The sequence below is a fragment of the Chelonia mydas genome, chromosome 10, assembly GCF_015237465.2.
Source record: "Chelonia mydas isolate rCheMyd1 chromosome 10, rCheMyd1.pri.v2, whole genome shotgun sequence".
NCBI classification, from domain to species: Eukaryota; Metazoa; Chordata; order Testudines; family Cheloniidae; genus Chelonia; species Chelonia mydas.
The window spans coordinates 58,607,644-58,743,552 of record NC_051250.2 but is presented as its reverse complement, the minus strand read 5'-3'; the positions used below and the strand labels follow the sequence as shown (position 1 = coordinate 58,743,552).

Below are 135,909 nucleotides of genomic sequence, written 5' to 3'. Positions count from 1 at the left end.
AACCTCAGTTATGCATAAATATTATCAGTGTGTGTGTATTCTAACTAATAAGTTTTGTGCCTACTACTGTGAGTAGTTTTTAAGGTAATGGGCTGTTCAAGTTAGTAAACACAATGCTAGGTAATAAGCATTTAGACTGGAGAATACCTTGCAGGAAGACAATGAAACTGTGAGTTGGGCAGGAGGGAGCAGTCACTATCAAAAGGGACAGAAGTTCAAGAACCTACATTCAACAGTACAGAATAATGGTGAACTCAACAATGAACTTATAAGCAGAACAGGAAAGGCATGGACTAAAGGGCGAGAAGTGAGTAGAGTGATCTGCAATAGAAGAATGCCGATCAAACTGAAAAGTAAGGTCTACAAGATGGTTATCAGGCCTGCACTTTCGTATGGCTCTGAATGCTGGGCACTGAGACAGGCACAGATCTTGAATCCCGTGGAAATTAAAATATGAAGATGGATTCATGAGAGTTACAAAGATGGACCATGTTTGGAAGTATGAAGGTGGAACCAATTATAGAAAAGATGAAGGGACCCAGGCTTATGTGGTATGGGCACGTGAGAAGAAGTCTGTAAGAATATATAGGAAACAGGGTGTTAAACTTAAAAGTGGAGGGTAAGAGAAAGGTTGGAAGATTCAAAACTGGATTGATGTTATACCAAAGGATTTGATTAGCTGTGGAGTTTCCAAGGAACTGCTTCAAGACAGCCTGGAATGGAGAAGAAGGACTTGAAGAGCCATAAACATAAACAAACTAGGGAAATACAACCTAGATGGAACAACTGTAAGGTGGGGCATAACTGGTTGAAAAACCGTTCCCAGAGAGTAGCTATCAGCAGTTCACAGTCAAGCTGGAACGGCATATCAAGTGGGGTCCTGCAGGGATCAGTACTGAGTCTGGTTTTGTTCAATATCTTCATCAATGATTTAGATAATGGCATACAGAGTACACTTATAAAGTTTCCAGTCTATACCAATCTGGGAGGGGTTGCAAGTGCTTTGGAGGATAGGATTAAATGATCTGGACAAACTGGAGAAATGGTCTGAAGTAAATAGGATGAATTCAAAGTACTCCACTTAGGAAGGAACAATTAGCTGCACACATACAAAATGGGAAATGACTGCCTAGGAAGGAGTACTGCATAAAGGCATCTGGGGGTGATAGTGGACCACAAGCTAAATATGAGTCAACCGTGTAACACTGTTGCAAAAAAAAAATAATAATAATAATTTAAAAAAAAAAAAAGCAAACATCGTTCTGGCATGTATTAACATGAGTGTTGTAAGCAAGACACAAGAAGTAATTCTTCCACTCTACTCCGTGCTGGAACAGGCCTCAACTGGAGTACTGTGTCCAGTTCTGGATGCCACATTTCATGAAAGATGTGGACAAATTTGAGAAAGAGCAACAAAAATGATTAAAGGTCTATTAACATGACCTTTGAGGGAAGATTAAAAAAAATGGGGTTTGTTAATCGGGAGAAGAGAAGGCTGAGAGGGGACATAATAACAGTTTTCAAGTACATAAAAGGTTGTTACAAGGAGGAGGGAGAAAAATTGTTGTTCTTAACCTCTGAGGATAGGACAAGAAGCAATGGACTTAAATTGCAGCAAAGCAATTTAGATTGGGCATTAGGAGAAACTTCCTGTCAGGGTGGTTAGGCACTGGAATAAATTGCCTAGGAATGTTGTGGAATCTCCATCATTGGAGATTTTTAGGAGCAGGTCAGACAAACACCCGTCAGGGATGGTCTAGATAATACTTAGTCCTGCCATGAGTGCAGGGGACTGGACTCGATGACCTCTCAAGGTCCCTTCCAGTCCTATGATTCTATGAAAAAGAAGATAGGAGATACACAGCTGAGGGGTTGTTTTTTTTTTCCCCCATTTGTACATAAATAGTACGTGACTTAGTTGGCTAATTTCTTGGCAGCATTATGGAAATTGGGGGCCTAAAGAAGAGGGACTAAAATTTTATATTACACCACACACAGACACTCTCTCTCTCTGTCTCTTTCTCTCTCTCTCTCCCTCTCCCTGCCCCCTCACCCCGTCCACTAGCTTTTGGAGATGAACATTTATAAACTACTGCATTACCAACCAAAGAAGACTTAAAAAAAAATAGCTCCTCCCTCTCTCTTTCATATTTCCTCTGCTCCTATGCATCAGTTTTGTTTACCTTATAAAATATTCTGTTCAAAATTAGAGAAGCTAAGTTCTCTCATTCTTGCCTTTTATTTAAAAAACAAAACAAAACTGTTCTTTTTTTAGTCTGGAATTGAAAATTTTTAAAGGGACAGCCTCCAAAAGGAATTCAGGAAAGGGAAAGAAGAATGTAAGTAGCTCCTGCAAACAGGAGCAGTTAAACAAAAAGGTCATTTGCTTAATCCTAAAAGTGCTACATTGAAAGTCCCTAAGTGCCAAGCCTTTTTTCAGCAAGACAATATTAACATGCTTGAAATGTTGCAGTATTTGTAAGACAAAGGTGCATGTACCTAGCAAAATTTTCTAGCTTTGTAGCTATTTTCATTTTGATAATGAGAGTGCTTGCACATACCTGAGAGCAGAATGTGACCCATGTATGATCAAATCAGCATATAATACCTGAATGGTCAGAACTTACCTTACTAGGGTCTCAGTCCTTAAAACATTCATGTATGCATTTAGCTTTACCATCTTGAGTAGTCCCCCTGAAACTGATGGGACTACTCACAGTGGTAGAGGTAAGCATGCTCACATAAGCATTTGCAGGATTACGGTCTGCCACAGTAAACTGGAAAAAATCCAAGCTCTATTTCAACATTATTTTAAAAAATGGAAATATTACTTTCAGTCTAAACCAAAACATACAGAGCAAGTCTGTTTCTGACAACTCAAATACTATGAAAAATGTAAATGTTATTTTTGGAGGGTAGAAAACATAGGCAATGTTCATCCCTGGTGAATTTAATTCCCTCTGGTATTGCTCCAGTGATTATACTGTAACCTCATATGCCTGCGCACATATTAGCATCACTCGGCCAAAAGAAGACATCCAGCAACAAAAATGGAACTCGGTCCCATTTATTCTGTAAAAGCTATCACGCTGGGGGGGGGCTCAGGTATAACACTATGTTTCCACTATATAGTTAAAACATGACTCAGTATAAAGTTAGGTGGCAACAGGTCCTCTTCTAACTATATTTCCAAGCTTTGGTTAAGTTCAAGGCTGTAGTATGCTCCAGGAACATGATTATATCATGTGTTACTCCCATTTACAACACAAGACCTAACTATATTTAAATTGTGTTAGAGGACCACTGTGTTGTAACCATGTACCACTCCCCTCCCCAGCATTACAGTTTTATTTATTTTCAGAGTGGATAGTATAGGACTTGGAATTGGGCTGGGCACTCAGACCATATTTAATTCACAGAACAGGTGTGTGTGGCCTAAAAGCCCATGGCTGCACTCTTGCATCTCAGGATTAAACTCACCTTTTCTTGTCTTTCTGTAGTAAATTTCTAGCCTTGTTCACTGTGAAGAAAGTCTTGATATTGTAAAGCAACTGTTAGTGTTAATGATTATATGTTAATGTAATCCAAATGTAATGATGCAGCCTATGAAGTGAGCTGCAGCTCACGAAAGCTTATGCTCAAATAAAGTCTCTAAGGTGCCACAAGTACTCCTTTTCTTTTTGTGAATACAGACTAACACGACTGCTACTCTGAAACATGTTAATGTATAGTGATTATAATGATTACGTGTTAATGTATAGTGTTAATATATAGTTAATGTACAGTGTTAATGCCTAGAGGCCCAAACAGAGAGCAGGGCCCTGTGGCCCCATGCCCTCTCTGCACATCCCCTTACAGTATGGCATAGTACAAAAGCGGCTCTGCCTCTATTTCACTCCTGCTCTCCCCACTCTCTATCACCTTCCAGGCTGAGGTGACTTGGCCCTGCATCTAAGTCATGTAACAATTCCATCCCTTCCGGGGTACCCAAAGTCCAGAAGAAACAAACTCTTCCCTTACCTCAAAGAGGCCTTGATGCACAGCAATCTTCCCTGATCGTTGGCGCAACCAACCATCTCTCCCACAATGAGAGTTCAAGGTCTGCTCTCCCACACAGCCAGGCACCAACTAAACTGGGCTCTCCCTTTTTAGCTCCTTTCTCAAAGCCTGACACACCAGCTTCAGGTGCCAGTGCTGACTGAGCTCCCAGCAATCCATTACAGTAAACCCTATCACAGTTCCATTGTTCTGGGCATTCTATAAACATAGGAAAAGACAATCCCTGTTCAGTCTTTCCAAAAATGAGAAAATAAAGTTCTTTTTCAACCTAATCCTGAGAGGTCCTGGGCATCCTCAACTCTTACTGAAGCCATTGGTAGTTGAGGATGTCCAGCACCTTGCAGGATCAGGCCATTTGTAAAGGAAATCGTGTGGGGAATTGGATTGGCAATGTTACTATGGGGTGCGGTACCACAGGCCTATTCCAGACTGTCTCACCAAGATGCAGCAGTTGTGAACTGATTCAACAAACTATTTTTATGAGACATCAGGAAACACTCAATAAGCACACAGCAGAACTTAGAAGTAAATCACTGGATACTCAGTAATACAGTAGTCTAATTTAGGCCTACATGTTGATGGCTCAAACGAATGAATAAGCAGTATCTGAAAGATTGAAGAAGCTTGTGGTTCTGGAATAGTACTTTAAATGCACTCCACACAAAGTGATAGGTTTGTTGCAGGATAGGAAACCAGCAAGTAACAGTATTTACCTGCTGTAAACCCTTCAAACCATAGGAAAGCAGAAATCAAAAGATAAGCAGTAAACACCACATTTATACATCATGCTAGCTCAGAGGGTTGAAGAGTGTTCTTCTGTTCAAGAATGGTGTGCAGCAGGACCACTATTTTAGAACTTGGTTGCCTAGAGCCAGGCATCTAAATTCATATTGAGACACCTAAATTAGTAGCCTGATTTTCAGAGGTGGTGAGCACCCATAATTTCTTTGTAATAAGTGAAAACTGCACATACTCAACACCTTTGAAAAATAAGGCTATATTTATTTATGTGCCAAAGTAATATAAAGTTCAGGTCTGAAAATGTTAGTCCAGGTAAATATAATTGCTGGTGAATATTTAAATTGCAAATATGTTTCAGGAGGAGCCATGCTGTACAAAATTACAGAGCAAAGGGCCAAATTCTGCTCTCAGTTATGCCTGTGCAAATTAGGAATAATTCCACTTATGTGGAAGAAGAAGTAGAAACTTGTAAATAAGGATCAGTCATGCTGACTAATACATGACAAAGACACTGGGCTTGATTTCCCACTGCCTTTCATCTTGTGTAGTCATTTACATTTGTGCAAAATGAGTGTAAAACACTAACCATAGCAGAATGACAGTTTTTATATGCACTTTGCCCAGGTCTAAATGACTCCAAGCAACATCTACTTGAGGAAGGCTATAACTATCTTTCACAGTTTTTATACTTAAAGGCATCTACTTTCCTTGTCTGATGCATATACCAAGGCTTCTGGTATGCACTGTATAAAAAATGTGGAAATATATTTCAAACCAAGTAACCTCAGAGAGGTTCACTGGTTAGAACCAAACTGTCCAATTTTAGGTCCCAGTCCTGCAAACACTGATGCATGCACTTAACTTTAAGCATGTGAGTAGTCCCATAGGAATATTTGCAGGCGTGGGGTGTTAAACTTTTCCACTCTGTACATATTATTTTAATCTTACATTTTGTAATATTATGAGTTACAAATGAAATAAAGAACTGACAAACTTGATTTCTTTCACTGTAGTTCAGCCATTCTCCCAAGTGTTCTAAGATGAAAACTAATGCCTGCTTTGAAGAAGACAACAGCTTGATTTAGGCCTTGTCTACACTGGGGTTCTCTGCAGTGGTGTAGCTAAAGCAATGCACTTTCCTAATGTAGCTGTGCAGTACCAGTATACACCTGAGTGTAGCTGGACAGGTGCTAAAAACCTCATTGTAGACAAAGCCTTATAGTCTTTAGTCATGTGCTGGAACCCTGCAGGACAGGACAGCTGTCCGCACTAGTGGGTGAACTTCAAAGGTAGTGAGGAGGAAGCAGAAAGTCAGAAATCTTTTGGAGGGAAGAGAGGACCAGCTGCCTGTGAGAAGGCAGCCTCCACTGAGCGCTCTAGATGGTGGGTAAGAGCTACCCCGCAGCATTGCCTGGTTGATTCCAAAAGCCTCAGATTATATTCTCTCCCCCCCTCTTTTCTGTAGTTCAAATACCACACAAACCACACAAACGTTATGGTGTTTAAAGACTACTAACCTATTTTCCAGGATTTTCTCCCCTGTGCCTTAACACCATTTTGTGATTTCCTTGTTTTTTTCTTCTAATCTGAATGGCCTCTGACAGTTAAATTGGGGAATACACCATCTGATGCTTTCGAGGAAAAAATTATCCCTGTCCTTGTTACAAGTAGACAGATAACACAGAGTGATGTGAGAGTATCTGTGCATTCGTTGTGGCCACAGAGAGAGCTGTGGTCTCTCCTCTTGTGCAGGGCCAAAGAAGGACTTGTGTGGACACAAGGCTTACAAATAAAGACATTTTGCTCTCTTATCTCCAAACCAGGAACAAGACAAGGGCTGTCTAGAAACTTGGCTTTCAAATCTGTCGAGAAAAAGCCCCTTCAAAAAGCTTTAAATACTGCTTCAGTGAACTCAGTATTGGTCCCCTTTTAGTGTTTCCATCTGGGGATGACTCTCTTCATGCATCCCAGCACTATCCCCAGGGCATCTCCCATCCAGATCTCTTTGTTTAATTGTTATCATTCACATGAAGCACTCAGGAAAATGGGATGCAAGAGTTGATAATTAACCTGACCAATTTTAATTAATATATCAGTATTTATGTTTTCAATAAGGCCTGGAATGATTAAAAGGTTTGGCTCACCTGGAAAACTTTCACATGACAAGAATTGGAAAAAACCAGGGGACACTCAAATCGATTAGTGTCATGGGACTACTTGAATTCTAATGGCTCATATCATTCCTGTATGACCAATACTCCCCTTCTCTGGTTCCATTCTCCAGAATGGGGGGGTGGCATTGCTACCTGAGCTGGCAGTTGGTAGTCAACCGTGAACATATTGAAAAGGTCTAATGAGGTTAACGTGGACCTTCCAGTGATGGATCCGGTCCCATCTCTTCTCTCTAGTAAAGGAGAAGTGTTCTCCATCACTCTATGTCAGGGGTGGCCAACCTGAGCCTGAGAAGGAGCCAGAATTTACCAACGTACATTGCCAAAGTACCACAGTAATATGTAAGCAGCCCACCATTAGCTCCCCCAGCCCCCTCCCACCCACCAGCAGCCCTGCCGATCAGCGCCTCCCCCTCCTTCCCCGTACCTCCCGATCAGCTGTTTCGTGGCATGCAGGAGGTTCTGGGAGAGAGGGGAAGGAGCGAGGGCATGTCAGGGGAGGGGGCGGGAAGGGATGGAGTGGGAGCAGGGCCTATGGCAGAGCCCGGGGTTGAGCAGTGAGCACACCGTGGCACATTGGAAAGTTGTTGCCTGTAGCTCCAGCCCCAGAGTCGGTGCCTATACAAGGAGCCGCATATTAACTTCTGAAGAGCCACATATGGCTCCGGAGACACAGGTTGGCCACCCCTGCTCTATATAGTTATGGAAAATGTTCTCAAGACACCATACTTTCTGGCCTTGATTGTTTGCTGTCTTTTGCAACTTGTATAGTCATTTATACTTGTGAGAAGTGGGTGTAAGATGCTACCAAATCAGAATTTTACACTCACTTTGCACAGGTGTAAATAACTGTTACCAGAGGCAAGGCAGCGAAGAGCCAGGCTCATTCAAGCCTAGTGTTAGCCTGCCATGGGACCTAGGCGGTAGGTAGATAGGAAGCTTTAATCCTCTCAGAGTAACTCATAGATCATGTAATTTCTGTAAAGAAGATAAGATTAGATAAACTTCACCAGACCTGACTAGGTTCTAGGGTGTTGCAATTAGCTTTAAACCCCTTAATTCTGTAGGCTGTCTCTCAGCACTACTGCACAATAAATCTCTTGCACTGTATAATTTGAACTTGGCTTGACTGTTCCATCTGAGAAACTTCTAGGTGTAGTGTTCTTAGAGCTCTACTTACCTGTCTTCACAGCCAAAAGAAGGTAATAGAGGGAAAGGATATTAACTACTATAATAAAATACTTCCCAAAAGTGCAGAGTGGATCATGAGGACATATTCCAAACCTGTCCTTATACAAGCCTTAGGATAGGTAGTCACTGGAAAAATGGAGCAGATACTACAAGCTGATGCTGATATTGGCGTGAATTAGGGTTTAACATGAGAGTTGTCTCTCTGTTTTCAGTATTGTTTAATATTTCCTATTTATGCCCATGTTGGTGGAAGATGAAGCACTAATCCGGCAATGAGCTCCCTGTGATCAGAGCCCTGCACAAAGCCTTGTTTCCTTCAGTGGTGCTTCATGCTGGTGCAGAGGCCTGCCTGTTCAGAGCGCCTTGTAGAATCAGAGCCTGAGATGGAGAAACAAACAAAGGTATCGTTCATGGCAGCTCAGTCTTTTCCTTCTTTCCCCCTCACCCTTCCTAAGCCCGAGCAGTGGACTGGCAAGGGCCTGCAAGGAGAAGTGTGAAGAAGGGGTTCTAACACATTGTCAGTAGTGCCCAGAGGGAGGCAGATGATCTTTTATCTCTTCAAATAAAGGGGTGGACATCTTCACATTGTGATTTTCTGGTGAGCTCAATATGCTGTGTCCTTTGTTTCCAACTGTGTTGCAATTTAGCATGGCATGATGAGACACCTCAAATCAGGCCTCAGTACACAACATGGTAACATACTAAAATCAAACAAGCAGCAGCAGAGGGCTGCTCGGGCCAGTCCCACTCTTACTTGCATCCCCAAATTCTGTGCCTCCCAGCCCTACTATTTCCCAGTGGTAGGAACCTCCAAGCTGGATCTATGGATTTAAATTCTGTTGGACCCACAGACCTGAAAGCCAGGAGTTGGATACACAGATGAATGGGATGTGTCCTTAATCTTACACTGCTTGAAGGCATCTTGGAGGCCTTCCAGTTCCTGGAGTCTCATGAGAAATTTCCTTGTGTTCCCTCTGATACATAAATGGGCTGTCAATGGCAGCACTTGGCCTATGATGTCTACTCTTGCGAGCAGGCAATAGAATACATTTTTCAAGATACCTGTTCTCAAAGAGGTTGTTCCCCAGAGTGGATGGAAAGAAAAACGCTACCTGAATGTTTGTATTTTTCTTGTTTTGTGTCTCAAAAGCATGACTTTTGTAACACAACAGTGCGTTGCCAGGCCTCAGAATTGTTTGTACTGTCCCTATATGGAAGCCCTTTATCCCCAGGGCACCAGTGAAATGGCATGTCAGGAACAGCTCAGATCAAACCAATCATTCAGCACCACTACCATTCTGTAACCATCTCTTTTCACAGGTCTAGCCCTCCTTGGCCAGCTCTTCAGCTCCTCTCCCTTCCTCTTATTCTGCTTTATAACCCTCTCTCTCTCTCTCTCTCTCTCTCTCTCTCTCACACACACACACACACACACACACCAGTCCTTCACAGTGTACTTCCTCTGGTCAGTGTGCTTCTGAGGACCCCCTTGCCCACACAGCCTGCTTGCTGCTTCACATGACTGACTCTTCAGAACAGCCCTCCTAAAAGCCCACTGCACCTTAGATGCAGGTTTGTTGATTACAATAGCCCTGTTTGCTGGCTGCTTGCAAGAATGGCTTTATAGATGCCTAGTCAGTCCACAGCAGGCAATGTCTGGCTTCTACTCCATGACCATCTGCTAAAACCAGGCTTCCTTTGGCTAAAGTCCAACACAAAGTAAATAGATTTTCACAGCCAGATTTCAAACAACATAACTGAGCAACATGATTCTTTCCAGTCCTGGTCTTTACATGAAAGAAATTAGACTTCCTTGTGGCTGAAATCCTTAAGGAATAGCAAGACTTGTCTGAAGCCAGTGGAGCTCATTTTGATTTCCAGTTGGGTGTATAGAATCTTTACTATTCTCCTAGTGTGGGAGAAAGTCCAGTCTATAGGATATCAGTGTCCTAGTTCTAATTAGACCTCTTCATCCAGGTAATTATTTTAAACATTATTTTTCTTTGTTGATATCAATGAGGAAGAAAAATGAAATAGCCTTTACTCTAGGATACCTGTAACTTACAATATCCAGGGAAAAATTGATGTGGTGGTGGGACAATTGTAAATATTACTATTATTGTATGATTTTTAGATCGTATAAAAGAGAGATTCAGTGAAGTGTGAATGATATTTATAAAGAACAGATTGCTCTGTCTTTTAAAATAGGTCAAGTTTTTGGCCTAGTTTCCTTGGAAGTATCCCTTTAATCTATGGGGTTTGACTGTCCATGATGGTGCCTTCGCTTTTTTCCTTAGCCACCTCTACATGGCTCTAGTTGTGAGGGAGAGATGTTCGAACGTAAAAACCCCATGGAAAAGAGCATGGATACCCTTCGGAAATTTTTAACTAGTTCCTATGAACAATAAAATCCTGGAGACATCCAAGCTTTCCCATTACTTATAGTCCAGTTCTTAAACAGATGCGATTCTCAATTATATCTTTGCCATCTTAAAAATAAGATGTTTTGTCAGTAAAGTTAACTCTGCAAATGAGGCTTAAGTTTTGTGGACCTTTACCTGTTAACTCTGCTGATGAAGAGGGTCAATCAGACTTAGATATGTAAAGATCTAGAAGAGGCCAAGGTTGTGTGTTTTCAATATTTACATTAATGAAAAAAATACGCATATATAGTTTTAAAAAAAGAATTATACAAAAAAAAAGTTCCTAACTGAAGTGTAGTTAAGCACTGGAAGAAATTACCTAGGAAGATTGTGGGATTGTAGGTTTTTAAGAATAGGTTAGACAAACACCTGTCAGGAATGGTCTAGATAATACTTAGTTCTTCCTCAGTACAGGCGACTGGACTAGATGCCCTGTCGAGGTCCCTTCCTGTCCTACATTTCTATGATGCTGAAAATAAGATTCAGCATAAACAATACAGTACTTTTATGATCAAATCCATGCCACCTATCCTGCATTAGGCTAAAATGCAGCTGTCAGCTGTCAAAGCAAACTGAATCGTTATGTCTACATTTGTTATACTAAGGATAGATGTTCAGGATATATAAATGGGCAGGGGGTGATCCCAGCATCCAGTATTAATATAGAATAAATACCATCTGTTTGTACATGTAGATAGCAGTCTGGCACCTAATAAATGTATGGATATAACCTAGCTCTGAAAGAGTAACTTACAGTATAACATAAGGCTCATCTTAGAAAATAGCAACATATAGGGCTCAATTGCGACTGGCCTTAATGCAGGTATAGAATGGGGAGTGGAGGGCAAGGAGCCTGTCCCCAGCATTGCAGCCCCTGGAAAAATGCAAGCACAATCACAGGCCTTATGCCTGGAGAAGTACAAGGACTGCTTCCTCCTAGCATCCTCAGGGACGCAAGACACTCCCCTCCACTCTTACCTGGGGCGGATAGGGGAGCATTTCTCACTGCAGCCTCCTAAGGTATGGGCTAGGGTGCAAGTTTCTCCTCCCTGCCAGGCTGTTCCAAAGGGATTGTGCCTCTTGAGACATAACCCCTCCCAAATCTACCCATGGACACGGCAGATCTCCACAGTCTCCAAAGCAGAGCTGTTGATAAGTAACACAATCTTTAAGTTTAAGTGGTATTTATATTAACATACTGAAGAGCTTTGTATTTCCTGCCATCACTAGCTACATGTTTTCTGGTCATATGCTAGTGCTCCAACAGTTAGATTACACACCAGTTGCAGACTGTGGGCCCAATGGTGCAGACCCATTTAAATTCACATTAAAGTCAATGGAAAGACTATCTCTTTGATTCCAGTAAGAGTTGGATTGGGCCCCATGCATAGAACAGCTACAGTATCAGGCTTTGACTGACTGTGATAGTGTTGGGAATATGTCTGTGTCAAGTTGTGAATTTCATTTAGTGCTGTATCATTTATGATTGTAACCTGGACTGTTGACCAGAACCCCCATTTTGTATTGATCATACTTTGTGTCCTGTGTAGAGAGCCATTTGATTTGGTATACACATATCCTGTTTGTTATTAATAAAAAGGCTGGATAGGAGGAGCGGTTGTATATCACCTTCTGAGCAGCTAACATAGGAAGAGTGTTCCAGACAGCTCCCATGGACTTGTGGCTTTCTACATATTCATCATGCCCCTACGAAACAAGTGTCTTGTGCATGTGAACCCAGCCTGACTGGAGCATGGGTTTTTACAGTGGAAGCTCATGACCAAGATTGTTTATAAGTAGGAGGTGTCCTGTGTGCAAGGGGTGGGGGCATTTAGTTACCAGAAAAGAGAGGGGGCAGAGGCTGCAGACAAGGTCTGTAACGTCTGTGTAAATAAAGTGAAATGGCAGGGAGAGGGAGGGCTGCAACAAATTTGATGTGCCAGGGCCCCACATTTTTCTCAATGGACCTGCTTCAGATTGTTCTCCAGAAACAGGAGTGGGGGTGTTTGGTTAAACTAGGTTTTAGGTAAGACAGGTTCAGAGGTGAAAGTAAGCTGGTCCGGTCCGGCGTATGGGCAAGAGCCAGTACGCCGTGCCGGACCAGACCGGACTGGACCGGCTTCCCTGGCTGTGATTCAAGGGCCCAGTGCTCCTGCCACTGCGGGGAGCCCCGGGCCCTTTAAATCACCTCTGGAGCTCTGGCAGCGCGGCTTGGGCAGCGCTTTAAAGGGACCAGCGCTCCCTGCAGTGGCAGGACCCCCAGGCCCTTTAAAGCACCGCTGGAGCCCGGCTGCCGGAGCCAGGCTCAAACGGGAGTTTAAAGGGCCCGGGGATCTGGCCGCTGCGGGGAGCCTCGGGCCCTTTAAAGTACCACCAGAGCTCCGGCAGTGGGGCTCGGGCGGGGGCTCCCCGCAGTCGCCGGAGCACTGGGCCCTTTAAATCCCCACCTGAGCCTGGCTGCCAGAGCCCAGGGGCTCTGGCAGCCGGGCTCCAGCAGGGATTTAAAATGCCCGGAGCTCTGTGGTGGCCAGGAGCCCCGGGCCCTTTAATTCACCCCTGAGCCCCGGGGCTCCCGGACGCCTCTGCAGCGGGGTGATTTAAAGGCCCCAGGGCTCCCAGCCAGAGCCCCGGGCCCTTAAATCGCCTCTTCCGGTTGAGGCCACGCCTCTTCTGGTTGAGGCCACGCCCCCACTCAGGACTCCGGTGTACCGGTAAATCCTTTAAGTTACTTTCACCCCCGGACAGGTTCATGTAGACCAGTGGGTCTCAACCTGCAGCCCACTTGCTGCCCAATCAGCACACAGCTGTGGCCCATGTGATATCCTAAGGGCCATACAAGTAGTATATATATTGTGTGGATGCAGCCCACATAACACATAGAGTGCTGCATATGTGGCCTACAATGGTAAATAGGTTGAGAACCACTGATGTAGACTGTTGTGTTAAAAATCCTTTTCTTGTTATGATTTAATTCCTACTGTTGCTCTGAGGTGCTCAGCCTGAGACACATTGGCCTAATTTGCCGAGGTCCTGAGCATCTGCAGCTCCCACTGACTTAAACTGGAACCATGGGTGCTCAGCACTTCTGAAAAGCAGGCCCAAGATGTTTTAAGTTGGTCATCCAAAAGTGGAGGCACCTAAAATCAGAGGTCATTAAGTCCTGCATTTTGTTGACCCCAAACTGCCATTAAACTCAGTGGGAATTTTGAGTGTGCAAGAAATGCAGGACTGAACCCTAATTGATATTAGTAACTGATACCTTAGTTATAATTTTGCTAATACTGAGAAACATTATCAACATTTTGTTTGTATTGAACTGATATAAAGCCTGACTGAAAAAGAGGGTCTCCAATGAAAATGTATGTATTTCATGAAACCATTCTGGTGAATGAAAATTTAAAATAAAATAATATACATCTGTAGTCCATTTTGTTGTTCAGGATTTTAAAGTTCTTTACAAACATTACCATCTGGCTAGACATTTACATGGTTTCATTATCATGGTTTATAGTCACACAAATCTATCAAAATCATTTCACACACCAATAAAATCCATCAACTTCTGGCTCAACTTAAAGGAACAGTTCACAGTAAGATGAAGGGGTTTTTAAGAGCGGACTCACTCTGATTTCCTTTGGTATCCTTACTTATTTTTACTCAAGACTTAAGGATGAAGTAAAAATTGAGGGTGCAATTCTGCCATCCTTAATCACACCTGAGCAGTATCATAGTCTGCGAGTAGTCCAACTGAAAGGTACTACTCAACATGAATGTGGGGTTGCAGAATCACAGATGGAAAGGACCTCAGGATTCAGCCTCATTTGTTCTTAGTTTGGGTCTAGCTGAACTCAAGATTTCTATTTACTGAGTTTAAATTCAGACACAATTTATGTTTAGTATGTCTGGTTTGCAAGCCTACTAGGAATTTCCCCTAACAGAGTTCAGAGAAGAATGAACGTTACTTATATCTTACCAGAGTAAAATGCATCAAATCTGGGCCTGCTCATTGCTGTTGCTTTCTGCTACCACACAGAGGATCTGAATTCACGTCCTGAACTTGGTGCTCTATTTTCCAGACATGCAGGAGTTGAGTGCTTCATGGTCATGAATAAATCAGCAGAAGGAAAGGGAGGCTCAGGATGGAGTATCTCTCCTGTCTGCTAGACTGAGGGCACAGGACCATTGAGGACTGGACTAGATGACTTCTCAAGGTCCCTTCCAGTCCTATGATTCTATGATTGCTTAGCCTGCTAGATGTGGTTCATTATCCATGGGGCTGAAGTCTTGCCCTCATCTTATCTAGGCATTGGATCCAGTTCAAAGCCAAAATTAGGCTTCCAAGAAAAAACCCAAGGTAATGGGGATGAATCCAGATGACAGTTGTGGGAAGTTGGCCTTCACTGACATGCTGATCCTATTGCAGTCACTTCCAAAACTCCCATCAGCTTCAACAGGAGCAGGATGATGGCCTTTATCTGAGACATTCATGGTTTATAGCAAATCCCACTAATCAATACAAAAGTGACTGGAAGTTACAATATAACAGAGCCAACAAGCTGGCTGCTATCCTATACTGAGGCCTCTTATTCTCTTCTTCAATGCTTAGCCAAACAGTCGGCCATAGCAATTGTTCGCCATTTGGTCCATTCCTGTGCAGCCCAAGAGTCCAACACTGGAAGAGATGCAATGAACCCACGTCAGAGGTCTGCCTCTGGGCTGCTTCCACCCCTCGGTTGGTGGAATTTTATCCAGGATGTTACAAGCCACCCGGAGAACGCTGTTCACTGAAATGTCTTGTGGCATTTTCATGACATGTCCAAAAAATGTTGACGCCATCTGTGGACAATGGTCCCAGTAAACATCTGCATTATAAATGAAGTCATTCCACTTTATGCCCAATATACGACATTGGCACTGTATGTGGAAAGCCTCTAGCTTTGCCCAGTCTGAGCAACTTAGCGTCCATGTGTCACAACTGTACAACAGTATGGAGAGGATACAGCTCGAATCAATCCTGAACTTGGTTGTCATGCTGAGATGATGTTGATTCCATCTACGTTGTAAATGACCCATGGCTGATGCTGCGATGCCAATCCGATGGAGAACCTCCATGTGAGAGTTGGAGGAACTGGTGAGTGTAGAACCTAAATAGCAAAAGCTGGAGACTGCTTTGACAGTTTCATTATTCAAAGAGATTGGAGTCACAGGTGGACCTGGTCCCAGATTTTGCAGCTTTGTCTTTGCAACCTTCGCCGACTCCTCCTACATTTGTTGGAGTGCCTCCTGAAACCGGTTGGGCTTTGTGCTAAAAGAGCAACATCCACAGCATAGTCAAGGTCTGAGAGTGAGAGATCACTGATCTTAATGCCTAGGGACCTGATGGAATGCTGCATTATGAAATCCATTGCCTGACAAAAAAATGCAGGGGCTAAGACACAACCCTGCCTGACACCAGATACTGATATAAAAGGTGCCGACATCTGATTCTCAAGATTTCCACGGGCAGTGGTTCCATTATGCAGCTCACAAATCAAATCCAGCAGAGTTGTTGGGACACCTATGCCCTTTAAGGACTTACATAGCATGACTGAGTCAACTGAATCAAATGCAGCTTAAGATCAACATATGCCATGTGCAGAGGCTTCGTGAATTCACGGTGTATCTCCACCAACAAGCAAAGGGACAAAATGGCGTCTAATGTGAACCTGTTCCTCGTAAAACCTGACTGTTGGGGGTGATGCTTCCAATATAGCAGGGGCTCCAAATGCGCCACCAGGACTTGCACAAAAACCTTCCTTGTCATGGACAACAAGGTGATCAGCCTGTGGCTCTTATATTCACTGCGCAGTCCATTGCCCTTGTAAAGTGAGATCACAATACCATCCTTCCAGGTGATTGGCAAGGTTCTAGGTCTCCACATCAATCTCTACACTCAGTCACCACCTTATGTTCTTCATCATTTTGTGCCTAGTGCATTTTCAACTGAATTGTTTTTTCATTAAATATTACATATAAAATTCAGATAAGAGAATAACAGATACCAGTTTAAGATGAAGATGTGTTCTGAATATAGGAAAGAACAGGCTGGAGTATAATGGATACTGGCTTTTGCTCTGTGAGATATGTTTTGAAATGAGTTTTACTATAGCAGCTCATTTCATATAATAAAAACAATTACATGGTAGAAGAATTTGATGCATTATGCCATCTCAAAAGAGTTAAAGATAATACTAAGTTTGTTCTCAATAGTTATACATTTCAAGGAAATTTTTGTGGGGTTTTAATATATTACAGTGAGAAATATCATTCCAATCCATTCTACAGACATGAGGATTACACCTGGCATTATTAGAGTTGTGTGGGGCCAGTGATTAGAGTAGATAAAGATAGGAGGGGAGCTCACCAGTTTTGGTGACTGTCATCACGGGGTCAATGTTATATCCTGATGTGAATTGCATCATCTTCATAGCATCATAGGACTGGAAGGGACCTCAAGAGATCATCTAGTCCAGACCCCTGCACTCATGGCAGGACTAAGTATTATCTAGATCATCCCTGACAGGTGTTTGTCTAACCTGCTCTTAAAAATCTCCAATGATGGAGATTCCACAACCTCCCTAGGCAATTTATTCCAGTGCTTAACCACCCTGACAGTTAGGAAGTTTTTCCTAATATCCAACCTAAACCTCCCTTGTTGCAATTTAAGCCCACTGCTTCTTGTCCTATCCTCAGAGGTTAAGAAGAACAATTTTTCTCCCTCCTCCTTGTAACAACCTTTTACGTACTTGAAAACTGTTATCTTGTCCCCTCTCAGTCTTCTCTTTTCCAAACTAAACATATCCACTTTTTTCAGTCTTCCCTCATAGGTCATGTTTTCTAGACCTTTAATAATTTTTGTTGCTCTTCTCTGGACTTTCTCCACTTTGTCCACATCCTTCCTGAAATGTGGTGCCTAGAACTGGACACAATACTCCAGCTGAGCCCTAATCAGCACGGAGTAGAGCAGACGAATTCTTCTCGTGTCTTGCTTACAACACTCCGGCTAATACATCCCAGAATGATGTTCGCTTCTTTTGCAAATGTTACACTGTTGACTCATATTTAGCTTGTGGTCCACTATGACCCCCAGATCCCTTTCTGCAGTATTCCTTCCTACGCAGTCATTTCCCATTTTGTATGTGTGCAACTGATTGTTCCTTCCTCAGTGGAGTACTTTGCATTTGTCCTTAATGAATTTCATCCTATTTATTTCAGACCATTTCTCCCGTTTGTCCAGATCATTTTGAATTTTTGAATCTTGTGATGATGTGCTGCAGCAAAAGGAAGAGAATGGGGACACAAAGAGAAATCCAAAAGGAGTTCATGTCCCCAGGCCATCCCTCAGCCAAAGAAACAAAAGAACATGATTTGGGTGCATAATACAAAGCTGGAGAGAGGCACGATCCTGCTTCTCCCCATTCCATCTTCTAACAAGAGGGAGAATATTAATAAAAATGTGGTTCTGTGTGAGGGTCTCCCCTGGAAAGTTCTGAAAAAGCACATGACATTTCCAAGATTTAAGACATTTCCAAAAATATATTGTGTAAAAATCTCTGTATTATTTATCAACTGTTCTCCTCACAGGACAGGGATCTCATGGTGTCTATCTTATTCAAGTCAGGTTTTTACAGCATCCATCATTATAGTATCTGAGTACCTCGTTCAGGGTCTCCTTCTTCCCCTCTCTCCCTGGTAATGATAGAGAATCAACTGGAAGGACAGATCTTTCTTCAGAGAAGAGAGAAGGCAGGAAACTCCCTCCTGGGGTACCTCCTCTTACCCTGTCAAATGCTGATGCTGCTCACTCACTGGCAGGAAATGCTGGAGCCTCAAAAAAAGCTCAGCCAGGCATCAGCTTTTCCAGTTGCTCCCACTTCAGAATCCCCTACCTGGTGGGTTCTTACTTTAACAACCAAAGTATGTTTCCTCCAAAGTCAGGAAGAGAATGAGGAGTGGGAGCTCTCCTTCTGCTCTTAGCTCTTCTTTTAACCCCTGGACAGAGCTGGTCAGAAAATATTTCTATGAAAAATTTCACATTGTTTGTTTTCTTTTAAATATTTTTTTTAATAAAAAAAGATCAAAATCCAAAACCCTAGCTGAACTACAATTTAGGAATCTTATTATAGCTGTCCTGGACTATTTAAAAACCCAAGGTTTTTAAGTCCAATTTGCCAAGAGAGACATTACTTTGGAGGACATGGTCCCCTTCGCTAATGTCAGCCAAATTCAGCGTACATTCAGGGGGCAGCTTGGCTGGAGATAAGGCACAGCACTTTTATTAACATAATGAGCACCCTACCCAAGCTGTGCCTATTCAGTCTTCTAAAAACACTTTTAGGGTATGTCTACACTATGAAATTAGGTCGATTTTATATAAGTCGATTTTTAGAAATCGATTTTATACAATCGATTGTGTATGTCCCCACTAAGCGCATTAAGTCAGTGGAGTGTGTTCTCAATACCGTGGCTAGCATTGACCTATGGCGCGGTGCACTGTGGGTAGCTATCCCACAGTTCCCACTGCCTATTGGAATTCTGGGTTAAGCTCCCAATGCCTGATGGGGCAAAAACATTGTCGAGGGTAGTTTTGGGTACATGTCATCAGTCACCCCTCTCTCTCTCCCTCCCTCTGTGAAAGCAACAGCAGACAATCATTTTGTGCCTTTTTTCCTGGATTACCTGTGCAGATGCCATACCACGGCAAGCATGGAGCCCACTCAGCCCACCTCACGCGTTATCCTGAAGTATGTGCAGAGCCTAGCTAGGAGCTGCCACCATGAGAAAGATTGTGAGGAGGACATGGACACAGACGTTCCTGAAAGCACGGGATGTGGCAATTGGGACATCATGGTGGCAGTGGGGCAGGTTGATACAGTGGAACGCCGATTCTGGGCCTGGCAAACAAGCACAGACTGGTGGGACTGCATAGTGTTGCAGGCATGGGATGATTCACAGTGGCTGCGAAACTTTCACATGTGTAAGGCCACTTTCCTTGAACTTTGTGAGTTGTTTTTCCCCGTCCTGAAGTGCAGGAATACCAAGGTGAGACCTGCCCTGACAGTTAAGAAGCAAGTGGCAATAGCCCTGTGGAAGCTTGCAATGCCTGGCTGCTACCGATCAGTTAGGAATCAATTTGTAGTGGGCAAGTCGACTGTGGGGGCTGCTGTGATCCAAGTAGCAAATGCAATCACTGACGTTCTGTTATCAAGGGTAGTGACTCTGGGAAATTTGTAGGTCATAGTGGATGGCTTTGCTGCAATGGGGTTCCCTAACTGCGGTGGGATAGACGGAACACATATCCCTATCTTGGCACCGGACCACCTTGCCAACCAGTATATAAACCGCAAGGGGTACTTCTCAATTGTGCTGCAAGCACTGGTGGAGCACAAGGGACGTTTCACTAACATCAACATGGGATGGCCGGGAAAGGTGCATGACGCTCGCATCTTTAGGAACTCAGGGCTGTTCGAGCAGTTGCAAGAAGGGACTTACTTCCCAGACCAGAAAATTACCGTTGGGGATGTTGAAATGCCAATAGTTATCCTTGGGGACCCAGCCTACCCCTTGCTCCCATGGCTCATGAAGCCGTACACGGGCAGCCTGGACAGTAGTAAGGAGCAGTTCAACTATAGGCTGAGCAAGTGCAGAATGGTGGTAGAATGTGCCTTTGGATGTTTAAAAGCTCGCTGGCGCTGTTTGCTGATTAGGTTAGACCTCAGCGCAACCAACATTCCCATTGTTATTATTGCTTGCTGTGTGCTCCATAATATTTTTGAGAGTAAGGGGGAGAGGCGGGGTGGGAGGTTGAGGCAAATCGTCTGGCAGCCAATTCTGAGCAGCCAGATACCAGGGCAATTAGAATAGCACAGTTAGGTGCACTGTGCATCAGAGAGGCTTTGAAAACAGTTTCATGACTGGCCAGGCTACAGTATGACGGCTGTGTGTGTTTCTCCTTGCTGCAAACTCACCCCCTTTGTTGATTTTAATTCCCTGTAAGCCAACGACTGTCCCCCCTTCGATCACAGCAGGCAAAGGAAATAAAGTAACTATTGTTTTGAAACCATGCATTCTTTCTTTATTAATTAAAAAAAAGTGAGATAACTGACAAGGTAGCCCAGGTGGGGTGGGGTACTGGAGGAGAGAAGGACAAGGCCACATTGCTTATTATAGCCACACTACAGATCAAAATTGTTTGAGTGACAGCCTTCTGTTGCTTGGGCCATCCTCTGGAGTGGAGTGGAGTGGCTGGGTGCAAGGAGCCTCACCGCCCCGCATTCTTGGGCGTTTGGTTGAGGAAGATATAGAACTTGGGGAGGAGGGCAGGTGGTTATACAATGGATGCAGCGGGGGTCTGTGCTCTTGTTGGCTTTCCTGCAGCTCCAAAAGATGCTTCATCATGTCTGTTTGCTGCCCCATTAGCCTCAGCATCACCTCCTGCCTCTGCTCTTCAAGCTCACTTAATGCTTTCCTGGCCTCTGCCACTGAATGCCTCCATGCATTAAGCTGTGCCCTATCAGTGCGGGAGGACTGCATGAGCTCAGAAAACATATCATCGCGAGTGCGTTTTTTTCGCCTTTTAATCTGCGATAACCTCAGGGACGGAGATGATAGGGGGATCATAGAAACATTTGCACCTGGGGGGAGATAAAAAGGGAGAGTAAAATTTAAGATGATACATTTCTGAGAACAAAAGGGAGACTCTTTCACAGTTGTGAATCTAGCAATTCACAGCAGACAGCACATGTGCTTTAGGTACAAGGTCGCATTTTGCCTTTTATATTGAGCGCCTGCCGGTATGGTGACACATCACACATAGCTGGGCAACAGAATTTGGTTTCCAGGCACCTATGGTAAGCCTTTTGGCACACAGGGTTGGCTTCTTCCACCTTCATAACATGTGGGAATGGTTTCAAACTGCAGTGCCATCCTTTCCCATAGCAAGCAATGCTGGTTGGGTTTCACATTTAAAAGGAGGCGCTGTGGTTTTCAGGTGGATGTGCAGCACACACCTCCCCCCATCTCACCTCATGGCTATTCTCTGGGATGATCCTTTCACCCCTCCCGCCGCCGCGTGGCTATTCTCCGGGATGATCCCTTTTAGCCAAGCGTGAACAACCCAGCACGAACGTGGTCCTTTTGCTGTTCCCTTACAAAAATTCCCCTATTTCAACCAGGTGACCATGAACGATATCACTCTCCTCAGGCTAACACAGAAAGATAAAGACCAAATGTTGCTTGAATGTGACCAAAACCCAGGACCATTCGTTGCCATGCTTTGTGCTGCAGTGATTCCAGACTACTTGTTACCAGCTTGGCGTTGTAAAGTGTCCTACCGTGGAAGATGAAATAAGACAGCCCTCCCCAGAAACCTTCTGCAAAGGCTTTCAGAGTACCTCCAGGAGAGCTTCATGGAGATGTCCCAGGAGGATTCCCGCTCCATCCCCAGACACGTTAACAGACTTTTCCAGTAGCTGTACTGTCTGCGAATGCATCCCAATTCTTCAGGGCAAATCAAACATTAAACACTATTGCTTTTAAACCCTGTACTGTAATTACAAATGTGCACTCACCAGAGCTGCCTTCTCTGGCTTCAGGGTCAGGGATCCCACCTTAGGAAGGTATTGGCTCCAGGATGATGAAAAGGTCCTGGCTGCCGGGGAGAACAGATTCACCGCTTGCCTGCTGCGCATTCTCCTTCTCCTCCTCCTCCTCCTTTTCCTCATACACAAAATCCTCCTCCCTGTTGCTTGAGACTCCTCCCTTGCAGGTGTCCATGGACAGTGGTGGGGTAGTGGTAGGGTCCCTCCCCTAGAATGCCATGCAGCTGATCAGAGAAGTGGCATGTATGGGGCTCTGACCTGGAGCGACAGTTTGCCTCCTTTGTCTCTTCGTAGGCTTGCCTGAGCTCCTTAACTGTCACACGGCACTGCTGTGTGTCCCTGTTATAGCCTCTCTCCACCATGCCCTGTGCGATTTTGGCATATATATTAACATTTCTTCTTTTTGATCGGAATTCGGCCTGCACAGATTTTTCTCCCCATACAGTAATCAGATCCAGTGTCTCCCTTTCTGTCCATGCTGGAGCTTGTTTGTGATTCTGGGGGGATTGCATGGTCGCCTGTGCTGCTGAGCTCGCCATGCTGACCAAACAGGAAATGAAATTCAAAATTTCCCAGGGCTTTTCCTGTGTACCTGGCTAGTGCATCGGAGTTCAAAGTGCTGTCCAGAGCGGTCACATTGGAGCATTCTGGGATAGCTCCCAGAGGACAATACCATAGAATTGGATCTGCACTACCCCAAATTCGACCCAGCAAGGTCGATTTAGCTCTACTCCACTCGCTGGGAAGGAGGACAGAAGTCAATTTTAAGAGCCCTTTAGGTCGATGGAATGGGGTTGGTTGTGTAGATGCATTCATTTTAAAATCAACCTAACGCAACTAAATTTGACCTAATTCCATAGTGTAGACCAGGGCTTAGTTCACACTGGGCATGCTCATTGGCTTACTGTCATGGTCACTCCTATACGAGTAACTTGATACCTATCCTCAGAGGCCTCATAATACAAGTCAAGCACAAAGAAATATGAACATCCAGAGAAAATTCCTTGAGTTAAAACAAGAATATTATACCTTGCCAAACTAAGGGCAGGACAGAGCAGCAAGACTTAGGTATAAGAATACATGTTCAGCAAGCAACAGTAGTGTAAGAAAAGAAGAGAGGGAATTCAAACAACTTGTTCAACTCTGAAAAATAACTGTGCAAATGGCAGCTTCTCATACAACAAATCTGCTTCTTGTGTGTATCTAGAGTTAGAACAACTTACTAATTTGATTTCTATTAGCACTATAGATCTAACACAGGTGTGGGAAAGGGAGTTGGATCTTATTTGGTCTCACATGGTGCTGGCAGAATTGTTCACTAAATTGCAATTGTAGGCCCAAATTCTGCCTCGTTTGTATCTGTGCAACCCAATGGCAGATGATATGGTTGTACAAGGATAGCTGAGGGCAAACTCTGGAGTGGAATGGTTGCAGAATCTTAACTGGTGATGTACAAGCCAGAAAAAAAAACAGCTTGAGTCTCAGATGCCAAAGTGAATTTGCAGAGCAGGCAGTTAGAAAAAAAATGTCTTTTACATATATACAGAGCATATGTGAGCTTAAGACATAGACACAAACAGAGAACTCCATGATATTAATTTTTTTTACAGAGCGAGCCTGCTCTGCTGACTTGTAGTTGCTGCATTTATTTCAGATCTTCATGGTATTCTGCTAATTTTTTGTTCCTGATGAATTTTTTTCTTTGTATGTATATATGTTTCTGGAAAAGTACACTCAACACTTATAATGCATAGTTGTCTCTTGCTGGAGAATATTGCTATGTCAGTGTCCTCTGACCATGCTTACAGCTATACACTTATGTATTGTAACATTAGTGACTGGTGTGAAGTATTGCCAAATGCTTCTCTGCCCATCCTCCACCTCCAAACAAATTGTGGACCAGTTTACTTAGTTCAATTTCTGAAAGTGTAGGTGAATTCATGAAGACCTACCAGTCTAATAGCCCCATGAAAAACAGTCCTCCCAATATTTGCAATATGCTGTTTCAGCTGGTGGTTTTGCTTTGCTAACATGAACCCATTCCTAGTGCAACTAATACCCTGAGGGTGAAATCATGGCCCCATTGAAGTCAATGAAAGTTTTGCCATTGACTGCAATAGGGCCAGGACTTTACCCTCAGTGTTTAGGCAGGTGATCTTACATACTATATGTCAAAGAGGTTATTACATTACTACTTGTTTGAAAGTCAAAACAGGGGTCAGGGAAAAGGCAGAGGAATCATGCTGAAACCTCTGATAGATGTTGTTGGATGGGAGATCGGAACAGAATGGCAGGCAGATCAAGTAGTGAGCCAACTGAGTAAGCATGTGTGGACATAAGCAAAGGGTTTATGGACTGAAACAGATGTTAATTGTGTTCATTTTGTTATGCAGACAAAAGTAAACCACAAATAAAAGAGAAACACTTTTAAACTGCTTGATGCATTTATTTTCAAAAAATAGTACATTTCTGCTTATGACACAATTAAATCAGATCCAGTTTTTAATCTCTTTTATTATAAACTAATCTTTGTTCCTTTGAGAACACTTTTTTTAAAATCCCATTGGAAAGGAGCAGAGCAACGGTGTGATCTTAATAGCCATCACAGCAATTTAAATCAATAGCACTATGTTGTGTTCCATACAGCTTGCAACAGAAAGTGGGTGGAAGAAGAGGCGTGAAATAAGGATGGCTGTTGGGTTGTATTTCAAGCATGTGATATTGAGTTACACTGCAATCCCATTTTCATAACATCTAAGGCCCAAAGGGACCACTGTGATCATCTAGCCTGAGCTTCTGTATAGTACAGGCCATCAAAATAATTCCTAGAGCAGATCTTTTAGAAAAACATCCAATCTTGATTTAAAAATTTTCAGTGATGGAGAATCCACCATGACCCGTAGTAAATTGTTCCAATGGTTAATTACTCTCAGTGTTAAAAATGTATGGCTTATTTCCAGTTTAAATTTGTCTAGCTTCAACATCCAGCCATTGGATCATGTTATACCTTTCTCTGCTAGAATAAAGAGCCCATTATTAAATATTTGTTCCCTATGTAGGTACTTACAGAATGTAATCAAGTCACCTCTTAACCTTCTCTTTGGCAAGCTAAATAGACTCAAATTCAGTCTACCGAGTCATGTTTTCTGATCCTTCAGTCATTCTTGTGGATCTTCCCTGAATCCTCTCCAGTTTATTAACATCCTTCCTGAATTGTGAGCACCAGAACTGGGCGCAGTTTTCCAGCAGCAGTCACAGCAGTGCCAAATACAGCAGTAAAATCATCTTTCTCCTATTCGAGTTTCCCCTGTTTTTTCATTCCAGGATCGCATTAGCTCTTTTGGGAGTTAGTATTTAGCAGATTATTCACTACAACCCCCAAATCTTTTTCAGATCTCAACATGACTGAAGGTCAAACTCAGCTTCAAAACTTCAAACACTTATTACTAACTTAATTCTATTAGCATTAAAATATTATCTTCTTATTGGGGGAGGGGCGGGCAATGGAAGTGGGCATGTGGCTTTAATATGGGTGACAGACCAAGGAGGTAAGTCAGGTTCTAGTTTCTTCAGGGCAAGCACATAACTGCTGCAGCATCTGAAACCAAACCATCATGCAGGATAGTTCAGAACAGTATGAAACCAAAAGTGACTGCCACATACGGGATGCTTGCGGGTTTCTGAGCAGAAACATTGTCATAGTTGCTAGCCATGGAAAAGTATCTAAAAAAAACCCCCAACACATAACACAATAGTAATCTCTTAAAGAAGAGATTTGTAGCAGTTGCAGGCCCTGAAACATTAACACCTAATTTTCACATCTCTGCTTAGCTAGTGTCACTAAACCCTTTGTCAGTAGGTGAAATAATTGAAAGCATCAGACCAAATTCTGCTTTTATTTACTCCAGTGTAAATCTTGATACCCACTTTGAGTTCAAAGGCAAAAATCCCATGGTTTTCTGTAGTTCAGGACTAAAAGGCAAATTTAATGGTATAAGCCCAAGCTATTTTTGAGTTTTAAAAGGATAAACTGAAAAAGAAACCATGGGATTTTTTCCGCCATGTTTGCAAACCCAGACACAGCTGAACTGCCTTTTTTCAAATTCTCCAAAAAGATTAATTTTGGGCTGAGACTGAACAAGAGATAAACAGGTGGATAAACACCTAACAGGAATTTTGACAGTATTATAAAGGTAGTGAAAACCACGTTTTCTAGGAGAATAACCACTTCTGACACTAGAGTGATAAGGTAGCAGACACCTCAGACATGATCATTGTTTAGACTATTCATTTCTAAGTGTATTTCTTGATGGCTTCAAGAAATTCAGATGCCTTTTAAAAAGGACAACAATTAATTAATACTTTGTGTTTATATCAGAATCTTGGGAAATTATACATATTATAATTCACACAAAAATAGTGATGTTGTCCCACTTCTCAGCAAAGATATGAATAGCAGATCCTTGTAGTGAGATCCCATACTGGTAGAACTCATTATTCCTACAGAATATTCTATAGTATGTTTACTTGTGAAATCATAAAAATCTACAATTTTCAAAAAAGGAGGGGATTCCTGAAAATCTGTTCGTTCATTCACTTGCGAATTTGCAAAATTTCCTAATTTTCAGTGGGTGCCTGTAGCAGTATTTCGCCTTATCCAGCATTGGACCCTCCACTATTTGAGTCGACCCTGTCACAGTTTGCATTGGCTCAGTCACTCTGGCGCAAGCTGCAATGATGAAATTCCCCGGCACAGAAACAGCTTTTTGGCCTGGTCTGCAACACGCTTTTCCCCATAATTTCTCTCACTGCTGCAGCTCCACAAATGGTAACAAGTGTGGGATTGCTAGTATGGACCAGTCACCAACATTTCTACCACAATATCTGGACCCTGTTACACCATAGCTAGCACAGTTGGTGCTACTCTAAAGAGAGATTTTATGAAAATGCTTGTGGATTCAAGACTATGGAGATCCATGGCCTGTTTTATTGGAAAGAACCTACAAGCAGTAAAACCAGCAGCCAGTTGAGTAATCCTGAACTCTTCATGCCACATCTTCCCCTGCAAAGTAGTCCACTTCTGGGCTCCCCACTGCCTCCCTCTTTCTCACCAGAAATACATTTTCAGTTAATTTTAACATATGACAAAGGGTCTGCCAACATGCCTGGTGCACAGCGTCCTAGGACTTGCTGCAACTTCATTTCATACAGAAAATTCCCATTCTTCTAGAAATTACACGGAGAGGGAGGTTGGGAATTGCATTCAAGGGGCTTGTTGGAGCAAAGGGTATTTGCTGACAATAATAAAAGCTCTAATTAATATGAACTAGTTAAGTAGTTTAACTTCTCTTTCAGATATGCCACATGTAATGGAGGTTAACAGTCTTCAAATTCTCCTCAGGTGTTACTGTAGAACTAGATATTACATTCACTTAGCGAAAGACACTATACTGTTGTGTGTTGTACAGTCAAATAACTGGAATCCATTAAAACTATGCTCCAGCTGTGCAATCACTGCCCCCGCAAAAATACAGTTTTACATGTGGTTAATGCCAAGAAGAATCCACAGCTTCAATTATCAGAGCATCAAAATATGTTGTTTATTGTAGAAAAAAGCATTTGCAGCAGTTTAAAATATCCAGTCAACAACACACAGCTAAATCTAGATAATAGAAATCCTGGAGAAATTTGAGCTAAATCTGTCTGGATTATAGTTGTGGGATTATCTGAATGCTAAATTACTGTATATGTTTTACTCACAAACATGAAACAAGATAGTACAGGAAGATGGATTACTATGCAGATCATAAAAAAACCCACCCCCAACAGATTTCTTTACATACTGGGTAAACAATTCCTCTCAATTTATCAAGCATTCTGGATTGAATTAATATTGTCATTTATTTTGTTGTTGCTCTGCTGAGGAATATGTTTTGGCTTGAATAGCTCTGTTAGTACCAGAAAAGCAACGAGGGCTTTGTTTGTGTGTCATTGTTTACAATACACACAGACAACAGCATTAATTGGCTGCTTTATTAGTGTTACTGAATTAAAGAAAAATCACTGTAGTTTTGTTTGTAATCAGAAAAACATATTACATGTGATATTTCCATAAAAGATTAACTCTGACTGTCCCATTAAACATTCTTCTTCCCCTCCCCCCTTTATTTACACACCATTTTTTCTGGCTTTCTAGGGATGTACAGTGAATGAACCTGGACTGACCTGACACACAGCATCTTTCAAACTTTCCCCTGGAATGATTCACAGATGTGTGAGCTGTGACTAAAAAGGCAAAAAGAGAAAATGCAGGGTACAGTAGAGACTGACTGAGTGAATTTTAAAGAGGTGATATTTGCAAGTGTATCATTGCTTATGTGTCCCTTCTCTGCCAGTGCATTGTTGTTACTTATTAGCATACATTTATTTGTTGTTAGTTTATTTTTCTTTTAAAATTATTGAGTAAGTGGTGTTGATAAAGGAATTACTTCCATTACTGGGCAATTTATTTGGTCACTACATTTATTCCCTTTTTTAAAAAAATTGTTGGTGAATTCAGCTATAAAGCACTTTGTGTTCATCAGGAAGAAAGGTGTAGGATATCAGGCTGATATCAGGATCATGAGCTCTTATTTTTTAATGTAAATAGCATATGTAAGTCTACATGCAAATTAAGGATGACCTTCAGGCTCCTGGCAAGTTCCCAATGCACAAGCTTTGGGCACCTCAGCCTCAACCAAAGTGTTTAGATGTGCCTGACTTTATAAGAAGTTTGTAGCAGAAAACAAGTGGTGAATGGATGCAGAAACACTGCTTTTTAATGTAAAAAATTGAGCCATGTATAAACAGATATCATGGGAGATTTTTACTTGTATTTTTTCTAAAAAAGTGGTTCTCAAGCTATGATTACAGACCACTAGTGGTTTGCAGAGAAAGCCTTTTGTGGTGTTCTGTAGAAAGAAACTTTGACTTTTTCCCTTTCCACGTTGCTACTGCCAGTTTACCTCTACTGTAGTAGATGGGAGTGCTAGCGTGGACACAGCTTAGACAGTTATTGGCATTTTAATCACCATATTTTCTTACCCTTCTCATGGTAGGTCTTAGATGACACACTCCTTAAAATGCTGGTAGCTGCCTGAACCTTTTGTACACTAGCAACACAGTTGCCAGCAGGGATAGTGATGGTAGGAAATTTTAGGGATTAAAAGCTAGTGAAATCAAGGCTATAGAGAAAAAAGTAGTAAAGGTTTGGGAGGAGAGGTGGGTTCATGAGACCAGTCATGTTGTATGTTGATGCCTCCTGCAATAGGTTTTGAGAGAACCCGACCTTGCAGGATCAGGCCTAAAGAAAGGCTCTGACAAAATGATATGCAGAATGGAAAAGCTGGAAAATCACATAAGGGAGATAAATGAGTGTTTGTTCACTAGCTAAATAGGGTGGAGTGTTGGGGTCCCTTATTACATTTTTGCAATGCTTTCCAATTTCATGACTCAAACTCACTTATGGGAGATAAGGGAGAAGTTACAAAATAGGGGAGAATTCTGAATCTAAGTCCTTTCTGTGCTGTCAGACATTGCATAGGGCAAAACAAGGCTCACTCATCCCTGTCTCTCCTCTTTGCATGTCTTTTGTGTTAAATCCCATAAGTTTTCCCTCTCTTAGTACTTTTGATGCAGGGATTTTTTCAGTGTATCCCTTTTGTGTGTCCCTCCAGCTGCCCAATGGCACACCTGCTATGACAGGTGCTCTGGTTTCATTCCTAACACATCCCAGATATTTCCATCTTCTTTTCTGGACAACTTTAGAAGTAAGGGGGGTGTTGAATTCTCTGAAGAATCTCAGCATTTCTTATAAATTATTCCATTTAATATCAGGGCAGCAGTATAAAAACTAACATTTAAAAAAGTAAATCAATCCAAAAGAGTACAGGGGGAGGCAGTGTGGCCTGATACCTCATTACTGGTGTAAAGGATGGATACTTTGGGGAGTAAAAATGTCATATGAAAACTCCAAGGAATTAGCATGAGGAAAGAAGAACTTGTCAACCTCTAACAGTACAGCACAGATACAGATTAAACTAATGTGATGTTTCGTATTACTCATAGGAATGCCAAAAATGTTTCCCCTCCCTATTTATTACTTATGGAATCTACTCCATTGCATCCCTTCTTGTCTGTAGATAATTTAAATAATTTAAATTATTCCCTCTGCAAAAGAAACAATCTTAAGGGAAAAAAGAAAAACCAACTAGCAACTACTTTTTAGAAACAAAGGTATGTCATGGCTGGCATGAGCAAAATCTCAGAGGCTGGACTAGTACTTTGCCAAAAAGGAAATTAAATAAAATCAAACCAGATTCAGCAAAGCACCTAAGCACAAGCTTAACTTTAAGCATATCATTAGTCCAATTAAATTACTCATGTGCTTTAAGTTAAGCATGTGCTTAAGTATCTTGCTGAATTAGGATCTTGGTTGCACTATGAATCTTTCAACAAAAATCAGATTCCTTACTCAAATCTTTGTAAAGCAATTCACATGGAAAGCACCTTGTGGACAGAGTAGCAAGGGCTCACATTTTATACATAGCTGGTGCTTGTTTTTGTGTAGGCCTGGGATATTTTTACAGGAATATCCACAGTTGTTGCTGTCATAGGGGTAGATTTGTACATCTTTATTGGCATGAATTCAAATATTCCATAAAAAGTTCAGAGCTCAAACCCTAGCCAGCTTGGTAGTTATCCTTTGGTGGCTCTTCATTATGGTTGTCTGAAATGGTGATTTCATTTCAGTTCCTCTTGGACAGCAAGCACATAACAAAAAACACAATAATAAATGGCACTAACTAACATTAATTTGCAGCCTTGTTAATGTCAAACAGTGTAAGGGCTGAATGTAAAACGAACTATCATCTCCTCATTAGAGGCAGGCCTGGATTAACCTTTTGTGGGCCCAGCACCAAACATATTTGTGGGCCCCGAGGGGTTGGGCCCTGTCAAATTTGTGGCCATGAAAAATGCATCACGGACTGTGAAATCTGGTCTCCCTCCGTGAAATCTGGTCTTTTGTGTGCTTTTACCCTATACTATACAGATTTCATGGGCCCGGACCCGTGTTTCTCAAATTTGGGGTCCTGACCCAAAAGGGAGTTGCAGGGTGGTCACGGTATTGCCACCCTTACTTCTGCACTGCCTTCAGAGCTGGGTGGCCGGAGAGCAGGAGTTGTTATCCAGGCACCCAGCTCTGAAGGCAGCACCCCGCCAGCAGCAGTGCAGAAGTAAGGATGGCAATACCATACTATGCCACCCTTACTTCTGCACTTCTGCCTTCAGAGCTTGGCGGCCAGAGAGTGGCAGCTGCTGACTGAGGGCTCAGCGCTGAAGTAAGTGTGGCAATACCATACCAGGCCATCCTTACTTCTTTGCTGCTGCTGGCGGCGGCTCTGCCTTCAGAGCTGGGATCCCGGCCAGCAGCCACTGCTCTCCAGCTGCCCAGTTCTGAAGACAGTGCTGTCACCAGCAACAGTGCAGAAGTAAGGGTAGCAGTACCACAACCCTCCCTACAATAACCTTACAAACCCCCCCACCTCCTTTTTGGGCCAGGACACCTACAATTACAGCACCGTAAAATTTCAGATTTAAATAGCTGAAATCATGAAATTTATTATTTTTAAAATCCTATGACGTGAAATTGACCAAAACGGGGCTTGAATTTGGTAGGGCCCTACCCATGGGACATTACAGCAGGAGTTGCAGAATCTCCCCCACCCTGCCTCTTTCCCCCGAGACCCCACTCCTGCCCCCCCTCTTTGCCCCACAACCCTGCCACTCACTGCTCTCCCTCCTCTTCCCCCTCGCCCCTGGGTTTAAGCAAAGTGAATGAAGTAATTGTATCCTTTGCCTTTATATGTCTATATACTTCCTTTCTGACAAACAAGCAAAGTTGGTCACGTGGACCAACTATCCACTTCCAAGAAATGCAGGCACAAACATGCATGAAACTTTTCCCCGTAAATGAGCCTAGTTTGGTCCTTCATAACCCCATATAATTATTGACCACTCAGTGCATGGCACTTTCTAAAGCCAGACCTTAATTACATTTATTACTAAATGTCTTAATCTAATAAAAAAGAGTAGTGTTTAATTTCTTTGGCATCCAAAATTCAACGATGTCTGGACATGGTAACGAACTCTAGATAATAGTAAAATTATAAAACAAATATACCAGAGCAGGATTAGAATTAAAACCCTTGAGATTTTAATATCTGCACAAGATAAAATGTACAACTTCCAGTAACAACAATAAAAAAGTAATGTCTAATGCTCATCTCGTGCTGAAGAGGGTGTTGTGGGGTTTTTTGCCTTATCTATCACTATTCCTTAGTTTCTGGGGGATAGCCCAGGACTGGGCTGGCAGGGGGATGTGGGTCAGGAGTGAGGGGCACCAGCAGAGCTGGGGGAGGCACAGGACCGGACTAGCAGGGCGCTGCAAGTCAGGAATGAGGGGCACTGGCAGAGCTGTGCACGAGCCCAGGGTTGGGCTAGCAGGGGGCTGCATGCGCCAGTCCCTGGAGCAAGACACGGACTGGAAATAAGCACAGCAAGTTGTGGGGGTGCGGATAGGATCTTCCCGGTGCAGCGCGGAGCCGGTACCTCACTGCCGTAGCCGACTCCTTGGGAGCCAATCTCTCTTGCCAGCCGAGCTGCAGCTCCTCCAGCTCTTCCCACCTGGTGGGGAGGCTGATTGCAGTTACTCCTATAACTGGACTCTTAGTGTCCGATCAGTCTGCTGACTGGACACTGCCTGGTCCTCTTTTTTACGGTTTCCGGTCAAAAACGGAATACCTGGCAACTGGGGAGCTGGAACAGGGGTGACTGAGGGGCCATGGTCCCATCATTTCTTTCCTGCTTTAAGGACAAGCTATGGGGTTTGGAGGGGGTTGAGAGGAGTGAGCAGTGGGTGGGGGAGACAGAGAGGAGAGAGTGGTGGGTGGGGCCTCAGGGACAAGTGGAGTGGGGACGGGGCCTCGGGGGAAGAAGCGAAGCAGGGGTGGGGCCACGTCCAGGCACCGGTATGAGTCCTTTTGAGTGTGGGCTCGGTGCCATGGAGCCATTGTAAACCTGATACTGAATGGAGGTAGTTTCCCCCATCCAGACTACAATTGCCCATTCTATATTGACTTCAAAGATAAAGAGAACACTGAGTTTTCCAATGCAATTAACTTTTTAATCCTCCACAAGCATAACTTTACACGAATCTTTCCTATACTGAATATGTTGTCACATGCTGGATATCTGATAATGGTAAAGCAAAATCATGCAGCAGGGGACAGGAAAACAGAAATGTTTGTGAGCAAAATGCCTATATTTGATATTATCTGAGTATTCTACAGATCTCTACCAAGGATTATGTTTTAAGACAGAGATGTTTAAAGTACTTTTACTGTATTTAATATTGATTTAATATGATTACATTTTCAAACTATAAGTTACTCTTTTGATTATTAAACTACAGTTAATTCAGGAGGCACTCCATGGCCAATGTAACACACATTATGTAACTCTTCAGCAAGATGGACACTAAACAGCAAGTCTCAGGTGTATTAATTGTGGTTAAATACAATAAAACATCTAACACTCAGAGCTGAGCAAATAAAATTCAAGAACAATTTCTACAGTGAATGTAGCATCTTTTCTGGTTGCACAGTACCAATTCTGATTTCTCAGTTATTTTGTTTCAGTGCATGTTTGTAACTTAAGGCTGCACTAAGACTGCTAAATACCACATTTGATTTAGCTGTTCTTATGGTCTTTTGGGGAAGATAGGTGAGTGGGTGATCACACATATCACACCATAAAGGTCTGACCTCCATTTCCTCACTGTAATGAGGAGGAAGTAAGGGCTTTATGACAGCCTCAGCCCAGAGCTTCTTTGCTGTGAGTCTGAACCTCAATTTTTCATTAATCAAGATTGTAAATTAAATATACAATATGAATCAAGTGAAACATTGCAAAATATTTTTTTTATAAACCAGAGCAACTAAAGTGCAATTGTTCAATATGCTTATTTTCACATTTAAAGGGACACAAACTTTTTTGTGTATTTCCTTAGTTGTGACTAGCAAACTCTTTAAATTATTAAACAGAGAAGAAATTTTAGTGAACCAAATGTGCTTTTCACACTACTCAAGTAGTGAACTTCACTTTGATAATGAACGTTCACTTTTGTCTCTGCATTTCACTGTCTGCTTCTCATGCAGTAACAAGATCTTGTAATATTGTGGTTGAAGACACCATACGGAACTGTTTAACTCTAAATAAACAGAATACCTCCCTCTCTCTCTCTCTCACTCTCTCTATGAATACATTTATTATCATCAGATATTTTTTTGCAGAGGATGTGGGAAATTAAGTACAACCTCCACTTTCAATTTAAACTTCTTGGGAATTTCAGGATGGCCAAAAGCATAAAAACAAGTTTCCTAATATAGATCAGCCCTTAGCAAGAAGGCCAAAGACCAAATGGATGACGCAGACTGAATTGTCCCCTCATAGCTAGAGATTGGCTGAATCTCTCATTGAGGAGCACATGATGCGTAATGTGTGAAAAAGCCAATGTTGTATCTGTGTTATGGCTATATTGAGGACTTTAGTCTCCAGCGCTATCAAACCAGCATCTTTCCAAATAAAATAAAAAAGTTAAGAACCTGTTTGTGTTTGTTATGTGATGTTAGTTTGTTCAGTTTTGCTATTCTATATCATCTGTAGGGTAATAATTCAGGATCAATATATATCCTACTTTGTAATGAGGGAAAAATGAACAAAATATGCCAGTAGATCCAGTAGATGGTAAATGTTCAGATCTATGTTGGTGTTGGCGATAAACAGCTAAATATTTTTAAAGATCCTATTTGTCACATACATTCATGTTTGAAATATATCTTCAAATATACACTACGGCAAATCCCACACAGTATAAAAGTGTGTTTTTCAGATAATCTGTTTGATAAATAGCATGTATAAAACACACTCTTCTAGAAGCAAGGAAGAATTGCATACAAATGATGATATACCTGTGCAAGTAAAATATTGATGAATAGGACCTGAAGGCTTTTTGGCTCTTTCCTTTTAGACTTTAGGGGTGTTTTTGGTACTGAGTACATGACCAGTTTTCTAATTGCTATCTGTATTGATTATGAAGATAAATATGAGCCAATAACTAAGGATGTGGGGGAGGAGGAGGAAAATTGTGGATAAATCAACATTGCAAATTTTATGTCTGGGCTCATGTTATAATGGTAGAGCCTTGTAAGAGGCTGACAGAGTTTGCTTGACAATTCCATCCTATTAGTAGGAAATAATCCTGTGGATACTATCAAGTGGATTTTGCTGGCTTGCTGTTGTAGGTGGATCATTAACCCACCTTGATTTAAGGGATGTGGGAGAGACTCTCTCTCTATAAAAAAAATCTAGGGTGTGGGCTAAGTAGTTCTCAGGAGAACTCTAATAGCCAAGTCTAGGGGAAAAGGCTGGGCCTGGATTTTGTATTGTTTTATTTGTTAGTGCTGTTATGAACAAAATGGAACCCCAGAAAGGGGACAGGTTTTGACTTGTTACAACTTGTGTGGACTATGCTTGGAGCAGGATGGGGAAGCCATCTACTCATATACCTGAACCACTTTATAACAAATGGAACTACAGGGGATTACATATTCCAAAAGAGAAAACTGGCTGTCAAACAGTCTGATTAGTGATTATGCACCCAAAATGACAGGCTTAATTTTGCTTTTAAAAAGATATATCCCCTGTAGTGTCCATTTCTGAAATATTATTCAGACACAAGTTGGTATAGGGAGATTCCTACTTTTAATAAAGTTAAGTATCACTTTATAATTTTGGTGGTAGACTGGAAATATAATGGCATAAATCAAAACAGCAACTCAAGTGTAATCTAAGCTATAAAAACATTTCACACTTCATATATTTGGGAGGAGATTTTCATCTTTATGAAGGAGATCCCCTTACTTTGACATTGCCCTATTTTGAAATCCCTAACCACACAGTATTATAGGAACATACATGACAATGTTTTTATTTGCACTGAAGTGGGTTGTAGTTCTGATATGTTACTTTCCCCTTCTAATTTTCTAAGACTACCAGACATCAGAACAACTGATAACCACTGATGAGCTGCCAAAAGCTGAAGAACCGGTTCTTTCAGTCACTCCGGGTCTTCGGTGGCACTTCGGCGGCAGGCCCTTCAGTTGCTCTGGGTCTTCGGCGGCACTAAAGGACCCACCATCGAAATGCCGCCAAAGACCGAGAGCGAGTGAAGGACCCGCTGCCAAAGTGCCGCCGAAGACCCAGAGCACCGCTGGGTGAGTAAAAATTAAAAAGGGATTCTCAGGGGAGCCTCCCCAGCCGAGAGCTCAGGCTTTAAAATTTAACAACTGGTTTGCGCCAACCGGTGCGAACCGGCTCCAGCTCACCACTGCTGATAACCATGCAGTTTTCACAATAACCTGATAATATTACAATGGCTACTTTTAGAAGTGATCTGAAGAGTATTTTCCAGACCTTCTGATCCTTAGTAATCAGAACAGAAGTGCCCAAAATCCTGAGATTAAAGGATTATGCCTCAAGGAAGACTTGTGGTATTTCAAGAAAATGTGACTGATGCTCACCACTTATTTTTTAGTGCTGATGAGATTTAATGTTTAAGGTCCTTTTCTGTGCAGACATAAAAGCTGCTGTAATCAGAGTATTACTAGGGAAAACTACTCTGGTTGCGAGATTCAATATGTTTAAATTGTTGAGCCAAGGTTATTGTTTGGATTAAGTTAGAAAGGATGACACTGAAATAAGTAAGATCAGATAGTGAAACAAAAACAGAGAAAAATAAAGCAAACTGTTATGATTTTTAGTATATTACAGTTATATATGTATATTGACAATTTATGAAAAATAGGAAAACTTGGAAACTAGGTATACTGCATGTCTACATAGTTATTGTAAAACTGTACAAATATTTCATTCGAACAATCAGGGGAGCCCTGACAGTGTTTATTATAGACATGGGAAATTGTGAGGGAAAACTAATTTCTTTCATTTTAACTGTATACTTGGAATGTTGCTTGATTTTAGACAAACTGTTTTAGTAAAATTGTCTTAACCAGTATGATTTACCAATTCTCATCTTATATGAATAGGATGATGGGGAAAGAGTCATATTTTGCTATTCTCAGTTTTGTATTTTTCTTGTAACATGGCTTTTTTATCTACCCATACACTTAGACTGAATGATTTCAGCAGAGAAGGAGGCAGAGTCTGCATGGATTCGAGATGTAGATTTCTACAAGTCAGTGGAGGGAAGACGTTGTGGCAGTGCTTTTGACTCAGCAGACTGTATAGAATTGGGTGATCAAAGACTGTAACTGAGACTCAGGTGAACTCAACATAAGCTTTTGGGAACTCTGAGTTTCTTCTCATTATGTTTCTGTGGAGATTGACCTGTTTAGATTTAATTTGTTTTCTTTATGTATATGTATTACTGTGAAGATAATTTATGTGGATTATAAAATAGCCATGGTATGCTGTAGAAATTAAGTTGTAGTTATTATTGTGATTATTATTTTCGTTATCTTTATAAAGTTGGCCTTAAGAATTAGGTTCATTCCTTTTGTTCTTTTTGGATTGGATTGTGGGGGTGGAAGTGGGGGCTGACCTGTGCAATCCTTGCTGAAAATCCTCAGTGACTGAATTTTGCGTTTCCATGTACTTTTCTATGGGAGTTCTTTTTGGCACTAGGAGAAGGGCCGTGAAGTAAACTCTAGTCCAGGCAAAGGATACATTCATCTTCAGTGATACCAGTTTACATGCTTTCAAACACCACAAGATGATTATTACTGATTAGGAGAAAAAATCTAACAGCTGTCTGGAGAATTCCTTCAATGTTTAGATTATTGATTTAATATATACTGTGACAAAGTTCCTCCTCTACCTTGGTGGGTCTTGCGCTTATTGGTGGATTTGCTCGTCTTGGAGCTTCACAGCAGCCCTCAGCTTGGTCGTTCTTCTGAACCCACAGTCCAGGTCGACTCCCCCTGTGTCTGACCAGGAGTTGGGAGGATTTGCGGGAAACCCGGGCCCGCCCTCCGGGTTCCAGCCCAGGGCCCTGTGGAATGCAGCTGTCTAGAGTGCCTCCTGGAACAGCTGTGCGACAGCTACAACTCCCTGGGCTACTTCCCCATGGCCTCCTCCCAACACCTTCTTTATCCTCACCATAGGACCTTCCTTCTGGTGTCTGATAATGCTTGTACACCCCAGTCCTCCAACAGTCCGCGTTCTCACTCTCAGATCCTAGTGCTTCTTGCTCCCAGCTCCTCACACGCACACCACAAACTGAAGTGAGCTCCTTTTTAAAACCCAGGTGCCCTGATTAGCCTGCCTTAATTGATTCTAGCAGCTTCTTGATTGGCTGCAGGTGTTCTAATCAGCTTGTCTTAATTGTCTCCAGAAGGTTCCTGATTGTTCTCGAACCTTCCCTGTTACCTTACACAGGGAAAAGGGACCTACTTAACCTGGGGCTAATATATCTGCCTTCTATTACTCTCCTATAGCCATCTGGCCCGACCCTGTCACACTACCCATTGTCTAGATCCCATCATTTCACAAACGTTTAAATATACTGTACAATGGGTTAGTATTGTTAGAGTATTTTCCCCCATCATTGCACATATACCTCAAATATTTTACCATAATTAGTTTGATTCTTCAGACATGAGTTCAGCATTAATGGCCTTGGGCTGTTTAGCATGAAAGTTAATTTTCACTAAAAGCTCAGCATGGTGGGAGCATGAAATCTACTGGATGCAGCAAATTTTTTCCTAAATAAAAATGAGGTAGTTATTCCCAAATATTTTTTAACATATTTATTTTGACTTTTTGGGAAAGACGCTAAAGATGAAGTTTCACTTCCATAACTACACAGTCTTGGGCATGATGCAAAGCTCATCTTTAATCCTCTAGAAAACTGGAAATGGAAAAAAGAGGGGAATATGAAGGGCAAATTATTCAGGGGTGGGGTGGCTTACTGGTGGTCTACCTAAAATTCTACTGCTGCTCTTACAAATACCTCAAGTTATGCCAACAGCACCTAGAACATGTGGATAGGTACTAGGGTTGCAAAGTGCCCGTTTTTTTACCAGAACACCTGGTCAAAAAGGGACTCTGGCAGCTCTGATCAGCACCGCTGACCGGGCCATTAAAAGTCCGATCAGTGGCATGGGCAGGCTCCCTACCCAGCTCCATGTGACTCCCTGGAAGCTGATGGCATCTCCCTGTGGCTCCTAGGCAGAGGGATGACCATGGGGGCTCAGCATGCTGCCCCCGCTCCCAGCATCAGCCGAGCTGCTCCTATTGACCAGGAACCATGGCCAATGGGAGCTGAGGGGGCGGTGCCTGCAGGCACCGGCAGCGTGGAGAGCCACGTGATCACACCTCTGCTTAGGAGCTTGTGTGAGATGTCACTGCTTCCTAGGAGCTGGAGGGAGAAGTCGCTGCTTGGCAGGAGTCGCCTGAGGTAAGCGCCTGCACCCTGAAACCCCTCCCGCACCCTGGCCCCAGCCCAGAGCCCCCTCCTACACCCCAAACCCTGGCCCCAGCCCAGAGCCCCCTCCTACACCCCAAACCCTGGGCCCACCCCAGAGCCCACACACCCAGCCAGAGCCCTCACCCCCTCTGCATCCCAACCCCCTGCCCCAGCCAGGATCCCTCTCCTGCACCCTGAACCCCTCATTTTTGTCCCCACCCCAGAGCCTGCACCCCCCCACCCCAGAGCCCATACCTGCAGCTGGTGCCCTCACCCCACCCCTCCGCATCCCAACCCTCTGCCCATCCTGGATCCCGCTCCCACACCCTGAACCCCTCATTTCTGGCCCCACCCTAGAGCCTGCACCCCCAGCCTGGAGTCCTCTCCTGAACCCCAAACCCCTCTGCTCTAGCCTCACCCCAGGCTCCCACAGCTGCAGCCCTCACCGCCACTCCCCCCGTACCGCAACCCCCTTACCCAGCCTGGTGAAAATGAGCGAGTGAATGAGGATGTGGGAGAGCAAGTGACGGAGGGAGGGGGATGGACTGAGCAGGGACATGGCCTTGGAAAAGGGGTGGGGCAAGGATGTTTGGTTTTCTGCATATAGAAAGTTGGCAACCCTAATAGGTACTCTTTATAGCAATTTGACATATAAATAAATGTTTTATGGCACTATGGCCCATTGAAATCAATGAGAGTTAGGGGTCTAAATACCTTTTGAGACTCTGGCTCTAAATTCCTTGCTATGATCTGCAAAGTTGTATTAGCACGCCTGTCTCTACTCTACTCTACTCTACTTCCTAGCATCCCTTTAACCTGCTGTAGAGTAGCATGTGCATTGCGTTCTCCTTCACTACCACCATGCACACCCTCTTTGAGTGTGCAAATCTTTTGCTCTTAACGAGGGCCTTGGGGGAAGTGAGGGATGTAGTATAGAGAAGTCTCTTCCTTGACTGCTTACACCAAGCCAAGATTTAGGAGACCAGATGTGAGTACACTATGCAACACAAACTGTTAGAGAGTTAGAATACCAGCGAGAATGGCATGTTCCGTCTCTGTTGATTTGCCTCAATAAAGAATCCCCTTTATATTCATTACAACATTCCATTCTCTTCTCCACCTAGGAGATACTACAGGGGGAAACAGTCCCTGTAGCCTCTCCTTCCTCAACACAGAGCAGAGGGCTACTGGGAGGGAAGGAAAGGGATGTGGAGCACAGACAGGAGAGCTTCTGAGTGAGAAGCTCAGCGCTAAGTCATGGCTTCACTGTAACTGTCCCACTGAACAAGTTGGAAACAACCTCTGAGGCCCACCTCCTCTCCCATGTAGCCAACTATCTCTTCCTTTATTGTTTCTCTCCACGCCCTGTACTGCTTCAGATGCCAGGGGAGCACACGTATTGGTACAGGCTAAATCTTCTCCATACCCACACAACTCTCACTGACTTCATTAATTCCACTGCAGATACAAGGCAGTATGTAATCCTTAATATGATCTTTCATCTAAGAGTCGGAAGACGTACTTTTCACTTATATGATGAGTTTTACCTTAAAGTATGAATTTATTTGCTTATCATGGGCCATTTATGTTAAAGTAGTCTCCTTAGTTTCTGCTGCAAAGTTCGTTCATGCTCTTGTTGCTTGCACATAATGGGTACAAGCATGTGCAGAAGAAGTGCACGTGCAATTTTGAAAATGTATCCTGATCTCAGCATTCTCTTGCAGTGTATCCATTTTGAGTAAATATACATTGAATGTGCTAGTTTACCCCTTATTGGTGTTTGCCATAAAACACCATCACAGTTTGAATAATTTATAATTTCTAATCCAAACAGATACCGGCCACTGAAATACTGACCACTGAGTATATCCAATTCTGTAAGAAACTGGACGACTAAATATCGCACTTCAAATGGAGAACATGGAAAACACTCTGTCCACTGAATCCTGAGTTCCTTACTAAGGTCTAGATGTCAACAACAAATTTTGCCTGCATAAGAACTGTTGGGCTCAAGCCCTACATTAGTCCCAGGAATGTTGTTAATTTATTACCAGAATTTCAGACATAGTCCAATTTATCCTACACCATGTGAAATAGCTGTATCTATAGGTATTGAATCAGATGTTGATAATTCATCTAATTTACTGTTACACTTCTGGGATTAAAAATTATGAGCTTAAAATAACAAGTGTACATACATTATTAATGTTGCTTATGAGCCAAATGTATATTTTTCCACAATAAGCTACTACATATTATTTCTTTAGCTAATGAACTAGACCACTAGTGAACAAGTGTGATGGTACAAATAGCCAACAAACCACAAAAATTAACATCTTAAAATTACATGGGAATGACCTGTAATTGTAGTGGCAAATGCATAGCACTACATACACTTCTCTTGTTAAACATGATCATCACTGCATTGATACATCACTGTGGAAAGGCTTAACAGAAGAAGTCTCTTGAAGAATGATAGGGTGGTTATAATAGCCGTATATGACAGAGCAGTGGATCTAGGACTCTAATTAAGGTGCTTAACTTTAAGCATGTGCTTAAGTAACATTAACTACAAGTTAAGTATCTGCATAAGTGCTGTCCTGAATAGAGATGCTTTCCTGAATTGGGGCCTTAGTTTACAAGTTCTTAGGGGCAGGGAATGTGTCAGTATGTAAAGAGTTGGGTAAATTTGTGGTGCTGCATACATGTTTTCAACTGCAAACCCACAGACATAAGTTATCACTTTGTTCCTTGCTATAGTAAAACACAGACAAAAACACCACCATGAATTTTCTTGGGGGTATTAAATATAAACCACACTTATATACTAGAGTTCCTCCACTACTACAGGAATGTCTTTCCAGTTTCTGAAAATGTGGACCAGGTGTAAGACAATTTTTAATTATTACTGTCAATGAAGGGAATAAAGAGCAACCTTCCTTCTTGTAAGGCTAGGTGTTGCTGTCCTCTCAAGAGAGGCTAAGTGAAGGATAGTCTCTGGCTGAAAAGGTGGCATGGGTGCAAAAAGTGGATGGGGGAAACATTCACACAGCATAACAAGAGCTATACACTGTAGAGGGTGCATAAAGTGCTGAAAGTTAAGTGCATATTTAAATGTTTTGCTGAATCAGAGCATTAGGTTAGTTCCATCTTTAGTGATTGGTAATAGACAGGGCAGAAGGAACCTAGTTTGATTTTCAGATTCTAGGCTGAGTTTTACCACTTTTAACTGCATATATTTACTTAGGAAGTCACTAGAATTCATTAAGTATTCTGGTGTTCTATATTATCTTTACAATTACTTTTCAGAGAAGAACCACACTTCAAACTGAAAAGCCAAAACTCTGTCCACTGCATATGGCTTTCACATCTGATCGACATTCTGCTAGTAGAAAATACATTAAACAACAAATTAGAATCATAGAATCATAGAATATCAGGGTTGGAAGGGACCCCAGAAGGTCATCTAGTCCAACCCCCTGCTCGAAGCAGGACCAATTCCCAGTTAAATCATCCCAGCCAGGGCTTTGTCAAGCCTGACCTTAAAAACCTCTAAGGAAGGAGATTCTACCACCTCCCTAGGTAACGCATTCCAGTGTTTCACCACCCTCTTCGTGAAAAAGTTTTTCCTAATATCCAATCTAAACCTCCCCCATTGCAACTTGAGACCATTATTCCTCGTTCTGTCATCTGCTACCATTGAGAACAGTCTAGAGCCATCCTCTTTGGAACCCCCTTTCAGGTAGTTGAAAGCAGCTATCAAATCCCCCCTCATTCTTCTCTTCTGCAGACTAAACAATCCCAGCTCCCTCAGCCTCTCCTCATAAGTCATGTGCTCTAGACCCCTAATCATTTTTGTTGCCCTTCGCTGGACTCTCTCCAATTTATCCACATCCTTCTTGTAGTGTGGGGCCCAAAACTGGACACAGTACTCCAGATGAGGCCTCACCAGTGTCGAATAGAGGGGAACGATCACGTCCCTCGATCTGCTCGCTATGCCCCTACTTATACATCCCAAAATGCCATTGGCCTTCTTGGCAACAAGGGCACACTGCTGACTCATATCCAGCTTCTCGTCCACTGTCACCCCTAGGTCCTTTTCCGCAGAACTGCTGCCTAGCCATTCGGTCCCTAGTCTGTAGCGGTGCATTGGATTCTTCCATCCTAAGAGCAGGACCCTGCACTTATCCTTATTGAACCTCATCAGATTTCTTTTGGCCCAAACCTCCAATTTGTCTAGGTCCTTCTGTATCCTATCCCTCCCCTCCAGCGTATCTACCACTCCTCCCAGTTTAGTATCATCCGCAAATTTGCTGAGAGTGCAATCCACACCATCCTCCAGATCATTTATGAAGATATTGAACAAAACCGGCCCCAGGACCGACCCCTGGGGCACTCCACTTGACACCGGCTGCCAACTAGACATGGAGCCATTGATCACTACCCGTTGAGCCCGACAATCTAGCCAGCTTTCTACCCACCTTATAGTGCATTCATCCAGCCCATACTTCCTTAACTTGCTGACAAGAATACTGTGGGAGACCGTGTCAAAAGCTTTGCTAAAGTCAAGAAACAATACATCCACTGCTTTCCCTTCATCCACAGAACCAGTAATCTCATCATAAAAGGCGATTAGATTAGTCAGGCATGACCTTCCCTTGGTGAATCCATGCTGACTGTTCCTGATCACTTTCCTCTCATGTAAGTGCTTCAGGATTGATTCTTTGAGGACCTGCTCCATGATTTTTCCAGGGACTGAGGTGAGTTTTTAAAAATGTATGAAGACTGACTTAATATGTGAATCTCGGTCTCTGCATATCTCTGTGGAGAAATCATCCAAATACCATGCTTGCAAAAGGAACAAGAAAATAAGCATCATAACATGTCACCAATGTATGTTTTTCAGACTAATCAGAGACAAATGTATGCTTACACTCAGGTGTCTTCTACAGGAAACTATAATAATACCATGTCCTGTTTGCATACTTTTCTGACCAGAATATCCCCTGTTGGCTATATTGGTTGTGGTCATTTTTGTTGTCCTTTACATATATAATTACATTCTCCTTCTCTGCAAGAACAGAACACATGATGGAAACTATACAATTTGGAACTTATTCCTTTTTGTTAGAGCCATTTAATTTGAGGTTCTTCTCTCCTGCAAGAGAGACAAAACAATAATCATAACATACGGAAACTGCAAAGTAATGACTATGGGATAAACTAATGGAAGGAAGATTGTAGAGATGGACCCAAACCAAAACCCTGGATCAGAACATTCACAGACTTGGAGCTATTTGAAATCCATATCTATTTTTATGGCTTCGAACAAACTCTAGAACAGGGGTGGGCAAACTTTTTGGGCCAAGGGCCACATCTGGGTGGGGAAATTGTATGCAGGGCCGGGCAGGGGGTTGGGGTGCGGGAGGGAGTGCGGGGTGTGGGAGGGGGTGCGGTGTGCAGGAACGGGCTCAGGGCACGGGACTAGGGCACGGGAGGGGTGTGGGGTGCATGAGGGTGCTCAAGGAAGTGGGTTGGGGTGCAGGAGGGGTGCGGACTGTGGGAGGGAGCTCAGGGCAGGGGGTTGGGGTGCAGGGTGTAGCAGGGGGCTCAGGGCAGGGAGTTGGGGTGCAGGAGGGGTGTGAGGTGCAGGCAGGGCGCTTAGGGCAGGGAGTTGGGGTGCAGGAGGAGTGGGAGGTGCAGGCAGGGGGCTTAGGGCAGGGAATTGGGGTGCGGGGTGCAGGAGGGGTTCCGGCCCAGCGCCGCTTATCTAAAGCGGCTCCGAGGTGGCAGCAGTGCACACCGGGGCTAGGGCAGGCTCCCTGCCTGCCTGCCCTTGCCCCATGCGGCGCCGCTCCGGGACACGGCCAGCACCACATCCCTGCGCGGCTCCTGCGGGAAGGGGGGGCACAGGGCAACGCACGGAGCCCTCTGCCCCCGCCCCCCCGCCCCCCAGGGATGTGGTGCCGGCCACTTCTGAGAGCTGTGCGGGGCCTGCGGCACCACGGGGGGCAATCCCGCGGGCTGGATCCAAAGCCCTGAGGGGCCGAATCCGGCCCGCTGGCTGTAGTTTGCCCACCCCTGCTCTAGAATATATAGCCCTTTGATTTAAAGTAACAATTCCTTTTTAAATACACAAATATTTCAACTGTTTGATATTTGAGCTGGTTGGGTTTTTTTACATTCTTGAATGGAAAATGGGAGTCTGCTAACAAATGTTAGGTAAGTCTTGAGCTGACAAGGTCTATTATTTTAAATGTTTCTTTCATGAAGATAAATATTGGGATGAATTGCCTTAGCTTCCTGTGTATCTTGCTATTGGCGGTTGGCTTTAATGTAAGCCTGTTTTCTACCCAGTTACCAACTATGTATTATAGACTCACTCAACCACAACTGTTAAGGTCATTTCAGGTCATACTAAAAGTGATAAAGCCTTAATGGTATAAGGGATCAAGAATTTAACACAATCTCCTATTTCTGTTTTCTACATGTCTTCAGACAAATACCATTACAGTTCACTTATAAATATTTATTTAAACACTTTCATCCTATCACATTATCTCAAAACATTTGTGGCTGAATCTAAGCCAGCCCGAGACATTACTGAACAAATCCTTATAAGGTCCACAGCATGATTTATTTAGAGTATAAGAAGAATGTAGAATCTACAGCACTATATATATTTCATTTATTGAAAGGTATTCTGTCCCAAGGGCTCTAAACAAGAGGAACCGCGAGAAAATATTTTCTTAAAAATCATTTATGATTGAATAGAGTAATTACCCACTTTTGCTCATTATCAGTCAGCTAAAGGATAGATAAAGCACCAAGGACTCTAATCTCTTCATACAGTACATATATATAACCCACACTGACACTGTTGCCTCAGCACCTAACTACCTTGAGTGAGATGTTACCAGACCTAGCTAACTTCATCTTTCTTTGGAATTTCTAACATCCCATCACCATATATCTAGACCTGTATACGCCTTTGAAATAATAATTTCCTAAGAAATATTTAAATACTGTAGAAAGAAATGATAGTTTTTCTTGTAAAAAAGACAAAAAAGTATTCTTTTATCTGAGCATGGTCCTTCTTTAGGCTGTAGTCCTGCCAACCTTCTCCCCATCCCTTGGACCCCGTCACCCCCACTTCCCTTCTACTCCTCTAGGAATTTCTATTTCAGCTCTAAAAAGGTGACCTTGACCATGATCTTTTAATCTCTTACTGAATTAATCTCTTCATTCTTATCATCTGTTTCTCTCTGTCCATTTACTTAGGTTCCATCAACGCCCTCTCCCTCTCTCATTCCACCAACTTGAATTAAATGGTCGTGTCAAGTTCGCCTTCTCTTCTTTTGAAGCCTACTGTATGCTTCTGTTCTGTTCCTCTGCCAACAAATGGCTACAATCTACTAACTACTTGGGATGAGCATACTCCTCCCCACACCTTTTGTCAACCTAAATGACTGGTTCTTTTTCTTCCTTTCATCTCAATACCCAGCTTTAATCCTAGGCAACTTTAGTTTCCATGTCCATGATCCATCTACTTCTGTGCCTTCTGCTATACCCTCATTTGACCCTTTCCCCTTCTTCCACTTTTGCCCCATGATGTCACATGTCTAATCTTCAAACTTGCCTCTCCTCCAAACATTTTCCCCCTTCTTCTCCAGTGGAGCCGAGCACCTTTGGAGAAAGTCTCCAGATGTGCACTTTATGAAGTCCACATTGCCCTTGTGCTTAGGCTCAATTAAGTCGTCATGGCTCCAATGTCTATTGTATAAAGCCTTCAATAAAAGTCTTTATATAACCTGCATGGTCCAGTACAGTACAATGAGTTGAATGAAAGGGATGAACAAAAAGCATCCAAGAGTATGAAAAGGCCCAGTTAAGGTCACCCAAACATCCTTAATTCTACTTGTGTACTGCTACCAGCCTCCCTTTTTTCCTTTGTACCTATTTTGTAAAATTATTGTCTTTAGGGCTCAAACAAGTGTGCAACCTATAGTTGTGGACATCTTAAACCTTGAAAAGTTATTGTGTGGACAGAGATGGCAGTACCATCAACTTCTCTTCCTTTTTTTATTATGAGTTCTTTAAGAAGTTCATGGCCGATGGCTACAACCATATTACATTTGGACAAAATACTGTTCTTGCGTAGTTTGTAGGTGGAGAATCATAAAGGCCAACTTCTTCTCAATGGCTCCCTCTCTCTGCCTCCTCCAAACTCCTGCTCTTAGTGGTTCATTCCTTCTACTTTCTTCATAGTCTACTCCTGCACCATTGTGCAAGTAGTAGAATTCATGTTCCCCACAGAATAATACATTCTGCCTGGAGAGGCGCTGCAATTACATCCTTCACCCACTAGGGGCTGCTGTGGCACCAGAAAGGGGGAGCCAGCTCACAGCCAGAGCAGCCAGCTGTGGAGAGGAAGGGGTCAGAGACTGTGTTCCTCACAGCGCCCTGCCTGTAGCACCAGGTGAGGAGGCAAGGGATATGAGGGGGAAGGACAGAGCGGGGCACACGGGGCTGCTGAGGGGTCACATAGATTGGGGTTCAGAAGGGCTAGAAAGGTAGCACAGGAGCTAGTGGGGTGTTAGCATTGAGCCAGGGGCTGAATGGGAGTGGAGGTGCAGGGCCACATGGTGACCTAAGCCTGGAGGTAAGTGGGGAAGTGGGATACTGGGAGGAAACACAAGGAGGAGGGTGCAACAGGGGAGGCCTCCTGATTCATATTAAGAAAGTAGGGCAATCAGCTAGTTATCTTAGGTGCCTGTACACGAACACAAGAAGCCTGGGAAACAAGCAGGAAGAATTGGAAGTCCTGGCACAGTCAAGGAACTATGATGTGATTGGACTAACAGAGACTTGGTGGGGTAACTCACATGACTGGAGCACTGTCATGGATGGGTATAAACTGTTCAGGAAGGACAGGCAGGGGAGGAAAGGTGGAGGAGTTGCACTGTATGTAAGAACGCAGTATGACTGCTCAGAGCTCCAACATGAAACGGGAGAAAAGCCTGTTGAGAGTCTTTGGGTTAAGTTTAGAGGCAAGAGCAACAAAGGAAATGTCATGGTGGACGTTTGCTATAGACCACCAGACCAGGAGGATGAGGTAGACAAGGCTTTCTTTGGACAACTAACAGAAGTTTCCAGATCACAGGTCATGGTTCTCATGGGGGACTTCAATCATCCTGACAGTTGCTGAGAGAGTAATACAGCAGAGCACAGACAATCCAGGAAGTTTTTGGAGAGTGCTGGGGACAACTTTCTAGTGTAAGTGCTGGAAGAACCAATTAGGGGCCATGCTCTTCTTGACCTGCTGCTCACAAACCAGGAAGAATTGGTAGGGGAAGTAGAAGTGGGTGGAAACCTGGGCAGCAGTGACCATGAGATGGTCGAGTTCAGATCCTGACAAAAGGAAGAAGGGAGAGCAGCAGAATATGGACCCTGGACTTCAGAAAAGCAGACTTTGACTCCCTCAGGGAACTGGTAGGCAGGATCCCCTGGGAGGCTAACATGAGCAAGAAAGGAGTCCAGGAGAGCCGGCTGTATTTTAAAGAAGCCTTATTGAGGGTGCAGGAACAAACCATCCCGATTTGCTATTCTTTCTGCACATATGGCAGGCAACCAGCTTGGCTTAACAGAGAAATCTTTTGTGAGCTTAAACACAAAAAGGAAGCTTGCAAGAAGTGGAAACTTGGACAGATGACTACAGAGGAGCATAAAAATATTGCTTGAGCATGCAGGGGTATAATCAGGAAGGCCAAAGCACAACTGGAGTTGCAGCTAGCAAGGGATGTGAAAGGTAACAAGAAGGGTTTCTACAGGTATGTTAGCAACAAGAAGGTCAGGGAAAGTGCGGGACCCTTACTGAATGGCGGAGGCAACCTAGTGACAGATGATGTGGAAAAAGCTGAAGTACTCAATGCTCTTTTTGCCTGGGTCTTCACAAATAAGGTCAGCTCCCAAACTGCTGCACTGGGCAGTATAGTATGGGGAGGAGGTGAGCAGCCCTCAGTGGTGGAAAAACAGGCTAAGGACTATTTAGAAAAGCTGGACATGCAGAAGTCCATGAGACCAGATCTAATGCATCTGAGCGTTTTGAAGGAGGCCATTGGCCATCATATTTGAAAACTCATGGTGATTGGGGGAGGTCCTGGATGATTGGAAAAAGCAAACATAGTGCTCATCTTTAAAAAAGCGAAGGAGGAGAATCTGGGGAACTACAGACTGGTCAGCCTCACCTCAGTCTCTGGAAAAATCATGGAGCAAGTGCTCAAGGAATCCATTTTGAAGCACTTGGAGGAGAGGAAGGTGATCAGGAACAGTCAACATGGATTCACCAAGTCATGCCTGACCAACCTGATTGCCTTCTATGATGAGATAACTGGCTCTGTGGATATGGGGAGAGTGGTGGACTTGATATAGCTTGACTTTAGAAAAGCTTCTGATATGGTCTCTCACAGTATTCTTGCCATCAAGTTAAAATAGTATGGATTGGATGAATGGACTATAAGGTGGATAGAAACCTGGCTAGATCGTCAGGCTCAACAGGTAGTGATCAATGGCTTGATGTCTCGTTGGCAGCCAGTATCAAGCCGAGTGCCCCAAGGGGTCTGTCTTGGGTTTTGTTCAACATCTTCATTAATGATCTGGATGATGGGATGGATTGCACTGTCAGCAAGTTCACGGATGATACTAAGCTGGCGGAGGGGAGCGGTAGATACACTGGAGGATAGGGATAGGGTCCAGAGTGACTTAGACAAATTGGAGGATTGGGCTAAAAGAAATCTGATGAGGTTCAACAAGGACAAGTGCAGAGTCCTGCACTTAGGACAGAAGAATCCCAAGCATGACTATAGGCTGGGGACCAACTGGCTAAGCAGCAGTTCTGCAGAAAAGGACCTGGGGATTACAGTGGACAAGAAGCTGGCTATGAGTCAACAGTGTGCCCTTGTTGCCAAGCAGGCTAACAGCATATTGGGCTGCATTAGTAGGAGCATTGCCAGCAGATCGAGGGAAGTGATTATTCCCCTCTATTCGGCACTGGTGAGGCCACATCTGGAGTATTGCATCCAGTTTTTGGCCCCCCACGACTGAAAGGATGTGGACAAATTGGAGAGAGTCCAGTGGAGGGCAACAAAAATTACTGGGGGCTGAGGCACCTGATTTATGAGGCGAGGCTGAGGGAACTGGGCTTATTTATTCTGCAGAAGAGAAGAGTGAGGGGGGATTTGATAGCAGCCTTCAGCTATCTGAAGTGGGGGTTCCAAAGAGAATGGAGCTAGGCTGTTCTTAGTGGTGGCAGGTGACAGAACAAGGAACAATGGTCTCAAGTTGTAGTGGGGGAGGTCTAGGTTGGATATTAGGAAAAACTATTTCACTAGGAAGGTGGTGAAGCGCTGGAATGGGTTACATAGGGAAGTGGTGGAATCTCCATCATTAGAGGTTTTTAAGGATTGAGAAAGCCTTGGCTGGGATGATTTAATTGGGGTTGGTCCTGCTTTGAGCAGGGGGTTGGACTAGATGACCTGCTGAGGTCTCTTCCAACCCTAATCTTCTATGATTCTATGACAGAGGCAGATGTGCCTGACTGAATAGGAGAGTCTAGTGGTCAGCCAGGGTCTGCATGAGGGAGCCTCCCCAACCCCATAATAATTCCTTCCCCCAAGAAAAAACCTATTCCATACTTCTCCCACCGACAACCCACAACCCGCCAGGTTCACTCCCAGGATCCTTCCCAGCAATTACTTCTTTTTCCCTCAGCTCCTCCATTACCCCTGACTACCCCAAACCTTTGCACTGCTTCTGAGGGGTGTGGGAAATATGATTCTTTATTGTAGTTTAAATGATTAATATGCCTAGTAAGGAATCGATTTGTCAAAAATCATATCCTGAATCTTTTTTGTCTGTATGTCCAGACATACTTGCTGCCAGATATTTTGAAATAAATTACCAAAATAATTGAAAATGGGGTGATTATATTGTGTTATTTAGACAAATAAAGTAAGCAGAATTTTGCAGAACTTCAAAATTTTATGTGCAGAATTTTTAATTTTTTGGTGCAGAATTCCATCAGGGGTAATAGTCCTTCACTCCAAAGGCTCCTTCCTAAACTTTCCCCCACAACTTTATCCACTCAGCACCACCCTCTACCAGCTAATTTTCCCCACGGCCCTCAAACCTCTACCCTATTCCTCTCCACATGCCCCTCTCCAAACTACCCACTGGCAGCTCTTGATCTACTTAGTCCTCAGCTCTTCATTGTGGTGGAAGCTACTCTTCCACCAAAATCTGCATCCCTTGCAGCTTCTCCTCCTCTTCTCCCCACCCTCAGGTTGGGTGTTCCCCAATCTCTTGCTTTTTTGGCTCCTCCTCACAGCTCAATGGAAGTGTGTGTGAAAGTGAAAAATTGAATGACTATAAGGAAGAGATTCAATGAATGAGTGTGTGAGTGGGAGAATGAATGATATGTGAAAAGAGGAATGAGTGAATGTAAGGACGTGGCAAAGAATCAATGAATGAACGTGAGTGGGAGAATGAATGATATGTGAAAGGAACAATGAATGAACAAGTGAGTGATTGATTTTTCATTGTGTGGCTCCTTCACAATCAGTGCATGGGTGAGAAAGACAGAGAAAGAGGTAGAAAAAATGGGGAAATTCAAAAACAAATCAGAGGACAATGTAGGAAAAAAGAGAAAAGTATAGAATAGAACTGAGAACAGAAATCCCAGGTAGAGGAAGATGACAGAGGAGCAAAGCAGAAAACAAGGTAGGACTGGAAAAGCTGTGATAAATAACTGAGCAGAACTTTCAGAAACTAGTACAAAATAGAGTAGAGGGACTCGAAATAGGAGGAAACAGTAGAAAGGGCAGAGGACACAAAAAGTTTTTGTTCATTTCACCATTTACTGTAGTTCACATCTTTCAAATGTCAGGAAGGGGGAAGGGACACAATAGGCATTACCCCACACTCCTATCTTGCCTCCAGTTTTTTAAAAAAGTATATGGCTATGTCTATACTAGGAACCAATTACAGGTATAGGAATACAGTATACTTTTCTGGCGAAGAGCTCCTAGTCTGGACACAGTTATGCTGGCAAAGTGCACCTTGGTTTAGTAAAACCAACCCCCATGTGTACAACAGACATTATAACTGCATCTATACTAGCATCTTTTGATGGCACAGCTATGTCAGTCATGGATCACACTTCTTCACACCAGACTGATGTAGCTATGGTGGCAGAAGTCTGTAGTGTAGGCCTACGTGCACTTCCATGACCCCCACTGAAACCATGCACTACTCAAGACAGATGTGCCTGATTTTCATTAAAAATGTTGTTCATTCTAATCACATATCCAGCACCAAAACTGCACTAAGGTCTTGAGTGACCTCTTCATGGCTTTGTCCAGGGCCCTTTACCTCATTCTCATCCTCTTTGAGTCTCTCTGCTAGTTCTCTCTCCTTCATAGCACCAAACACAAGCCCCTTAGCTTTGTCTTTAAGGTTCTTCGCCATTTAGCCTGGCCGCATCAATTCTTAACTTTTCAAACCATTGACCCCTGCGCCCTTGGTCTGCCACTCATGGCAACCTTAATTGCCCCACACATGGGAAAAACTCCTTGTCAACATTTCGAAATTCATCCTAGCCTCCTAAACACCTGTCCTTGCCATGATGCCTATAAATCACTACCAGTTGGCAGCAGTGAGCCAAGTGACAAGCCATCACTTTCCCCCCTAAATTCTGTTCATTTTATCACCTGACCCCCCCATTGCATTTAGATGCTGGTCACATCCTGACAACCCGACTGGAAGCATTCTGGGCAGGAATCGCCTCAGGGGCTATTTGTGTCCACACAGCAGCTAGCCCAGGGGGCTGTGCTCTGGAGAAGGGGTTGCTAGGAGGGGCAGTGAGAGCTGCCACCAGACTGTATTCTGGCCTCCACGCCAAGCAGCTGGGAAAGGGAAAAGACAACACCACCCAGGCTGCCCATGTCGGCAGTTGGGTTCAGGGGTGGGGTCACAAGGGCACCCCACTGCCCCCCTAAGGAGCAGAGCCAGGAACCAATCCCCTCCACGGGAGACGTGGGACACCCGACAATTAACTTCTCCTCCCCCGGTAGGCGCCAGGAAGCAGCCCCACGGACTGGCGATGGGCTCCACAGACTCGCCCTCCTGCGATGTGGACCGGCCAGGCCCCGGCAAGCGACGATTTAACGCCCTTTCCTGCGCGCGGCTGGGTCCGGTTGCCTAGTGAGAGCGACGCTACTCAGCGGCCCCTCAACAGGGACAAAATGGCGGCGGGAGGCGGGAGCGGAGTCCGGCGAGGCGCGGGGTGCCGTTCAGCTGGGGTGAGGCGTGAGGGAAATCTGGGCTGCTGGCTGCTATGGGAGGCCCCTCAGGCTGGTCCCGATCCCGGGGGCGGGGAGGCTGTGGTGGGGCCCATCCCGGAGGGGCTGGGTGAATGCGGTTATTGGGCGGGGGTCTAACCGGCGGTGCCCAGATGAAGAGGAGGCGCGGGGAGTTGATCGGATTAAGCGTTCAGACCCGCGTTGCGGGGGTGTCTGGGCGGCCTAGGGGATCAGACCTGGGGGAGGCGATCAGAGTGCCTGGGGTAATTGGGGACCAGACCTGGGGGAGGGGAGGTCGATCAGGGTTGTGGCGGAGTGTCTGGGTGCTTAGGGTTTCAGATGTCTGGGGAGTCGATTGGGGTTTTGGGGGGTGGGTCTGGGCAGATTAGGGGTCAGACAGGGGTGGGGAGGGTATGGGGGGGGGGTTGTTACCTAGCACAGTGCCCTGAGCTGAATGCCCCCTCTAAGCAGGGGGTGAGGTGTGATCCAGTGTGCTAAGGAGGGGTGCCTCACCCTCCTGTCCTGCTCTCCACAGGTGCGGAAATCCCACAGGATCCTGCCCCATCCCGCAATGCCAAAGAAGACTTTGATGCATGGAGACTTCCTGGCTAAGGAGGAGGAGTACAAGTAAGGACAGAACTGTGAGGCAAGGAGGAGAGATGCTCCCTTGACCCTATTTTGATATCCATAAAATACTATGTTCAGAATGGGATTGATCAAATTGGACAAGGCAAATGCTCCAGCACTTTCAGAATGGTTGCTGGGTTTTTAGAGGGACCCCAGCACGGTTTTTCTTTGTTGATGGCCTCTCTGGCTCTTAACAGACCCACGTTCAGTTCGGAGCTACCTAAATCCACAAGCCCAACCGTCTTTACCAAACAGTTATGGCCAGAAGTATTAAGAGTACCCTTTTCATCAGGATATCTGGTCATGGCAGAAATGACAGTTCTAACTAGTGCTCTGACACCCCTCCCCCCCTTCCTATTGGCACCTTACACAAAAGGCTACAGGTTAAACATTTTCACTGTACTAGGCCTCAGTGTAGGTAGATTAGTTTAGGAGTTTTAATTCCTCCCCCCCTTTTTTTAAAGCTGCATCTTGAACTCACCTTCAGTAAAAAGATGAGATGACTTTAGAATATGAAAGTTCCTTTAAAGTGGCCAAAACTTTGTTTAAAAAAGCTAAAAATTGTTGTTAACTTTTTTAATCTAAGAGGTTTCTAGCTGAAGGGTAGAAACCACCCTCTTTCAATAAACTTCCCTCCTACGTGTCTGCTCTCTCTCCCTATTATCTGTTAGGGATATGTGATGATACATCTGATAAGACAACTTTATATTACATAAACAAAAACCTTCTCTACATTAAAATAATGTTAAGGTTGCAAAAGTGAAGCACTTAAAAGTTAGGAAATCTTAGAACTAAGCCCATGAAACCTTAATTCACTCTTTCTCCCCCTTGTGCATATGCATAATGATACAGTCTTCAATTATATAATCACATAATACTATTTCCACAGAATGCCAGCATCATTTCCCATGCTTGCTATCAGCTCTACCTATGTAGATTTTAATTAAAAATGTTTATAAGTGTTGAGTGACATAAGGTATAATAAAAAGTGGTGTCTGAAAAAGCAGAGATGTCTTCTCCACGCATTTTGGTTGTACAAACTTGTTCTAATACATGCTTGTGTTGTATCTTCTGGCCTTGGGTTGCAACTTGAATAGCTTTTTCACTCTGCTGCAACAATTAATGTAATTATTAGTCTTATTCTAAAAGGAAAATCTAGTAGCACAATGGAATAGAAATTTTGCATTTTGTGTTTGTTTTTTTAAGGGGGGGAGGACAACTGACTGGAATAAAAGCACTGCAAAAGCTTTTTTCTTTCAGATGTGTAAAAGTGAAATAAATTTAACTTAAAAAATAAATCAGCTATCCTACTTCTATTGTAGGAAAGTATTACCCTGGGTGGGGTTTAGGGAATTAAAATACATATATATCTAAAAGGCAGACTGCATATAAGACATCAGTCTGTTAACACAGAAATAGGTAAGATGTTACTACTTCCCACTATAAAGAAACTTATAAGTATTTCATTCTGCTTTATAGACATGAATGATTATTCAAGGCTCGTGTACTGCCAGACTGCAGAGATTCCATTTAAAATGTATTTCCTTTAAACTCTTCGGGTAAACTTAATGACAAAGCTATCTTATTGTCTCAGGCGACTGAATGCAGAATTAGAGGCAAAAACAGCAGAGTTGGTGCGTCAGGCTGAAGAAGTAATAGTGAGTAAATTTAGGCTATGCTACATAATGCAAACGTAGTTCACATGCACAAAGTGTCAATTCTTGAAAAAATTATCTGGTTGTGGGAGGTAGGAAGCTTTCATGGGCAAGTTGGACAAAAGTCATCTATTTCTGTAGAACTTAAGCTTTTTTATTTAAAAAAAAATCCTTTTGAATACAAGTTGAATATGAACTGTTGCAGTGCTAGCTTCTGAGTCTGCAGGAGCTGGAGTGCTTTTGTGGTTGCTTAAAATGTTTCCAAGCTACAGCAAAGCAAAATTGAAGGGATACTTGAATTTGGCCCAAACTCACTTTTTTAAAAACAAAAACAACTCCAAACTAGGGTTGTCGATTAATCGCAGTTAACTCATGTGATTAACTCAAAAAAATTAATTGTGATTAAAAAAAATAATTCCTATTAATTGCAGTTTTAATCACACTTAAATAATAGAATACCAATTGAAATTTATTAAATATTTTGGATGTTTTTCTACATTTTCATATATTGTGTCTGTGTTGTAATTGAAATCAAAATGTATATTTTTTATCATTTTTACAGTGCAAATATTTGTAAACAAAAGAAATGGTATTTTTCAATTCACCTCATACAAGTACTGTAGTGCAATCTTTGTCCCGAAAGTGCAACTTACCAATGTAGATTTTTTTTGTTACATAACTGCACTCAAAAACAAAACAATGTAAAACTTCATAGCCTACAAGTCCACTCAGTCCTACTTCTTGTTCAGCCAATTGCTAAGACAAACAAGTTTGTTTACATTTACTACAGGAGTTAATGCTGCCCTCTTCTTATTTACAGTATCACCAGAAAGTGAGAACAGGCATTTGCATGGAACTTTTGTAGACAGCATTGCAAGCTATTTACATGCCAGATTAGCTAAACATTTATATGGCCCTTCGTGCTTTGGCCACCATTCCAGAGGACGTTCTTCCATGCTGACGATGCTCATTTAAAAAAAAAAAAAAAAAAAAAAAAGCAGCATTAATTAAATTTGTGACTGAACTCCTTGGGGGAGAATTGTATGTCCCCGGCTTTGTTTTACCTGCATTCTGCCATATATTTCACATTAGAGCAGTCTCGGATGATGACCTAGCACATGTTGATCATTTTCAGAACACTTTCACTGCAGATTTGACAACGCAAAGAAGGTACCAATGTGAGATTTCTAAAGATAGCTATAGCACTTGACCCAAGGTTTAAGAATCTGAAGTGCCTTCCAAAGTCTGAGACGGATGAGGTGTGGAGCATGCTTTCAGAAGTCTTAAAAGAGCAACACTCTGATGTGGAAACTACAGAACCCAAACCATCAAAAAAGAAAATCAACCTTCTGCTGGTGGCATCTGACTCAGATAATGAAAAGGAACATGCGTCTCTCCACACTGCTTTGGACTGTTATCGAGCAGAAGCCATCATCAGCATGGACGCATGTCCTTTGGAATGATGGTTGAATCATGAAGGGACATAGGAATCTTTAGCGCATCTGCCACAAATATCTTGTGACGCTGGCTACAACTGTGCCATGAGAACACCTGTTCTCACTTTCAGGTGACATTGTAAACAAGCAGCAGGCAGCATTATTTCCTGCAAATGTAAACAAGCTTGTTTGTCTGAGCGATTGGCTGAATAAGAAGTATGACCGAGTGGACTTGTAGTCCCTAAAATTTTACATTGTTTTATTTTTGAATGCAGTTATTTTTGTACATAATTCTACATTTGTAACTTCAACTTTTATGATAAAGAGATTATACTACAGTACTTGTATTAGGTGAATTGAAAAATACTATTTTTTTTACAGTGCAAATACTTGTAATCAAAAATAAATATAAAGTTAGTACTGTGTGCTTTGTATTTGTGTTGCAACTGAAATCAATATATTTGAAAATGTAGAAAACATCCAAAAATATTTAAATAAATGGTATTCTATTATTATTTAACAGTGCGATTAATCACGTGATTAATCGCTTGACAGCCTTACCCCAAACCAACAGAAGCATATCCACGCCATTCTTTGGGAGGGGGAAATCCACATCTTAAATAAACATTACATTTCAGTGTTTGAAACCTAGCCATTGCAGCAGTGAAATTAATTATAAATAAGTGAAACTGAGTTGATTGATTTGCATTGTCCAAGTTGAGAGAAATACAAAAAGTAAACAGCATAATTATCAATAGTGTTGTTAATAACAAAGAAACTTGTTTAAAGCAAAAAGTATTCCTTTAATAAGGCAGCCACCAGGATCTGGACCAGGCAGACTGAAGACTGGCAACAGACAATATTCCTGTTTGCATCAAAAGAGAATCATAAAATCTCAACCTTAAGAAACAAATCAGGCTTGTTCAAGCAGTAACTTACACAGCAAGTAGGCATATTCCCTCAATTACTTAGAGTATTGCAAACCATATCAAAAAGAGAAAAAGCTAAAGTCATATGCAGAAGTCCATAGTTCTTGAAGCCACTGCAGCAATTATTGCAATCACCAATCTTCATACCCACTAGGTATCACCTATTCCAGTAGCTCACCAGGACACTGACAAACTGAGCATAGCTATCTGGTTTCTGAAAAGAAGTAGCTAAAAGAGGCATTCAGAGTGCTATCTGTTTTTTTTCCTTCAAAAAACAAATCTGCCAACTGGATGTATTTCCTTATGTGGCAAAAGATCAAATACCGTGTGGGTAAAGCTCAACCAGACCAAAGCAGACTACAATAGCTTGTGTTGTAGAATTTCTCCCAGATAGCTAAATTTAAGACCCAGGAAAAGACTATCTGGAAGATGCTCCTAGCAACAAGAATCTGGATATCAAAAGACTCCTCAGAGCATCAGAAATTAGAAGGTCTCCTCTGGTGCTCAGGATCCCCCTTGGGACCAATCCTGGAAGTGTGACTAAGCATCCTTTTAAACCATTACATAGTTTTCCATATCTATAAAGGTGGCATTTAGAGGCCATCACATCCGGCAGAAGAATCAGAGTTAGGAGTGCTATAAATTGATCGGTTTTCCGTGTTTTAAGACTAAATGATCCTAAGAACATATGTAGCCTTTGGTCCAAAGGCAAACAGTTCTGCAGGGCTCAAGTGACAGCTTGCCTCCTTTTTATGTGAAGCCATCTTACCCAAAGGAGAAGTTGTTACAAAAGCTGCCTGTCAGGAGGGCTCTGAAGAACCAAAAAGTTAAGGAAAATTTAGTCCCTCTATCATCAAGTAGTTTGGGGGCAAGAAAACCTTCCAATCCATCACCTTCAACAAAGTTTTCAAGTCCATTCCTTCTCCGCTTCAAAAATGGAAGCCCACCCACTGAGATCAAAGTAGCATCATGGTCCCAGAAATCTCATGTCCTACAAAGAAATCTGTAAAATTAGCCACATGCTCTTCGATACATACGTTTTCCAAGCGCTGAACATCAGATGTGCAAGGGTCCACAGAAACCTCCTTGGTGGAAGGAAGCTGTGTTGGCTCAGTAATCTAACACTACTTTTGACTAAAAGAAAAAGGAGTACTTGTGGCACCTTAGAGACTAACAAATTTATTTGAGCATAAGCTTTCGTGAGCTACAGCTCACTTCACTGGATCGGATGAAGTGAGCTGTAGCTCACGAAAGCTTATGCTCAGATAAATTTGTTAGTCTCTAAGGTGCCACAAGTACTCCTTTTCTTTTTGCGAATACAGACTAACATGGCTGCTACTCTGAAACCTACTTTTGACTAGTAACTTTTCTGTGTTTAGTTCATACTTATGCATATTGCTTAAAAAAACCCAACAACATTTCCCCCAGTAGTTAGGACACTTAAAGCAAGAATAAAAATAAATAAGGGATGAAAATACCACATGACAGTATTGGCATGTGTGGGTGTGGAAGAACCCAATGTTTGTTTGAAAGAAGCAGATTTTGGATGTTTTTCAGGCACTCAGTATTCCAGCTAACACTCTAGAAACTTCAAAGAAAAATGATTTACATGTTCTGAATGTCTGTGGCTAAACTGATGTCTTAAAAAAATGTGTCAGTGTTTTATTTATTTGGATAGAATTGAGAGAATGTAAATATTTTAAATTAGAAAGACTGGTTATTTCTTTTGCATAATCTGGAAAATAGGAAGCTTGTTTATCTCCTATGGATTGTTGTATGTTCTACAACATGTCCATAGGATGCAGAGGTACACCTACAGTTTTTGCAGGTTATTTTAACATAGGTAGAAAGACTTCACATGAGCAAAAACAAAATACCTGCTTTGGAGTGGAAGAACACTTGAGGCTGTCAGTGATATTTTAGGCTTAACCTTTGCTCCCTGGATTTGAGAGAGATAAGTTATCCTACCTACTACCCTCTCAGTTTGTCTCTCAAGCATGGTAAGCTACAGTACTTTTGATTTTTGTGATGCTTGCTAATTATTGGTTGTATGGTACCAACAGTATTTTCCTGTAATGGAAAAAACTTTCTTTCCTTATTAAAGAGAGATCAACAAGAGATACTATCAATACCAGTTTCAACACAGGTTAAATTGTGTGAAGATGACGACAAGCAACTGAGGTAAATGCTTTGAAATTCCAAAATATTATTGGCTGTCTGTAATGGGTATAGAGTCTTTGGATCTGATTCTGCAAACCCTGACTTGCACAAGTAATTCACTTGACTTCCATGGGCCTGCTTGTAGAAATAAGGAGCACTGATGTAAATCAGAGTTTGCAGGGTCAGGTTCCTATATTGCCCATAGTCTTTGAACACTAAGTTTCAGAGAGTAATTCTGTCCGGTTGCTCAGCAGCTATTCCTCTGGCTTATTAAGTAGCGGTACTGGTGACCTCTAAAGGACTTCTGCTTTGTTCTTTATTTGAACAAAAAGATGGCTCAATCTAGAGCAAAATAGGGATGCAGTGCTTCATCACCATGAGGATGAAGAGGGACCAAACATAAGCCATGCCTGATAAGGTGAAAAAGCAATAGCTGTTTCATTACGCAGGATGCCAGATTTAGAAAGAATTTTAGGATACCCTCTGTAGGACGGTGAGAGAGGAGTGACCTGACCTCATCACTTACCCTTCCAGAAGGATCTGGGGAGGCGGGTTTTTTTGTTTGTTTGTTTTTTTAAAAGGAAGAGTCCAAGAAGCTTTATGAAAGCTTGTCTCACTAACACACAGCCTCTTCAGGCTCACTTTGGGGGAGAGGGGTCCTCAAACAAACTTAAAAAGGGAAATTCTCAGTCCCAAAAATCGGTCCCAGGACATGGCTCTTTTGTCAGAGCCTGGGCGAGGGAAAAGTGTTTCTTTAGTCTCTCATCAGTTTACAGTTGATGTGCCCAAGTTGACCCTGTTGTGGCTTCTCAGAGTCAGTCCCATTCCCTCTCCTTAGAACTGCTTCATCTCCTGCTTCCTTCCCCGCACCAGGTCTCTCTGATTTGAAGCCTAGAGCAGGCTTGCTATATAAGCCAGTCTCCTGCAGGGCAGCTCCCTCTCACTCCTTTGCTCTTTCACACACTCCCCCACTGACTCTCTGGAGTTTAGAAGTATGGGAGTAGGAGAACTACTTTCAGTGGGAGACAGCACGCTGATAATTGAGCAATATAATGCTCTTCTTTGGGTGCTAAAGAAACAACATAGTGCCATTGAAAGTGTTATAGCTAAACTGCAGGGCACCATGGTGACTGATGTGTATTAGAACATAACTCGAGTTAACACATTCCAAAGAAACTCATAACTGTAAACTCAGCCAATTACATCCACAAAGGCATAGTCTAGAAGCCTGTAGGACTGGAAATGCTTACCCCAGAGACCTAAACAGAGAGAGATCCAGCTGGCATCCCGTGGAATGTGTGTCATTACATTATAATTGCAGGCATTATATACTACTACAGTCAGGGCTGTCCTTACCCATATGCAAAGTACGCAGCTGTGTAGGACACCAGGAAATTTGGGGCACCAGATTTCCTGGTGCCCTGCGCAGCTGCGTGCTGCTCCAGCCCCTGTACCGTCTCTTCCCGCCCCTGGTCTGCCCCAGCCCTGTCCCCACTCCACCCCTTCCCCAAAGCCCCTGCCCTGCTCCTTCCTGTCCCTCAGGACTGCAGCAGGGCCAGGCCTGCACTTACTGGCGGCGGAAAGTGCAGCGACCCGGCCCCAGCTGCACTGCCGGTGAGTACTGGGGGGCAGTTCCCCCCTACCCCCTAAGACAGAGCTATCCTCCCACAGAGGCCTGGGGCCAGCCGCCCCCCGTGGAGGGGGGAGGGCTGCATAGGGGCCGAGAGTAGCTAGGGACGTCCCTGTTTGAGCTCTATATACGTACACCAGCTAACTCCAGAGTTTACAATTAACTATGCTGTTTATTTAGTCAGATGTGAACCTGTATGTTACATAGGAGTGTCACTGGAAATAGTGGCAGGATAGAAGAGGTATTGGAGATGGTCTGTCAACCCACCCCCCCAAACTGATAAGATTTAAAGTTTATGTTGCTGCTGATCTTGAAATGATAGTGAAAATGCAGTGTCAAACTACAAACTGCTTCAAGTGTTGAGCTCTGATTGGGAAATTAGTTTGCCAGAGCTTTTGATTTGATTGCTAGGGATGACCACATAGCTCTAAATCAGAGAGTGAATAAGGGAAGTACTTAGGCCTTGTTTATAACCCAAGGGGTTTGCTGGAATAGAGGTACTGGTAGAGATATAGTGGCAGCCCCCCCACCCCCCATAGTGGAGATGCAGCTTATACTGGTAAAAGTTCTTTTTTGCCAGCATAACTGGGTCTATGCTAAGAGTTGGGTTGACATAGCTATGTTGGTTGGGTATGTGGGGTATGGCTTAGGTAAATAGACTAAAGCTACACCTGAAGTTTGTGGGTATGTGTGTGAGTACGTACCTCTGTGTTCTCTACTTGCCTAAGCCATGCACTGCTGTTTTTAGCAGTGTAATGTCCCATTGCCTCTCTGCTCCTGTAGCCTTTCCTGGCTACAGGAAAAGATTTCCTCAGCAAGGAAAGGTTCTGGCACGGGAGGGGCATTGAGAAAAGGCTCCATTAGCTCCCTGTTGCTGGAGCCATTTGCCCGCTTCATTGAAAGACTCTGGCAGTGGAGATCTGCTGAAGGCTTTGCTCACTGCCTCCCCTCTGCCAGAGTGTTTCACTGACATTTAGCTATACAATGCAGCATGGATGCAGCTTGCTTTTCATAGCCACATGTACTCTACATGCTGCTGCCAGTGGTATGTAGTCTAGACATAGCCTAAAAGGGGCTGGGGAAAAGAGGTGGAACTCTGGCCAGGAATCTGTAAGATACAGTTGACCTGTCAATTACGTAAGTAATTGAAAAGCTTTTAAGGGAACCACTGTTTGTATGTCCAGTGAACTTTTAGCTGAAAAGGAGAAAACTCCAGACTGCAGGGAAAAAATTATAAGCCATTGATAGCCATTAGAAGATGAAAGTTATGAAAATTAAGTAGTTGGACACACTGATTATCCTAGGATGAGCATCCATTGCCCTTCAAAAGGGGTTGTCTTTAACTCATAGTGTGTTTCTATGTACCAAATTATTTCAGTGTGTATGGCTCTTTTTTTTTTTTTTTTTTGGCAAGAGGAGTACATATTAGAATTTGAAAAATGGTAACAAATGGTAAAAGGAGGCAGACAGCACCAGTTAGGCATTTAAGAGAGGCTGTGTTGTTTTCTGTATTGTTCCCCCCCCCCCCCCTTAGTGGTCATTCTTAGTCTTTTGACAGATACAGAATCCAGGAGAAAAAAAAAAAAAACAGGTTGAGGATGGAAAGCAGTTAAATAATGGGCAGAGTAGTTTAATGAAAAAGATACCGAAGCAAAAAATCCTTGCTTTTTTAAAGCAAATGTTTTATTAAGTTAAAGGGACACTAAAGTAAGGCTAGGTGCATTTCTTTAAATATACCTCAAGACCGTTCTGAAGTATTTTATCGCATAGTCTCTCTTCCTCCAAGTTATTAATATTTTACATTGAGAAACAAAGCAACTATGGTGTTTACTCTAAAGGACCAGCTTTTGTTTATGCTTTCCCTCTTCGGGGCATGGCCAGGCGCACAGGGGTGGGGACTGGGTGTGCGCGCATGGCTAGGCATACTATAGGCTTTGAATAGGATTAGCAAACACAAAGGATTCACTCATGCACGCGCACCTCATGTTTATGTGCCGGAAAGCAGTTGTAAACATTAGCTGCTATTTTGATGTGACCACCAGCCTAGGTACTTATTTGTGAACCTTTTCAGGCTTTAATTTCACATCTCAAATGACTTGCACAATCTTCATTTCTTAAGGATTTCAAACAAACAAACACACACAACACAACAACCACCCAGGGTGGCAGGCAAATATGGGATTGTGAACAGTGCCTTTAAAATTAAATAGATTTGAACGCTTTAGCAAACAAATTGAGTTTTAGGTCAGACGGAGTTAGAGATGTTAGGAACAAATTCATATGCTGAAGAAAGGGATGTTCTTGTTTTCCTAAGAATAGAAGTGTTGCATTTTAAGATTTCTGTAAGCAATATGTAATGGAGTATTTTGTCAGCAGCCGTGGAGGAGGGCATGCATCCTACCCTTCCCTCAGTGACTGTAGCTAGCCAATAGGATGGGAATAGGAGGAAAACTGGGTAGGAAGACCCTGTTCTGGATGTCTGTTGCCACGCAAAAAAGGCTCCACAGTCTGCAGTCATTTTGATACTAGCAGCACTAATAGCCCACTGAGATAGCTAGATCACAACTGTAAAACAAACAAACAAAAAAAACCTTAGTCAAAAAACATGTTTGGAAGGACTCTCCAGTTTCTTGGAGTAAGAGTAACACTTTTGTGTTTGTGAATAAGGAGGTCTGAATGTGAGTGAAGTTCCCATTGTTAAAGTAGGGTGAGCATGGAGACCTGTTTCTGTCTGGATTTGAGGTATCCAAATGAAGACAGAGGTGGTAAGAACAGACCTGAACCTTTATACAAACCAAAGTATTTTCTAAACCTCAAAATAAAAAGTTAAGGGAGTGCAGTTAACTTTGTCCTAAAATTTAAGTATTATGAAAACAAATTTTTATAAGGCTGCAGTTAAACTATTCACTTGTTTAAAACATTGATAAAGTCATTTTTAAACCATGCACTCCAGTGGCTGAAATGCAGATATTGCAGCACTAAGAACGTGGAAGTAAAACTGATTTAGTGGATTTTCAATGGCCATGTGGAGATAAATGGAAAAAATAAGACGTGTAAGTAGTGAAAAGTAAAGTGGATTTTTTTTGCTTTAAGATATAATTAGCAACAAATATAATACATATTAAGCTTATGTTTACTTTCTTCAAAATTTGCATTTACTGTGTCTCTACACTATACCAAATGACTCCTGACCCAGAAAAGAATCCATTTTCCTTTTCCAAAGCTGCATTTCTCCTGTATTTAAGAAGAATAGTAAAATTTTTGATTTGTCAGTAAGATAGCAGATATAATTCAGATATGTTGTAGAAAAAGTCTGTTTATAGTCCTTTTCTAGCCACACTTTAACCTTTCTGAGTCTGTTTCTCTGGCTATAAAATGGGTATAACAACTGTATAGGTTTTAATTAATCTGACTTATTTTCAGCTCTACTGATGAAAGACACTATAAAAAGGGTTGTTATGTAATGACATATTCCTGTGCCACAAGAATAAAAGTATTGGACTCTGAGACAGAGCACTCAAAGTTTAGGATCCCGCTAAAAATTGCGGTTTACTGTAGTTGACATTGATCTTGCTGGCATACCAAATCCTGTCAAGTAAACTGAGTATAACAGAGGGTTTCCTAAACAGCAAACAGATTGTATGTAAGAAAAGTTCTCTTTTCTTGGGGGGAATAAAGTTCTTATTTCCTTCTAAAATGTGTAAATTAGACACCAATTTTTTGCTTACAGAATCCTGCTGTGTTCCTACAGCTCTGATTACTATTTGTTCAATTGCACTATGTTTTTACTGATAAGTAGTACAGCATGAGACATGACCCTCCTCTGTTTTGATATTGCTTCAGGTAGAAGATAAATGGTTTTTGTGAAGAGAAATAGATGCATCTCAACATGGACCATTTATCTGCCACAACAGTCATCTATTTAAAGCAAAAAACAAAACACCAAACAACCCGCAGCCCCAAACTTACAAGGGTTTTTTTGTTATAAATATTCTCAGCAGTAACCTACAGGATATTGCCTTTTTCTTGAACATCTATGGGTGGTCTTTGAGCATGACAAGTGTCCTTGATCAGCCACAGCTTGGTGCTCTTAAACAGAGTATGTACTGTTAGGAAAGTTTGGTTTAGGAGAAGCCACCGGGAGTCAGTGGCACATGTACGTAGAAATTTCAGGAGAGAGTATAAGGCAAGCAACCTTAGTCAGTCACAGGGGAGAAATCTGGTACATGCTTAAGTCTAAAGTGGTGTTTGGTAGCACACCTCTGACAGCCCTAACAGGTACAGGTGTTACAGCTGGTTTAGAGTGGAATGAAAGGAGCAAAAAGATGCAGAGGGAAGAACATTTATCTAGTTTTTAACACCAAGTAATAGGTGGCAGATGTTGTGTCTGAAAATAATTTTTAAAAAAGTATTTTATGGCCAGCACACTCTCCTTCTTTTTAACCTATTTAATTTGTAACCTAATTTTCAGCTCTCAATATCTGGTCAAATAGTTCAGGGTTCTCTGTTTCTGCCTGTAACAGTCAGGGAGCATCTTTAAGAGCAGGTGCTATGTCTCCAAGCATAATTTAGGGTTCGTCCATTTAAGACCAGGAACACTGGAAATGTCTGCAGGAGGGATTGTTTGGAGCTGTCTGACTGAGGGAGTCAGGCAACCAGCCAAGACTATACAACAAAAAGCCTGTGGTTCGGTGGAAAGATGGGGAATGGAAGAATGGCGTAGGGTTGGACTTCTCACAGCAGAAGGCAAGAGAGCTGGGAAAACAGTCAAAGGCTGGTGGAATAGAGATTTAGGGACAGGGCAGAGGAGGAGTCCAGGAAGGGGTATTACCAGAAGGAAGAAGCAAGGGCAAAACAGTGTGGATGGCCATTCATATCTGATCATTTTACCCAGTTGGAAGCAAAGGGGGATATCTGCGTCAGTGTCCCTACTCTGGTTCATCCACTTTCTTCCCTCGGTGGTCCTCTGACTCTCAGAAGTGTTGGATCCCTGATATGATTTAGCCCTTTGGCTAAGTCATGCAAGTCCTCCACCACTTCTGGAGGGGCCAAAACAAGTCTAACGGACATAAAACCATCTTCTGGCCTTCCTCAGAACAGATAGTTCTTCCCATGGTTGCTTAGGGTCCACCTTCACAGGGCCACGCAATGTCTTCACTCAAGCTGGATTGCACTTCCTTTTCTATATCCCTACTACGATCAGCAGTCCTTTTGCCCTGTTGGTAGAGGGTTGTAGAAGATCGGGACGTTTACCCACCTTTGCCGAAATCCCAGTTTGCTAAGTGAAAGGGTCAACTTCCCTCCATGCTATTTTGTCCAGGTTATTTTCTTCTGAGTGTACCATCCTCAGGATCTTTTGCTGTCCTGGCCCTAGGCTCCTCCTAGGCTTTTTCACAGTTCTGTTCAACCAGCTTTCCTGATTGTCTTATCAAGCTTATTACCATAGAAAGGCCAACTATAGGTGATACCTCCACTCCCTACCTAGCCCACTGAGTCACAGACTTTTAAAATATGGTCTTGGAAAGTCACATGACCATCACCAATCCCCACATGGCACACCCTCCTGCCCTGATTAGTTAGTAGTGTTGTTTACTAACAGACCACTTGAGTAGAGGCTGAGAATAGCATAAGTGAGCTGTAGCTCATGAAAGCTTATGCTCAAATAAATTTGTTAGTCTCTAAGGTGCCACAAGTACTCCTTTTCTTTTTGCGGATACAGACTAATACGGCTGCTACTCTGAAACCATATTTTTTTTGTTATTTGTGCAAACAATGACCTTTAAATAGATGTACCATACCAGGAGCATCCTGTGTACGTGAGATAGGTTTTATTTCCCCATATATGTCCCTGTGTGTGGGCTCAGTCAGGACTACAATTCTATCCCTTTATGATCAGCAGTGAAGGAGGCTTAAGAAATGGGTAAGAAATCACATAAATAAGTTATTTGCAGGGGTTTTTTTTATTTGCTTCCACAGAGATGCATTGGGAACTTAACTCATCTCAACCTACCACATGGTAAAGGATTTAAACTTTCTTTCATGGATCAGCCCTTAGTCCGGAACTTCTTTTATTCTTTATCATTGAAGACACTGACTTCCCAAACCAAGTGTATTTATTGGATTAAAAGAAAAATAATTTTAGTAAAAAAAAGTGATTGGTACATTTTCTCCAATCTTACCTTCACTTTTACTGTTTTGGTCTGAGGTATGTAAAATGTCAGAACCAGCAGAATAAAAAGCACAATTCATTTCAGAATATTTTTTCTTTAAGTATTTGTTTTATTGTGAGTTTACAAAACAATTTACTTTAGTTTTATTTTTTTCAGAGATGGGCTTTCTCCTGAACTGCCAATCCTTACACTTTCGCATATTAAGGTACTGAAATCTGCAAATTTTGCTCGTTAATGGAATTACCAGATAGATATGTCTACCATTCTAGAAACTATACTGAGTGGTGAAAATCTATGGGGTGTTTAAAGCAGAAATCTGGGAGATAAGACTCCTGGGTTCTATTTTTGTAAACTGCTGTGCTACTAACTTGCTAGGTGACCTTACACTAGTCACTTAGGCCTGGTCTACACTAGACCATTGTCAGCTTACCTATGCCATTCGGATGTGAAAAATCCACAGTCCCAGAGCAGCATAGTTCAACTGACCTAACCTCCAGTGCAAACAGTGCTAACTCAACATAGTTACTGCCTCTCGGGGCAGGGGATTACCTATGTTGACAGGAGAACCCCTCCTGTCAGCATAGTTAGTGTCTACACTGAAGTGCTGTAGCGATGCAACTGTGCTGCTGTAGCATTTCATGTGCAGACAAGCTTAGTTTCTGGGCCATATTTTACACCTATGTAAAATGGAGCTGCTGTTTCAGTATGTATAGCATTTTGAGATCCTTAGATTAAAGGTGACGTAAAATTTTATAATACTGCCTTTTTTTCTTAGACAAAATTTCTGTGTATTTCTTCTCTTGTCTGTGTAATGTTAATGGCAATACCATTCTTTTTCAATTAAAGTCCTCTTAAAGAAGTTAACATGCAAAATAACTTTATATTATGAGAAGAAAATAAATGGATAATCGAGGCCAGGAACAAATGCAAAGACTCACTAGCCTCTTAAACTTCAGCTACATTGCATTCTTTAGGGATTCAGCTAAAGTTTCCAGAGTGTTTCCCTCAAGAAAGACTGTAGCCAAGAAAGCTGATTCTTGGATAACCTTAATTTGGGAGTAAGCTCTGAAAGTTACTTAATAACTTCACTGCAGAAGGAAGATATAGCAAGACTAAAAATATGCTAATTCCAGTGGTGACGTAGAAGGGGTGGTAAACACTGTCAACAGCAATGTGTTAACTTGAGATTGTACTCATGATCCAAGCATATGATGGATTCAACTTGGTGTCTAGGTTGAACAATCTTGCTTATTTAGTTGTAGTACATTAGAAGTGTGTGTATATTAATGGCTCAGTAACAGTTGTGTACCTTATTTGTACCTACTCATGACTGCACATGCAAGTCAGCTTTGAGTGTGCAAATAAATAGGTGTTTAGTCATTTGTACATGCAAATACAAGTCTGCACATGCAGTAGCAGTAAAAACATTTGCAAATTAGACAAAAAAGTTTTAGTTTCTTGGATATCTCAGGCTCTGAAAATCAGACTGTTTAAAATATTCTTTTTGAATATTTTGTCATAGTTTGACCTCAGGAAAATGGAAAAATAGTTGTGCTAGAAAAAGTGTCATAGGCTATTATCATAAATATGATCCTGACTACTGAAACTTTTTTCCTAGCAACCAAATAAGAAATCTGGTTCCATGTCTACAGCTCAGAACAGACCACACTCTGGCAGTAAGGGAAAGAGAACAACTTCAAGGTACATTAATTGTACACTGCATTTGTATTTATTTAAAATCTATACTCTGGTAATGAAATGAGAATAGTTTTAGTTGATTGTTTTTATCTTGATACACATCTATACAAATATACTTTGTGTTGGAAATGTCTTACAGTTTACTTATTCCTATATCTGCTCTATGCTCGCCTACATAAAGCAGCTGGAAATCTTTAATGAGCAGCCATGGTTAACACCACAGCAATGAAACTGTGGCTTATCAAAAATTTAAAACAAAGGACTTGTCAAGGCTGTGATTTAAACTTTGTCTCAATGAATGAGGAATAAGCAGATCTCTACCTATTGGTTGTGGTTTGGAAAGCATTCTGCTAGAGGCACCTGGAATGAATGCGCTTGAGCACTGCAGTTCAGAGTCACTGAAGCTGAAAAAGGGGAAGAGTAAGGCCCATAGGTCCCGAAGGCATCTATCCATATATTTTAGTGTGCCCATTACAGTGGTATCTGAGCTCAAGATTCACCAAGATGACAGACAAGAGGCAAAGGGAGGGGCAAAATTTGTAGGGTACTTTAATACTGTGAGAAGTTTTGATTGATGGAGGTAGGGAGAAAATAAATCTACTAGCCCTAATCTCTTTGTAAAGTGCTGATGATATGGTATCAAACTTAGAAAGGGAGTGTAGTAGGGTTCACTAGGGGCTAGCAGGCCTAGGGGGCAGGCCCATGGCTCAACAGTCTGAGTCTTGGGATGGTCTTGCCAAGAAATACGAAGACCTAGTGGTAAAATTACAGTTCTCTCATCCCCTGATGCTCCCTGGATTGCCCTGGTCAGGTGGAGGGGGAAGGGTTGGGGACCCCAGGCCCTGCCTCTCCACCAGATCCCAGCCCAAAGGAGTGAGGAGAGTCTCAGTTCCCTCTGGCTGGTACAAAAAACTAATCACCTCTGGGCCACCTCCTTTTTCCTCCTGTTCTTGCTTCAGTTTGTAGCATGGTCATGGCGCTTTGCTTTCCTCTCAGCAGCGGATTGCTCTCACAGTCTCAATAGTTCAAATTGTCTGTTGGGTGTTCCCAGCTCATTTTCTAGTGCAGAGGTGGGCAAACTACAGCTTGCGGGCCACATCTGGCCCGTCCTGCCTGGCCCCTGAGTTCTCGGCTGGGGAGGCTAGCCCCTGGCCCCTCCCCTACTGTTCCATGTCCCCGACAGCCTCGGTGCGCCGCCAGTGCTCTGGCCCGTTGCTCCTGCCAGGCAGCGTGGGCGGCTCCGGCCAGGCGGTGGGGCTGCGAGCTCCTGCCACTCTGAGTGGCATGGTAAGGGAGTAGGGTTGGATAAGGGGCAGGTGGTTCCAGGAAGCGGTCAGGGGACAGGGAATGGGGCTGGTTAGATAGACGTGGGAGCCCAGGGGGCCGGTCAGGGGTGTGGATGGGGTCAGGGCAGTCAAGGGACAGGTGATAGGGGGTGGGGTCCCAGGAGGGGCAGTTAGGGTGAGGGGGTTGAATGGGTCAGGAGTTCTGAGGGGGCAGGAAGTGCAGATAGGGGGGAGGGGCTGGGGTCAGGCCATTTGGGGGGGCTCAGCCTTCCCTACCCAGTCCTCCATAGAGTTTCACAACACCAATGTGGCCCTCGGGCCAAAAAGTTTGCCCACCCCTGTTCTAGTGTCCACTTGCTCCTCCTTGTCAGGGAGAAGGAGCAAGAAAAAGGGGGTCAGGCCCTTCGCTGCCCAGTTGTGTCTTACCCAGAGTAAATAGATCTTTCTGTCCCAGAAGCTACAGCCTGGCTATTTGCCTGCAGCCAGTCTCTCCTTCACTTTTCCCCTTCTTGCCTGTCAGTTTCCTTTTAAGCAGGCCATCCATTTGGAGCATGCTCTGCAGCTGCTGAAGGGCGGGGCCTTCTTACCCCAGTACTGCTCCTTTAGTCTTAGTGAAGGCTCTGTAAACCCCATCAGAGGGAGACAGGTGACATTTCAAGTTGAAGGAGAGGGCCAAAAAGCTTTTTTGATACAATGCAGGTGGGAGCAGAGTAAGGAGGATATCTCAGTAATCAAGGGATGAGATGGTAAATTTTAGCATACGTATAACAAAGGGAGGGGTGGACTTCAGTGGAATTAGATGAAACAGCAAGAGTCACTGGCTGTGAGGAGGAAAGAGTGAGAAGTCAAAGATGACACCAAGGTTGTGCACTTGAGATGGAGGATAGCAGAGTTGTCAGGAATAGGAGAGCAGAGAGGGATTAATAAAAGAGATTAGCAGCTCAATCTTGGGGGTGAGTGAATTTGATATAGCAGATGTGAAATAGGACAGGAAGCTGCAATCAGGACAAGCAAAATGGATTTGGAAATCTGAATTTAGAACAGATGAAGGTCACCAAAGAAGAAATAGTGAATAAGTATGACAGAATTCTGAAGGATGCCATTGCCAACTGATTGTGAGAGGGGAGTACATGCAGTGGCCATAGGAGATACCAGAGAAGAGGTCGGAGGGGAAGCAGGAGAGGACAGAGTTACAGAAGCCAAGAGAGGGGAGAATGATCAACAGTCTCTAAGGCAGAAGACCAATGTAGATAATTATCCTTATCAAAAGGAACACTTATGTTGTAATTTTAAATATCTTAATAAAGCCTTCCCTTTCCAGGCTAAATAGTCGCCGCTATTGCAGCCTCCTGTCACTAAGAAGATGAGAGTTTCTCTGCACACAATATGGCTGTCAAAGAGAATTTGAATCAAAGGGTTTTATTTCTTCTACAGCAGGGGGTGCAAACTATGGCCCAGGGGCTGCATCTGGCCCTCCAGATGTTTTAATCTGACCCTTGAGATCCCACTGGAGAGCGGGGTCTGGGGCTTGCCCCACTCCGGCACTCCAGCCAGGGATCGGGGTCAGGGGCTTGCCCCTTTCTGCATTGCTCCCAGAAGCAGTGGCATGTCCCCACCTCCGGCTCCTACACATCGGAGCAGCCAAGGGATTCTGCATGCTGCACCCGCCCCCGCAGCTCCCATTGGCAAGGATCCATGGCCAATGAGAGCTGCAGGGGTGGTGCCTGCAGACAAGGCAGTGCACAGAGCTGTTTGGCCGCGCCTTCACGTAACAGCTGGAGGGGGGTCATGCCGCTGCTTCTGGGAGCTGCTTGAGTTAAGTGCCGCCCAGAGCCTGCACCCCTGACCCTTTCTGCACCCTTGCCCCAGCCCTTATCCCCCCCTTCACTCCCCCCCTCGCTCCCAGCCAGGAGCACCCTCCTGCGCTCCCAACCCCTCATCCCCAGCCCCACCCCAGAGCCTGCACCCCCAGCTGGAGCCCTGACCCCCACCCCTGCACCCCAACACTCTGCCCCAGCCAGGAGCCCCCTCCCGCACCCTGAACTCCTCATATCTGGCCCCACCCCAGAGCCTGCACTCCCAGCTGGAGCCCTCACCCCAACACCAATTTTGTGAGCATTCTTGGTCCAGCATACAATTTCTACCCAGATGTGGCCCTCGGGTCAAAAAGTTTGCCCATCCCTGTTCTACAGTGACTTGGACGTGAAGGCCAATAGGTGATACTTGTTGCTACCAGTTTGAACCTAATATGAATGTAGGAAATATATTTTGGTAAACGGAACAAACTTGGCATTTGTGTCTTTTTTACTAATGTAAAAGATGAAGGTAATAGCAGACTGCAGATAGCTAAATGGTTTTGTACAATTATAAATGACTGCCATTTAACTATTTTTGTAGCTTATTTGGAATATCATAACTTCAGTCTAGAAATTTCTTATTTTGTAATTTTAGTGCAAAACTAAGAAGCGTTGATATACAAGCTTCTGCTGATGTTGCCGTCCTGGAGGACTTCACAGATTTTTCTCTTGCAAAGACAATTACCAAAATTGAAGGAAAACTGGAGGAAGGAGACTTGCTTGAAAGTCTAAATGATGATATTATTCCAAGTGTAGGAAATGAAATTGGAACAGGTAGGTTCCTGTAGCTATGCATTTTCTTATCCTTGGTTCCTTGCTGTTAGGATCTTCTGAAAAACTATATTTTATCATTTCTGTATAGATTATAGAAGAAAGTTTTATAACTCTTAAATTATGTTCAGATTTCTGCTCTGGAGAGTGGGTGAGGGGAACAAGATGAGACTTTTTTCTTTGTGTGTTCCTAGGTCACATACAAATAAACATGGAAAGAATGGGTTGGTGTCCCCACTCCACTGGAAACCTAGCTTACCTTTGTTCTTTAGCAGTGCATCAGCCCCTTCTGGAAGGAGGTCGTATGAGTTATTTGGGACAAAATTGTGACTTTAGATCAGTGCATAACTTTTTTTAACTTTATTGGGAGTTGCAAATATGTACCCAAGGGCAGGATTTGGTTTTAAGGCTGTATTTCCATAAGATAAAAATCCTTTCACAGCCTTTGTCTTTAGGGCTAAATCCTTTCATCAGATCCATGCTGTGGATCTTGGGTAAGTAGCTTATGAAGTAATGTTTTAGCTACAGTGCTTAAATGAGGAACCTTTGGATTCTTTCTCACTCCAAATGGTGTTTTTACACTAGGCGTAGAAATAATTAGAATATGAGAAGGGATTTTGTCAGTGAAGCTAAAGGCATGATGCACACCTGCCTTTTTGGCTGTGGTATGACAAGCTGGTAGAGTTATGAAATGGTTTATGTGGAGTCTGTGACAGGGTGCACTCACCTCTCATGGGCACCTCCTGTCAGCTGTGTGTGATCCTGCACTTTTTCCTGGTGCTGCCTGCAAGTTGTTGACCTTTGCAGGCACGTCTTTGGAGGGCTGACCCACTAGCTAAGTCACACACAGTCTGAAAGGGACTAATCCCTTTCAGGGTGACAAAAGTCCAACAAGGACTATCACTGTGCCCTTTTTGGTGTTTGCAATCCTGTCTCTGAGCAGTTCTAAGCCCCTTCTGGGCTAGCTTGAAGCCTATCCCTGCCCTGTTATGGAGCACTACCCCCAATTCTTTCTCCCTGGAGACTCTGTGTCCTCAACAGTTGTCTGGTGTTCCAGCTCTCCAGCCAGGTCACTCCTTAATTTCAGTCCCCTTCTGGGGGTGGGTGGTAACCAAGAGTTCACCAGACAGTCTGTCTGGCCTTATCAAGATCTTCAGCCCTGTCCCTGAGCCCTTTAAATTCCAGCCCTTTGCTTGGGCCTGTAAACGAAACTTGTGCCCTTCTTGAGGATTTGGCCGCTTCACTAGTGGCCGGTGGGGGAACCCGGGCTTGTTTACTACTCTGGGTCCCAATCCAGAGAGCCTATAAACAGTAGCCACATACCACTGCCTCTTCTTCACTGCTGCTATTCTCTGAGCCTCTTCCCACATAGCCCCTTTCTCTTCACCCTTACCTTGGGGCTGAAGTTCTCAGCTCCTCTTCTTTCTCATTAAATACCCGTGTCACCAGAACCCATTTTCTGGTTCTCCCTTGAGCTCCAGAAAAGAGCACCCTTCCTTGCTCCTCTGGTCCTAGCCAGGCACTGACGTGCTTAGGCCCTACAGCTACTTTTAACTGAGCCTGCTGCGCTCTGATTGGTTACTTCTCTGCAGTTTTTCTAGGCAGGCCTAAAGGCTCCATCTTTGCTGCTCCTTTCCTGGGGTGGGGTGTGGTAGAACCACGAGGCCTCCAACAGGGGGCCTCAAAGGGCCTGATACACCCCGTCACATAGTTCCATAGTGTGAAAGGAAGCGTGAAGTTAGAGGCTTACTACATCGTCAAAATGCTATGGTGTTGGTGTCTAACTGCATGGTGATAACGATCAATACTTGACACAGGATTCAAGGTAGGAGTTGCTTGATCTTCAGCCTTCTGTGATTTGTATGAGACACTTTGGGAATACCTATCAAGGAGAATCTATGTGAAACTCTCAGATTATTTGTTTTGTGACTCTGAGTTCTCAGCTAAAGTACAAGTGTGCTGTGGAGAATATTAGAACCATCAGCTAGATAAATTCAGGATGGAGAAAGGGATTAATTTAGTGTCTGGCAATGGAAACAAGACATCTTGAACTAACACCACATGGTTATCTAGCCTGAGAGAGTTATTGATTGAACTCTGTGTTTGAGCATTGGAGACTGTTTCCTATAACCAGATCTGGAGGCTGAAAAAGACCTTGGACTGATTTCTGCTTCTAAGATCATCCACAGACAGTTGGAATACATGCCTGAATGTCTCCTAGACACCAGAATTTAGCAGTTAATGTTCTAAATAGGCCAGTACAGATGGAATCATTGGTGACAGACAAGAGAGAGGTTAGAGGTTACTGGGTTCACAATAAATGGATTATCAGTGGCCCAAAAATCTCAGGTAAATAACATAGTGAGGTAGTGGTCTGTTCCATTCTGCTAGAATAGTGGCTTGTCTGTGGTTTGAGGTGTCAGTTTCATCCACCCGGCCCCCACAAAATTACCTCCACAAAAGCCAGTTACTCAAGCTTTAAGCAGGGATGGGTGAATTTCACTGTAACTGAACAAAAAACCCTCAGCACTTACTGCTTGAAAGCTAGATGGCTCAAGAGTAATGGAACATAGAGCCATTTGCCTATTTGAAATCCAGCCAAAATTGATAGTAGTAACTATCCAACAGCCATTGCACTGGCCTATGTGAAATGATTTGGTGATCCCAGTTCAGTTCCCTATCACAGATACCATCCTCAGAGTAGACATCCTTAATGGCAGTCAGTCACAGTAGAGGGGCTTTGGGCTGAATCTGCATGAAGACTGCACTACGTTTTCACTTTCAGTTGTGGTTCCTTAAGGCACATTGTCACGACAGTTTTGAGGAAGCTTGCACTTCCTATCCAATCTCTCTACCTGTGCTGTGGATCAGCATAGAGATGCCATTTCCACAGTTATCGGTTTTTTACGTTTTAAGAGTGCAGAATTTAGTAAGTCTTTAAAAAAAAAAAAAAGCTATCCACAACTTGGTCTAAGAACAAGCAACTTACATGAAAATTTTATTTGGAAATTAGTTTTTTGCATAATTGTGTTAAACAGTATGTATGGTGTATTTTGTAAACAAGTCTACAGTTAACAACAATTTGTTCCTAACGTGATCCAGTTTGAATCAAAGCAAATAAAAATCAGTCATATTTCATAGAAATATTTATAAGTTAAGGGTATTAAATGTGACTATTTAAATTCACAGAAGCCCAGATCAGATTTCTTAAGGCAAAGCTGCGTGTTATGCAGGAGGAGCTGGATACTATAGTACGTGAATGTAGTAAAAAGGTAAGAAATGAGTGTTCTTATTCAGTAGAGACTGAATATGTTCCCCTTCCATTTAACCCTGTCATTAGTTAGGCTATATTAGGATACATAGTGGGATGCTATAGCTTCAGTTATTAGAGAGTGAGGGTTCTACACAACTATTTTTTTCTCTTTATGAACCCAGAGCTTACAATATTGTTTTCTGTGTTTTATACATATTTAATCTTTAGTCTAAAGATTTAAAAGTATAATTTAAAAAAATGCATATGATGTTTTAAACCATCATATTCTGTGTGATCCAATTTATAGGCGAGGAGCAATTTTCAAAACAGAATGTGGCTGTTCTGAAAACAAAACAAAAATCTGAACCTGAACACTGTCCTGTCTTCCTTTCAAGATTAGACTTACTGCACTACTTTGTACTTTGAGCTGGTCCTTAAGGCAATTAAGAATGTAAAGTTAATGCAGCTTCCCACTTATAAAATGTTTTAACACAGAGAATATATTACACTTGTACTGCGTGATATATACTGACTGACTGCCTATTTCTGGTGCTGTTTAAGGTGTTGGCAGTTGCAAAACCCTAAATGGTTTTGGGGCTAGTTTACCTTAGAGACCTCCTCTCTCCCAGTGCAATTCTGTGATAGCTGTGATAACTGACGTTCTTCTTCAATTGGTTGTAGACAAATATTCCACTCAGATGCATGCATGCCCAGTGTACTGAAGCTGGATAACTTTGCTTAGCAGTACCCGTCAGGGTGGTGGTTACATTATTTGGCTCTTGTAGCAGACCCTCCTATGTCTATATAAGGTCAGTGGCACTTCGACCCCCCTCGGTTCCTTCTCACTGCCCACAGCTTGTGTTGGAGCTTCCCACGCAGATTTTACATGACAACAGTGAGATTATCTGTAAATAGTTAATTAGTAGTATCCTTGTAGTTAGTGTAGGAATTACTTCCGTTTATAATGTTACACGATACTGTGCCCTCACCAGGATTTAAGGACTGTCCTTTGTTTGTGGTGGCTATCCCCCAAAGTGATCCTCCACATGTAATGTTTGCTGTGTCTAGGAGAGGGGCATGTAAAGGAAAAGTTCTCCATTTGTCGCTTCTTTAAGGAAAGGATTCAGGTTGCTCAGGACTTATGTTTAAAATAGCACCGACATGGAACATACCATGAAGCTAGTTTTGGCCCTGGGGCCCTTTGCAGATCACCAGGCCTGTCAGTCTTCTGAGCTGGTGTGGACCCTTGATAGGCTGCCAGATCCAGATTCTTCTCCTTGGAGAAAACGACTCCGGTCCCCTTCCCCTGGTGCCCTGAGGAGAAGAACTCCATTAAAACTAATCAGAGTCATTCCAATGCTCAGAGAGATTCTTTCTCCTCTTCTTGGAGGAGTGCTATTCTGGCCATCTTCATTCATCCTCTGTTTGAGCCATTAGCAACATGATCCATTGTCTCTCCTTTCCTAAAAGACAGTCGTTCTTGTTGCTATAACTTCGACAAGAAAAGTCAGTGAAATGCAGGCCCTTATGGCAAAGCCTCCCATAGACAGTTCTTCTAAGACAAAGTTTTCTTGAGCTACATCCAAAGTTTTTGTCCAGAGTAGTTTCACCTTAACCAGGTTATTTATTTACCTGTATTTTCCTAAGCCGCACTCAAATGCAGATGAACAGCGGCTTCATATGTTAGATCTGAGGTGGTGCCTGGTGTTCTTTCAGGAAAAGACCAAATCATTTATTCATCAAATTGGCTTTTTGTCTCTTATGTGGATGGGATGGAAGGACAGGTGGTCTCTGTGCAGACAGTTTCCAGGTGGATAACTTCCTGCATTACTACAGCTTATGAAGTAGCTCAGACCATGCCCCCACAGATGTTATCGGGTCATTCGACAAGGCCTCAGGCTACTTCGATTGCATTTGTCAGCAGTGTTTCAATATTGGATATTTGTAGGGCTGCAACATGGTCTTCTGTACATACTTTTGAGAAACATTATGCGATTACTATGGCATCAAGTCAGATACAAACTTTGGGAAGGCAGTTCTGCAGTCACTATTTCAGTAGACTCAGAGCCCCACTTCCTACTAGACAAGTGAAATACATGTCTGCAACCACTAAAAGAAAAAAATACTGTTACTGTTCTTCAAGATGCGGGTGGGGGTGCAGGTTCTGGGAGAGAGTTAGGGTGCGGGAGAAGGTTCCAATCTGGGGCAGAGAGTTCAGGGTGTGGACTCTGGCCAGGTGGCATTTACCTCAGGCGGGTCCTGGTAGGCAGTGCAGCAGGGCTAAGGCAGACTCCCTGCCTGCCCTGGCCCTGCCCTGCTCCCGGAAGTAGCTGGCATGTCCAGCCCCTAGGTGGAGGTCTGGCCAGGCAGTTCTGAATGGTGCATGCTGCCCGTGCCCACAGGCGCCATCCCTGCAGCTTCCACTGGCTATGCTTTCCAGCCAATGGGAGCTGCGGATCTGGCGCTTGAGGTGGGGGCAGCATGAAGAGCTTCCCTGGTCGCCCCTGTGCCTAGGGTCCGCAGGGACATGCCGGCCACTTCCATGAGCTGCGTGGAGCTAAGGCAGGCAGGAAGCCTGCCTTAGTGCCGCTGCGCTGCCAACCAGACTTTTAGTGGCCCAGTCAGCAGTGCTGACCGGAGCCGCCAGGGTCCCTTTTCGACCGGGCGTTCTGGTCGAAAACTGGATGCCTGGCAACCCTATGTATAAGTAGCATACTGGATATCATTAACATGTATCATTTTTACTGTTTGTTGAATTTTGGGATATAGCAAAAGGCCGATTTCCTCCCAAAGAGGTTCATGTTAGTGGGTTTTGTTTGTTTGTTTGTTTTGTTTTCAGGGGTGTGGGGCAGTTTTATTCTCTTAAAAGTTGAAGAAACTTTCTCCTCAAAAACTTTTGGATGTGGCTTGATTTTTTTTCCCAAGTCTTTTGACTTGTCTGTATTAACACTGATTTATAAGACAATATTCAAGATATTTCATGCTCTAAAAGGAAAAATGATTTCTAAATCATAAAATTATTTAAAATAGGGATGTAATTTGGTAAATAGGACATGAAAATTCAGCTGTTGCTGTATACCATTTGATTTTAAAATAAACATGAATTTGGGTACTTGAGGTATCCAAGAATATGAGCTGTGATTGTAACTCAAAAGTCAGTGATCTCACTAAAAGTTGGGTACTGATTATTCTTTATTGTATTGTAATTATTGTAATTACAATATTGTAATTGTGATGAAAATTCAAAGTATCCACCCTTTCTCCTTAGTGAGATTTTTTTAAACATTTATTTATATACATTCTCACAAGTATGTTACTGTTCTGAATTTACATTGTAGAACATCTGCATGGCTTTACTATATACATTATTCTATAACAGGGTGGGCAAACTTTTTGGCCCAAGGGCCACATAGGGGTGCGAAACTGTATGGAGGGCCGGGTAGGGAGGGCTGTGCCTCCCCAAACAGCCTGGCCCCCGCCTCCTCCCACTTCCCGCCCCCTGACTGCCCCCCTCAGAACTGCCCACGCATCCAACCCCCCCCCCACTCCTTGTCCTCTGACCGCCCCCTCCCGAGACCCCCACTCATAACTGCCCCCCGGGATCTCCCCAGTCTAACCTCCCCCCGTTCCCCATCCCCTGCCCCCCCCAGAACCTCTGCCCCATCCAACCACCCCCTGCTCCCTGTACCCTGACTGCCCCCTGGGACTCCCTGGCCCTTACCCAACCCCCCCTAACCCCTTACCATGCTGCTCAGAGCAGCATGTCTGGCAGCTGCACTGCCTGGCCAGAGCTAGACACACTGCCACTCTGTGCTGCAGGAGTGCACAGCCCTGCTGCCCAGAGCGCTGGCCGTGTGGCGGTGTGGCTGCGGGGGAGGGGGGACAGCAGGGGAGGGCCGGGGGCTAGCCTCCCCAGCCAGGAGCTCAGGGGCCAGGCAGGCTGTAGTTTGCCCACCTCTGTTCTATAACTAATGATGGCTATCACAGTATTGTGCTGTGATCTTCCGTGCCTTGAACCTTAAATTACTGAAGTTTTATTTAAAGCATATATCTAATTTGGCATATTGTTCAAATAAGACTAGAAAAAATTTGGTAGAAAATTAACATTTACTGAAGTGTTGACTAAGAGCAAAATTTAAGATTTTTATTTTTTTGTTAACCAAACTGGATTGTGAACTGCACTGTGAGTTATCAGGTATTGCTTATGAGAAATGTTGTTTTAAAAACTTTTTAAAAATTAAGAGACACCAGCGATCACAACAATATCTGCAAAAACCATGAACTAATGACTCCATATTAAGATGTAGAAAAATGCTTTCTTATCCTAACACGTTCTTAAAACATTCATTGATTTCTAAATTTACGAATTATTGACTGACAGGATGATGAGAATCGGAATTTAAACTCTCGTGTTAAAGAAACTGAGGAAGAAAGTGCTAGACTCCAGCGAACAATCAGTACTCAACAGTTTCAAATTGAAAAGTACAAAATGCTGTCAGAGGAAGCTAACAGGAAAAATGAAGGATTACAGCAACAGCTCACTGCAGTAGAAAAGGTAATGCAGCCATTCATTTAATTTCCTTAGCCTTACTTGAAGGAAAAAATATATAATTGCCACAAGTATATCCTTTACCTGAATTGCTTTACAGTAGGGCCGGCCTTTGGGAAAATGGCACCCTGGGCGAACTTGTATTTTGGCACCCCCACCCCATCACTCCTGGCCCCCACGGACTCCCTGCGCTTCCCAACCCCCATCACCTCTGGGCCCCACTCCCTTCCCCAATGTTTAATTTGTATTGAAAGAGATGCCAGAGGCTAGAGCTCAGCCCTGGCACAAATTAACCACTGGCAGGGCAGCCTAATACTGGCAGGTAAGGCAACAGCAGCAGCGCAGAAGTAAGGGTGGTATGGCATATGGTGTATTGCTTTCTGTGCTGCTGCTGTGGCTTGTGGTGCCTGATGCTTGGCATGTGGCTCAAGGCTATGCGCTACATGGGGGACTACATCTTGCCAGAGCCCATGGCGCTCCTGGCTCACCCAGGGCTCCATTTCAGATTTGGCGGGGAGGAAACTTTAACCATGATTCCAGGGACTGCTTAGGCACCTAAAAACTCTAAAACTAAAAACTAAAAAAAAGGTTTTTGCAGCTGATAACTTAGGAATTAGCTGACAGGAGCATTGTATCTAATTGTTATATAAAAAAAAAATTTATGTATACAAACTCCAGTTAAAGCCACGTTTAAAGCTTATATGTAAATTTAGAACAATCAGGAGATAATACAGCAAGATATTCCCAACCCATGCCTTGAGGTATCAGTTCTAGAGCTTTAACACAGATATCAGAAACAGACGTTTGATACTTTGTACACTATCTTTATTAGAGATACATAAAAATAAATAAAATCTGCTTAAAATCTGTGTTACTGCCATTATCTACTTTATTTTAGTCAATTGTTTTTCACTAAAAACATAATTTTAACAAATGTTATGTTTTTTTCTCTTTTATTAAGAAAGGGAATTTATTTTTCTAATTATTTTGGCATTTATGTTTAGCGATCATGTATGTGATGGGGAGGGATAGCTCAGTGGTTTGAGCATTGGCCTGCTAAACCCAGGGTTGTGAGTTCAGTCCTTGAGGGGGCCGTTTAGGGATCTGGGGCAAAAAATGGGGGATTGGTCCTTCTTTGAGCAGGGGTTTGGACGAGGTGACCTCCTGGGGTCCCTTCCAACTCTGATATTCTATGACTCACTAACATTTGACTCCATCATTGCTATTGGTATCATAGCTGGAACTGCATTTATTTTCATGCAAATTGTAAGTTATTTTACAGATATAACTAAAAATACAATTTGAAAATAAGCAAACCTTCATCTGCCCAGTATCTAAAGTTATGTGTTTAGCTAATGTTTTTTGAACTTGCATGGCTAAGGTTAGTACAAGCTAAAGTTACATTCTAGAAGGATACTATTATTTGATTGTACCACTTTAAATAATGAATGACCAAGCACAATATGATGATAAAAGTAGTAATGATAATTACTCCAGCCAGGATAGGTTAGGCATTTTAGAACTCACTAGTCAAAGAATTAAATGTAAGCATGAGAGAGAAATAAAATTATGAAATGCACAGACCAGTCAAAAAACTAAAATAACAGTACTTTGAAAGAACAAAATTACAGAGAACATACATGCATTGCAGGAACTACCAACAAGTAACAACAATATAAGTATGTGTTGAGAGGGGTGAGTGTGAAAGAGACAGCGTGTGTGAGCTGGGGGACTGTGTGAGAGACCGTGTGCTGCCCCTTTAAGAGAGCTGCACTCACCAGCCTGTGGGAAAGCTCTTTCAGACACAGCTGCAGCCGCTGCCAGCAGCTCCCTCCCTCTCTTGGTGAGCCCTGTCCTCTCTCACACACACACACACCCCACCCGCTCTGTGGAGATGGGGTACATAGGCAGGGGGAGGCAGGGGACACCCTGACATCAGCACCCTCCTCCCTCCCTCCCTCCCTCCCGTACAGCAAACGGGAAGCTCCCAGGAGCAGTTGGCCAGGGGCAGCTCCAAGGCAGGGGGCTGAGTGGTAGGGCTGCAGAGCAGCAGGGGGACAGGCACCCCTGCTCCAGAGGCACCCCGTTTATAACAGCACTCTGGGGTTTCACCCAGTTCACCCCTATGTAAGGCCGGCCCTGCTTTACAGTCAAATCTGCAGTTAACATACTGACTTCTGCTTATACTGATGCTGTACATTTTGATTTAAAGATAGTGTCCAGTCAACCCATTTTTTAAAAAAGATTGAATAGTTTTAGATTTTGCCCCAGGGTCCCCCAACAGTTTTAAGGTTTTACAATCACATTTTCCTATATTTAATTTCCCCCCTCATTCTTGTGTAGAACATCGCTAGAGGCAGGTGACACTGACTATACATACACAAAGTGCAGTCGAGCTCACAAAGGAGGAAACAAAAAGTAGGGGAAATATTTAATTTCTCTAATTATTTTAGTTATAGCAACCTTGTTGTAACAATCGTAGATTTAAAATAAAATACCATCAACATAGGGGTGTTTTTTTATTGGTGGGTGGGTGGGTGGAGGGTGTGTATGTGTGCGTTTGCTTTGTTTTTATTTTTTGGTAAGTTGACTGTGCCCCTTTAAATTAATCACACTCTGATTTTAAGGAATCAAAACCAAACCAACCTGGCTCCAAGTACAAGCCACATATGCAAAGTTGTGAAGTGCCTGGTTATACCAGATGGCCCACATACACAGCTTTGTTTGTTTGGAACTTAAGCTAAGAGCAGCATGTGTTTTTTTCTTTAATTATTCAGAGCTGGAGAGGTCGATATTAAAATCAAACATATCTGAACAACCTAGAGAATATTATCTAAAAATGATTAAATGAAAACTGAACACATAACTTGGAGCCTAAACCACATGTCCTTGATATCAAACTACACTGTAGCAATGATTAAACATGCTTTCATTCTATTCTTATATGTTTAATAAAATGATGTCGCATTGGCATTTTTAAACTACTAAGTGAAGAATTTGAAAAAAACCTGTTTTGTGTAAGTACTTCAAACCAAACCAAACCAAAACCAGTTATGGGCTTTGCAGGTAAACTGAATAAGGGTGCAGTCATCCTGACTATTGGTTTTGTCAGGAATGAGAATATTCCTTTTTTGGAGGAAAATAGTAATGTGTAATAGCAATAGTAGTCTACAGGATTGAGGAGGCAGAGAAGAAAAAAGCCTGAACATTTTAGATATCTAAAATGTGTGTACTGTATAACTAGCTATCTAGTTAGTAGTATAGTTCTCTTAAATTTACAAGTATGATTGTCCTAGGCAATTAGCATTTATATTTTTAATCATAAACTTAGTTTTAACTACCAGTAAACATGATTTAAAAAATCATTCTTGTTTTTAAATGGTTAAATCTCTTACTGACTTGATCTTTTGGTTTTGAAAGCTATTTGTTCTTTGGCAAAGTTTGTAGTACATTATTCAAGACTAATTAATATTTAATTAAAGAGAGATGAACGGTAGATATGTTTCAGAAAATTTGGCTGAATATCATAAGCTGAGTCTGCACTATATGTTGATCACAGATATTGAAGACTGACATCTTTGGAGTCTAGAGAGTCTGTATATGTGGGTTGGGATAGCATAAGTTTTAACCTCTGTTTTATTTTTGTGCTTTTGGCTTCATTTCTCTAAAGTAAAACTTTTCTTTTAATTTGTAATGTTCTCTGCACCCTTAGCAAGGGAAGAGCTTAACTTCTAAAAAAGTATATATTATTGTTTTTGTCTCTGTTTCAGTGTCCCAAACTTATCATATTCATATGTGTGTACAGTGGCTGACACTTGACATTGTTTGTCCAGATTAATTTTAAAAGCTACTTTAAAATCCAGGTAACCTTTGAATGGTTGGTAATGTCATTTAAGCCATACAGAAATTAGGTTTATTCCGCCAGAAACACCTCTGGGATGTATGTTATGTAGGAAGAGAATATAACTTTATTATCTCCTCATAAGACAAATTCCTGGATCTAAGTTTTTGTGGTTTTCCCCGCAAAAAATTTCTGTTCTGGCTGTTGTGAATATTGATACCTAAGGCCTTTGCGTTGTCCCTTTTGAGACTGCTCTGATACTGAGTAGTTTTAAAACCATTATCTGGCAAGTATCCCCTATGCTTTTTACCTTAGTGGTTTTTGAGCATGCTCAGCTGATTGTCTTTCAACATTATTTTTGGCCACCCTTAGTTGTAAGAGCAAATGGAGAAACTGAACTCTTTTGTTAAAGTAACTGTAGAGGGGCAGTGGAGAGCAATGATTTTTGGAAATTAAACTAAATTAGGCTATTCTAAACAAAAATATTTAAGAAAAAAATCTGAAAAGACCTGATGCAGTAATTTCCACCCCTTCTCCAGATACTTAATTGGGAAACATAATTCAGTAAAAATTGTTTGTGGAGGATTTGCAGAAATCCTGGTTACTTAGAAAATAAAGTTCTATTTATTTTTGTAGCATTAGTTGACAAGATATGAAAATACAATACAACCCCACTGAAAGATCTGCAAAAATCCCACTGCATCCTATTACTCTCTGGAGCCAATGTCAAACAGAGCGTTAAAAGAGCATTTAACCATCCTTTTGTTATATGATTAGGTTAGCTGATAGCTTACATACTGTGCAAGCGATATGCAGGCAGTCCTCGGACTTATGACAGAATTGGTTTCTGAAAATTGCATCAGAAGTCGAAACGTCGTAACTTGGAACTGTAATCCACGCCATTGCAGGACTGAGCGTCATAAATTCGAAACCAACATCGTAAGTTGAATCAGGGTGTCAATTCAGAAACATCATAAGTGCCGTTCATCATAAGTCTAACGTCATAAAGTCAAGGACTGCCTGTATCCTTTTATGCTGCCAGGTTCTGAAATGCTCTATTCCAAAAGTTAGAATTTCTCTTTAATGTAATGTGGAGTATATGGCACTGAAGACTGAGACAAGCAATTGACCTTATTCAGAGCTCTGCCATCTTAACACAAGAGAAGAGATGGTGATGCTATGAAGAGGAACATACTGTGTTGTTTGTTTATTGCCTGAATATATGTTTCCAAGTTATCTTACCTGAAAATGTGTGTACGTTCCAGAGGTAAAAAAAGTGAATCCTACCTCAGTCTTGTATATGACCTGGTCACTGACACAATGTAGCGTAGCAGAGCCACTCCATTTGTCCAAAATCTTGGGGGAAGGAAATTCAGCAGTAGAATCTAGGTGGTTTAGTCAGACACACATTTTTTTTCTAGATTTCACATCTTCCTGTTCTCTGGGTCCAGCTTGAAGAAGTCCAGGATCCTTCCACTATACATATGATCCAGTGTTAGTTTGCCACAATGCTTTTCTTACAGATTTGTCATTCAGACATTTACATAAGCAAGTCATTCATCCTGTAGAGATTCATTAAGGATAGCTTTCTAACACAAATGGCACATATTTTAAAAAAAACAACACAACCTCTTGGCCTCAGCAGGATTGATATCAGAAATATGAAAAGGTGGGGCAATGTCCCAAAAAGAGACAAAAATTCAGGGAGAAGACTTAAAAGAGAGTAATGTCTTAAATGTTATCTTTTGGCTAAATGATTTAGCCTTTCTCTACTCATTACTTTACAAAACCTGACTCTTCTTTTGTAGAGACATCTCATCTTTCATGTGAATAACAAGAGTTGCCATTTCTGCTAAGATACCATATGTTCTTGTCTCCATCTGCTTTGTTTTAGGGTTTGTCTATACTACCTGCTGGATCAGCGGGCAGCGATCGATCCGGCTGGGGTTGATTTATCGCACCTAGTATAGAAGCGATAAATTGACTCCCAAGCACTCTCCCGTCGACTCCTGTACTCCACTGCCAAGAGAGGTGCAGGCAGAGTCGACGGGGCAGTGGCAGCAGTCGGCTCACTGCTGTGAAGACACCGCTGTGAGTAGGTCTAAGTACGTCAACTTCAGCTACGTTATTCACGTAGCTGAAGTTGCGTAACTTAGATCAATCCGGCCCTCTGGTGTAAACCAGGCCTTAGTCTGTTAGTTTCATCCTTTGATCTCTATCTTTTACTCTGCTCTACATATCACCACCTTTTCCTTATCCCCTCACCTTCTCCCCACTCACAGCACTATCAAATAGTAGCATCAGAAGGGAGAGACGGTTCTAGATCTGTCTTCCAGACTAGACAGCACACCAAGTTGTCTCAAGGGGATTTAAGTTTTGCAACATTGATTCAGTGTCACTAGCCCATGGTGCAGTCCTCTGGTCTCATTGATCCCTGTCTTAGTATTCAGATAGAAGAATTTCGGGGGCAGGGGGAAGACAGCGAGGGAGGAGGCAGAACTATTCTAGAACTATAAAAGTAGGAGATGTGAAGTCTGATTCTACTGCAGGGCCAAACAAGATCAGGCTTTCTGCCATGTCCCTTGCTCTAAATGTGTTGCTTATAGGGGGATTAATTGATTTGCCATTATTCAACACACTTTTTTTAATTTATTTAGGAACTAGAGAATCTAAAGCGCATACAAAAGCAGGCTTCTACCAGTCAGAGTGCCACAGAAGTTCGCCTAAATAGGGCTCTTGAGGAAGCAGAAAGGTATAAAATGGAGCTGAATAAATTGAAGCAAAGCAATAAGGTACAGTAGTGGTTTAAAAAAATAAACTGATTTAAGTATAACCCCCTGTTGAAAAATGCTTTAAAAATCACCAAAGGGCTTGATCATGTAATAAGCGAGCACCCTCAAATCATGGATGGCAATAAGAATTTTGTGGGCATTTTGTCTTTCATAGACAATTCCAAAGCTGGAAAAAGGCAATTAGAATACTGTAACAAATCGGTTGAGTATCTGGACAAGCATTCTAGCTGTATAGAGAATATTGCAACCCTTGTTGAAAAATGTCATATTGGTTATATAAAGTGTAGTGCTGGAGTTTGTGTCGTCCTCTCCCCCACAACATCTGCTTGAGTCCAGTACATGATTAGAGATGGAAGGGGATAAATACTATATTTCACTTACAGGTTAAATAATTCATGTTGACAAAATTTGACCCTGTAACTGCAAAGCAGTTTATTTCTCTTGAATAGCTATGTTGTCTTATATCAAGAAAAAAACATAGCTAGGGAGTGTCTCTCTCTCTACTGCACTGGACTGCCAGACATTGGCATGTGGGAGGAAGACATGTTTAACTATTTGGAAATCCATCTCTACAACACAAATTCTGGTTGATCTTATGGAATTATGAAATGTTACTATGAAAAACAACTGTATCATGAATGCCTCTGTGTCTATCCAGCATTACAGATAGGACAGGCACACTCCAGAGTGAGGAAAGGTACTTAAGGATAATGACAGTACTTTGACCACACAAAAGTTATGAGAGAGTAACTGCATCCTTGAGGGAGGGTTATTTTGGAGCAGTGGAAGGCTACAAGAAACAAAATAAAGGAAGGCCGGTATTGGAAGGAGGCATATAAAATAGGGAGTCACACCCGGAAGAGGAAATGCTGGGAAGGTGAGAGAAAGGTCACTCAAGCTGGGGAAGGTGAGATTCCATGACATGAGTGAGAAGCCACCCAGCGTGAGGCAGGGGAAACCATGCCTTCCTGGACACAGAAGTGCCCCCCACCTCCAACTCCTAAGGGAGGAGTAACCTAGTGAAGAAAAATGCACGCAGGGTTTATTTTCTATAGGAACTGTATTTATGTGCTTTATAAAGTAAAAGAGCAATAATACATTGGATCTGTGCAAAGCATTGTGTGTGTTTATATGCTTCACAATTATGATGAGCCTTGAGAAAGAGTTGAATTATAAACCAGAAGCTTCACACCTTTGAGGTGGAAGTTCTGGGAGAGGGTGTGTTGTTAGGTATGAGCAAGTGTCAAGAGTCACCCGAGCACCCATGCGCTTGGCAGCTGTACAGTGGGTTCCTTCTCTCAGAAGGGGGTGCCAGCTACTCTGCTCCCCAAGTGTGCCTACAGATCCCAAGATTGGGGCAGTGGCCAGACTCCATTCAGGCATTGGAGGCTTAAATCAAAGATCCAGGGACCCAGAGGCTTGAATTCCCCTCACAGTAGTTTGGTGGGTGGCTGAAAGGGGGCACCCAAACAGATCTCTGACAGCTTGAAAGAAGAGATAAATATGTGGACATAGGTATGGATTACAACTGATCATGCATACCTAAGACACACAGAAGCAATGCACATTGTGGTACCAGTATAAATTCTGCTGCCTTCGTAGCACAGAAGACAGTTATCAGCTAGGTGTGGGGTTTTGTTTTTTTAAGGGTATAAGTCAAAAGCTTTGGTAAAAGAATAGTTTTGATGTCTCTCTTTTTCTCCTTCTGAAATATTGCAGATTGCTGGTATGTTTTGTTTTGTGCCTATTCTACAGTTAACAGGTTGTTTTTGTCCTCCTCTAGGACATAGCCAACCAAGAGCACAAAAAACTGGAAGAACTAAAAATAGCAAACAAGAGACTGGAGAAGCAAAAAGGAGAGCTAATGACAGGTTTCAAGAAACAGTTAAAGTTAATTGACATTCTGAAGAGACAAAAGGTGAGTCTGTTAACCTAAAAGCTTAACAACATTCACTTTTATATATTGATAGAGTTGCACACTACAGGTTGCAAATGCTAATTGTGAAGATTACCATCAGTATTTTTCCTGCAGTAACATATGAACTAACAGATCTGCATCCCCACAGTCTCCAATAAGTGGTATGTTTAGGCAATTTGGGTGGTTAAACTTGCTGCTGTTATGGGGGTACAAGTAGCACTGCTGGCTTTCTCCTTTAACAAAAAATCCTGAAAACTGGACAGGTCATCTCTTGAATTGAATGTCTTGGCTTTTTGTCCCTGAATTGGAATGTGTTTAGTGCTGCTAAAAGCTGTATTGGGCAGTTCTGAGATCAATGGCCTCTTCATTCACTGAGCGAATACAGCTTAAATAGGAGCAGCTTCCTCATGCTGTCCTGACAATGCAGGGAATTCCTCTTAAATTGGGAATTATGTAAAATAGAGCTTCGACATGTCAGCACCATGCCTTTCAGTAATAACATGTTACCTTAATGCAACAATGTTCTGTCCTACATGGGCTATTTCAGAAATTGTGTGGTCTTCTACAGATAACTTTGGTTATGTTTAGCTTCCTAATCTATGACAAGAACTTCAAAAAGCTTATGCAAAATAAACTTGATGTATTGCACTCACAGGGAAAGATAGTATGGGTTATCCATACAATATTTGTATGCCAAATTTGGATGGGTACAATAGGAGGAAGTAGTGTGCAGGTCAGGAGGTGCGACCACCTTAGGAGTGAGAGAGAAGACATAAATGAAGCTAAATACTATCTGGAAAGAAGGGAGTTGCAATCTGCAGCAGTCAGCTTGCTTGGTGTTCAAAATGGCTGCCTTAGGGCCATGTCTGGTTATCTCACTAGATTTAGAGGACAAGCTCCCAGAGGAGAACATTTTGGAAAAGGCCTTATTTATAAAAAGGGATATGGGTGGAAGATCTCTTCAGCTTTCCAGAGCTGGAGTCTGGTGTATTACAGGAGTTATAGCTGTTTTTTTGTTTTGAATTGATATGTTTATATCTTAAAAATTCAGATCCCTTTTGGACATCAGCTGCTTCTTGTGCTTAATGTTTACCACATCAGACTAGTTCCCTAAGAACACAGTTATACTGAAGAAAACTTTTCTGCCAGCAGGAAAAAAAAAATTTTCAATGGGACATTGATTTTGCAACCTTAGATTTTTTTTTTCTAAGATTGTAATTTTCTCCTTTTTAAAAAAAAAAGTCTAAAGTGTGGGGATGATAAAAATATTAACCTCTATAATATGATCTAAAACTTGCTCTCATCATACGCATTTAAGGGGCTTTTACAGGTTTTAAAATCTGCTGCCCTTTTGAGTGGTAGGTTGTGTTAATATGGAGTGTGAAAAAGCAAGGTCCTTATTTTTATGTTTTTACCACCATTTTCCCCTTTCAACCACACTGCTAGGAGTTTAAGTCACTATACTTATTGGTCATGAGAAGACAGCATTTCTGTAAACTATTGAGATTTTGGTAGTTTATGTAATGTACTTTATTATACCATACTTAGGGTCTAGTACAGTATCTTAAGTTAATTGTAGTACTGAAACTGCAGAGACAGACAGAACCTCTTCAATAGCTTGAAAAGTCATGAAGGCGGCACTAAATCTTGTTTAGTAACCAGTATTGGGCTCCAAGTGTCTCTAAGGCAGTCTGCTTTAGTAACTTGCTTTTTTTAAAAAGAAAACTGATATGCAGATAGAATAGCAGCAGATTCTTCTGTTCTGAATAGTTCCTGTAGCAATCTTAACTGATGAGTATTTTTAGACTGCTCAGAAGAAACATTGTCATCTTAACCATGAATTTAAAAGGTTCCTAGAAGTATAGAGCAGAGTTGAATGTTATGTTTTTGGAAAGACAATGATTCTCTTGTAAAAGCATGTCAGGTGTAGAGAAGTACATATAAGGAAAGGACCAGTGCTTAATTTGTAATGAAAGACAGAAAAAGCCAAAGCTTCCTTCAATAGTGCAACACACACAAAAAGAGAAATCACAATTTTTCTTAAAATAAAACAAAACCTATTTCATATTCCACTTCTATTTGCATTAAACTATCTAGGCTACAAATAACATGATATAGCAAATGTGAAATCATCTTCTCTTATACCCCTAATTGGTTAACTAAATTACGGTTAATCTTTTATAGATGCATATTGAAGCTGCTAAAATGCTCTCTTTCACTGAAGAAGAGTTTATGAAAGCTCTAGAGTGGGGAAATTCCTGATGCAGTGTTCAATGCCTCTGTCTGAAAATCAGTTCTGATTGTATGCTGTTTTAAAAGTATTAATACTTACCACATATGTCCAAATAGATAATTTTAATCAATTTTACCAGGATTAATTTTAGTTTAAAAGTTATAATAGGATAAACATTTTAATGTTTGATTGTAAATAGTTTTGTGTTGCAATATACTTTGAAATGTTATTCACCGAACAATGTAGCTAAGTGACTAAATGCTCTATATTCTCACTGACTGTAATGGGTTAGGCAAGCAGTAGGGAGAGAAGAACACATTGTATACACATCTGTTTTGGTTATCAATTTTCTGTTTTCATACTGATTGTTTGAAACTGTAGTTGAGATAAGATGAAAAATACTGCTGTCCAAATAAAAGGTAATGTTTATATATCTCAGAAAACTAAAGTGATAGTTCAAAAACCTCATTAATGGGGAGGAAAATGCTTCTGGTTCATTTTACAACTTGGACATAAAAACATAAATTTTATTGTAAAAATAAAACTTTGGGAACGATGTAGGGACAATGTTTGTTGTCCATCCCTCCTTAGTATATCTTCACAATCTTAGCTGGGTTGGAACATTAAATACGTTAGTGGATGGTGGTTGTCTTGATTTACAGAAGAGTTGATTGATAACTTGCCTTAGCAATTAAATCTTGATCTCTGATAAAACATACAAAAATTAGTTCACTAACATGGAAATATTGTTTAAAATTGCCTCTGATGACTAGAGGCAAGAGATCTGATGCCACAGCTTTATTTTTCAAAGGGATAAATATTGGCATAAAGTGTCAATGTAAAATGAAAATTTCTCAATGTTCAGCAATATTTAATAATTTCAAATGTGTGTACTGAAATATTTGAAGTTGAATATGTTGGATGAAAATAATGATCATTCTTAGCATCATTCATTTAGTGTTGTATATATTACAGTCAAACCTAAAGGGCACAATCAGGAATGCAGGCCCCATAGTGCTAGGTGGTGTACAGATACTACATGATGATTTTATAATCCTATTACAATAATCAAGAATAAATGGACCGGACTGACTATAGGTGAATCAGCTGTTCTATGTATGGTCAGAGTAATGACAGGTACGCAGTAAGTTTGTGCTGTTTCCATCAACCATTATTAAATCTAAGTGGTTTCTCCTTCTGAAAATGTAGCAATAAACTTGAAAAACACTTAGAACTTTATTACTTAGGACATGGAAGTGAGGATATAGATTTCATCTAATTGTTCTGTAGTAGAACACTTTCAAATGTACATAAGTTTTCATGCATTTAATTTTTCCGATTTAAAAAAATGATTAGAAGAGATTTTGCAGAGCCTCAAACTTCTGTGACCCAAAATGTAGACTGCTTTTCATTTTAAACATTTTCTGGTAATATGAACTAGAAAGTGAAACTAAACATACTGTTTTCTTATTCCAAGTGAGTCAAACTATATAGAAGAGAAACAGCAAAATCAAAATTTAGACTGGCATTTTTTAATCTAATGTAAATGCAGGACAGTCATCTTTAAATGACTTGTGTGTCATTTTTAAGATAATCATACAATCCATGCTGAAGTATGGCTCTGTGTCTACACTGATATCTGTAAATTTCCACAGATCAGCAAAGTGACATTTTTGTTTAACAACTTTTAAACATTTGCTTAATATAACTTTACATTAACATACATCTGCCACAGTGTCCTGTCAAGGGACTATCTATCTTTAAATCTAGTAATAAGCCTCAATCTCATTAACAAAAAACATGAAAGTAAATTTTTACCAATTAGTGTTATGCCGGAAGTATGCTTGTGCAGAATAAGGGAACTGTGTGGTTTTTAAAAAAAATAAATATGTGTATTCAGTAGCCTGGTTAATAATAACCTGCCTGACCATAAGGAGTTAAATCAGAGGAAGCTGTCAGGGGAAAACAGGAACTGAAACAATGGCAAAGATCAGTTACTGTCTGAGAGACTACAGGTTCTTGAGGAAACAATGGGGAAGTATTAATTGGAGAATACCCCTACCTGACTCCAGCAAGGCTGCCATGGTTTACTCTTCCCAAACCAACACCTAAGATATCGAAGAGGATATTAAAACCTAAAATGCTGGCCTAAGGAAGAAGGGGGTGGGAGTAGTCAGCAGCTGCCTATGGGGACTCCCTGAGAAGACAGACTGGAGCAAGCAGCCTGTCTCTCCCAACCCAGCAACAGAGAGAACTGTTCTGAAGTTTCTAAGGAAAGATATGGTATAGTTAAGACGCATCCATATATGCTTTTATTTTAACCCTTTGTTGTTCACCTTTGGGTGTCTAAACAATGCTTTGTTTTGAAGAAGCTGTTTTTGATTCACTTTAATCACCTGCTGTAAGAGAAGGGTTTTACAGGTTCCAAAGTGAATTAAGCTAAATCAAATTAAGGCCATTTTTATTCTGAATGAGTGTCGACAAAGGGATTTAGTGTAGTTTAACTAATCGCTTCAAATTCACACCTTTAGTTAATTCAGATTATTTTTCCTGAGTGTCCCTGTATGGACAAAGCCCAACTGCGGATAAGACTGCATAGTACCACGCAGAGAGGAGTGAAAGTAGTGAACCTGTCCCCACGTGCACTCGAGGAAATAAAAGTTGTCCTTGTCCTGTGGTTGTGACAATACTCCTTCATAAGCTAAGACATTTCCTAATGTAACTGAATTCCTATAATCTGTCCATGAATCAGTTTCTAAAGTGAATTCCCTTAGCAAGTCCATTTTATTATGCATGCATTGTTTCAGAAATACTGTAATAGCAAAATTTATTGATCCAAACTGACTACAACATTGACTTAAAAACTGTAGATCTTGTAACCATTTAGAAAAAGCTTAGTACTAAAGTGAGACCCTTTCTCATAACGTTAAACAGGAATTTCTCACTATTAACAGCATGTAGAAATAAGATGACATCTAGTGGTATGCAACAAAACAAATTATGGGGAATTTCAGTTATCTTCTGAATACACATCCTCTTTTCTCTTCTGATAAGCCTTCCTAAACTCTTCACCAAGCATATTAACATCCTCTTCATCTTTGAGTATTCCCTGCAATTAAAGAGAAAGGGGATTAAACATTGTGCATGTTATTTAGCTCCTGTATATTTGGCCCAAGAATACATAAATTATTCTTGACTGTATCTTAGGAATGTATATGCAAGGCACTGTAGTAGAGTACCTGTGGTACTATTATGAAATTTGAAAATAAAAAATGAGTGAGTAGGCTGTTCCTTTTGTAAAGAAGCACAATTTGGAGGTTGAATTTTATTTTAAACTGCTGTTAAGATGAGTCTTTAATAAGGAGGCTAAAAGTTACAAAAATCTTGCCTGATCGTTTTAGTTCTCAGTGGGGAGATGAAGTCAGTAAGGATAATGGCTTCCGCCATCACATAATAGGACAAGTATTATTTGTTTGTGATAGAGCTCATTACCAATGCAAGTGAGGATATGTACATAGCAAAAGTTATGCATGCACTAGCCTACTTTGAATCCAGCTAACAGAGGTAATAATAGCCGTGAAGATATCACAGCATGGGCTAGTGAAACGAGATGTCCAGGGTCCATGCAAGGCTTGTACTATCAGAACTGAAGGCCACACTGTGCTGTCTTTATTATGATTACCTGTGCTAGCGCTGGATTCAATTTAGCTTTAGGCTAGCCTATACACAGCTTTTCGTGTGTAAACATACTGGGTATCTCTTGTAAGGGCCACAGCACAGAACCAACCTGCCGGATTTATAAAAATCCAGGAACTGCATTAAAGAGACATTGGTCAGGTCACATCTGACCACAAACTTACGTTCTGTTAAAGTCAGTTATTACACAAAATAAAAGCCATAATTAGAATTTGAAAAAAAAAATTCACTTTAACGATTTGCAATCCCAAATGGCGAACCATTGTGCTAGTGCAAGATGATCTGAAAATAAAACAAACAGACAAACAACTTTTAATGTCCCGTGCCCATGCTGAAAGAATTATGTGTTATATTCTAGTACTTATAACCTACACCTGCATTTTGTCAGTTTAATGCAGTTCAAATTTTTTTTTTATTTCCTTATGTGTTCTCCTAAGGTGCACAACTGGCAAGTTAAACTCAATCCCTGCTGCAATTATTTCTGGAATTTGGGCGGGGGGGGGGAAACATTCCACTTATCTTAATGTCTTAAAGTTAAACTTTAAGAGATCTTCCTTTCATAATAATTCACTTCAGGAGTAAAAAGAACAGGAGTACTTGTGGCACCTTAGCGATTAACAAATTTAGAGCATAAGCTTTTGTGGGCTACAGCCCATTTCTTCGGATGCTGTAGCCCACGAAAGCTTATGCTCTAATAAACTTGTTAGTCTCTAAGGTGCCACAAGTACTCTTTTTCTTTTTGCGGATACAGACTAACATGGCTGCTACTCTGAAACCTGTCACTTCAGGAGTATACAGCATGTGTAAACAATACAATAGGTAAAGCTAAACCAACAAACCCAAAGAATGAAGGAAAGGAATGAATGCGCACAGGAGATGTGCCTTCAACACCATGAGAAACACACAAATTCCTGTCAGTTAATTAAAAAACCAAATGAAAAAAAAGGCCCATCTGGCATATCTTGATGTAATTATTCCCTCTCTGTAAGAACCACCACATTAACAAAGGGTTAGGTAGAATTCGGAAATTCAACCTTCTAAGGTTTACAAATTCACACCTGGGTGCTCTGAATTAGAATACAATTAATGAATAAATGTTAGGCATCACATTTAACAGGGTATCTGCATATTTAGAAATATTACTGTAAATCCTATTTCTTCAAGTATCTGATTAACCCCTTCACTGTTGTAGTTACAAATGTCTTGTGTTCATTCTGAATGCAAGCTCTCTGATCATCTGTGTAGTCTAAAAGAACAGGCGTACTCCTGTTCTTTTTGCGGATACAGACTAACACGGCTGCTACTCTGAAACCTGTGTAGTCTAAGACACTCATTATAATTATACTTATATTCAACTACATTTCACAGTTCATTAATGTGAAGCAGTCCCTCCTTACCTTTTGAACTTTCAAACTGCTAGAATGAGGTTTGAGTTTCCTCTAAATACCTGAGTAATTTATTTCACTGCCACAGATAAAGGGCTAGTTATCACGGAGACAGGGCCAGATTCACTGTTAGGATCCATTCCCTGTATATCTTCCAGCACCAGAAAGCTATTGGAAATTGTGACTGGGAAATACCTTAAGTTAAGGGGGACTTTCTGGCTGATATAGAGCTGATGTGTAGGCCTCCAACTGCAGCCCTGCTTCTCCTGCCATAGGGGATATGTTGGAGGAGGGAGAAACATAGCTGAATGTTCTGCACTTCAGCAATTCTCTGCTTCCCAAGACTCAGCGAGATCATGAGAAGCAGACTCAGCACAGCCTGCAGGCTGCCATTGCTTATGCTAAGAGCTGGGCAGCCCCTCCAACCTCCACCCAACTACAGAAAGCCAAAATGAGTTTTTGCTCTGTGTACCCCTCACACAGGCCTGCACTGAGTGCAGGAATGTAGCCACAATATATTTTTTAAAAATTACATTAGTTACAGAAATTATCCTTGAAATAAAATAGTTAAGAGAAAACAGATTTATGGGATGAACATTTCAAGTATTAGGAGAAAATATAATTCACTTACTCTAGGAAGATACCCCAATAATTTAGTTGCATGTTCTTTAAGAAGTTTCTGTCTCTCTTCTTCAACAATTGCATGAATATTTCCTTGTCTTCTCTCTTCCAATTGCCTTTCTTCAAGTTCACGCTCCTACAGAAAACATCATGTCTTCATTACCCTTCTATTTCTGTTTTATGAAAATTAATTTCAACCACATATATAAACTAGTAAAGAAAGTCTTTGTCAATAGAGCAAACCAAGGGCTTCCATTTTAATTGTTCAGCTTTTGCATTATCTTGCAAGAAAGTAACAAGTTTTTTGTTATGATTGTTGCTGAAACAACACAAATTCAACATTTAAACAGGAGGAGAAGGCGGCTGTGAAGGAGCAAATTATTGTTTAAATACATAATTTTAATCATTAGAAAACCTGAGATGAGAAATTATAAGCCTCTGAAAGATAAGAGTTTAAGTTACTTTGCTGCTTACATGTTTACAAAAGTCCCTCTTTAAAGACTAATACATGAAGATACAATTCCCTGTGATCTAAAAGTGTTTTCAAACAAGATAAAGTGTGTCCAGCAAAAGAAACCGGAAAAGAAAATAGACATGTTCTCACACTGATGGACAGGAAATTACACACATTAATCTACCACAAAGTACAGTTTATACTTTGAAACCAACGCTCATAATTCTCAATGATTTCAAGGTCAATTCTTCTTAGTTTACAGGTAAGCTTTTTCCTCCCCAAATGCCAACCCTGGACTCAACCTGAAACCTAGCAGTCAGGCAGGGTTCTTTCCTTCCAGTATATCACTAGTAAAGGTTCTACAGGCCAAACTGAATCCTCGTAACATCCATACAACCCTGATTATCTTTAACAGGCTTGCACAGGTGTAGCTGATTTGAAATTTAGTAAACAATTCTACTGATGTATAAAAAGGAACAGAACAGTACTAATGTGCAAAAAGCAAGAAACTCATCTTTGTTAATACAGTGAGCAAATGATACTGAATACACACAAGAAGCAGATCCACTGAAGAAGAAAGTCATTTATACATAATCACTTTCAAAGTAAAATTGAACTTGTTAGACATTGCTTAGCACCTTTGACTGTATCATTTTAAAAAGAATTCAGATGAGGGAATCTCAAATAGCTACTGCAGGTGATATGTAATTGGATTTGTTCCATATATATAATGTGTGAGCAATTTATCTGTCAATTAAATCCTTTAATTCCTAATAATTTTCTTTAAGGAAATGTACATTCAGTATTGGTTTAAAGTCTAAATTGTAGTATGTTACACAGCCATGTACCCTTCAGTATTTAAAATATTGTAATGGCCTTTGATAAATCAAAACTATGATGAAGTGCTAAGATTCTGGAGCGAACATATTTAAATGTCATTTTCAATAGATTGATTTTGTGTTTGTCACTTTTTGCGATAAGAGCCATTAAATCTGGTACTGAGTGTTTTAATTCCTATAGTAATGAGAGTTTAAATATGAAACAAATGTTTTACATTTAGTAATGATTTTGTATCTCTACCTACCTACCTAAAAGTATTTGAATATGTGTTTTAAGTCGAAGGAGAATGTTAAAATATCCAAGATAAGAAAGGTGCTTTTTGACTCCAAAGCTAATATACTGCTATTTAGTTGGATTAACATGTGATATGTCATCTACTTTAAACAGATATGGAAAATTTTCATACTCTGTATGTGAGTATAAATTAGAGTAATAACTTACCCCCTTATATTTTACTCTACTATAGAAATAAGATTCAGTGAATCAGTTCACATACTTTTACTCCTAATTTTATATGTAAAACATCTAGACTGATTACATTCCCCTTCTTTGAGTGTGAGCCAAGTAAGTGAATATTAACATTAATCTGCTTCCTTTCCTGTGCTATGATTCATTTGGAAAGAGATGCTTAAATCTCAAAAGGGAATTTTGTAATTTAAATTTTTAAAATAAATTCTTTGGACTAAACCATCATTTTAAGACAACAGCATGTTCGATTTTTAAATTAATATTTTCTACAGTGATGCTGAATAAGTAACCTAAAACATCACACTAAACCCCTGTTGTGGCAAGTATGTATGCTAGCATTGACCCCTGCAGAGTCTGTTGACTTCAACAGAGTTCCCTGTGTACATAGAGATCCAGGATAGTGGATCTACTTGCTGGATCAGGGCCTAAATTAATACATTCATTGTAAGTTTAGCCAAAATTAGGTGACTTTTCTCCCTGCAAAATAAAAAGCAAAAAGAATTCCCCATTCCTTGATTAAGGATATGGAAAGGAAAGCAGCAATCCTAACAAACTGCTGCAAATATTGTCTCATAATTTTAGTAAGCTTTAGCTCATATCGAAATCTAGAGGAGAAAAAAAAAGAGAATCCCCTTACTTTGTCTGCAAGGAACTGTTTGTGACGCTCTTCAATAAGTTTTTCCACTGCCTTTCTGTGCTCAAGCTGTTTCATTCTTCGTTTCTGAGCATTCATCTGTTCAATGCGATCATCCTCTGCAAACTTCGCTAACATCTTCTGTCTGAAGGTCTCTTCTTCTTCTTGCAAAGCTTGTAGTACTATCTTCTTGAAGGCTAATTGTGCTTCATAAGTTTGCCTTAACTCTAGACGCTGCCTAATTCTCTTCTCCATTTCTGCCTATGGAGAAAAGCCAACAAAATGCTAATACACTGCAAACACTGTGCACCATATCTACCCATACTTACATCCTTGTATCCTTGCATCCAGTTAAATACTGTCAACCAGTCTATGTTTAAACCCATAAGGGGGGGCTCAGGTAAGTATCTGAATTGAAATAAATAGTATATTCCTGGGGACCTACAAGATTCTCCCATTCTTCAAAAAGATTTTTACATTAGGATTTGTATTTGTTTATTGGGGCTGTCATTCCTAAAACCAGCGAGGATGGTATTAGGGAAAAAGTGTATACCGTAACTATACAGTGCAGGATAAGTGCCATAAAATGCTGACCCTTCTAATGCCTTCTCATTTAGCCACAGTAAACATGACTTAAGGGAGGATCAAGCAAAGAAGTTGATATATTTTGCTATTTTGTCATGTGACATTTTAAAAACAACATCTGGGATAACCTTCTCTGGAACAATCTTTTGGATTATTTATTGTAACTGTGGTCTTCCAGAATAAATAAGTGCACTTCAGAATTATGTAGAAGTGGTAGACATTCCATAGTCAAGACTGCAATGGTATTTCTATTATAATTCCAGTATTGTCATATGCCCTCTCTAAATCCACAAAAGAATCTAAAACTGGTAGGTTAGGTCTGGGGCAAATGTAAAATTTTTCTACAAAGTGAATTGAACAAGCTACTCCTGAATGGCATCCTAAAAAAATTTATGTTAAGAACTCAGTCTGATTTTTTTTTTTTTTGGCACCACCATGTAGCAAAAAAAAACCAAGCTAGTAGCATGCATCAGATTCATCTATTTGTGATCTAGGGCACAAGTGCGAAGTCTGGTTGATTAAACCTGAATTTTCAAGTTATTGACATTTTCAAAGAGAATGGATCATTAGCTCCAACAATCTGTCATAAGAATATCTGAGACCTAAACTTTTAAAAAATAGTCTCCAGCTCTCTTCCATGCAAAAGTAAACCTCAAAATGTAAACCAATTGCCAAAGAGGCTTGTCAATGGCAAAAAGATTCTCTCTCTCCCGCCCCCCGAACAGAAGTCAGTTGAACAAGCTGTTTGTAAGTTAAGAACACATTTTTAAAAAAGGCAATGGCCACCACAGTTAGAAACTAACTTTTTTTTTTTTGCCAGATCCTAGTTTGATAATGGAAGGGGATACAATTTAAATTAAGTTTATCCAATGCATCTCACCCTAATTCCCCAATTCTTCAAGATACAGGATGCTTGTTGGGGCACCTCAGAAATCACAACGGACTCATTGAATTCCCTCACAACCACCCCCAAACTACCAACAGCCTCATTAGAGTTAGCAGATCCAAACAAGCTTAAATAGAAAGAGGAGTACTTGCTTTTTGCTGATACAGACTAACACGGCTACCACTCTGAAGCTTAAATAGGGATGTCAGCCCATGAACAATTCTAAAGGGGGACTGTTGAGGGAGAATTATACTAGGTGGATGGTGGGAGGGTGGTACTTAGCCCCAGAAGAGCATTCTAAGACTCTCAGGGAGAGGTAAACAGACCTGCTCACAAGTTTCCTAGGGTATGTCTACACTGTAGCTGGAAGCAAGCCTTCCAGCCCAAGCCAGCATGAGTCTCTTTACCCAGGCTGGGAGGCTCACTCCCAGCTGAGTGCAGACATGCCTCTGGAGAGCTCTTGGGGTATCACCCAGATGGAGCATTACTCCAGGCATTTCCCAAGGTCTACAAGCAGTGATCCTGCAGAAGCACTGAAGGAAAGGAAAAAAGGAATGCCCCGAGATGTACTGCCTTCCATACCCATCTTCCTCTCCACATTATCCCCTACACCTCAATTTCCACAGCAGTGGAATTCTCTTCCTGTGCATATCAAGGGGGAGCAAGAGTGAGGCTCCATTTCTGCAGACTTCAAAGTCAGCTTTCCTGTCACCTTTCTGCTCTCCCCAGTGTCACATTAGGACTATATCAAATATTAATACATGTTCATACAAATAACTTTTAAGTTGATGTTAAGACTGGGAATATGTATCAATAGCTTAAGGATAAAATCCTTACAAGAACACTGAACAAATAAACCATTAAAAAGTCAAGAAATTCAACATTATAATTAAACACGAAAGAAACTTAAAACCCTTGAAAGTATGGAAATTCATATTAAAAGTAGCCAAACTGCTTTAAGTACTTGTTACCATCTTAAACTTGGAACCCAACTTTCAAATGCAATAAGCATAAACCTATATATAAGTCTTGTTGTTTGCGAGATAGCAGCTGCCAAAGTCATGTCAGAATTGATGGTGTAGAAAAATGCAAGATGGTAATCATAACATCATTTTATAGTTTGATATTTTACAAATACTAGAGCTACCACTTTGATGGATGCTGTTCAAATTCTTTCAGGATCAAACTTTTCTAAGCGCTGGTCCTGCACCAGTCATCAAAAGGAGTAAAACAACCTAAATTACAGAGTTGGCTAACTGAGTTTAGCTAGTGCTGTAAATACTTGGCAAGATACTTCATTATTGTATATACACTACTAAATATTCTTTTCTGTACTTCTTTGGGACTATGCCCCATTATGTCTCTGAATCTTCTGCAAGAAGTATGGCAACATCATTATCTTTTGCCTCCTATCCACACAGGTTTATCTGTGCCTGAACTATTAAGGTAACACAAAACACCACTTAAAGGAGCCCACTGAATGAAGGGCCAAATTCTCACATTAGATCCTTGTGCCAGCTCCCACTGGAACTCTTCAGTGGAAGACCCATGTGCATATCTAACAGGAAAATTTGGTCCTAGGAAAAATATTATACTTTATACTTATTGTTTTAACCACTTGCAAACACCTACCATCTCCCTTTTTCTATCTGCCTCAGCTTGTTCCTCAAGATATAGCTCTTGTCGCACTTGTTCCAGATCTTCACGCTCCTGTTGCTCTCTTTCCAGATTCTGCGCAATCTATTAAAACACGAGTAAGAAACGTTTTTAAATGACATATCAGACATTTTATAAGATTTCAAAGTTTTTAGTAGCTATTCTAATACCATGTTCTGGAGCTTTTGTTTTCTTTCCTCACTTGCTTGAGCTTTAGCCATCCGATCTTCTTCTCTTTGCTGCTGCATGTTGGCAAACTCCATGATTTTCCTATTTTCTGCTTCCATTTCTTCACGCTTCTTTCTCCTCCAAATAGCCTGTTCTTTTTTAAATTCTTCTATGTATTTCTGAGTTGCTCTCATTTTCTCTAACCTGAGTTGTCTTTCCCTATATGAAGGTACAAAAATGTAAATACCTAAATAATTCTTCTAAAAATTATACCTTGATTTTTATTAATATACTCTCACTCCTTGTAAATAACATATCCCCTTAGGGAAAGAAAAATAGGTGCCTAGTGTCCCAAAGACCCTCCCAATTGCCTATTATTGTACTCCATCTAAAAGAAGTTCCTATGCCATAAATACCTTTCTTCGGGTGGTTTACGGCTATAAATAGCTACAGAACTTGGCACTGTGCCCAGGGATATGCCAACAGAGAGCAGATCATGTGGCACAGTTTAATATCACTGGCTGAGCTCTATTTTGGAGTTGTAAGCTCCAGGAAACATACTTTAAGAGCAGAAATGTTTCAGAAAGCAGAAACTCAGTTGTCTTCCTGATTAACTTAAATCAGCCACCCAGAATAAAACCTCCTTCCCCTAGCCATTCCCAAGAGCCAAGCTGCCACATACAACAGTCTGTCTGGATAGGTGAGTCTGTGTCAGGTAGGTATGTGCAACCATGAAAGGTTGAAATCTGTGTTATGTAGCCATTTCTGGAGTAAAGAAAATCAAGGAAGTACTCCTTGAAATAAGCTGCAGACTTCACAACTGGTCAGCAACAGCACAACCTGACCTGGACGACAAAAGTACTTATGCCCAAATCAGGAAAAACACATGCTTCAATCCATTCCTATTCAGGAAAATACTTAAGGATGTGCTTAAGCACCTTTCCTGAATAGAGATGCTTTCCTGAATTGGGGCCACATTTTGTGAAATAAACATACACAAATTGGTTCATCTTATATGTGATCACATGAATTTTTTTGCTAAAAAATACAAAACCAAGAACAACTAACATTTGGTCTTCCTCATAGATCTTCCTTACGATTTCATCAATCATGAGTTTTTCTTTTAGAAACTCCTCATAAGCATCCTGCTTCTTTTTTTCTTGTTCCTCAAGCTGTTTCTCCAGTTCTTGCTGATAAAGTATTTTCTCCTTATTTCGCCTCAGTTCTGCAGAACTCTCTTCCATTATCACCCTTTCCTGCTCTTCCTTCATCTTTTGTGATATTTCAGCATCACGTTTCTGTTGTTAAAAACATTGTAAGATTTTTCCCTCCTCTCTTACGAGTATAATCTGGAATGAAAAACTATAAAGTATATACAAGCAATCTTATAGCATCTTATTGTACCACAAAAATGAAGTGAATGTTTTTATCCTGAAAGATGACCTAAAAATATAATTACCAGCGTGTGTTGAATTAACAGGTAAGGTATGAGCACATATTACCCCAGCACCTAAAAGAAGATATGTATGTAACACTATGCAGAATGCCTCTCACAGCCTAGCTATTGATGAATTCTGAAAGGTCACTGGAATATGGTGGCTTAGCTCTGCAGAACATCTTTAATAAAAATGTTTTCTTTCTAGCAAAATACATCAAAAGAAAAAGGTACTAATTTAGAATGATGACATAATCAAAGTTACCTGCCTGTTTGTCAGCATTATGACACACATTAACAGCATCCACAATTGTTTTCTGAAATTCTTTAAATATACATTTAATAGCAATAAAATTTCCACCAGTGTATTTCTAAAATCACCACACTAACCACCCGCTGTAAAAATGCACTGTTGCTGTTTGCTATAGCTTAATTCTGGGAAGGGATCATATTGCAAAAGAAGAGACTGTGTTAAACATTTAAAATAATTTGATATTATATTTCACCATTCAATTTAATTAACTATTGCTCTGATTGTTACTATAAACTAAGCTTCTTTGCTATGGTCAAATACTATCAACTAATTAGCCTTTCATAACAAAATAAGATCTACAACAAATTATTAGACCCTTAACTCTAATGACATTTGAGATAAATCAGCTTCACAATTAGGCTAACTTTAAGGGAGACACTTTCAGCATAGTTGCTTATTTTCAGCTGTTGCTGAGAATGAGGAGGATGAACCTGCTCCAACTTAAGTGAAAGACAAAACAGGATGATTTCAATGACAGCTGGATCAGTCTCTTACTTTCCATGCACCACAATGATTATTCAGCCTCTTAACTCAATTTTGAATTTGTACACAGTGGTAAATACAAGCCTGCATATTTGACTTGCTGGCTAATTAGCAGCGATGAAAAATAGGAATGAAGACTTTATCATATACAAAAAGGTTTAAATTCTAGTTGTTACAGTACCTAGTCTAGAAATCAAAATAATTCCTGTCATTATGTAAAAATAAACAAATATTTTAGTCATTGGTGTTTACGCTATCAAAAGTGAACAGCATAGTTCCTACCAAAGGGCTCTCTTCCAGTCATCTCTAATTCACATCATGGCTTCTGACCCAGGGAATCTCTGTAAGCCTTCTGGGCTGCACACTCATGGAAGCAGTACTCTTTTTAAGGCATAGAATCATCATACCAAACCATCAGAAAATGCCACATAATGTCAAAGTTGGCATTACATCCGGGCTGCTCTTCTTCACACAGAGACATACTTTCATATGGGAATCAGGCTCTTGGGAATAACATAAGGAAATATACTTAACAAGCTAAGCGTGTTCCCTTATGTTCTAGCATGGGGTGGGTGAATCAGCCAGGCTATTTTAACTGACAATTTTAATGGAGAAGACAGACTGAGGGAATTTCCTGCATTTGTGTCAGAATGCTATCTGTAACAGATGGCAGAAGTACCCCCCCCCCCTCATTTCTAGCCACTAGGATGGGGGAGGTAGTGCTCAATCCTGGCAGGTAATTCCTCCTCTTCCCCACAATGTCACAATATCTCCTCACCCAACAAGGCTACCAATTAAGTTACTGACTGGAATAACTCCAGCAGGGTGGAAAGAAATAGAAAATTTGATTGAAGACATGGAGTAGGAGTGTGCAGGCAATGTGGAACTGAGTTAAATCCCAATACACTACTGCCAACCCAGAGCTGCTCTACAACCCCCAGGAGAATATAAGAATTTGCAGGTTGTTCTGATGCAGAGCACTGTGTCTCCTGAATACATCCACAAGCAAACAGCAGACTGCTCAGGCTGCAAAGAGGCAAAAAAGCTTTGTAAGACTTGAATTCAGGAAAGTGTCCCTATTCACAAGTGCACTTAAACACATACTTATGTCCCATTGACTTTAGGGGAACTTACGCACGTGCTTTAAAAAGTGCCTTTCCTGAATTGGGACCTATGAGTTTTCTAAGACATTTGAACATACAATTCCTCTTTACTGGAATTCAATTAGTTTTCTTCAGGAAATCATTTCACATTTTTATTATAATAGACCAAAAGTCTTTAATACTATTCTATTTTTCTTCTAGGATCTGAGGTTATTTAACACAATAAATGGACCTTTGTTTAGTGAAAGTCAGAAAAACAAATTACCATTTTCTCATATCTTATAGCTTCTTTTTCAGCAATCTGGGCAGCCCTTTCCTTATTCATATAAGCAGATTTCAGTTTCTTCTCTAATTCTCGAAGTTCAAGACTGCAAAAACAATTTTTTTGTCAATGAGAATGAAAAAAATTGAAGTTAATTGAGTTGCAGGAATGTAAACTGCGTGAAAAATTCAGCCCATTACATAATACGTAAATCAGAGGCCAGATCAACAGTGTTGGAGAGCTGAGATGACATAGCACTGGACATGAAGTCAGAAATGGACCAGCAGCTGAACTCAAATTAAAACTGAAATAAGGGGATAGAATGGTTTTGAAATAAAACTATATTGAGAACTGTACATTTTTTCAATATTTATGACAACCTACAACAGTTTGCAGATGGTGAGCTACTAAAGCAACTGCTGCTTCACTTTATTATTGCTGTTTCCACATTATTTAACTGTACTAAGTGTCAAGTATTAAAGGACATCAGCATTAATTAAGAACCAACTAAGAAATGTAAAAAGAAATCATGCAGTTGGGCACCTGTTTAGATGTGCATGATAGTTTACAGATATTTAGTTAAAATTAGAAAAAATAATTAAAATAGGTATGTTTCACATGTAAAAAGAACAGTACAGAAAGAGAATGTCTAAGAAACATAGGCAAGATAGAAAAGAAGATGGAGAGTTGATGAGAAATACTTTAAGACTTTTCCAGGAAAGAGGGAAGAAGCCTATGCTAGATGGTGGAATGAAAAGGAAAGAAGAGAGACAAAAGATCTGTGTGGAGGATTTTTAAAAATGGGGGAAATCCTGGCCCTATCTAAGTCAATGGCAAAATTTCCACTGACTTCAGATGGACCAGGATTTCACTCATGGAATGCAAATTTAAAGTGAAGCTTGAAATGAAGACAAATTATTTGAGGATGGAGTTATGATTTTTTGCACATACTGGAGTTTGGAGAGGTAGGATTTGAAGAGCCATAGAAATAAGCAATACCACAGTCAAACAAGACAAATGGAAAGCATAATGAGGAGCTGGTATCAATGGTCTTTTGTTTACCGCAAAGTTATAAAAGGCTATTCTAAAACCTTTTTCATAGAGGACAACTTGAAGCTAGAGTGATCACTGACAGAACAATCACTAAGCTTCTTTCCCTAACTAATATACAGTATTCAAGGATTAACCAGGATTCCTACTTATCTTGACTTTAAATTGCTCCATAAACTGGTAGTATCTTTTTAATTCTATCTAATCTCCCAATGTCAGTGTCATTTAATAATCTACTGACATGATATCCACTTGCTACATTGTATTTTGTAACTAGCAGCTGTAAAAATCATTAATGCTCTGTCCTCCTCATTGAAATAGCTAGCCATTGTTCCTCATCATAATTCTGATGTAGGCTAGAAATGAGCTGGTGAATACAGAAGATGGTGCATGCTTGGACTATTATTGGAGATATGTAATTCAAGCATTGCACTACATGACCAGCTGCCACTTTTGAAGTTATATGGGAAACTGTACTAATGCTTAAAAAAACCCAACAAGCTCTGGTATTCCATGTCATTCTGTCTTTAATTTTATCAAGCATACCCCCCAAAAAAGAAAAACCACTTTTCTTGGACAAGGTTTTGTGAAAGGTATCATTGAATGAGAGGGAAAGTATTCGTTCAGTAAGGTTTGAACTGGTTCTTATTTTAACCATATTAACATTCTTAAGCACATGAGTAATTAAAAAATCATTTAAATATTGTGTTTCTAAAACTGATGTGGCTATTCCATTTTAAAAGGAAACGTATCCCTCTGTTAAAGGAGTAGAAAAACTAAACTAATTTTAAGGGACAAATTCTTCCCCTAGTGCAACTCTTATTGATGTCAATGCTTATTTGTATACTCATGTTTGAAGGCAAAATTTGGCCCTAAAGATCTTCAGTTTCTAACAAATCAGAATATTTAAAAAATATCTTTCTTACTAACTTTTTAAAAATTGATGTTAATGACTTAAAATCTGTGCTTTAAATGCTTTAAATATATGAAAAATCGGCATTGCTGAAACCACGCAGAATTTTGTCTAGTCTGTTAACACCAATCGTATGTTAATAAGGAGTTAATGTTACAGTCAGGGCTTGTAATTTTCCATGATTCCATAGCTGTGCCAGAGCATGACAGATTTCAGGACTGATTATGAAAACTGTCAGTTGTCAAACGTCTTCCCGCACTCCTCTTCCCGCACTCCACTTGCCTCTTTTTCTTTGAGCGGGGGAGTAATTAACTTTAAAAAGATTTTTAAAATGGGCCAAAGAGTAGCAGCCATGAAAGAGTCAGAAAAAAGAGACAAGAGAGAGTGAGAGGGAAAGAAATAGAAACTTCATTGAAATTGACCAGAATTGTAAATAATGAAAGTCTGTCACTCTGCTATCCTGACTGACTTCTCATTCCAGATTAGATTTAAACTCCTTGCCTGCTAGAATCCACCAAATTCTATCTTGCCTCCAACTCGTCTCTTGCCACTGTGTTGCTTGGGGTCTCTGATTCTCTAATTCTGCTTCCTTCTTTGTCCTCTTTGTTTCCTCCCCACACACAACTGTTTTCTCTCCCTTCCACCTGTGTCTGAAATGTCCTCCCTAATTTTGTATGCTTTGCAATCTTCCTATTCTTTTAATCCCTCCTCAAAACCCACCTCCTTTCCACAGTTTCTCCAAAAATGAACCACCCTCCCTTACCAATCTAACATACATACATTAGTCTTAAAAAAAAGAAACCAGGTATGATATCCCTTTCAAAAACTAACAGGCTCATAATCTTAGGGCATGTCTTCACTGGCAACGTTAAAGTGCTGCCGGGGCAGTGCTTTAACATGGCTTGTGTAGTCATGGCACAGCACTCGGAGAGAGCTCTCCCAAGCGCTCTAAAAAGCCCACCTCCACAAAGACGCACTGTTTACACTGGCAAATTACAGCACTGAAACTTGCAGCGCTCGGTGGCTGGGGGGGCGGGGGGGAGTGTTTTTTCACACCCCTGAGTTAGAAAGTTGCAGCATTGTAAGATGCCAGTGTAGACAAGCCCTTAGTTTATTTAAACTTCCCTCCCTTGCCTGAGGGCACCTTTCACTGCATCCTATCCTGTGGCATCTGAATTAGGGCTCAACCCCAGCTGTAAAACAAAACAAAATAATAAATGGAAATTATTCCATTACTTCAATATAAATAAATATGTTTTGAAATACAATTTTCAAAATTCAGCATGAATCAGTTTTACAGTACTGGAATTTTATTTATGAATTAAAAATGAGATTACTGTATTTATTCTATGTTTAAAAATACCTGTTCTCTCTTATTTGCTGCCTCATTTTTTCATCTTTAAGTTTTTCATAGTTTAATCTTGCCAACTCAGTTGCCAGTCTTTCTTCCTGCTCCAGCTGCAGCTCTTTCAGTTTTTTGTTTTCTTCTGCCTGACCAGAGCAAATAATTTCTGTAACAGTTTCCCCCGCAGACATTTCATACACTCATTCTCTTAAACAGATTGATAATAAGAATATTCAATTATAAAAGTCAATTAAAAACAAGATTTGGAAAGGACATGAATGCTCACACTTTGGAGCATAAACCAACCTCTAAGTGTTGAGGCTGGGAGAAAACTTTCCCTTGGGACAAGTTACACCATAACTGCCTCCTTGCAGGGTTTCTTCCTCTGAAATAATTAGGGCTGGAAAATGTCTGGGACAGGATGATGGATCATGGTTTGATCCACCACAGCAATTTGCATCGAGCTGTACTTGTTTTTCAATTAACAAACCATGTTCTTTCCTTATGTGCTGTTACTGTTCTAGAATGTGATCCATACGAATTTAAATATAATGCATGTTATAAAGCATGGCATGGGTGCATTAATATATATTGAGGATGAGGGACATGCCATAAAACCTATAGTAACATTCAGTAGATTACTGTTTTGAAGGTGAACAGTGCAAACATAATAGAAATTTCTTATAAATATGGGACAGGTAAGGAATAAAGCAAATTAATCTGGACATTTGGAAAAGAAAGAACCATTTGAAAATGGAATAGTTTACTTTCTTCGGGGATCTATCACTGCAATTACTCTGGAACAGGTTAAATAATGCTTCTGATCACATCTATTACAGTTAAACATGATATATTGTGTTAATGTACAACTGTAAATATATACATACACACGCTTTGGATGGCTCTAGTGTACAATATGTATTTATAATGTACAGCTTTAAAGAATACATTTCTCTAGACTAAATGCTATGTTCATATATATCTTTTGTCTTCAATGAACAAAATTACACTATGATATTTATATAGCCTGTTATTCTGTCCATGTTACCATTTTGAAACTCTTACTTATAAACGCAATGAAAACTATAAGAAGCCCTGCAAATTACTCACTCTGCTATGTTGCCTGTAACATTAGCTAAATAATAGTGGGTTTGGGAACTTATAGACATTGATTATTTTACGCATATGTTTTATCCTTCACTCCAACCCTTTATATGTTGCATGTCATCTTAGGTTGTGAATTTCCCAAGCCAAAACAGTATCTTCATGTGTGTATATGTGAACAGCAACTAGCATATGTGATAGACACCACCGGAACACAAATAAGTACTCACTTTTTGAATAGCTTCCTCCATCTGCCTTTCATACTCTTCATCTTTCAGCAATCTTGAGAGTCGCTTCTGATCAACCCGTTCCTCAGCTTCCAACATCACCTCCAATTGCCTGATTCTCTCCACCTTTTTTTCATGTGCCAATTGGAGGAGATCTTTGTGATACAACTCCCTCATCTTTTTCTGATTCAGCTGGGCAGCATTCAGCTGGGGAGGCCTCATCGACTCCTGCGTGGGGAAAAAAGGAAGAGTTTTGTAACGGAGCAAAGACACAATGCTGTAGGGATGCTCAAAGTGACAGGAATTAGGCCAAGGGCGCCCTCTGGAGAATCATGACAGAATAATCTAGGTCCAAATTCTCCTTCACTTACCGCACACTCCGATTTATCGCAATATTTATAACGACACATAATTACCTCAAATGCCATCGCCAGGAGTGAATGAGGTAGGACCAGGCAATGCAGCAGGTATGAAGCGGCAGCCTTCCGCCCCATCCCGCTCGGCCCAGGGCCTCGCCGCTCTCCCCTACCCTCCCATCCCGCTCGGCCCAGAGCCTCGCCGCTCCTCCACCCGGGTCGCTGCTAACTCACCATCCTCTCACAGTCAAAGAGACCGCCCGGCGAGGAGCAACCGCTAACGGACTTTAGCGCCCTACGGCCTGGAGCCCGGTCGGCCTCTCCCCCCCCCGGCCCCAAACCTGTAGCGCCCGCGCGCCGTTTGGGAACCGAAACCGTTGCCCTGGTAACAAGGGGCGGCTCCAGCTTCCAGGCCGGCGCAGGCGCCACCTGCTCGGAATCCGCGCTCCGATTGGACAAGCGGGCGGCCCAACGCCGCTCAGCCTTCTAGAGACAGAATGCGCCATCGCTCAGCAACCGCCCTTTCCGGCGTTGGCAATCAGGCAATAGGATCGTCCAGTGCAAGGGAGCTCGCAGCGAGGGGCCAGCGCCACAGATCTCTACGGCAACGGGCCGGAGCCCGATCCCCACTGCACAGGCCTCTATAGAAAATGCGGGAAGGGCTGACCACAGGGCCTAGCGGAGTAGGGCCTTGATGAGGCCTCGAGCCCTGGCCGCACTACAAATACCGAACAGAAAACGGGGGCTGGCCCCAGGGCGGCCGTAGGAGCGGGGCCCTCTCACAAGTCCTCCTGCAGACAGGTGGGGCAGAGTGTTGCTGTGGGAAAGAATTCAGAGTAACAGCCGTGTTAGTCTGTATTCGCAAAAAGAAAAGGAGTACTTGTGGCACCTTAGAGACTAACCAGTTTATTTGAGCATGAGCTTTCGTGAGCTACAGCTCACTTCATCGGATGCATAGCATATCGTGGAAACTGCAGAAAGAAGGTGCCATTCTGGGTCCTCGGCCAGTGGTGCGCAAACTAGGGGGGCATGAAGAAACTTTAGCCTGTCAACCTTTTAAAAAACAAACGTACAAATAAAAGAACAGGCTGGCTTATTTTAAACAATTTTCATAACTACAGTAGGCCTATTATGCCTTTAAAATTAATTTGGAAACTCACTAATTTAAAAACTTATTTAATGATTAACAGTTGATATTAAAAAACAAATTGGCAACATATAATAATAATGGTTGAGAGCCCAAGACCTCTTGAATGAGTCAGATGCTCCGAATGATTAGTCTTATCTCTGCAAAAAGAAAAGGAGTACTTGTGGCACCTCAGAGACTAACAAATTTATTTGAGCATAAGATTTTGCGAGCTACAGCTCACTTCATCGGATGCTTATGCTCAAATAAATTTGTTAGTCTCTAAGGTGCCACAAATACTCCTTTTCTTTTTGCGAATACAGACTAACACCGCTGCTACTCTGAAATCTTATCTCTGTGTTTCCACTCCACCTTCCGGTTTCAGATTACAGGTAATGCAAAAAAACCCAAAACAGTTTCAGATTACAAATAATGGAAGGGGGGGACAACAACAAATTATGTGAATGGTAAACAGGGGGGAGGGGCACGACTGGAAAAGTTTGCACACCACTGTCCTAGACAGCGAGGGAACATTGCTCTGTTAATGCGCATGAAAGTGGCTAATTGCAGCCATAAGCATTCGTAATAACCATCAGATTTACTAAGGACCTCTTCATTTTTACAAACATTTGTGTAACAATGAATATCCAGTTACCTCCTATTCAACATTTACCAGGGTGATCCCCACTGAGCTCAGCTCTTTCTGTCTAGTAAAGGCATGGCCCTAACTTCAACAAAAAATGTTTTAGCTCTGTCCTCACAAAAGTACCTGCCCCAGCGCTTTTCAGTGAGGGCATAGCGTGGTTTTCTACAAATATCTATCTTCTAGAATCTTTAGAATTTAGCATCTATGGAACCTATATTTATGCGACTCTCATGTAGTCCCCAAAATCACATTCAGGACTCATGATACAGATGGGAGTAGGTTTTAGATACATCATGACGACATTTCCTTCCTGCAATTTTTTCCAGATTATAGATATTTAGCTCACAGGCTTTACTACACTGAGGAAATGTCTTCCAAAATTCAAATAAACTGATAGAAGCAGTAGTGTAAACAAAAATGAACATACCCATTTTTAACCCAGACCCAGTTTAGTTACATCTGCTGAAGTGTAGTTGAAGGAATAGAAGTAGTACAGAAAGAAGACAGTTTGTAAGATGGAAAATAGATGTCAGAGTTAGGACACAACAGTTCCAACTCAAAAGGACTTCGAAAATCATACTGTATTAAGGAAAATTATTATTTGTATTTTAAGCATTTTTATACTCCATTGCTATAGTGCAGTGTGTCTGAGAACCAAAACAACAACAACAAAGCAGAAACATGTAGGCTAAATACAGTACATGATAGTAAGGAAATGGTTTCCATAGAAACAATACTCCCAGAATATCCTCCTGCTCATGTGACAGTGGTTTGGACTAGGAGGAGAGCAAAAGTGGATTGTACCTCTTTATCTTTAATGAGCTCTGGTGAAAAAAAGGAAGTTGAAGGCTCATTTACGAAAATATTTCATCCCAGTTTCCTGTCTTTTCAGTCTTATTAGTATATTTAGATTTATAAAAATGCTTTAAAAAAGGGCACTCATCCACAGGACCGTCCTAGGATTTATGGGGCCCTACGCAGTAGTATTAAACTGGTGCCCCTATGCCCGATGGCAGCCCAGGCTCACAGACTGGGGGAGGGACGACGAGGGATGAGGCAGCAAAGGATACTGAGCCTCATGGCAGCGGATAATCATAATTCCCCACAGAGACCCCCGTACCCTCTACCTCATGCAGAATTCGTGGTGCTGACACATTAGGCTCTGTGAATACGACCCCTGCCTAAGGAGACTGCAGTGTGCACTGGGTGTGCGGGAGCCAACCTGCTCTTATCTGCTGTCATGGGTGGTGGGTGAAGCAGATGCTTGCAGAGGCTAGCTCCCCAGCCCACCTGTGGCTCTGCCCATACTCCACCTCTGCTCTGCCCTAGGCCCCGCCCTCTCCCTCCTCTCTTCCCTCTTCTTCCCTGATCACTCCCTTCCAGCCAAATCCCTGAACCCAAATGAAGCAAATGACATTTGAAAAAAACACTTCTGCAATTTCTTTCCAAAGAAAATGGAGCATGTTTTCCACTGCGTGCCAGAAAGTGAAGACTGGACATGCAGAAGGTACCTAATTAAAAGCACTAAACTTGGGAATAAAAAATGTCAGTCACGGGTTTTTTGATGTACCCTGAAGTTTGTCAGAGATTTATTTGCAAAAACTTTGTAGTAAGGGCAAGTCAGCTGTTCTGCTGAGTACAACATTAAATATTATGGAATTCAGGATGCAGTTCTCTGTTTTACATTTTCTTAAATCAGTATTTCTAAGCTGATTTTATATTTTAAATGTACTCTTAAGCCTTCATAAAGTAATCATTCCAGATTACGACATATTTAACTCATTGAAACAAAGCCATTTTAAATTAATCAGTCACAGAGGTTTAGTGTGTTCATAACAATGTTCATTGCTTTTAGAAAAAGGGAACGCTAATTTACTTTGTGTGATCTCCATAACAATAGACATGTTTATGAAATGTCACCAACTCTAAAAAATATGTTTCCAAAGATTTTAGGCATAACAAAGGATTTTATATCTTACTAAGGTACTGATTTTGCGAGAGGGTTCTCTTAAAACTAGATCATCAAATAGTCAGAAGTAAAGAAAGGGAAACTCATTTGTCCAGCTATCTGGCAGGAAAGGGGTGTTGTCCCTTTAAGGGTTCTCTTCAACAGGGGATGAAGGGAGGAAGGACAAGGAAGACTTTGGAAGCAAGTTTTTTGTATTATAGTAATTACAATTAAAACGTGTATTTTAGATAAGGGTGGTCCTTTGAAGGATTTATTTAAAAAACTATAAGTCTGAAGATCCAAGCATTTAAGGCTTAAGATGAATACTCAGATTGTGCATCTAAAAATCTATGCAAGGATTTTTTCAGAGATGTGATTTTATCATCTTCAGCAACACACGAATGAAATATTTTAAAGGCAAATTTTAAACTAAAGTCCTGTAGACTAATATGTTCCAAGTAAATACTACAGTAATGTACAGCTGTTTTTGTCAGTAAATTCAGAAACTGAAAGTATATACCTGGGGATTGGCAAATACCTGTTAAATGGCTTCATTAGCACTTGAATGGCTCTTTAACAGTTTCAGTGTTGGGCCAATAAGTCTGGCAGGCTTTTTCACTTTTAAGTTACTAGATCCCCTCGGGAGTAAGAGTTACCAGACTGCAGCAGCCAGCTGTGGGAGCCTGCAGAAAGGGTCAGAACAGGGATAGGAAGAGGCGGGTAGGTGGACACTAAGACCCAAGGGTGCCCCAAATTTTCTGGTTCCCTACGCAGCTCTGCCTATGCCTAAGGATGGCCCTGCTCATCCAATAGCTCTGTGTAGCCTGTCACTACTTAATACAGTGTTTCTAAAAGGGTAGGGGGTGTTCCCCCTGAGGGATAGAAAGGACTGGTTGGCGTGGACGAGCATGGAAGATGTACAGGCCTATGGAGGGGCAATGTATTTCATTTTCCTGAAATGGGGCTTGACTTTCAAAATGAAAAACAATGACTTAGATATACAGATCACACAAACTTCAAACAGTTTCATCCCTTGACAAATCCAGCCTTAAATCAATTAATTAACAAAACAAAACTCCATCCAACTCTATCTAGACCCTCACTTTCTCCATATCCCCATCCTATATTCAACATTAAACTATAGAACAGTTTAATTAAATAATAATGTTTAGTAGGTTCACAAACTGGAGATTCTCTACAGTATTTTATAAAAGAGAATAATATTCAAAATAATTTGCAAATGAAAACCAGAAGAGGTCATTCCTGTTAATACATTTGCACAATAACCCAACCCAAGGGCAGAGAACTTCAATATATTCCCATTTATACTCAAGATGTAACCAAACCTTCAAAGAAGAACTAGAACAAACAGGTAGATCATTTCTTTCAACCTATTTCGGACCACTAATATAACAGCTGAATAGCAGATAGGCACACAGATAGTAGTTGTGCCATAAATGGCTGGAACTAAACAGCTATGGGGGAGCAGAAAGTGACACTTCTGATTAAATTTGTCTTGAAGGTAAGAGACAGTGGAGTTGAGAGAACTGTTTTTCCTACACCAGATGTTCTTAAATCCATCTTGCTCTGCTCTCACACAGATTCTCTTGGATAGAGACAGCACCCCTTTCCTGATAAGCAAAACCTTGAACAGAGTTTGGGAAAACTGTAGTTACCAAAAAAGATTTTAGATTATTTCCTAAGTTATTCCTGTTTTCAGTTGCACCAAGGTCACTGTTCCTATTTATCTCATTTAATTGTAACTTAAAAGTCTAGCTGAGGGCATTTAATCGCGAATTTCTCTACCCCTTCATGATGAATTTTGCTGGAGCTCAACTCCACACAAGTGAAAGGGATATGCTCAGGTGAGGTAGGTGAAAGAGTTGAGGAATATTCACAGTGCACACATTACCCTTGAAATCCATCAGAACTTATAATTCATTTCTCATTGTGTCAGTAAAGTTTGCTCTATATCGAATACAAAACCTAAAAAGCAAATACATTAAAAATTAAGGGTACCAACCAATCTGAAGCTACACAGACTCAGGATCTCATTTAAAAATGCACTTACAAAACTCATTAAGAAGTTGCCCATTTTATAAAACACATTATGGAAAGCTAATACTTGCAGAAGTTTAGGGGAAAAACCATTTTTGCCAGAAAAATTCTGTTATTTTATAACAGTGTATTAAAAGTTAAACATTATATAATGCCATAATACAAAATGAATTACTCATTATTTGAGGCACATTCCCAAAACAGCCAAAGATCAGTGGAATTTTTGCTGTTTTTTTCCTACAGTTTTTCCTTGTTCCTGCAAATCAATGAGAAAGACCTGTTCCTGCAAAATGACTGGAAGAACTGGGGACTGGCAGAGAGCATATCTCTGATTGTAATGATGTAGGTGCAAAGAGATAAGATGCTCTTTAATTAGCAAGAAGGATTACTGCAGAGCAGTAGAGAGCACTCTCTCTTCCTCATCCTTCTCTCCTGGGTTTGAGTATGTTACTTCTGCAGTAGTACCAGGATGGCCTCTTATTTTTGAGTTCCAGCATTTCTCCTGCAATGGCCAAGAGAATGGAGGGCAGCCAAAATCCTCTCCCCACAGATACTCTGTCTTCAGAGAGTGGTGGCAGGCAGTGGTGAGCTGGAGCTGGTTCGCACTGGCTCGTGAGAACCGGTTGTTAAATTTATAAGCCCTTTTAGAACTAGTTTCTAAAAGGGCTTCTAAATTTAACAACTGGCCAAAAGTGGTGCCTTAGGCACCAACTCGTGGGTGCTCCGGGGCTGGAGCACCCAAGGGGAAAATTTGATGGGTGCAGAACACCCACCGGCAGCTCCCCGCCCGGCCCCACCCGGCCCCGCACCCGGCCCCAGCTCACCTCACCTCACCTCCGCTCCACTTCCTCCCCTGAACGCATCGCCCCACTCTACTTCTCAATCCCCGCCCCCCCACGGTTTCCCCCTAATCAGCTGTTCACATGGGAAGCCTGGGAGGGCTGAGAAGCAAGTGGTGGCTTTGCGCTCAGGCCCAGGGATGCAGAGGCGGAGCAGAGGGGAGCTGGGAGGGGCGCAAGGAGGGCCACCCACGCTGCAGCAGGTAACCCGGGGAGGCACACAGGGGAACCGCTCCCCGCCCCAGCTCACCTCCGCCTCCCTGGGCCTGAGCGCAAAGCTGCCGCTTGCTTCTCAGCCCTCCCCAGCTTCCTGCGTGAACAGCTGATTCGGGGGGAAGTGGGGGTGGGGCGGAGAAGCAGAGCGGGGCGCGTTCAGGGGAGGAGGTGGAGTGGAGGTGAGCTGGGGCTGGGCGCGGAGCTTTCCCCGTGGGTGCTTCAGCCCCGGAGCACCCACGGAGTCGGCACCTAAGGCGCCACTTTTGATGTGATCAGTGAGGGGAGCGGCTGCTCCCCCTGCTTCCCCCCTAGCTATGCTCCCCCGCCCCTAGGAGACAGAGGGACCTACCGGATGCTTCCTGGGAGCTGCCCCAGGTAACCACTGCTGGTTCTCTCCACCTCACTCCCTGGCAGGTCCCTCTGGCTCTTAGGGGTGGGGTGGGAACCCACTACGGTGACCCACGAGATCCTCCTACCCAGTTCTGGGGGCAGTCAGGGGACAGGGGTGGATGGGGCAGGAGTCCGGGGGGAGGCATCAAGGAACGCGGGGGGTTGGATGGAGCAGGAGTCCCATGGGGGTGGGCCACGACCCCCTCGTGGGGTGAGGAGGGAACCGGTTGTTAAGATTTTGGCAGCTCATCACTGATGGCAGAGGATCCTGCAAAGAAGGCTGCTGCAACCTACACTGAGGGCTTTACTGGTCCTCAGTTTTCCCAGGTCTTGGGTGAGCTCAAAGATGACAAAGCCACTTTTGCTCTCCCCCTCCTGGCAGTAAACAGGCACAAATCCTGTTAAAAATCAATGGAAGTTTCCGCTGCATCAGAAGAAACAACAAAATCATTCATACACACACACCCTTCCCTCCTCTGCCCATGAAGTCAGATTTCACTTCTAGGAATAAAATTCCAAACCAGGAAGTGATCCTTCAAACCTGGCATTGTCACAATCATGAAAATGTCTCCTTTGGTTTGCAACAGCTACACCCTAAAAATACACAGAGAAAACAATAATATGAAACATATGCTAGACCAGGTAAAGCTTGAGGTATGCTTGAGGTAAAGCAACAAATTCAGATAGTTTCACTTCTATTTTTGAAAAACACACACATATGAAGAAAAATATAGATAATTTAGTTAAAATATTTTTATAATAAAAATTGAACTGTATTTGAGCAGAAGTACAGTACATCTGAGTTGTCTCAGTCTCCTGAGAGGGGCAGCACATCAGAGAAACATCCAACAGCACCCTCCAAAGGAAAATATTTTCAAGGCTGCCAATCCTTGGTGTCTCATTATTTTCTCATTTCCCATACATTTCAAACTTGCAGCAGTTTATAATGCAATAAATAAGTAAATAAATAAATAAATATACATTTTTATTTTATATTTTGCAGTTAGGGATTTCTTTTATCCCCACACCTTCTGGCACTGTGTGTTCAGAAACTTTAACTTTTAATGCCCTCCTAGTTTTATTAACATACATTAAACCACAGGTATGTTTCAGCAAACATAATACACATGCAGATTCACAAGGAGAGGAAAGTAACCTTTCATCTTATGCAATCAGCTCGTGTGTGGATTAAAGTGAAGTGTATCTCCAGAAATAATATTAGTGCTAGCCATATACTGTGTAAGGAGAAAGAGAGAGTTAAGCAAAGATCACTTCAGAAATGAATGAGAGCTGTGTCTTTCAAACTCTCTGCACTGTATTCAACAAACATACACATTCTCACCCATGGATCTGTCAAGTTTCTCCCATTTATTTTTTCTTTTTTTAAAAAAAGAGGCCTTTGAATCAGGATTTGAATGGATAACATGCATCAAGGGAGAATTCTGCTTCCCTTCCATTGTCTCCCTCTACCCATTGAATTAAATATTTTAATTTAATAAGGGGAACAAGAATTTTTCCTAAGTCAGGTAATACCATCTGTAGCGTCACTCCTTTCTTCAAATATTCCAAATTAATCCCTAATATAACTCCTCTGAAGCGAGCAACATTACCTCAGAGATGAATTTGGCCAAGTCTCTAAGAACAATCACAACAGATCAGCAGTAACAAGTTACCACCTTGTTAGTACAATATTGGAGTCAGGAGCTGTCATGTTGTAGGACAAAAATAAGATACTCCAAGATGTGGGATTCTATGTTAGAGGAACTTAATGGAAAATGAAGAAAAGTTTCTTCAAAGCCCAGGCAGGCCAGCCTACTCTGAGCTCTGGGACTCAGGGAGCAGAGTGCAGAGAAGAGACACTATATACTATCATGGGGAGACCATCCTTGGGGCCACCTCCAACAGTCTGTACTCCATCCATGAGGGCAATGGGCACTTGCTTTCTTCTCTTGCTTTGTCTTTACTAGATGGTCCACATTCAGTTGAAGAATAGTACTTGCTTTTGCTATTCTTCCCACCTCTGCTGCCCAAAGAAATTACCTGTGCTGCCTACCCCTAATGGTGGCCCTGTTGATGGGCTGATTCTGAAATTGGCCACTGCATGATATATCTTTGAAATATGTTTCACTCTATGTGAAATGAAGTAGGACTCAACAGACGACAGGCATCCACAGTACAAAAGTCACCTTCCCAATTGGCACTAGTTTCTCCTCGATCCCCTTTTGATAGTCTCAGCAAAAAGCCTAAGGTTTAGTGTCATTTCTGACCCAGTCTGTGTATGTATGTGTGGTTCCCATTAACAGTCAATTAACAGAACTTGGCTCATAATAGGCTTGGAATTTGAGCTACTATTTCAAACCAAAGGTGGTTGTTTCAGGTTAAGATTAAAGTACGTTGGCTGGGCAGCATGAGGAAGCCCATGCTACACTTTCTTTGTGGATAAACAAACATCAGTCTCCAGGGCTGTCCATCTAGCATCTTTCATGGGTACTAACTTCACTAGAAACTATATTTATATATAAAGGCATGGTTTGTTGATCTGATGACTTATCTTTTCAACAGTTTAAAATATTTCCTCCATAATTCTCTGTCTGCAACCCATTTAGAATAATTTACTTAATGTTTCTTCATTTTATTTTTCGTCTCTTACTTAATAGGTCATAAGTACTGCATAATAATAGAACCCCCCAAAAAACAACAATTTCTCCTACACTGTCTCTGTTCGAGAACAGCCCCAGAAATGGAATATTATTTTCCTAACAATTGTTTTCATTCTAGGTTGGTGTGTTGAGGTTGTTCCCTTCTGCCTAAAGGCTACCTTTGACATGCTTATAATAGATGGATAGAATAAATAGTTCAGGTGTCAGTGCTTACACCTCTTTGACTGAGGGCCACTTTGGGTTGCCAAGATTCCCAATAGCTGTAGAAAATAATCCACTGTAGGCTACTTTAAGACTTTGCTCAGTTTTCGCTCAAGATCTGTTTGATCCTACAATGTCTGAATATATTATTTGGAAATTGTTGTCCTAGCATGGTTTCTACCAGACACTGTGTACAGCGCATATACAGCCAGTATATATATCAAATATAAAAATTTGCATCTGATTCTACAAATACTTAATACTAGATGTAATGCTTACTGCCATTAATAGTTCCACTGCAGAATTTGTATTTGCAGAATTGTGCCCATGGTCCTTTCAAAATAGTAGTTATCAATGTTTCTTTTTCTACTAGAAACAACACTATATATAAAATGTTAATAAAATCTGCAAGTTATGAGATATTCCAGTTACGATGGAAAGGTCAGGTAGTCTGAAAGAGACATTATCAGGTCAAAGTTGGCCCCAATGTAGGTTTTATAAAAATCAGCTTACACTAATTACCTAAGATTATCTTCCATGTTTCCAATAATATTTTAAATTCCAATTGAAACAATTTCTTAAACGTATAGTGCAAAGTTACAGGATTCTTATTTGAGCAAAACTCCCATAAATTGGAAATGGACCTAACTCTATTCTTTATGTCCAAAAGATGGACATAATTTTTTAGAAAACTAGGTAAGGAAATATCAACTAAACAGCAGAATCTACTTTATTATAGATTTTAAAAGAAGAATCCCAAATACATAGCAACTACCAGATGCGACCTCTGGCTTCTTTTAGCCTCAAATCCCGGAGCAGCCTGTCTGGTTAAGGGTCATGGTCACTGACCTACTTTTTATTCCTTTTTCCTAAGGTAGTGTTAATCACTCCCAGAGCCTGAAAAAAACAAACATGTAACTATGGTAATGTTTTGTAACAAACAGCTAATTGCAGAGACATCTGTAACTATAAATAAGGTAAATCTCAGCAGTCCTTTCTCAGAGATAAATTAGCATATTACGTTATTCAGTTTTCACTCTCCACACCACTATTGATGAGTTCACTTGAGTATAATACATTAGCTAGCAAATTATGATGACTGCTGGGGAAATTAAGATTTTTGCCAATGACAAAATATGACGAAACAAGTGTTAAAAAGGAAAATAGCATCTACTCAAACAGTTAAAGACAGTGACAACTGAGCATAGGAAAGAAATGGTTATCAAATGGAAGGGGTTGACACAATGTTGCAGCCTTACCTTGTTTCCAGACTGTTTTAAAAGAGGATCTTAATGCATGACAGTGACAAATGTATTCTAGCTAAGATATGTGGGTCACCCTGAGTTTGCAACATTGTAAACCACTATTGGGGATAACATGGCTTCTCCATGAGATAATTTACCTTCTTTGAATGAAAAGATAAATGTGAATTAACGAGGAAGAATCTGAAACATCTGAACAGGGTTATTGATCTACTAAGGACCTACATAAGTCACAGAGAAGCTAATGCCTGTTTTGCCAGATGTCAGTGATGGATGGGGCAGCAGATTTAGTAGCTAAGGGAACATCACTGTCAAAAGAATCCTTAGAACCAAGACAGAATAAGAATCCCTTAATTATTCTGTGGAAGTGGGGAAAATAATGTCCCATGACAGCAATATATAGAAATTTTTTTTTTTTTTTTTTTTTTTTTACTTATGAAGTCACAGACTCTAGACAAAGATATTGTAAGGAACAGAAATACTGAATATTTCAAATTTGTTCAACAAAAATGCAGCTGTTTCTGATGAGAAAATGTGGTTTTAATAAATACCTAGTGACAGTACTGAGTTTTCCAGCTCCCTTGTGATGTTGCAGTAATCATTTCAATTCGTCTGCAAGCCAGCTTTTTGCCCACACTGGACAGAAACAGAGCAAGGAACAAATAAGATGGAGTAGGAAAAATTACATATTCTTTTTAACAACTACAGATGTTAAAATTATCATATGTTGGTTATGTAAATATTTCTGCTCAATTTAACCCCACATCTTTAAAAGCAGCCTTACTTGTCATGTGGAAATTGAAAGAATTGAAGGCGTAAGGGAAGAGCAGAGCATTTACCTCTATATCTTATATGGAATTTGCAGGCTTTCAATAAAGGCTGGTGATATCCCTGAAATCAGTAAAACACAAAAATCTGTTTAGAACATGTCTTCAGTGTAATCTGATGTATCACTCTCAAAAGAAGGCAGGAATATTTCTGCAGCACTTTCTTGCTGAAAATCTCCAGCTGCTCCACAGGATTCCTGAATCTAAAGGCCATTGCAGGGATGCATAGTTTGTCTGATCACATACAAATAGTGGTGAAAATGTTCCACAGATTTAACCATTGCCAGGAGTTCCTTTCACGTAGTACAACCATTTTTCTCCAGAAAATTTAGACTTCTGATGTAATAAGCTGCCACCCTCTCAAATTCTTTGTGTTCTTGTATCAGTACTGCTCCCAGATCGTAAGCACTAGCATCCATGTCCAATATGAACAGGGTTTTGAAACACAGGGAGACTAAGACAACAGCAGTCACAAAAGACTTTTTCAATTCTGAAAATGTTAAATCCCTTTCTCAACCCAACCTACACAATTGTTTTGCAATATTGGCAAACCCATGAATAAGCCTTCTATAGTAGGAGCAGAGTCCTAAAAAAACTGCAGTTCTGTGAATGTCTAAAGAGCTGCCCAGTTCTGCACTGCCTCAATTTCCTTTTTGTCATTGAAAACTCCCCTCACACAGATTGGGTGCCCAGGGTAAATTACCTCTTTTTGAAACAACTCACACTTTGGGCTCAGTTTCATATTGACAACCTTCATCTTATCACAGACCACTTTTAAATGTATTGGTTCATAGTCAAAGGTTTTAGCATGCACCAGGATATTATCTAGGTACAATAAAAGTCGAGAGAGCCATGTTGTGCAGTACCATCTCCATAAACCTCTCAAATGTGGCAAGTGCATGGCACAACCCAGAAGCCTTCACTTTAAATTGCCACAAGCCATGTCCTATTACAAAAGCAGTCTTTAGCCAGTCATTTGGATCCACTTCCACCTGCCAATAGCTACTTTTAAGATCCAACATAGAAAACCAGATTGCATCTGTTACAATATCCAGGATATAATTTAATCATGGTAATGGATAAGAAACCTTTAAAGTTACTTCATTTAGTTTTTAGAGTCTATCCAGAATCTGGTGCTGACATCTTTTTTCTTAACCAGAACTATGGGCAAGGCTCAAGGACTAGCTGAAGGATCAATTATGCCTTCCTGATACATTTCCTCAATGACCTCTAAGGCCTCTTCCCTCTTTGGTAGGAGTAAACAGTGAGGTGGTTGGTCAACAGATCAGTTTCCTCCAGTATCAATCTTGTGCTGGACTAGTGCAGTACAACCTATATATTTGCTGGATCAGAAGGACAAGTCCTAATTGCTAACCAGAAAGTCTGTTAGACCATTCTGCTGCTCCTCTGTAAGTGTACAGCACTGCACTGAAACAAATCCAGTTAAAACTCTGGAGTTCACCTTGACCTCTTTCCTCTTCTAGTTTTCTTCTATACAGCATTTACTAAATCCACTGGTTTACATTTTTCAGCTGTATTTCCCTTTGTTACTATTTGCTGCTTGTCAGAAACATTCAGCAAATAAACAAGAATCCATTCGTACTTCAGATCCACAAGAGCTTTTGCAGCTAAGGTTCTCCTAAGACTATGAGTGCCAAAACAGATTTCAACCACTCCCCAACTTTCCTTTGCTGGAAAACTACCACAGCATGTGGCTGTTATTGTGCTTTCTGCCCCTGGAGGCAGGACAACTTGTTCCCTGCAAACCAATTGTCTACAAATCATTTGCTTCACTTGGCCATGTTTTTAAAGAGAATTTCTACAGGCTAAATTTGTAAGTCTCCCTTTCTGGCATTTATCACACAGTTATTAGTCAAAGAAATCCAAACCAATTATTAGATCATCTTTTATCTTGGCTATCCAGACTTTGTGATCAAATTCCAGAGGTCCAATTTTCAAACCCAGTTTTCCTAATTTTTGGTCAGGTGAACAGTGCCCAGTGGGGCTCATCCTTGTACCTACAAACTTTGCCCCATCAGCTTGGTGAACCCCCATTTCCCAACCTAGGAGAGAGGCTTTCACTAGAAACTTGTGAAACTTGGTCCTCGACTGCCTTATGTTTATAACACCATTAAAGTGAGTGGTACTTTATTCCATGACTACTCACAAAGTAAGGGTCTACTCAGCATGAGCGAGGATGGCAGAATCTTGCCCTAAATTTGAGATGAGCCCAAACCAGAAAACCGAACCCAGTCTTCTCAGAATTTTGACAAAGTTCAGATCTATATCCAAACTTTGTGCCTCAGGATTCTCTTTGTATCTTGGTAAAACTTCATCAGAAGCAGAGTTAACCCAATGCTGAGCACTTCTGAAAATCCCACAGTATTGCACTAATCACCTGAAGTCAGGAAAGCTGCCCATTTCAGATTCCTGTATTCGTTCCTGCTCCACAACACAGCGAACACAGCACTTGGAGCCATGGACTATTGCAGAATTCTGAAAACTTTAATTTTCAGGTGTCTGGTTGCCTGGTATGTTTAATTTGTGCTCATAGAATTAACTTCAGTCTTAAATGTGAGTGTGTCACATGCAGATGTTTCCTGTCTGCCTTTTTTTTTCTATTTTATTCATGACTAGGTGGAAAAGGGCACATTACAGCTGTTTAATAACCATAAAATGGAAAAACATGGGTAATACTAGTTTACCAGAGTCAGGTGTAGAATGTACAGATCTTGAAACTTTAATTGAAGTGCACAAGTTGTAGCAAGAAAATTGCTTAGAAATGAGTGGAAGAAAAACCTATAAAATTTGAGAGTGTAGCTACAGGATGTTTAATAAACAAATTTGTAATTGTATCCTCAAGCTACAAAGTAGGTTTTCCCACTAAACTGAAGGAAGAGGTAATTCAAAAGCCATATTAAAAAAGCATATAAATCCCTCACTCCCAGCAAAGGCTGAGAGTGACGTGGAAGTAAAGCTATTAGCTAAGTCCTTCCCTTACAGATCTCAGCGTGGACCTGCCAGTCAGCCATGGGACAGCTCAGCAGCAAAACCCTGGTCTGGTAAATGACGTGTTACTCCGCTCAGCGTTAGGACCTCCGGAGAATTCCCCGAGCAGGCTTAGTACTGTCCCTTGATGTTTTATGCAAGAGCCTCTGGCAACAATGCAGAATGTTTAATGATGCATCATTCCATGGCTTCTAAGAGTCTTTAACCTGAAGTATTGTGAATTGCCTCTGCAACTGCTGACCAATTTTGACTGGATCAAGCCCACAGCTAGGCCTGACTGATGAAGAATCTTAGCCTCATCAGAGACATTATTTACCTGATTAATTCTTCCCAAAAACTATACTCATGCATCCCCATTCACAGATGATTGGAGAAATAAAATATTGATATTATTTAATATTCATACTACGATAGTGCCTACAGGCCTCAGTCAGGATCAGGGCTCTGTTGTACTGAATGCAAACACATTTAAAGACCCGGTCCCTGCCCCAAAGACATACACCAAACTATGTATTCAGGGCCACATTCTACAGTCAAAATTACCTAACCTGCTGAAACTAGCTTCTGCAGGTTTCCTTTTACATTCTGTATAAAGAATGGGTACAAATAGTCCATGTAGGGATCTTTGAGGCAGTGTGTCAGCTTTTCTAAAATAAGTACTTATACCTCTACTAGGGCACAGCAACCATTTGTGGAAGTTTGTCTCAGTGAATCTATACCTGCCTCCAAAGGGGAGTGGGGCCTGTATATATAACATTTAGTCCTGAAATTTTAAAAACAGATGAATAACTGGTTTGACCAACATCTCTCAAATGGTTAAGAATGGGGTGCATTTGTGACAATATTCCCACATACAACATCTCTTCCTATATTTGACCTATCTACTCTGCATTATTTCTTATTTAGTTACATGGCACAGTCTATCAGTTGGAATTTTTTCAGTCTGTATGTTGGAATTTTATTTTATTTTTTTTGCTGTGCTCACATAGTGGCTGATTTTACAAGGCAGCAACAATACAACCCTTATATGTCAAGAACAGAACTGAGGCCCGAAGATGTGCAAGACCAAGATAATCTTAATCAAATGCCTTCATCATTTCATCTGTCCTGCCTTTTCCCTCCAAATGTCACTCATCTTCCAGAATATGAGCCAAATTCAAACCTGGTATAAGATGGTGCAACTCCGTTACAGAATTGCACATATATCCAGCTGAATTTGTTCCTATGACTACACTCAAGGCCTTACCATAGTAAACAGTGACTAATTTGTGTGTGCAGGGGAGGGAACTGCTGCCTAGGAATGGACAGAAATCCTGTCTTATGTTTCACTGTAGATTTCATGTTATCATGCAGAACTTTAAAAAGTAAAAAGGCATGATAGTAGAGCAGTAAAGGGGCTTTCTCCAGTAAGAAATCATTCATTCCCCAACTGACTGATGTGTTAAGACATGTTGCCTACATGAACTCAGGAAAGCCACATACATGTATTTATTATAATGGATAACTATAAAATTTGTGCTTATTGCATGTACAAGAAGTAAAATGTTAATACTTTGTAAAATAAATAATTACACTGAAATGATATTTCTATGATTTAGACATTAAACCAAACCTAATCTAATTTGCTGCAGCTGGACACCACCTGCAGAGTACTGTTTAAGTACTCTGAACATTACACACTTATCTTTTAAATATTGATAATGCCATTTTTCATTAATGTGACATGAAGTCCCACAGGGAATAATTATGCTAATAAGCCTTAATGATTCTTGCAAATAAATGATCAAACAAAATTGCTACTGTTGATTTATATTAATGGGTGCCTTTAGGAGGAGATTTGTCAGGATGTGCTGCTTCTTGAATCCCAATTCATCTTATTTAGCAGAAGAATGTACATAGTTTGTTAAACAGATTAAGTGTTTAAAATATAATGTGTTCATGGAGTTTCTGCAGTTCATAATGTTCAGGCATTATCATCTTGCCTTATGGCAAATCTGCATGAAATGGTTTCTTTGTATATAATTTTTCTTCAGTCCTTTTATTTCCCTCTTTATAACCCCTGTGGCTAAAAAAAAGTCAAAATTCCTTTTTTAAAGCCTTCTTTCTGTTTGTGTTCCTGAGATTCTGAGAGCCATCAACAATGCCCTAATCGCTTGTGTGTGATCTAGGTAAGAAATCAGTGAACTGAAGCATAGTTTTCTTCACTGTTTTACTCGGTGAACAGGTGCATTGCTGTCAACAATGGTGTTCCAAGCCATGTGTCTAGAGGAACTTTTGGTGCTTTTACCAAAGTAAAATATTTGTAGTTTGGTGGCCCAGGGATTTTTACAGTTTATATGCAGGTGGACTAGGTCAGTTTCTACTCCTTTCTGATATATTGGAGAATGACACCACTCTGTTTAGACATGCAAAATTCTAACCAGGTTTGCTCAGAAAATTCCCTTTCATACAGTTGATGGCTTCATGTTGTAGGTAGTAAGAATCCAATATCAGCATGGTACCTTTGCTCCCCAGGGCACTACAGAGGTCACATGGCCAGTTTCTATGGGGAGACAGTTGAGGAGAAACACATCTAAGTTTAGTCACAAGATAAACTTTAAGGTCATGCATCTCTAACCAGAGTAGAGCTGGAGAGAGATGGGAGTTAAACATGTGCTTCAGTCTGTCCAAATTCAGCAAAGTGCTTATGCCCATGCTTAAGCTCTTGGCTAAGTCAGGGCCAGGATCAAGTCGCCAAGGGAGATTCTATCACATGAATAAATGTGCTTTTCTCTAATCATATAACAAATGGCTGCCCCAGTCAGCTACAGAGGGCTGAATTCCTCTCTTAATTAATTCTGAAATCCAGTGACAGTGGACAACAGCAGAATGTAGGCCACAACATATGTTTTTGCTTTTGAGGCACTAAATAGTTTGTTAAAGTGACCACTAACTTGATGGTATTTTCATCCATCCTGGTACTTCTGGGATGTCCCAGTTTTTAGAGCTGGTGAGATACTTTTCAAAAAGCTCAACATTTTGAGGAAAAAATGAATAATTTTCCATGGAAATATGTTTTCCAAATTTCAACCAGCTCTTACGAAACAGCATCACTTTGTAATGTTGTATCCACAGTGGGATGGTGTTTTGACTCAGAAATGGCCTGAGGAGATTTTGATAAACATTGATCATGTTGCATCATGAAAGTCTGCTGAAACATCATGACATTATACTTAAAAGTTTGCCTTACAAGCCAATCCCAGGAAAGTGGCTATAACCAAGACAGCTGGCTGTGCCTGCACCCCAATATGAACAGCCTAAGCACTGAGCTGTAGTTTTCTGATAAAGTTATAAATTAATTTGATTTCTAGATTCTTTCTGCAAAATTGAACATTCCCTGGAAGCATCTCAGATAAGTCACTTTTCCTTTACAAACAATGGGTCTGATCTTGCAGATCCTGAAGACACTGGGAATTCTGTACATGGACTGACTACAGGATTGGGAGTTATTTAAATTCTATGGGCTGACAATTATATGACTTGTGATCTTTACTTTAACACACTGGAACTTTAAAGCTTTGCTGTTGAATTCTTTTCAGATTCAGATGTTTCAGTTCAGCATACCACAGGTGAGTTTCCTTGTCCTGGATTTCCTTAGAAGCAAAACAATTTATAAGTCTCTATTCTCTTCTCCCCTTCAATTTCTATTCTTTCAATTAAAGCCCTGTGCGAATACAAAATTTGTATCCATATCCGATCCCCAAACATGGCCCACAGGTATCTGCAGATTTTCAGGACTCTACTTTCAATAAATCGCCAAGCAACTAATCAGTGAACCCTTTCAGAGACATAATTACATTTTGTACAGTGTGTGGTGCATAGGCACTGTGCAACTAGAGGGATGACCAAAGGGGTGAGAGTTAGGCACTTCTACATTCTAATTCTGACTACATTCTAACACTCACTGTGTGGCCTTGGGCAAGTCATTTCAGCTCACTGCCTCAGTTTCCTCATTTGTTCAGTGTGGATAATGATACTTGCCATACCTACCTCAGAGGAGTATTGTACAGATTAGTCAGTTAATGTCTGTACAGCACTTTGAACATATAAATTGCTATATATTAAATGTTAAGTGTCTGCCATCTTGCCTACATATAATGGACCTGTCAAGACATGCACATCAGCATTCCCCTTCTATCCTCCCCTTATTGTCTCTTTATGGCCTTCACTTGTGGCATCATGTCTAGTTTAGATGTAAGCTTCTATGGGGCACAGACAGTCCATCACTTGTTTTTGTGAGACACCTAGCAAATTTCTAGGTACTCAGACAATAAGGAGGTGGCGTGGTTAGGGCACCGGACTAAGTGAGGAGAGCTATTCCTGGCTCTTCCAATGGCTCTCTGTATGTTACCTCAAGCAAGTCACTTCACTGCTCCATGTCTCAGTTTCCCTATCTGTAAAATGGGGATAGTAACGCGTACTCACCTTTGTTCAGTGCTTTTGAATCTACTGGTGAAAAGTGCTGTGTGTGTGAGTGTGTGTAAGAGAGAGAACTTTTTATATGCTTCAGAGTAGCAGTCATGTTAGTCTGTATTCGCAAAAAGAAAAGGAGTATTTGTGGCACCTTAGAGACTAACAAATTTATTTGAGCATAAGCTTTTGTGAGCTACAGCTCACTTCATTGGATGCATAATAATAACAACAACTTTTTATATATAACCTGTTATTTTTTACACTGAATAAACTTCATAGATATCTTAAGATTCATTCCCTGTTTCTTGCATTCAGATAAATCATATTTAACACAACAATGAGTGCCTGTGCACCCTGGGTGAAATCCTGGCCCCAGTGGGTTGTCATTGACTTTAATGGAGCCATCTTTTCACCCCCTAAACTTACCTTTAATTAGTATACCTCTTTGGTACTGTTGTTCTCAAAATATTACCTGCTCCTTTAATTTCTCCACAGTATTTTACACTCCTCAAATCTACACAGCTATATATTGCAGAATGCAGATACCATTGTAGATCACAATAACTCAGTATACCAGGCTTTTCACAAACAGGAGGATTTAAATCCATTTTCTCTTTTCTTCTCCAGTTTACCAGTCTTATGTTTCCTCCTGTTTTCCCAAGTTCCTAGTCTGGTATCCTTGGTTCCTGGCCAAGTTTTTTTCTTGGTCTGAAGATTCCTTCAGCACTGCTTCACTTCATTTACACCTGAGGACTCTTCTGCCTGTTCCTTGCTGTGTGCTGACTGATTTGACCTCTGTGTCTGCACAACACCTAGCACAATGGGGTTTGGGTCCATGACTGGGGTTCCCAAGTGCTACAACAGGGGTTCTCAAACTGGGGGTCAGGACCCCTCAGGGGGTCACAAGGTTATGGGGGGTCACAAGCTGTCCGCCTCCACCCCAAACCCGGCTTTGCCTCCACCATTTATAATGGTGTTAAATATATTAAAAAGTGTTTTTAATTTATAATGGGGGTCGCACTCAGAGGCTTGCTATGTGAAAAGGGTCACCAGTACAAAACTTTGAGAACCACTGTGCTACAATAATATAATAAATAAAATAAAATATCCTTGTGGTTCGGATAAAGGACACCCATCAGGTTCCTTCTTGTTCTGAGATCCCTCTGGGGTCTTCTTCACTCTTGTGAATACTTTCATTTTTCACTCATTCTGAACATTGTAGTTCCCTTGGTTACTGGAAAGTACCCCAGTATCCCCTGTAGAATACAGTTCTAGAAGCAGCTTGTCTCTATTTAATTGTGACTCCAACCCTCTTTTACCCTTATGTCACAAGGGGTACCTCTCTCCAGTTGTTTATGTTTGGGCATTGGTGTTTGGCTTGAGTTCATCTTTGGGGTGATAAGTCATCCTACTTTAATCAGAATTTGGGGTCCAGCTCTGTCCAGACAGCCTGGATCAGCTTCAGTCTCTAGTCCTCCTTGCATGAGTAGAATTACAGCCCTTATTCCATTGTGTATATGAAGATAAAGAAAACTAAATAGCCTCCTTTCTTCTTTCCAAGCTGAAACTGAAAATGCAGCAGCTAGCCACATGCCTGGATGTGCAGCCCTCTGTCCCCTTCATGACCTAGCACAGCTTCTAGAAGCTTCATTTCCTTGACATGCAATCCCTTCTTATTCATTCTTTATGTGGACTTCCAGTCACACCATCTGGTCAGTTCTATGTGCTTTTACTATGTTGCAGGTTTTCATTCTGTGTTGCCCTGGCATTGACCTTTCACACTCAACATAGATAATGTGATGTTAGCTTAGCAACAGTTTATATATTATTTGCATAATATTTTGATAAAGATATACTCATTGATACCTTTTGTTTTTTTTTTAAAATGCACATAAACCAGTATGTCAAATGTGTATTGGCTAAAAATTAATATTTGTTGCTTATCATTTACAGAGTGAATTGTGGCTGTTCTTAATGTCCAAATCCTTTTATCCTGACCGTTCTAATGAAGTCATACTCTGGACATTAATTCTTATATTATTTTATTTTTGACACCTGACTGTTCACTGCCAGCTACACAGAAACAAATTACTACTCTCTAGACTGCAAGATTCACCCTTTTTTTCTTTTTAATATTGCAGCTGATTTCTAAAGACTGACTTAATAGAAAAGGCTCTTCCCTAACCCCTGACAAAACAGAGCTGCTCTGTCCTGCACCAGTCTTCTTGAAGGCCTAAAAATTTGTATTTCTGAATTTCATAGCAGAGCAGCAGTATGTCAGGACAGAGTGACTGTTAAGGCAATACACAGAATATACCAGATTGTGTTTTGGCTGAAAACTGAAACATTTAACTTCACCAGTGAGAGTAAAACTGGATAAAATAGAAATATGTTGACATTTCTTTCGTAACTAATATTTTTAGGAATTTATAACGCAGCCATAAAATAGGCCATGAGTTTCCAGGCAAGGGAGATACCAGTTTCTTGTCAACTGTTGGAAATGGGCCATCCTGATTATCACTACAAAAGGTTTTTTTCTCCTGCTGATAATAGCTCACCTTAGTTGATCACTCTCGTTATAGTGTGTATGGCAACACCCATTTTTTCATGTTCTCTGTGTATATATATCTATATCTATCTATCTATATCTATCTTCCTACTGTATTTTCCACTGCATGCATCCGATGAAGCGGGTTTTAGCCCATGAAAGCTTATGCTCAAATAAATTTGTTAGTCTCTAAGGTGCCACAAGTACTCCTCAGTAAAACAGTGACACCCACTGGCAAGCTAATTCTTGTCATTGTAGAGTCAGGGTTCTCAGCCTGGAGTTATAACTAGAGATGGTTGAAATTTTAATAAATTTCAACACAAATCATGGCAAATTATTTACATTTTTGAACAGCTCTAATCACACACACAGTGAGGGTCACAAAGGGGTTTTCTGAGCACTTCAAATTTAAGTTTTCTTTTAAAAAAAAACAAAGTTTCCAGCCTTTTGGTTTTGAAGGTAACCTTCTAAATGTAAATGACTGCAGTAATTAGGGTGCTTAAACATGTAGAAGTGGGATAACATGCAATTAATGACATTTTCAGTAAGAATCTATACAATATAGAGTTTTCCAGTGTGATATTTTCTAATGCCTTGAGTGTAAATGATGACATTGGTCATATATACTGAATAAACTTAATGAAACAAACAAATTTATAATATAATTTTTGTGGATGAAACAGATGAATCTTATCTCCTTCAAAACTAAGAGCAAAAATTGTGGAAAACTAATAATCAATACACAAAATGAGAAAGCTAAAGGACAGTGGG

General features: G+C 41.4%; 2 protein-coding genes across 12 annotated transcripts; one reads left to right on the top strand and one right to left on the bottom strand.

The window, feature by feature from the left end:
* Positions 1-53,688: 53,688 nt before the first annotated feature.
* TEX9 (testis expressed 9) lies at positions 53,689-93,530 on the top strand. 7 transcript variants are annotated; one of them, XM_007056410.4, is made up of 12 exons: positions 53,689-54,168; positions 54,704-54,795; positions 56,390-56,453; positions 60,920-60,996; positions 68,932-68,980; positions 70,394-70,476; positions 74,211-74,389; positions 77,576-77,658; positions 82,021-82,194; positions 88,687-88,821; positions 90,605-90,739; positions 92,924-93,530. In XM_007056410.4, exons 1-12 carry the CDS (start codon positions 53,998-54,000, stop codon positions 92,999-93,001), a joined length of 1,320 nt encoding a protein of 439 aa, XP_007056472.3. In that variant the 5' UTR covers positions 53,689-53,997; the 3' UTR covers positions 93,002-93,530. The 7 variants fall into 7 exon arrangements, with proteins under 7 accessions (XP_007056472.3, XP_043380598.1, XP_037766788.1 ...); XM_043524663.1 differs by having other exon boundaries at positions 53,955-54,062; XM_037910860.2 differs by lacking the exon at positions 82,021-82,194 and having other exon boundaries at positions 53,961-54,168.
* A 663-nt stretch (positions 93,531-94,193) lies between these two features.
* MNS1 (meiosis specific nuclear structural 1) lies at positions 94,194-124,873 on the bottom strand. 5 transcript variants are annotated; one of them, XR_006284631.1, is made up of 11 exons: positions 113,017-113,487; positions 112,604-112,828; positions 111,288-111,415; positions 107,965-108,067; positions 105,434-105,663; positions 104,368-104,584; positions 104,174-104,281; positions 101,074-101,331; positions 98,685-98,810; positions 95,867-96,081; positions 94,194-95,143 (listed from the first exon to the last, which is right to left on the bottom strand). XR_006284631.1 is itself a non-coding variant. In XM_043524660.1 (10 exons), exons 2-10 carry the CDS (start codon positions 112,820-112,822, stop codon positions 95,983-95,985), a joined length of 1,488 nt encoding a protein of 495 aa, XP_043380595.1. In that variant the 5' UTR covers positions 112,823-112,828; positions 124,854-124,873; the 3' UTR covers positions 94,194-95,982. The 5 variants fall into 5 exon arrangements, 4 of the variants coding, with proteins under 4 accessions (XP_043380595.1, XP_043380594.1, XP_037766786.2 ...); XM_043524660.1 differs by lacking the exon at positions 113,017-113,487 and adding an exon at positions 124,854-124,873 and having other exon boundaries at positions 94,194-96,081; XM_043524659.1 differs by having other exon boundaries at positions 94,194-96,081.
* Between the last annotated feature and the right edge of the window lie 11,036 nt (positions 124,874-135,909).

Bases quoted from the DNA above. Each gene is read 5' to 3' on its own strand.
- TEX9 (XM_007056410.4), top strand. From the start codon at position 53,998: ATGTGGACCGGCCAGGCCCCGGCAAGCGACGATTTAACGCCCTTTCCT. The intron at 54,796-56,389 runs GTAAGGACAGAA...TTATTGTCTCAG, and splicing joins GCTAAGGAGGAGGAGTACAA to GCGACTGAATGCAGAATTAG. The intron at 82,195-88,686 runs GTAATGCAGCCA...TAATTTATTTAG, and splicing joins AGCTCACTGCAGTAGAAAAG to GAACTAGAGAATCTAAAGCG.
- MNS1 (XM_043524659.1), bottom strand. From the start codon at position 113,094: ATGGGGCGGAAGGCTGCCGCTTCATACCTGCTGCATTGCCTGGTCCTA. The intron at 105,664-107,964 runs GTAATTTGTTTT...TTTTAACAACAG, and splicing joins CTATAAGATATGAGAAAATG to AAACGTGATGCTGAAATATC. The intron at 101,332-104,173 runs GTAGGTGTTTGC...TTTTCTCCATAG, and splicing joins CAGATAGAAAAAGGGAGATG to GCAGAAATGGAGAAGAGAAT.